A 144,179-nucleotide genomic window follows, 5' to 3' on the forward strand; every position below is an offset into this window, starting at 1 on the left:
TATTTTGTTAAATTATAAAGTGTACAATATTCCCACCTTCTTCCCACTTTTGCTTTCCACAGTTTCAGTTGCCTGTGGTCAACAAGTGTCCAGAAGCAATGATCCTACTTCTGACTTATCAAAATGTTAACAATAGCCTACAGCTTCATCACAATGCCTGTTATTCACTTCACTTCATTTCATCAGTTAAGCATTTTTCATCTCGTATCATCACAAGAAGAAAGGTGAGTACAATATAATAAAATATTTTGAGAGGGAGAAACCATATTCATGTAAATTTTATTACAGTATACTTACAGTTGTTTTATTTAATTTATTATTGTTAATATCTTACTTATATTAATTTATAAATTAAACTATATCATGATATGTATATATAGAAAAAAACATAGTATACATAAGGTTTGAGGCATTCTCTGAAGATTTGGAGGGTAACGCCCATGGGTAAGTGGGGACTACTGTAAAGACACAAGAGATATCTGGAATATGTATTGATTCCAGATGTGGCTATAAAGTTATTCAATTAATAATACATTGAGCACAGGTTATATGATCTGCTTTTGTGAATTTATCATTAATGAAGACATGAATTTGTTTTAAAATGTTAAATTCTGGGGCAGAGATAATCTGATTGAGTATGTTATGTGCAAGTAACAATGGGCAAGAATAATTCTCATCTGAATAAGTGTAATTAAGCTATTAGAACGTAAAGAAAAGAGAAATCATAGTCCTTGGTTGGGGGAATTAAGAGATGGGTTAATAAACTTCGCTTTATTCTAATTTTGATTGCAGCTTTGCTTTTTTTTTTTTTTAATTTGTGCAAGAAGGGTTTCCTACAATTGCCTTTGTTATATTATTCCATTTGAATACTCCACAATTTACTTGTTTTAATAACTACTACATGTATAAGTCCACAAATATGTATTAAGATATTACTTTGGATCAGCCCTAAGTTATTCACTAGATGTGCTTTGAAAGTCAAAGCTTAAAATGTGGAAAAACTAGCTTGCAAATATCTATATATTTATATAGTAAGTAAAACTGTATTTTCCTGTATGAACCCTTAACACTTCTTCCTTTTATTTTTCATGTCAAATCAAAGTCACCACAAATGACCCAAGTGCATGAACCTGTCTTTCAAAATATACATACATACATGTACACTCTCACACAAAGCATTATCTGTTAGTGCTATCTTCACAGTTTCCTCTGTATTGCACTTATAGGAGTAAAATTTATCACAGCTTAACATACTATAAAACGTGCTTCCCTCCAAATAACTGTTTTATCTATGTTTATTTTCAGGCCTCATAATGAGTCATGAGTGTCCTATAGTTCCTATAGTATAGATCCCTTGCCTCTTTTGTTAGGTTTATTCCAAGGTATCTTGTAGTTTTTGGTGTTATTGTAAATGGAACTGATTCTCTAATTTCCCTTTCTACAGTTTTATTATTAGTATATAAGAAAACAACTGATTTCTGTGCATTGATTTTGTATCCTGCCACATTACTGAATTGCTATATGAATTCTAATAATTTAGGAGTGGAGTCTTCTGAGTTTTCCACATAAAGTATCATGTCATCTGCGAAGACAGAGAGTTTGAGTTCTTCTTTTCCAATTTGAATACCTTTTATATCTTTTTGTTGTCTGATTGCTGTTTCTAGAACTTTTAGTACTATGTTGAACAATAGTGGTGAGAGTGGGCTGGAATATAAGGAATAGCATGGAGGACATTAGGAGAAAGAAGGGAAAAATAAAGGGGGGGAATTGAAGGGGGAGATGAACCATGAGAGACTGTGGACTCCAAGAAACAAACTGAGGGTTTTAGAGGAGAGGGGGTGGGGGATGTGTTGGCCCAGTGATGGGTATTAAGGAGAGCATGTATTGCATGGAAGACTGGGTGTTATATGTAAACAATGAATCTTGGAACACTACATCAAAAACTAATGATGTAATGTATGGTCACCAACATAACAAATTAAAAAATAATAATAAAATTTTTAAAATAAAGTATTTTAAAAGAATAACATAAAATTTAACTTCTAAGCAACTTACTTAAAAAGTTGATTATATATTCCATATGAATGTTCTAATAAATAACATTGAAGTGTCCAATATACACAACAAAAATACAATATCCAAACAGGTACTCCCAGAGAGACTACAAAAAAAATTAAAAATAAAAATAAAACAGGGGTGCCTGGGTGGCTCAGTAGGTTAAGCCTCTGCCTTCGGCTCAGGTCATGATCTCAGGGCCCTAGGATTGAACCCCACATCAGGCTCTCTGCTCAGCAGGGAGCCTCCTTCCCCCCTCTCTCTCCCTGTCTCTCCGCCTACTTGTGATCTGTCAAATAAATAGATAAAAATCTTTTAAAATAAATAAGTAAGTAAATAAATAAATAAAACAGAAAAGAGGCAATAGAATGAACACAACTTTATATTTGTCATGAAATTTGATAAATAGGAATATAACTTTCAATAAAAGATATCAATTAGAGCAATATAAATATGTATCTGTTGTAAGAATCTTAAATGTAAAATTTTCAGGGATATTTTGCCTCTTTTACATGACTTTAAATAATTTAATGATAACTTTTAATTATGTGTGTTCACATCACTTTTGACAACTTTAGTGAGTTGAATTGTGATATTCTTACAAACCAAAGAACACCAAGGATTGCCAGCAACCATCAGAGGCAGAAATTGAACAGAGACAGAAATTGAAGAAGACACAAAAAGAGGGGAAAATATTCCATGCTCATGGATCAGAAGAATGCTGAAAAAGAAAACCAAAGCTGGGAGCATCACGTTGCCTGATTTCAAGCTGTATTACAAAGCTGTGATCATCAAAACAGCATGGTACTGGTCAAAAACAGACACATAGACCAGGGGAACAAGTAGAGAGCCCAGATATGAATCCTCGACTCTATGGTCAACTAATCTTTGAGAAACCAGGAAAAAATAACCAATGGAAAAAACATGGTCTCTTCAATAAATGGTCTGGGAAATTTCAACAGCTATATACAGAAGAATGAAACTCAACCATTCTTTGACACCATACACAAAGATAAACTCAAAATAGATGAAAGACCTCAATGTGAGACAGGAATCCAGCAAAATCCTAGAGGAGAACAAAATCCTAGAGGAGAACTTCTTTGACATCGGCAACAGCAATTTCTTTCAAGACATGTCTCCAAAGGCAAGGGAAACAAAAGCGAAAATGAACTTTTGGGACTTCATCGAGATAAAAATCTTGTGCACAGCAAAGGAAACAGTCAAGAAATCAAAGAGGCAAACCCATGGAATGGGAGAAGATATTTGCAAATGACACTACAGACAAAGGACTAAAATAATTTATATATGAGATGAATACTTGACTGTGTTAAAAATCTACAATGTACTGGAATGCAGTGACTATAAAAAGAATATAATTCTCTGATTGTTTAAAAAAAAAAAAGAAGTAGAGCAACACCATGGCTTATTTTTGTGCCATGGTTTATCCCACATGAAAGCTGTTACCAGAAGCCTAAAGGGAAAGTTAAGGAAAAATGAGTGCGTAAAGTCATAGTTTTTTTAAGGATAGGGATTTAGTGAAGGGAAGTAGGTCATCTCTTGACTGAGAATTTGGCTACAAACTGAGGAGTTTAAACAATGAAATGAGTCAGAATCATAATTCAACTGAGTCACTCAATCTATGGTTGCATTACTAAGAATGATTCTGTCTTTGCCCCATTGAAATCCTAGAAGTTATTATAATGTAAAATCAGATATGTGGGGTAGTTTTGCCATCAAGTCTCAATTCTATGAAGAAAAAGACATAACCTTTTTCTAACATCGGTAGGACCTACAAATAGCAGAGGAAGGTTTCAAAACAAAACATTTACTTTTGAGTATATTAAAATAACACTGGTAAAACAAAGGGCAAACATGCTTCTGTAAAGCAGGTCTTTTTTTAAATTTTCAGTCTTTTTTTTGATATGACAGTCATTCTTCCTAGTGGATTTACAAATTGCACACACCATATTTCACAGATCATTGTATTCATCTTTAATCTCTACCACTCTACTCACAACATAAAACCGTTTATGCTCTGAAGACACTTAACATTATAATTGAAACAGTGTCCTAAATGACTATGTGTACAAAATACCAGAGTGTTCAGAATTATATTCTGTAAAGAGAGTAATTCTATATTGAAAACTTTTTTATTTTGGTAAAAATGTATGCTGAACACATTTTCTACCTTTTGTCCTTTGTTGAATGTCCATGGACTCATTCTAGGAATTCTTCTTTTATCTGAGGGAAGAATGTTCATTTCTTTTAAGAACAATGATTCCCCCTTTCCAATCCACCTCCCTATGCCAACTGTAAGTTTCTAATAGTGGCTCTGTGTTATTACTAGGGATCTCTCGCTATAGTTGATCATCCCAGAAATAAATAAAGACATTCCCTTTAATGACTCCTCATGGCTGATGGTGTTCAAATCACATGGAGATAGCTTGTCTGAAAAAAATAAAGCAAGCACAGAAAGAAAAGTGGAATTGGAAGGTAGATTATTGTCAACATTCAAATACTGGTCCCAATTGTTTCAGAAGTCCAGACACGTATCCCCTAGTCATAATTAAATGAATCGTATATTTTACTCTTTCCCATTATATCAGAATGGATTTTTTGTGTTTTTGTCATTTTCTTACTATGTTATCTTTTTTTTCTTACAAGAGAAGCAGAGGAATTTATTAGGAAAGTAACAAAAAGCAAAGTAAACCATTATTTATAGTTTTCCTTCTTGGATCAAAGGTTTAAGGCATTCTTAAAATATTATTTAGATTAAAACGCATCCAATGATAAGCATAACGAGAAGGATTTGTGAGTACTTAATTTTATTGGGAGTAGTTTCCTGGCTCTAACCATCTTTTTTTCAAAAGGAAATCAATGATAAACCAATGCTTCTCATTTTATAGTGCAAACATTATCTTGACAGATTGATGAATTTTGACATTTATTATTATGAAAATAAACTATGACTCAAATTATTGGTTATTCATAAACAAAGTTTTTCTTAAATACATATCCTTTATTTTTTAACCAAAATATTTGTAGAAGACAACCCTTGATATAAGAACATTTTATAATTTGCCTACATTTTGTTTCATTAATCAATATGTAAGGTAATTATTTAACACTTATTTTTTAAGGAAGGAAGGGAAATCAATGCACTGATCTCCCTTTCTCTCCTTTTTTTCTAATGTTCTCCTGCAGTTCTCCATTGGTTAACAACCAAGTGAACTCAAAAAGCATGGGGACACATTGATACGTTTCATACAAGTCAGTTTTCTACAGAGGAGAGCAGGAAGGAGGACAGAGAAGAGTGGGTATAGCAAAGTCAAATGAAAAATCTGGCAAAATCACTCTTCTTTTCCTTTATCATCCTCTCTGTTTTTAGTTCAGTTAAATATGTGTTCCCAATGATCAGAATTCACAAAGATCCATCATCGTCAGTCTTCTCATTGACAGGTGGATAGGAATCAAGTCTTACTCCAATCTAAAACCTAACACATTAGCCATCACTGTGTTCTTCAAGTAGGGTTGCAAAAATAAACAAACAAGTAAATAGGAGGGTAAGGATAACTAATAGTGTAACACAAATATTGCATACACATCTTAAAGCTTGTCACAACTTTATGTTGATAATCATAATGAACTTCTTCCACCATCCATTAGGTATTCTCCTGCCCTCAGTTAGCAAATTAGTTACAAAGGAAGAAATCCAGTCATTTATTGTTGCATTATCTGAAGGCTTAAGTATGTTATCTTCATCATATTAACTTAATTTTCATTGTCCTGAATTACCGCAGTACTTAAGAGACAAACTAAAGGAAATTTTAGGTTTCAAAAGTAGTCTTCCTTGTCTCAGCCATATTTCAGCATAACAGCATGATAAAGAGAATTAATTATTCCACCTACACAAGTCACCCCTTTGCTGCTCAATATCTCAGCTGCATGAGAAACCCAGAAACCTAAGAGCTTTATGAAGTAATCTTGGCTTCTAGATTATCAGTAATTGTGTTTTTTAGTGGGTACATTTGTCCTAAAATACCCAAATTTATAGAGCCCAAAATATTGGGTATAGAAAGTAAAAGTGTTTTGTATGGGGTATTACTTTGGCAGTCAATGAATTTTGTCAACCAAGAAACAAAAGCGTTGATAGAAACATTAGGCAGAGAAGACAAATCCAAGAAACTGCCAAATCCAAATCCAAATCCAAATCTAAAAAGGTTACTTATCACCTGGGGAGTGGTGTCATGTCAACAGCACAGGTCTGCTTATGTTGTTGATAGATTAAGCACCCAGCTATGACAAAAGCCCAATTTTATTTGCTAAAGGAAAGAGAAGATTTATGAATTCATGACTTACACTATGACCATATTTGGTCTGGACCCGATAATCAAGAATGGAATTACAAGGGAAGAAATCTCGAAATTACCCACAAGGTGGTAACTAATGGTTTACAGTTTTTCTAGCTGTGGCAATTGCATATTTCCTTCATTATTTCTTTAAAAATATGGGTATTTAACATTAATCTACACATATCATTCCATATTGTTATTCAACGTGAATTTAAATAATTTTATGAAATAATTTTTGATGTGCATTTTCTTTCAGTATGCTTACTAAATAGTATGTTGATTGAAGAATTAATAGATACTGCGACCTCGAACTTTGAATTCAGACAGTTACCCTTCTGCTTCACAGAATACCATGCTTTTAAAGCATTGTTAGATTTGTTAGATAGCTATGTTAGTATAAAATATTTTGTACTACTTTTCTAGATTATCATTTCAATAATAGGCAATTCATTTCTTACAATAAGTAGTATGGAGTTTTTGCCTTCTATTTTGTCATTATAAATAACTTGGATTTTTTTGGAATTACAGAATCATCTGATGTTGGCACCTTTATTTCTGGCAATTTTATAAACTTCCATTTTTTTCTGTATTCTTTCTTACACTCATTTATGTACATATTACTGTGACTATATTAGTAATTTTTCCTCAGTAAATTATCACTTCTTAATTTTACTTAATACCATGCCATGTAATTTCCCTTATTTTTTTCTTGTAAATGTTGGTAATCCCTTTACTATCCATGCTTATATTCTCATTAGAACACTTGAGAATGAATCTAATGCTCCAAAAAATTTTAAGTCCAATTCAGAAAATATGATTTTTTTATTTGAGAGAGAGCGAGACAGCAAGTGAGAGAACAGGAGCAGGGCCAGGGAGATGCAGACACCCTGCTGAGCAGAGAGCCTGATAGGGGGTTAGATCTTGAGACTCTGGGATCTAAAGGCAGACCCTTAACTGACTGAGCCACCCAGGTGCCCCAAGAAATATGTTTTAATAAAAATTTTTAGACCATATATTCAAGAAAATATGTTTCAGAGTATATTTATTTCCTACTTGGGAAACAGAAAAAATGAGGTCAATAGATAAATATTAGAGCTGAATAAGGAAGTGTTCATTGTGAACTACACTTAACCTATATCCTTAAGATTTATAATTAATCAATTCATTTTGTGGGTTATTGTTTATGTTTAGTAATAATATTAAACAAAAGCATAACAAGTATAACCTTTGTTTTTTGTTTTTGTTTTTGTTTTTTATTTGTTTATTTACAGCATAACAGTGTTCATTGTTTTGGCATCACACCCAGTGCTCCATGCAGTACGTACCCTCCCTATTACCCACCACCTGGTTCCTCAACCTCCCACCCCCCCCCCCCCGCCCCTTCAAAACCCTCTGGTTGTTTTTCAGAGTCCATAGTCTCTCATGGTTCATCTCCCCTTCCAGTTTCCCTCAACTCCCTCTCCTCTCCATCTCCCCATGTCCTCCATGTTCTTTGTTATGCTCCACAAATAAGTGAGACCATATGATACTTGACTCTCTCTGCTTGACTTATTTCGCTCAGCATAATCTCTTCCAGTCCCATCCATGTTGCTACAAAACTTGGATATTCATCCTTTCTGATGGAGGCATAATACTCCATAGTGTATATGGACCACATCTTCCTATCCATTCATCCGTTGAAGGGCATCTTGGTTCTTTCCACAAATTGGCGACCATAGCCATTGCTGCAATAAACATTGAGGTACAGATGGCCCTTCTTTTCACTACATCTGTATCTTTGGGGTAAATACCCAGCAGGGCAATTGCAAGGTCATAGGGAAGCTCTATTCTTAATTTCTTCAGGAATCTCCACACTGTTCTCCAAAGTGGCTGCACTAATTTGCATTCCCACCAACAGTGTAAGAGGGTTCCCCTTTCTCCACATCCTCTCCAACACACGTTGTTTCCTGTCTTGCTAATTTTGGCCATTCTAACTGGTGTCAGGTGGTATCTCAATGTGGTTTTAATTTGAATCTCTCTGATGGCTAGTGATGATGAACATTTTTTCATGTGTCTGATAGACATTTGTATGTCTTCATTGGAGAAGTGTCTGTTCATATCTTCTGCCCATTTTTTGATATGATTATCTGTTTTGTGTGTGTTGAGTTTGAGAAGTTCTTTATAGATCCTGGATATCAACCTTTTGTCTGTACTGTCATTTGCAAATATCTTCTCCCATTCCATGGGTTGCCTTTTTGTTTTGTTGACTGTTTCCTTTGCTGTGCAGAAGCTTTTGATCTTGATGAATAACCTTTGTTTTTAATCCATCTTCCACCTTAAAATTTATAACACCAGATATTTGTTCTCTGAGTATGAGGATATCTATAAGAGACAAAGTATCTTAAGATATATTTATACACTTTATTTCTCTATTAACCCTACCAGTTGTATCTTTAAAGATATTTTCCTTTTCAGTATGTCCATTGACATGTAAAGTTCTTTTTTTTTTAAAAGATTTATTTATTTGACAGATAGAGATTACAAGTAGGCAGAGAGGCAGGCAGAGAGAGAGAGAGGAGGAAGCAGGCTCCCAACCAAGCAGAGAGCCCGATGCGGGGCTCGATCCCAGGACCCTGGGATCATGACCTGAGCTGAAGGCAGAGGCTTTAACCCGCTGAGCCACCCAGGCGCCCCGACATGTAAAGTTCTTAATGAAAATATTTCCAATTTCAATACAAGTATATTTTCAACTTTTCTTATAAAACATGTCTAGCAAGTAAATTCATTGTCAACACATGAGAGAGCACAGCTTGTGTATACTGAATGTAACGTGCCCTCTTTTTGAATGAATATATGTATGAATTTGTCACGGCTCAAGATTGAAATTTTTCTTTCAAATTGTTGGGGGAAACTAGCAGACTGTGCAAGAATTAAGAAATAAATGCTTTTTTTTTAAATTCATTTCCTCATAAGGTACATATTAATGCTCTCTTCTCAAGTGTGCTCATTTCCTACTCTATCTCTCATTTTCCTTCTAAGTATGTTTGTTTGTTTTTAATTCAAAGGACAATTATACAGGTAATGAGAAAAAAAATGAGAAATCACATAGCAGTTGTAAAAAAATTGCTATTGAGAAGGACTAACAATTTTTTCACAATTGATATGTTCTAATGTACTAGAAATGAAAATTAGTTCGGAGATTTTTTTTTACTTTAGTATTATTAAGCTTTATATTTTAAAACTATTTCTAGAAAAGGCATAATAACTGTCCCCTTTGCATACATGCGATCTGTAACATTTTATCAATAATCATATAAATCATTTCACCATTTTCTGAATTGTTCACAATGGGATATTGGCACTCTTAAAAAAAACCTGTAACTAATATTTAAATTAAAAAAAGAGAGAGAGAGAGAGTGCTTGGGTGGTGCAGTCAGTTTAAGCATCTGACCCTTGGTTTTGGCTGTGATCCTCAGGGTTAACCTCAGCGTCATGTGATTGAGCCATGCATCAGCCTCCATACTCAGCACAGATTCTGCTTACGTTTCTCCTTCGCCCTCTGCTATCCCCCCTCTCCTCATGTTGTCTCTCTAAAATAAATAAATAAATCTTTAAAAAAATAGAAATTCAGTCTGTAATAATTGATAGTTTGAAATTAACTCTATATATTTATATAATCACCAAGACAACCTTAACGTTCCCTCAGGTTAACTATACTTAAGATAGGCTTTCTAGACTCTAGACCCCTGACATCCCTCTTCTTATAGCATTGACTTTAGAAATGTTTGGGTTGTAAATGTTCTCTTAGCCTCTTGCAGTTTTACACCACAGGTCATTATCAAGAATCTTGGTGGTATCTATTTGAAATTTATGAATCAAGAAAGAGAAAGACCCTATCTCCCAGTCTCTGTGAGAGCACAGGAGCCCAAATTGATAGATGCCAAAAAGCAAAGAGAGGTCTAATCACACTGGCCAACCCACCCCACCCCCAATTTTATGTCCTCCACTTCCTCAACTGCTTGATCCTATTCACTTTTTATTTCATGAAGCAGAGAGAAGGAGAAAGTAATTAATAAGAAAAGCCATACTAGCTTGCTTATTCTGGTGATACATAATTAGAATTTCTTTCATAATTATCTGTGGGAAACTATAAAATTATACTGGTATTTACCCAATTAGTTAAAGATTCCTAATGAGGAATTCTGGAATTGGAGAAACTACACAAAATTCTTCAGATGTTTTTGTATCTGCCCTCAGTTCAAAGCAACTAATAAATATGATACAAATCACAATACTTAATGTTTATTTATTTTAACTTATTTCTTTATTAATTTTAAAGAATTAATTTTTAAATTATCTTTTCACCCAGTGTGGGATGAAAATAAGGACAATAAATAGTGAAATAAATATGTCATGGACATAAATGAGAATATCAAACAGTGCTTCTGCAGAAAATTAAATACATATGCAAAATGGTGTCACACAATTGAGACCATGAAAAACCGAATTTTCATAATCTCTTTTTTTTATTTAACAAAGGCTGAGGGAACAAGTTTCAGCTCACAAAGAGTCTTATAGCGTATGGTGACAATTTCCATTCTTTTTACAGAAAGCAGTAGCCCATTGACTTTTTAAAGGAAAGAGATTTAATTTAATATAGAAAAACCATTCAGGCCACTTGTATCTATTTTTAAAAAACTGTATATTTTCTGACTATAACATGCTTTATTATTTTCTAAATCTTGAAGTTATCACATTTGACATATACATTTATTGTTATATTTTATTTTTCTGTTAATATAATGAGAATTTTTATTTTAAATTTAACACTTTATTCAGAAGTGCATAAGCTACATTGTTCAATAATGCCAAGCTACCAAGACAATCAGATAACATAAATAAGTACATTAAAGATATGATTACATATTTCTGTTTGTTAAATATTTTACTCAAGGGATCTAAACTTTACCATTATTTGTAATATCAGTCATCTGGAGTTGTCATGAATTCATAAAACAAATATCCCCAGGGTTAATTTTGTAAGTCTCAATCATACAGTAAGTCTTATCTTGTCATATTTTGTATGGTTTTAACACTTATTTTAGAATGTAGTTATAAATGTTTATCCATTTAGGCAAAGTAGAACCCAGAGAAATATAAGAGTTAGAACCTGTGTAAGTAAGAAAGGAACAGTGTTTTGAATAAATAGATATAAGCACTGAATTTGTCTTAATATTCACAGAGAATTCCATAAGCAACAAGTAAGAATATGCTAACTTTTAAATAATTACCCAGAAAGAACATCAAAGATTAATAACACATAAAAACAGAAATCTAAAGCAGATGAGTATAATTAAATCTGAATAGATTATAGTATGCATAATATTAATAATATATTTCATGTAAATTTTGTAAGAGTTTTAAAAATCCCTATTGAAAGTGGGTTTTCTTTTTGTATCTTCACTAAGTAGTGGAAGATAATAAATTCAAGTTAGATGCATTTGATTTGCAAAGATAAAGGGGCAAAACATTGAACCTCTTTCCATCCCTTCCTTCCACCTTCCTTCTCTCTCAATCTGATAATTGTAATAGGATATCTAGTTGAGATGGAGATTTTGGTATTTACAGAAACTAGTGCATTTATTTGGAGGGATAATCTTGGAAAAGGGAGTGAAGATTTTGAAGACATGCTCAAGTCAGCAAGAATGATTATTAAGTCATTCTTCTAATGATTTCACAACAGTAACAAACTAATAAAACAACAGAAACAAACAAATAGACAAATTGGATTTCTTCTAAGAGGATGGAGGACCATGAGAGAGGATTGATAAAAAAGAAAAAAAAATGAGAAACTGGAGGCCAGAAACATGGCAGAGATCCCACTTTTGGTGGGCTGTTAGCTCTTCTTGTGGCTCTAAAAACTTACCTGAATTTTAGTTACACATGAATAGTTGTGTAAATCAACGTGTAATTGTATGTGTCGATTTGTGGGTGTTTATTTTTGGCATGATTTTTGTTTTAAATATTTGCTGTAATTCAACAGTAAAGCCATATCGGCCAGGAGGTTTATTGGAAAAATTTAACTATGGATTAAATTTCTTAATAAATATATATTTTTTCCTATCCAAAAAATAATTGAAGTTACTGATTGTTTTAGTATAGCTCTTTCATCTCCTTTAATGAGAAACGACACACTGAAATTTTTGTTTTTAAGACAATGACCTTTTTTTTTTTTTGTAGAATGTCCCACTTTTAAAAAAAATCTGAATGTTCAAATGCTTTCATGTTCTTAGTCTTTTTTTTTATATAATTTATTTTTTTTTCAGCATAACAGTTTTCATTGTTTTTGCACAACACCCATTGCTCCATGCAACATGTGACCTCCCTATTACCCACCACCTGGTTCCCCCAACCTCCCACCCCTGCCCCTTCAAAACCCCCAGGTTGTTTCTCAAAGTCCATAGTCTCTCATGGTCCACCTCCCGTTCCAATTTCCCCCAACTTCCTTCTCCTCTCCATCTCCCAATGTCCTCCATGTCATTTGTTATGCTCCACAAATAAGTGAAACTATATGATACTTGACTCTCTCTGCTTGACTTATTTCACTCAGCACAATCACCTCCAGTCCCGTCCATGTTGCTACAAAAGTTGGGTATTCATCCTTTTTTTTTTTTATAAACCTATAATGTATTTTTATTCCCAGGGGTACAGGTCTGTGAATCTCCAGGTTTACACACTTCATAGCACTCACGATAGTACATACCCTCCCCAATGTCCAGAACCCCACCTCCCCCCAGCAACCCCCAGTTTGTTTTGTGATATTAAGAGTCATTTATGGTTTGTCTCCCTCCCAATCCCATCTTGTTTCATTTATTCTTCTCCTATCCCCCTAACCCTCCATGTTGCATCTCCATGTCCTCATATCAGGGAGATCATATGATAGTTGTCTTTCTCCAATGGACTTATTTCACTAAGCATGATACCCTCTAGTTCCATCCACGTCGTCGCAAAGGGCAAGATTTCATTTCTTTTGATGGCTGCATAGTATTCCGTTGTGTATATATACCACCTCTTCTTTATCCATTCATCTGTTGATGGACATCTAGGTTCTTTCCATTGTTTGGCTATTGTAGACATTGCTGCTATAAACATGCGGGTACATGTGCCCCTTTGGGTCACTACGTTTGTATCTTTAGGGTAAATACCCAGTAGTGCAATTGCTGGATCATAGGGTAGTTCTATTTTCAACATTTTGAGGAACCTCCATGCTGTTTTCCAGAGTGGTTGCACCAGCTTGCATTCCCACCAACAGTGGAGGAGGGTTCCCCTTTCTCCGCATCCTCGCCAGCATCTGTCATTTCCTGACTTGTTAATTTTAGCCATTCTGACTGGTGTGAGGTGATATCTCATTGTGGTTTTGATTTGTATTTCCCTGATGCCGAGTGATGTAGAGCACTTTTTCATGTGTCTGTTGGCCATCTGGATGTCTTCTTTGCAGAAATGTCTGTTCATGTCCTCTGCCCATTTCTTGGTTGGATTGTTTGTTCTTTGGGTGTTGAGTTTGCTAAGTTCCTTATAGATTTTGGATACTAGCCCTTTATCTGATATGTCGTTTGCAAATATCTTCTCCCATTCTGTCAGTTGTCTTTTGGTTTTGTTAACTGTTTCCTTTGCTGTGCAGAAGCTTTTGATCTTGATGAAATCCCAATAGTTCATTTTTGCCCTTGCTTCCCTTGCCTTTGCTGTTGTTCCTAGGAAGATGTTGCTGCGGCTAAGGTCGAAGAGGTTGCTGCCTGCATTCTCCTCAAGGATTTTGATGGATTCCTTTCTCACATTGAGGTCCTTCATCCATTTGGAGTCTATTTTCGTGTGTGGTGTAAGGAAGTGGTCCAATTTCATTTTTCTGCATGTGGCTGTCCAATTTTCCCAGCACCATTTATTGAAGAGGCTGTCTTTTTTCCATTGGACATTCTTTGCTGCTTTGTCGAAGATTAGTTGCCCATAGAGTTGAGGATCTATTTCTGGGCTCTCTATTCTGTTCCATTGATCTATGTGTCTGTTTTTGTGCCAGTACCATGCTGTCTTGATGATGACAGCTTTGTAATAGAGCTTGAAGTCCGGAATTGTGATGCCACCCACTTTGGCTTTGTTCTTCAATATTCCTTTGGCTATTCGAGGTCTTTTCTGGTTCCTTATAAATTTTAGGATTATTTGTTCCATTTCTTTGAAAAAAATGGATGGTATTTTGATAGGGATTGCATTAAATGTGTAGATTGCTTTAGGTAGCATAGATATTTTCACAATATTTATTCTTCCAATCCAGGAGCATGGAACATTTTTCCATTTCTTTGTGTCTTCCTCAATTTCTTTCATAAGTACTTTATAGCTTTCTGCATATAGATTCTTAACCTCTTTTGTTAGGTTTATTCCTAGGTATCTTATAGTTTTGGGTGCAATTGTAAATGGGATTGACTCCTTAATTTCTCTTTCTTCTGTCTTGTTGTTGGTGTACAGAAATGCAACTGATTTCTGTGCATTGATTTTATATCCTGACACTTTACTGAATTCCTGGACAAGTTCTAGCAGTTTTGGAGTGGAGTCTTTTGGGTTTTCCACATATAGTATCATATCATCTGTGAAGAGTGATAGTTTGACTTCTTCTTTGCCGATTTGGATGCCTTTAATTTCTTTTTGTTGTCTGATTGCTGAGGCTAGGACTTCTAGTACTTTGTTGAATAGCAGTGGTGATAATGGACATCCCTGCGGTGTTCCTGACCTTAACGGAAAAGCTTTCAGTTTTTCTCCATTGAGAATGATATTTGCGGTGGGTTTTTCATAGATGGCTTTGATAATATTGAGGTATGCGCCCTCTATCCCTACCCTTTGACCTTTCATTTCTATTTTTTGGAACAGTTTCAGGAGAATAGGAATGAGTTCTTCTTTAAATGTTTGGTAGAATTGCCCTGGGAAGCCGTCTGGCCCTGGGCTTTTGTTTGTTTGGAGATTTTTTTTTTTTTAAATATTTTATTTATTTGACAGAGAGAGATCACAGAGAGAGAGGCAGACAGAAGGAGAGGAGGAAGCAGGCCCCCCGAAGAGCAGAGAGCCCGATGTGGGGCTCGATCCCAGGACCCTGGGATCATGACCCGAGCCGAAGGCAGAGGCTTAACCCGCTGAGATTTTTGATGACTGTTTCAATCTCCTTACTGGTTATGGGCCTGTTCAGGTTTTTTATTTCTTCCTGGTTCAGTTGTGGTAGTTTATATGTCTCTAGGAATGCATCCATTTCTTCCAGATTGTCATATTTGTTGGCGTAGAGTTGCTCATAGTATGTTCTTATAATTGTCTGTATTTCTTTGGTGTTAGTTGTGATCTCTCCTCTTTCATTCATGATTTTATTTATTTGGGCCCTTTCTCTTTTCTTTTTGATAAGTCTGGCCAAGGGTTTATCAATCTTATTGATTCTTTCAATGAACCAGCTCCTAGTTTCAATGATTTTTTTCTTTTCTTTTTTTTTTTTTTTGGTTTCTATTTCATTGATTTCTGCTCTGATTTTTATGATTTCTCTTCTGCTGGGTTTAGGGTTTCTTTGTTGTTATTTCTCCAGCTCCTTTAGGTGTAGGGTTAGGTTGTGTACTTGAGACCTTTCTTGTTTCTTGAGAAAGATTTGTACCACATATATTTTCCTCTCAGGACTGCCTTTGCTGTGTTCCACAGATTTTGAACCATTGTGTTTTCATTATCATTTGTTTCCATGAATTTTTTCAATTCTTCTTTAATTTCCTGGTAGACCCATTCATTCTTTAGAAGGAGGCGAACCAGAAGAGACTATGGATTCTGAAAAACAACGTGAGGGTTTTGAAGGGTCAGGGGTTGGAGGTTGGGGGAACAGGTGGTGGGTAATAGGGAGGGCACGTTTTGCATGGAGCACTGGGTGTTGTGCAAAAACAATGAATACTGTTACGCTGAAAAAATAAATAAAATGGAAAAAAAAAGATACTAAAAAGAGACAACAATAAAAAAAAAAAAAGGATGTTGTTTAGTCTTCATGTATTTGAGTTTTTTCCAGCTTTCCTCTTGTGGTTGAGTTCTATCTTCAGAGCCTTGTGGTCTGAAAATATGTAAGGAATGATCCTAATCTTTTGATACCGGTTGAGACCTGATTTGTGACCCAGGATGTGATCTATTCTGGAGAATGTTCCATGTATGTGCTTAATCATTCTATACATTTGGTGACAGTAACTAACAAAGTTGCATAATTGTTATTGCATCATATCAGCTGGCACATGAAGACAGTTTCTATTCAAAAAGTGAGACTAATTTTTCCACTGGATAATAATGGTGTCTGATATTCTTCAGTGTGTGTATGTATGTAAATTTCCTTTTTGTTGTTATAAAGTAATGTGAAATTTGATACTTTTAATCTGGTAATCTTTGTCCCAGTATCTTTCTATTTATGCTATTAGCTTCCATTTATAATACTGCACTAATTAGTTATTGCATTAAAATGTACAAAATAGTGATTTTAGTCTTTCAACTATATGAATGAAATGGCTTCTCCTGTAAAAAGTGTTTCCCCTAATTTCTCTTTCCTTCTTTCCTTTTGAATATTTCCATGAGTTAATGAATTGGTGTGTGAAAAATTAGAGTATTTGCTGCTAATATCAGGAAAATAATAAAATTCTATCTCTGATATTGCAATGAAAACATTAGGCAAAACAAATACAAAATGCAACTCTATAAATAATTCCATTTGATCTAATATTTTTAATATTTTAATAAAATTTTGTATATTTTCTTTCAGTTTTAGTCTCACTTTGTTTTGACCACATTTCTTAAAAATCACTTCTGTATTTTTTTACATTTTAAATTAATACAATTTTCTAAAATATTTATATAATAATTTACTTATTAATTTTACAATTTTCTACTCTTAACATTTGTACTATTGTATTTTGGGGCATTTCCATAATTGCATTATGAACTAACAAATTGTTTATTGCAAGCTCACTGTTGAAAATACAATGGTAACAAAATTAAATATAGAATCTGCCTTCTTTAAATTTCCAACCTATTGTAATAATAATCTAATCAAATAAGTAAATGACTCTAATATATGTTATTTGGAAATAGCATGTAAAGATCTACATGGAAGTAAAATAGATGGAATTGACCTAGTGAGCGATTATAAAGCAGTTGTATTTGATATAATTCTGTAAACAAGAAAATCAGAGTTTTTGAAATAGATGGATGAGGTTGTACAATGATCCTATTGTACGGAGCATTGGACTTACAAAAGATGCAGTAAAATCTGTGAAATTAGAGTAGACAACAATAACATTATGGAAGATGCTTCTAGAATCATAGACTGGATAAATCTATGGAAATGTAGTCATGGTATATATTTTTTTCATCGTTCTAAGAAAGCTCAGAGATATTAGAGAGCAGGTGTATAACATAGTCATATCTTAGATTTTGAAAAAAGAATAACATCAATGCTGAAAACACAGGACATCAGATAGAGATTATTTTTAATTTCATAGCTGTGAGGATGGTAGCAATATACAGTACAGTTGGGAAGTTGAAGCTAAGCTTAGAAGAAGTAAAGATTCTTAAATATAAAAGGCTGATTGTTAAATTCAGATAGGAAAGTGTTTAACTAATCTTCATATAACAAAGTTCATTAAGAAAGAGTTTGATGTATTCAACTTTGCAAAGTGTTAAATGGTCAACATAGCCAAAAATAGTATATACATAATTACAGTGACAAGATAGTGGATGAAAATAGAGAACATATACTCAATTAGGGGGGAAAAAAAGCATGACGAAAAAAGCTATTTTCTAGTAAATATATGAAAATATTTTTATTTCACTAGTATTTTGCCTCTTTTAAGTTCTTTTAAGTTAGTTGTATAACTTCAAGAACTAAGCTTCCATTAAAGTGGAAATCTAGTAGTGACCCTAGTGAGGCTTGAGGGGTAATAACAAATCTTCCTGTGCTGTTCTTTCTTTTCAATTAGAAGAAGGCACTGATTTAAAGAATCACTATATCAGTACACTCCAAGTGGCAGACTGCTGTGTTTAGTAAAGCCAGAAATAGTAGAAATCACCCATGCTTTTATGAGAACTTTCTAATGATTGCTTATGAAAATAAACAAGATGACCATTCTTATAGTCACTGGTCAGCAATGTGTTCTGCAAATAGGAACATCAATATATTCAGAGTTGTACACGTTCTATATTTCAGTCACCAAGAATATTTTAACTGTCTTGCACCTTCCTCTAAGTGTTATATGCTCCACCCCCACACCTTTTTTTTTTTTCCTGTCTAGGATAATTTAAAAGTGGCATTTGTTAATCTCAAATCTGTGAAGATTTTACCTCACTACCTTACTTAACCTACCTACCTACCTACCGACCTACTTTTGATGGTAATGGAATAATGGCCCCACCAAATATGTCCACATCCTAATTCCCATAACTTGTGGTGTGTTACCTTATGTCACAAAAGGGCTTTGTATATGTAATTAAGTTAAAGACCTTGAGATGGGCATATATTTCTGGATTATTAGTGTGGTCCCAATCTAAAGAATGTCAGAGACCTTGTAATGTTGTCTGCTTTGAAGACAGAGGAAGGAGACCATAAATTCAAGAATGTGAGTGTCTTCCAGAAGCTGGAAAGTGCAATAAAAGGGATTCCCACACAGTCTCCAGAAAAGAGCGCAGATGTGTTGAAAACTTTCATGCTAGTTTAGTTAGACTTCTGCCACACAGAATTGTAATAGGTGTATTTTAAGCTACTAAGTGATTATTTGTTACATCAGCAAAATAGACAGATTGAGAGATAAATGTGTATATATACAGAGCTATGTATACACAAACACTGAATCCCTGGGTTGGCAATCAGATTTTTTCTTATTGTTACTTAGAGCAATAACAGCAACCATAACAATTTCATACTGCTAGCTTTCCATGTCTCAAGACTCTACTGTGCAGTATGTGAGCCAGATGTCACCTGTGTTGGCACAGTATAGGTGAGGATTCCTGAAATTATGAAAATAAGAGTTTATATGGGGCAGATAGCACATTTATACTCTTACCCTGTGAAGAGAGAGACATCTCTACAGTAGAATGTAAACAGATTTGTTCAGATTGAGGACAGGGTCTACAGCTTTCCTATACTACCGTGAAATCCCTGCAAAGATAAATTCTCAAATCTTATCAGAGTGTTAGGCAGTTAGGCAGAAGCTAGGAGAGAGAAAACAGATGCTGGCCATACACTCGGAGCCATCCCGGAAGATTAGCAGCCACACATTCAGAGACACCTCTAAGGGCGTATAAAATGGGCAGGCTCAAAAACCACAAGGGACTTACAAGAGCTAAGCATGCACACAAAAGGTGCAACTTGCCCTTAGGTAACTTTAAGGTCAGGATGAAAGCTCATTAGACTCATAAATACACAATACATAAATAAATAAAATTATAACAAAAAGCATCATGGGTAGATGCATGCGCAGAAGACAAAATGTTGTTTAACCAACAGCTGTCAATCAAAATGTCAATCAAAGCCAAATTTACACATGCAGAAAGCAGACTTAAAAGGATGTAGCTAGAGCTTCTATGTGCCATTGCCACTCTTGCTCCAGCAGTGGCCCACTTTCCCTCTTGAAAGTGTACTATAGGGTGCCTGGGTAGCTCAATGAGCTACGCCTCTGCCTTTGGCTGAGGTCATGATGTCAGGGTACTGAGATTGAGTCCTACATCGGGCTTTCTGCTCAGCAGGGAGTTTGCTTCCCCCCTCCTCTCTCTCTACCTGCCTCTCTGCTTACTTGTGATCACTCTCCGTCAAATAAATAAATAAAATCTTAAAAAGGAAGGAAGGAAGGAGGGAAGGAAGGAAAAATACTATAGGGGTGCCTGGTTGGCTCAGTCTTAAGCATCTGCCTTCTGCTCCTGTCATGATCCTGGGATAGAGCCCCACATCTAGCTCCCTGCTCAGCGGGGAGCCTGCTTCTCCCTCTCCTGCCCCCCCCCCCCCGCCCTTGTGCTCTCTCTCATTGTCTCTCTGTCAAACAAACAAACAAGCAAGCAAAATCTTTTTAAAAATGTACTATACTCATCTACTCAATTACCTATCTCCCCATTCTAATCTTGGGCCTCTAATTCTGGGAGAAGAACCCAGTGACCCAGTAATAAGAGCAATACAAAATCTATAATTTCCAAAGTATGTTTGTCGTTCAAATATTCTTTAACTCACATGCTAGTGCTCTTTGAAAAAAGCTGTTGATAGAAAAAGACAAAGATTGAAAGAAAAAGAATGGAATGTAGCATCAAGCTAGTAATTAGCCTTTGGTTGTTAATTTGTTATCATGTCTATTATTTTCCAAAAATCTCTTATTCACAGAAGGCATTGTAGATAATAGAATTTATAAATATATTTGGAGATTAAAGGAAGATAATATAACCTACTTTTCAGAGCCTTCTCCATTGAGTATTTGACTTTTATATTGCCTTTATGTTTTAGATCTTTAACCCCAGGGTTTCTGACTCTCCAGAAGGAAAATTAGAATTTCAATTTTTCTCAATTTACTGTTGAAAAAATTAGCTTCCAACTGCTAGTTTTTTTTATTATGCTTGTAACACATAATATTTGACACAAATGAAAAAACATTTATAAAGAATTATAATTATCACACATGACCCAATCACTCAAATCAATTCTTCTCACATTCAATTCTCTATGAATGTTTTGCTTACCATCTTCTTTTATCCTACATATTTTAATCTCCTATGTGCATATGAATAAATAACCATAATTTTTAAAAATAATGCTAGTCTTATACTACACGTAGTGTTCAAGTACCTTGTCATTCAAGTATCTAATATGAATTTGTATTGTGTTGTGAAAGAGCAATTTATTTTCTGTGTATAACACATTCGTTTCCTCTGTATAATATTTCGTGAACAAATACACTGTTCTTTATTTAATCATTATCTTGTGGTTGCATAGTAGGTAGTTTCTTAGTTTTCCCTATTATAGATGTTGTTTTAATGACTATTCTGGCACATTTTGTTAGTATTCATATGCAAAGTTTCTTTTTAAAATATACCTTGAAGTATTGTTTTGTGGTTTTTGGTAAGTTATGATTATATCACAAAATTATGGATTTTGTTTGTTTTATTTTAGTAAAGGCTAATATATTAATTCTTCCAGAAGTAAATACCAGTCTCCTTGAACTATATACTTTCAAATGCTTGCTAAAGCTAATTTTTTTAATGTTTACTGAACTAGTGGATATAAAATGGTAGTCTTATTTTTTTAATACTCAGAGCCTACTCACTTCTGTTGAGTTTTTCACATCATAGCTAACGTTAAATAATCATCTATTCATTTTTTACACTTTTTCAGTACAAAACAATTATAAGAATGTTGGGGAAATATTTTTTTTATTTTTTATTTTTATTTATTTATTTATTTTTATTTGACAGAGAGAGAGATCACAAGTAGGCAGAGAGGCAGGCAGAGAGAGAGGAGGAAGCAGGCTCCCTGGGGAGCAGAGAGCCTGATGCGGGGCTTGATCCTAGGACCCTGAGATCATGACCTGAGCTGAAGGCAGCGGCTTAATCCACTGAGCCACTCAGGTGCCCCAATTTTTTTTTAATTTTTAATGTTTTTTTCTCTAAGTGGAAGAGAAATATCAATATTCCCAGTTCTATGGATAATTAATGTATAGCTTCCTACAGAATGCAATATCTAGTGTAGTTACCTTAATTTACTGTATTATTTTTTACTAAAAAATGTGTCACATTATATGTGTCACAACTCTATCAAGGGCAATCCTAAGATTGTTATAATAGCATGTGATGTTAGCAAGCACAAGGATTATAAACTTGTTTCACGTAACATGTTTGCACATCTAATTTTTTTTTTCAAATGATTTTTCTGAAGTTAAAAAGTAAAGCCAATTGGCAAACAACAAAACAACAAAGAAATAACACCTGTCCCATTATTTTGGAGAGACTAAATCATGAAAGATATTTAAATTTTTACAACATTAACCCTGAAATTCAACTGTCTATGAGCCACAAAGACAAGACTTTAATTAGTTTATTGACCATCTGTATTATCCCAATATAGTCATTTCAACTATAATTAACATAACACTAAGGTTCTACCAAATCTGAGGTCCTCTTTTGAGACCACGGTCTCATTCTCAAGAAGAGAATGAACTCAGGCTTTGCCACTATCTCCCTTTCAGAAAAACAGTTAATCTTTTTTTTTTTAAAGATTACTAATATATATGTTATTGTATAATACATATATCTTAGATATACATTTATACATATATACATATATATAAGTTCAGCTATAAATATTTTATAATAACTTCCATAAATAAAAGCATTAATTGGATTTAAGGGAAAATAGTATGGCAGAAAAGAGAATATAAAAGTGCTATGGTCTGAGAATTGTTTCCTTCCCACAATCTCAAATACATACTTCTTTCTATAGCGTTTCCTTCCTAAAACATGATCTTCAACCTTTTCCATTGTCAATTATTCATTTTAACTCTTGACAATTATTATTATTCCTTCATGGAAAGAAGTCAAATATCATAATGTATTTTTAGTAAAAACTAGGCAAATTGAGGTTTTGGAGAAAAAATAAAGAAAATAAAGAGAAGAAACAGATACTTTCCTTCCTTTTAGTCTTAGTCCTCTAAATATCCATTCACTTCTTCCTGCACCAATTAAAAATGTTTTTTAAAGGAATATGAGAATGTCACTAAAGAAAGTTCCAATCATAAAGGAAGAGAGCAAAAGATGAAAGGAACAGAGAAAAATTACAGAACCATCCAGAAGACAATTAAAAAATGGCAGTAACTATATACTTACCAATACTTACTTTAGATGTAAATTGATAAAATTCACCAATCAAAAGACAGAGTGGCTGAGTGTATTAAAAAAAAAAAAAAAGCAAGACCTTTCTATATGTTGTCTATAAGAGACTAACTTCACATTAAAGACACGTTATTCCACACAAATGAAAATAAAAGAAAGCTAGCATAGTTATACTTACATCAAATAAAATAAACTTTAACTGGAAGACTGTAATAAGAGAGAAAGATGGGTGTTACATAATGATAAAGAGATCAGTTCCACAATAGGATATAATATTTTTAAATATTTATTCATCCACTGTAGAAACACTTAAATATACAAACCAAATATTGAGACACCTGAAGGAAAAGACAAAAATACAGTGATAGTAGAGGAGACAAATACCCTACTTACATCAGTGGACAGATCATCGAAACAGAAAATCAATAAGGAAAAGTCAGCCTTAAATGATGTGTTAAGCAAGGTGAACCTAATAGATATATTCAGAATATTCCATCCAAATGCAACAGAATACACTTCCTCTCAATAGCACATGAAACATTTTCCAGGATAGATCATATATTGGGCCATAAAACAAGTCTTAAGGTATTAAGAGAATTGAAATTATATCAAGCAACTTTTCCAACCACAATGATATGAAATTAGAAATTAGTCCATGAAGGAATTCACAAGTATGTGGAGATTAAACAGCATGCTACTGAACATCCAGTGGGTCAAAGAAGAAATCAAAAGGCATATTAAAAAAATACCTTGAAACAAACAAAAATGGAAATAAAACCTACCAAAATTTATGAGATGCAACAAAAGCTGTTCTAGGGAAGTTCATAGTGATAAATCCCTACCTCAAGAAAATTCTTAAATAAGCTACTTACCTTTGTACTTTTTCTAGTTCCTTGAGGTATAAACAAAGCCCAAGCTTAATAGAAGGTAGGATATAAAGATAAGCGTGTAACTAAATGAGATCAAACTATTTGTCCTTTAATTTTCTGGTGGTTTTAAAAATAACTACAATAATGTTTATGTACTTGATAAATATTCAAATATGGATCAGTTAAGGAGAGCCATTGTGTTGGAAACTAAAAAGTTGTGGTCCAAAATATGATATACAAAAATTACAGATATGTTTACATTCCTAAAGCAAAATGCATACTTAACAGTCATTTTGTTTGGACTGAAGAATTTGGATTTATTAAAGAAATCTTTAAGTATGTCTTCCCTGACAAGAGGAGAAGACTAAGTTATATCTTAAAGACTTAATAAAGCTATGATCACATTGTTTTGGACATAATACAGATAAATTAAATGAAGACAGGGTCTTTTCTAGTGGGATTTTTTTTTTTAAGCTCTTGGTTCTTCCCTAATTTGCCCAACAGTCATTAAGGCCTGATGTCTTTGACATCTGATTGGGTGTTCTAGAAGAGAAGTTCCAGTATTTTAGTTGCATCAGAATTGCCTGAAGGACAATAAAACACAGATTGTTGGACTCAATTATAAATTATAGGACTTCTGATTCAATAGGTCTGGGCAGATATTTAAGAATTTCTATTTCTGGGGCGCCTGGGTGGCTCAGTGGGTTAAGCCGCTGCTTTCGGCTCAGGTCATGATCTCAGGGTCCTGGGATCGAGTCCCACGTCGGGCTCTCTGCTCGGCAGCAAGCCTGCTTCCCTCTCTCTCTCTGCCTGCCTCTCTATCTGCTTGTGATCTCTCTGTCAAATAAATAAATAAAATCTTTAAAAAAAAAAAAAGAATTTCTATTTCTAACAAATTATCAGGAAATGCTACTTCTGCTGGCCTTGGAACAAAATCTGGAGATCCACAGTCCTTGAAAGACCCATCATTTCCATTTGTACTGAATCTCAAGTATGTATAATAATTAATAGATGTCAAGCCAGTTGGATAATTGATCTTGAGGTTGTAATCCTTTTGACTGAAAATAAGCACCTTTGTTTATTCTTCTGCAAGAACTCTAGCCAAAATGTATGGGCAAAATCAAACACCTCTAGGTTCTGCTATTTCATATGTTCCTCTTAGGAAAATCATGATTTTCATTTCTTTTAATCCTAACATAACTTACATGAACAATAAGAATTTGGGGTCCATGCCCTACTGAGTTGCTAAAGGCAATATTTTGCTGTAAATTGATCCTGCAACTCTTGCATTACACTCCCAGCATTTCCAACATACATATAGGGACATCTATTATGGATTCTCAAAAAAAAATTCCTTGAATTTTAAAATATATATATATGGAATTTTCCCTTCTCAGTTATTTTCCTTCTAGTTACAGAAGGAAATGTTCTTAGAAATGTTGACAGATGGGGCGCCTGGGTGGCTCAGTGGATTAAAGCATCTGCCTTTGGCTCCGATCATGATCCCAGGGTCCTGGGATCGAGCCCCACATTGGGCTCTCTGCTCAGCGGGGAGCCTGCTTCCTCCTCTATCTCTCTCTGCCTGCCTCTCTGCCTACTTGTGATCTCTGTCTGTCAAATAAATAAATAAAATCTTTAAAAAAAAATAGAAATGTTGACAGATATATTCTAACAACTACGAATAGCACCAAATATCTGTTCATATTTTGCCAGAGAAATGTGTACAATAGTATCTCTGAGAGACTGATAAAAGCTAATTGATGCCCTATAATCTTTTGTTATGTGCCAGTGAGTCTCAAACTTGAAGGTATTCATTTTTATAGCAATTTGATAGCATGTGATATATAAAGTTTGAATAGTTCTGCCCCAATCTGGAGTATGTTCTATTTTATAGTTGGTGGTTTGTAACTCTGACTAGAAACTTCAATATCTGCTTGATTGCCAACTCCTTTATGACAATCTGGTATGAAGAAAACTTTGCCTCAATAAGTAAATAAGTTCCAACATTAGTTGCCTCATTTCTCTTTATCTGTTTTAGGATGTGTCAGAGACTGGTAGTTGTCTTTCATATGAATAGAATTTTCCCTGTGTTCATGGCTGTGAGTGTGAAGACCAAATTGATAGAGTCATGTGACTAAACTTTTGCCAGTGAGGTTTTGTCATAAATGATACATGCAACATCTAGGTCATGCCCTTGGAGAGTGGCTTCCACTTCTTATTTCCCTGTGCTGGTGGGACATATATGCTGGTGAGCCATCTTAAACTACATCATGAATGGTGACTCGCCAAAGATGTCTGCTCTTTGAAGAGCAGAGCCACTTATGTGTTAAATATTTTATATGGCAGAGAAACTGCTATTCTCTTTAAGCTTCTATGATTTTTGGTTATCTGTCATAAAAGTAAAATACATGTTCTGCTCATTATGCAGGAAACCCTCGTATAAATCTATACATGTCAGAAATAGTTTAAAGAAAAATATAGAAACAAAATTCCATGTTGAATTACAAATTCAAACAGAATGGGGAAAAAACCTAATGTCTAAGATATTTTGTTGGTAAAGAATGTTTTTTATTTTTATGGTAGGTTTAGTAGGATGAATATATTGCCTATCAAATATCTATGAGTTAATCATGTCAGATTGTGTAGCTAGTGGCAAATACCAGTTTCTGGAGCTGTACTTAGATTGAAATCCTGGCCCCAACTACTTAAGATCTGTATGACCTAGGAATCACTATTTAGTCTATCTTGCCCTGGTTTCATTGTCTATAAAATTAAGATTATAGGATATTCTTTCTATAGTGATTTGATAATTATCAACACATCAATACATTAGTATGTGGCAGGTACTGACATATGAGTATTATCATTTCCATTATGAATAAAGTTATCTGGTGGTGCAATGACATTACAAATGTTTGTTTTGGGGGCACCTGGTTGACACAGCTGGTTAAGAGCCCAGCTCTTAATTTCAGCTCAGGTGATGATTCAGGGTGGTGAGATCCAGCCCGTATCAGGCTCTGGACTCAGTGTGGAGTCTGACTAGGACTGTCTCTCCCTCTGTGCCCCACCCCCACTCTGACATACATAAATAAATAAAATATAAGTTTGTTTCAGAATATTAGAAAAATATTCTTTCAAACATCCAATTACATATTTTATGATTCCCAGTCTTCCCTACAATTTCAGATAATTCTTTATCTTAACTTCCATGTGTTTGGTTATGAAATGTGTGCTTTAGTGTTGATGCTAGCCAGTAAACCCATTTGACAGTATTAATTTCCCTAAAATAATAGAAGTTCAGGGGCATCTGGGTGGCTCAGTGGGTTAAAGACTCTGCTTTCGGCTCAGGTCATGATCTCAGGGTCCTGGGATTGAGTCCCACATCGGGCTCTCTGCTCGGCAGAGAGCCTGCTTCCTCCTCTCTCTCTGCCTGCCTCTCTGCCTACTTGTGATCTCTGTCAAATAAATAAATAAAATCTAAAAAAAAAAAAAAAAAAGAAAGTAGAAGTTTAGCTCAAGGCACCGTACTAATATTTCAAGAGTTTTGGGGAAAGATTCTCCCTCTTTTCCAAGTCTTTTATGACCCAGATAGCTCTGAACCTTTCATTCTGTTTTCTTACAGAAGTGCATGCATCTGACCCATGACACTTCCAATAATGAATTCCTCACCAGATTGGTTGTCCAGAGAACCCACATGATTGGTTTTGGCTTTGCCCTGACGTCATTTAACCAGGCTTGACTTCTTCAACCATATCCTGCACATCTATACATGAAAATTTGAAACATCATCATATTTATTGAGAGAAGCATTCCTGCTTTTTATAATTGACTCTGTGATTGTTGATCAGATATTTCACTACATTTATTCATATGTATATTGGAAATAATCGTTGTAGAGAGAATCCTCTAGGTAAAAAAATCTAAAATATACAGTAAGTTAATATAATTGCTATTATCGTCATTATTATGACAACCATTTTACAAAAAGGTACATTGAAGCAGAAATACGTTTAGTGATATGCTCCTGAATCTATATTTCAAAAAAGTCTGGTCTCAGGACATACTTTTAAACATTGTGTTGTCCAATAAAACTATCTTCTCATTAAATTAATATTTAGTTTTCTTAAAAAACTGATTGCCACATTTACATTGTAAAGGCAGATGAAGTAGTTGTTTGTTGACCATTCATTTGAAACTGGTACTCTCTACTTAGCATTATTGGTTTGTCTCACATATTAGTTTGCTTACTTTTTCTTCAGAAACCATGCCAGTCACAAATATCTTAATTATTATGTTATTATGCACTTGCTTAAAATGTTATAAGAATCTAAAACAATATGCTGCCTATATAAATAGACGTGTTTTTTTAATCTGTCACAAAATAGTATTCTATTCTACTTAATTTAGGCAAAGATTCTAGATGCGTTGCTGTAGCACTTTTTCTTATTTTGATGAACTCTGTGTCAAAGGCACATTTGCTGTGTATAACTTGTGTTCTCTGTCTGTGTAGAAATAAGGCTCTGTTTTAAAATACCAATGATAAAGTGTAAAGGTCATAATTTATTCTGTAAATTACAGTGTACCAACTTCTCAGCATTAGTAAATTAATACCTTAATAATAACCTGCCTATATTTAATGTTTATATTTGGATATAATTAAGTAAATCTTCAGTAATAAAAGACTAAACAACCTTTTTTTCTTCGAAGTAGAAAGAAATATTTCATTATCATTTGAGAGGAATTTTTTTTAAAGATTTTATTTATTTGACAGACATCACAAGTAGGCAGGGAGGTAGGCACAGAGAGAGAGAGGGAAGCAGGCTCCCTGCTGAACAGAGAGCATGATGTGGGACTTGATCCCAGGACCCTGAGATCATGACCTGAGCAGAAGGCAGAGGCTTAACCCATTGAGCCACCCAGGCGCCCCTTCAGAAGGAATTTTAATTATAAAATATTAAATAATAGTTTTCCTATGTTAATAGTCATGTATACTTTAACTAAGATGAAAATTGACAAAATAAATTCATTTATTTGAGGAAAGACTGCTAATTTTATTGAACCCTTTATAATAATATTATATACTTGAGAAGAAAGTCTAGTACTTACTTTCATAGTTTTAATACTGAGATCTATTTCTTCAATTTAACTTCAAATATTGTGTTTATATCCATTACTCTTTTCTATTTTTACATATATAGTATTGCATTTTTATGTTTGGGGATTTTCTTTCTTTCAATACCTTTCAAACAAAATTTAACTATAAACAAATTATAGCTCACAAGTAATCAGTAAATATGAGAGTCTTGTTTATTTTTAATATGTTCAGTTACCTCATTCCCTTTTTCTCTTAATTGTGAATAAATTTTGAGGGTCAGATTTTTATTATTACCATTTATTTCTGATTGATCCTTTCATATTTGTGTTTTCAGATACATTAAAATAATCTGTGATAAATTAATATGTTTTCACTTTTCCTTTTCATTTGGCACTCTAAAGAATCATTGCAAAATAAAGTCCCTTAGATTCTTGAGGCCTTACTTTAACCTTACTTAATCTTCAGTTCACCATATGAACACCTGAATGATGGTCTAGAAGAGAAAATTGTTAGTGTGATACCCATTGACTAGACCCTTAAAAAGGGCAGTTTCTTCCCTTCTTAAGTTTATTCAAAATGTTGGAAAATATTGGTGAGTTAATTATACACTATTACATCACCCTGTTCTAAATTCTCTTGTGTCTACATAATAGAAAGAACAAACTACATGCATGTTCATGCACCTCTTTTCTTGGAACGGAGCATATAATATTTACTAAACAGATTCAAAAGTCACATGATAGTTTCAACAATAGAAACTTCCTCAACATTGTTAAATGAATAACACAGTAGTCCATGATATGGTTACTCAATTTAGAAGTGTAATAGAGTTTTAAATTGTCCAGTGTAGAAATTGCATGCAATCTCAATGAATTTTATTCTTTCTGATTTAAATGCTTATAAGTGAAAATGACTCTTGAGATGCTCAGGAATCAAGGAGTTCAAAGGCAGTGCAATGTCATGATTGAGAGATTGAGCACTGGAGTCTGGTTTTATCTAGCTTTACTTTTTAGAAGCTATTTTTTGGTGGGAAAGTAAAACTGGGCCTTATTTTTCTCACCTTTATAATAAAGGAAATTATCAGTACCTTAGAGTTTGGTAGTGAGAGTTAAATTAAAAACAAACAAACAAAAAACCTTTCAGAATGAGACCTTGCCCTTGTGACAACATGAATAGACCTAGAAGGTATTATGATAAATGAAATAAACCAGACTGAGAAAGCCAACACCATACAATTTTACTTATATGTGGAATTTTTTTTAAAAGATTTTATTTATTTATTTGACAGAGAGAGAGATCACAAGTACGCAGAGAAGCAGGCAGAGAGAGAGGAGGAAGCAGGCTCCCTGCGGAGCAGAGAGCCCCATGTGGGGCTCGATCCCAGGACGCTGGGATCATGACCTGAGCCGAAGGCAGCGGCTTAATCCACTGAGCCACCCAGGCACCCCTTATATGTGGAATTTAACAGACAAAATAAATGAATAAACAAACAGTGACCAGAGCAGACCTGAAAATACGAGAACAAATTGATGGTTGCCAGAGGGAAGGGTAATGTTGGGGAGGAGGGGGATATACAGAATGGATGAAGAGTAGTGGGGACTACAGGCTTCCAGTTATGGAATGAATATGTTATTGGGCATAAAAATACAGCATTAGGAATATGGTCAATGGTATTGTAATAGTGTTGTTTTGTGGCAGATGGTAGCTACACTTGGGGTGAGCATAGCATAGTATATAGAGCTGTTGAATCATCATGTTGCACACCTGAAGCTAATGCAACATTGTGTGTCAACTATACTCAAACTGTTTAAAAAAAATAAGTAAATTCTTTAAAGAAATTATTGGATTCTATGAATTCCAGTTTCATGTCCTATACCTAAAGAGTTCAGAAATCTTTACATCCATTCTTACAAGAAAAAGCTGAATAAACTGAAAGTCAATGAATTTCTCAGAGTCATGATAGAATTGAGGTAACAAGGAAAACTACAATCCCCAAATCTGTAGAAAAAGGCATCTTGAAAGTCACAGCTTAGTACTGGTTACCTGGAGAAGAATCCTTTGGAACCTAAACTGGGAAGAACATTTACATGTAATTTTGACAAAATGCCAGAAAATAATGGAGTAAGTGGAGAGTGAAAAATTTTGGAGGCAGTCTTGTAAAGCACCCTCAGACTTCTGTGGGTTTTACCTTCTGGTACCTTACCAGGTTATCTCAGTGAAAAGCCAATAAAAATATCATCATGGCCCTAGGAGGGGAAGAGTAAGAGTAATAATTACTGTGAAACACTACCAGAGCATTTTTCATGAAATGACAGACTCTTCCAGGGAAAAGGACTTTACCAGTATATTATATGACTCGAAGGTCAGATATTCCCCCACGCTAGTGCTCTCAAGTTTTTTTGGTTTTTTGTTTGTTTGTTTGTTTTTATGTATCACCCAACAAGGAAAAAAAATGTTAAACAACACTGAAGGTCTCAGCTTATAGACTAAAGATCAGTAGATATGGAAATTGTATCAAAAGAGTGTAGAATATTTTCCCTTCTCTCCCTCCTGACCACTTTATCAATAGAAGTCTAGAATCAGTGAGTTAACAGAGGTGAAAAAGTAGCCAAATGTAGATGCAGGAGTACTTAAGGAAGTCCCAAGTCAACAGAGGAGAGAAAAACATAAAGGAGAGAAGTTTGAGGCCTCTGGTGTCTATATCTACAGCAAACATTAAGCATAGGCCAACTCCTTGCCAAGTAAATATAAAACCCTTGACTAAAAGTCTATTTATGTGAATTTCTTGTTATCTAATATGTCATGTCTAGCTTACAAGAAAAAAAAAATTAAGGCAACATAAAAGAGAGGACAAAAATAATTTGAAGGAACAATGACTATGAGAAACAGATTCTGATATGATATAGATGTTGAAGTTGTGACAAAATTTTGAATAATTTAAAATTTAAAATGGTTTCTATGTTAAGAACCTTGTTGGAAAATATATATGACAAGTGTGTAATGTGAGCAAAAGAAGAAACCTGTTAGAAAGAATCAAAGGGAAATGCTAGAAAACAAAATCCACCATGACAGAAATATGTAAAAATTACAGGAATCCTCTCATGAGAAGCCATGCAAACAAAAAGAGGGGAATAAAATACATGATAAGTTGTATTTTATATCCAGTGAAATGATCCTCAAAGTGAAAGAGAAATTAAGACAATTTTAGTCAAAGAAACGGCCAGTGACTACATTACCATCTGATCTGCCAGAGTGAGAATAAAATGGTGGTACAGCCACTTTGGAAGACAGTTGGCAGTTTCTAATATCGCTATATATAGTTTCATCATATGATGTATCTTCTGTACTCCTGAACATTTAACCAAGTGATTCAAGAAATTATGTCTACATCAAAAGCCTATCCATGGATATTTTTAGCTGTTTTAATTATAAATGCCAACAACTGGAAATAACAAAGATGCCCTTCAGCAGGTCAAAGGATAAATTGTACATCCATACTGTGGACTATAATTCAATAATAGAATTGATAAGATATCAAACCACAAAAAGGCATCAAGAAATCTTAAAAGCCCGTAGTTAATAAAAGAAGCAAGTCTGGAAAGAATTCAAGACTACATATTGTATGATTTCAATTATAAGACATCTAGAAAAGGCAAAACTATAATGATGTTAAGCTCAATGGTTGCCAGGGTTACAGGGGGAGTAAGGAGGTTTGAATAAGTGAAACACAGCAGAGGTGTTAATCCTGCCAGTGGTGCAGTTCTATTCTATAATAATAATAGTAATTCTTTAATGGTGGATAAATGACACTCTGCATTTGTCAAAACTCATGGGACTTTACAGCACAGAAAAACCTTAGTTTAAAGAACATTAAAAAAAAAAGTTGGGGGATCTCAGGAATGAATGAAAACTAAGAGAAAATAATTTATAGTACAAAATCAAGAAATAGCTTCCTGGTAAGGGGGTTGTGGAAAGGTGTGGACATAAGTAACTTGGGAAATGAGTGGAATCTAAAGCTAAAAACAAAAGAATTGTAATCTAGTCAATACAGAGATCTACTATAAGTGTATAAGCTAACAATTCTTTATATTTTATTTTATTCTATTTTATTTATTTGACAGAGAGAGAGATCACAAGTAGTCAGAGAGGCAGGTAGAGAGAGAGGGGGGAGCAGGCTCCCCACTAAACAGAAAGCCTGATGTGGGGTTCAATCCTAAGACCCTGAGATCATGACTTGAGCCAAAGGCAGAGACTTAACCCACTGAGCCACCCAGGCGCTCCTAAGCTAACTGTTCTAATACCACCATACAGACATACTGGAACTGAATAGTTTTGTGAATGGATGGCAGGAGGTAGAAGCCAGGTTTCTCACTATTGGTGTCAAGATTAAAAAAAAAAAAAAAAAGTGGAGGCTAGAATAATCCATGTAGTCATGGATTCAGGTTTAATACATTTGTATGAACTTATCTTTAGATTAATATACATAGAGATGGTTAAATATAGTAATATTGGTATATGTGTATATGTACATTTTAGATCACACACATATCCCATTGCTCTCTCCTCTGAGAATCTAGAGGGAGTGACAATCCAATAGCAGTCTTACACCAAGCGTATGGAACACACACAGCCCCCATATCTTAAGTTTTAATACCATTCTTCATTCAGCCAGTTGAAAGGGCTCACAGAACAGAGGCCATGCTACAGCAATAAAGTAAGGAGTATTGGATTATATCCAAAAGTATAAAACAAATGCCATGATTTTATGCATACCCATATACCAGGTACATGTCTTACATTCCATTATAGGTGTTTTCTTCTTTTATTTTAAATAAATGTATGTTTGTGGGTAGAAATAATTTAATACAATTAAGATTAACACTGATTACACATGTAAATAGCACTATGCATGGGAAAGTATGAGAATTAGTCAAAATAACATTGTGTATTCTAAGTAATTAGGACCATTTAAAAAATTAAATTGCTACCAATAAGCTTTTGAAATGAAACAAATTCTCACAATTTCCTTCATGTTAATATCTAACACACCTTCTCAAACAGAAATTCTGAAAGCTGACACAAACAAGTTATGTTAATTTTAAAGAAGATATTTTTCAGGTGTCATAAGACATTAAATATTTATACTAAAGTGACAATTATTATGAATAAATAGTCCTGATATTCAGTATGATTGAAGTAATTAATGGAGTAATCCAAACAACTTTTTTTTTTAAAGCCGGACAGAGAAAAATAGTAATTTTTAATTAGTTAAGTGTAATAATTTAGGCATTTAGCTTTAGATATTTAAAAAATTCATCTAATTAACATGCATGTATAAATGTCAACTTTTTTTTAAAAGCTGTGGCATGCTTATTTGATGAGATTAAAATGTAAAAATGAAGTTACTAAAAAGTAAGATCCTTGAAAAGAATAAGAAAATACTGTGTTTTGGAAGACTTTCCATGGTTGAATATCTACTTCACTACAACAGTAAATCACACTGAAAACTGTAAGAGATATTGAAAGCTTGCAAACACTTAAGTTACAGGCAACAGTGTCACAAAGAGACTAGAATTTGCCCTTGTCTAGGATTTAATACATCAAGTAGCATCAAAGAGTTATCCCTAAGAAAATAATACAGTAAGACCAAAGATGATCTCTGTAAATATTTTAAAGTGTAGAAATTGTAGCATCCAGCAAACCTCCACTCCTTTTTACACCTTGGTAAGTTTTGTTTTTCATGAGGATATGTTGAAATGTAAACAGTATTCGATCTTTCAATTTTTCTTGATCATTTTCAAGTTTAAATGAAGTAAAGGAAGAGATTAAGCATGATGAAATGAGACCAGGAAAAACTTCATATTAGATTTAAACCATTGCCTCTCACAATAATGTAGGTTCTAGCATATGAAGAAAGTTGGTGCAGATTTAGACCATGAAACAAAATAAATATTTGTTTACTCTATGAGCTGGAGTTTATTTTTCACTTGAGGGATTTGAAATATCTTATCAGTGCAGTTTCATTTCATTAACTAAAAATATATGCATTGTACTATTAAAAATAACTACGCAATAAAATATCCAGAGTGGGGGCGCCTGGGTGGCTCAGTGGGTTAAGCCGCTGCCTTCGGCTCAGGTCATGATCTCAGGGTCCTGAGATCGAGTCCCGCATCGGGCTCTCTGCTCGGCAGGGAGCCTGCTTCCCTCTCTCTCTCTGCCTGCCTCTCTATCTACTTGTGATCTCTCTCTATCAAATAAATAAATAAATAATCTTTAAAAAAAATATATATATATATATCCAGAGTGGTAGAGCAGGCGCAAATTCACTAAGAAAGACAGTGTAAAATGTATAAAAATTATTATGATATCCTCTTACAAGGTTATTCTATTTCCCCCTCTTGCTGAATTTAATATCTCAATAACTTAAATGTCCACATTAATTTATGCTGTTAAATAAATAAGCAAGCTCCATTTCTACAATATATGTCAGTGCAACCAAATATGATATGTCTTTTTGTTTTTAAGATTTTATTTTTTTGACTGAGAGATAGAGCCAGAGAGCACAAGCAGAGGGGATGGCAGAGGGAAAGGGAGAGAAGCAGGCTCTGTACTGAGAAGGGAGCCTGATACGGGGCTTGATACCAGCACCCTGGATCATGACATGAGCCAAACACAGATGCTTAACCAATTGAGCAACCCAGGCACTCCAGATATGTCTTTGATAATAGGTTAATATAACAAATAATTTTCAGTGAAAATTATTTCTCAGAACTAATAGTGATTTTTGTTTTACCTTCCTTCTTCCCACTATATACATTATAGCAATACTAAAAGTATGAAAAAGACAGAGAATAAAGTAGTATTTAGAATTACAAGTTATAATTATTGCCAGATCTTAATGTATAAATAAGCAAAGATTGAGAAGTGCTCAAAATGCTAAATGAAGATGTTAAATACCTGTACCAGCTCTCTAAACTAAAATAATTTTAATGTGAAGCAGCACATAAGTTAACCAGTCATCAGTCTAGGACTATAACCATTTAAACGAGAGTACCAGAGAAGCTAAAATGTTAGGAATTCTTAAATGTTATCTTAAAATCAGACCAAATTTACATAAAACAGAACAGGTATTTCAGCGAATAATGTTTCAGGAAAGTTATAAGGAGGAATGCAGATCAAGTCACATATGTGTGTGTGTGTGTGTGTGTGTGTGTGTGTGATTTGTGTCAGAGCATCTATTTGGACATACAACTCATGCTGTGCTTTATGGTATGTATGGATAGTAGTTCAGGTGTTTCCAAGCCAGTGGATAATTTTTGAAGATGTGGTCTAGTTATCAAAGGAAAGCTATAGAGCAATGAATGTGAACAAATAACTTTGAAAAGGCAAGAAGATGTATCTCCATACATTCTACTAAAAAAAGAAAATGTGCAGAAAAGATTACTTACCATATAATTTCATCTTTAAGAAAAAGAAATATTTGCATTTTTGCAAGAAAAAATACATGCAGAATGTTCATAGGAGCAATAGTCCTAGTAACTTGGGATGCTGCACTCCAAATGGATTTTTGAATTAAATGTCAACCAAACCAATTTCTCAGGAGAAATTTTTGTGGAAAACAGGAAAGCTAACCTAATATTTATATGAAAATGTAAAGGAAGGCAGATAACCAGAAATATTGTCAAGGTGGAGAAAGATTTGCAGTGTTTTACTGCAATGTAATTTCAGGGGGAAAAGCCTTTAATTATGACAATACAGAAATTAAGACATACTTTTATGCAGTAATTGGCAAACTAACCAATGGAAATGTTACACTCATAAAAGAACTGTTTTTGACAAGTTGGCACTGGAAAACAGTAGGAAAATGAAAACTATCAAATAAATTGTGTTGGATTGATTATCAATATTAGGCAAGAGGGTAACATAATCATATTGTCCATAAACAAAATCAATTCCAGGTAAACTGTAGATCAGAATGTGAAAGGTTAAATATTAGAGACTCTGGAAGTTAAAGTAGGAAAATATTTTCTTTAATTTTACCATTTTTTGATGTTGCCTAAATAGGTCATATAAAATAATAGGCATAAAAAATAAAGAATACCTGCTCGTTAGAATAAAAAGAACAACACACAACAATTTTTATAATATAGAATTATACCCCCCAAATATCAAGCCTTGAGGAATAAAAATAAGTACATATTCATACATCTTAAAAAACCACATTGACTTCAAATATATTCTTTTTGGGAAAGAACTCATTTTAAGACACCCTCTAGCAAAATGAAAATAGAACCTAAATAAGAGGTAGTCATGGTTTCAAGGAGAGTGTAATTACATAAAGAGGGCAGTGACAGTCATCCCAGAATAAGCATCCTCTCTGCTGAAAAATAAATCAGAATATATATAATTCCACATATAGTAGTACCAAAGGGTTGGGACTTATAAATGATATGTTCATGCAGATTGAAAGACGATGATCTACACTTGGTTAATGGAACTATATAAGAAACTAATGGCTGAAAGCTAAAGCAAACTAACAGACTATTTCTGAGAATTTTTTTGACATGTAAGAGAAGAGAAAGCTTTTGTTATGTATGCTTTGGTTTTCTCCTCTGAAAGTCATTTTTCATGATATCACTTTATTTATGGATCCAGTAAAACCATGTAGAGTTGATATTTTCATAAACTGATGCATGTAATTGTTATTAATTTTTGTAATTGACATAAAAATACAACATTGAAGAATTAATCAATTTGAGAAGAATGTAAACATAATAAAAAATAATAAGGAAAATTAATATTACAGCTAATAATTTGGAAATAGGGTTGATATAAAAAGAAAATTAAGGGGGAAATGAAGAGCAATACTTTTCTGGTATATATCAGTATACTTAAATGTTACAGTTCACAAATGCAATTTTAAAAGGTAATATAGAAGTTGAGATATAAATTTCTATTCCCAAAATAAATATATAAATATGTGATTTATGACAGCATGTAACTATCTCTTCACAAATAACCTATATTTTATGCTATATTATTTGAGTTCTTATTTCTAAGTGCAAGGCTTTAAAGGCATCAGTGTATTTTCTATATGAAAAAATCTGGGTATTTTCTTTTGTACTGTTTTGCCTTAACAGTTTAGCTCCATTGCAATTTATCCAAATTAAAAGGTAGCCAGAATGCTTCACAGAGTGAGGGCGACTTTGGGGTTATATTTCTTTCACTGTGGTGTTCTATTTCTGAGAGCTTGTAATAATATTTACCTGAGGTTATTTCATTTAATATGATGCTTTTCTCTAACTTAATTCTTATTTTCAAACTTCACCTGAGTTTAAATACATTGCTCTTTTTAATCCTGACTTTAGTTTCCACTCTTATCCCCATGTTTCAGGTGAGAAGTATGAATTTTAGTTAGTCCCTGAAGTATATCAATGTTATAATCCTTCATTTCATTGTTCATCATTGTTATTAAATTTATCATCCATAATTACCCATACATACAAATATATTCTAAGTTTGCATAAAATGAACAAAAGCACAAAATATTATGTTCCAATTGTTACAAAAATAACATTTCTTTTTTTTGTTTCTTTGTTTATTTACAGCATAACAGTGTTCATTGTTTTGGCATCACATCCAGTGCTCCATGCAGTACGTGCCCTCCCTATTACCCACCACCTGGTTCCTCAACCTCCCACCCCCCCCGCCCCTTCAAAACCCTCTGGTTGTTTTTCAGAGTCCATAGTCTCTCATGGTTCATCTCCCCTTCCAGTTTCCCTCAACTCCCTCTCCTCTCCATCTCCCCATGTCCTCCATGTTATTTGTTATGCTCCACAAATAAGTGAGACCATATGATACTTGACTCTCTCTGCTTGACTTATTTCGCTCAGCATAATTTCTTCCAGTCCCGTCCATGTTCCAAAGGCCAAGGAAACAAAAGCAAAAATAACATGTCTTTTTAATGAAATGGGATTATATATTCCAGGCTAAGCAATTTTCAAGCCAAAAAAAAAAAAAAAAATTCAAATTTCTTAATTTGAAGCCCTGGGTGTATTTACTCTTGACATTGGTGGTAATTCAGTATGATGTAAGATTGTCAAATTGTTTTTGAGATAGAAGTAGATATTAAACTTTCAATTTACATGCAAGATTCTGAGAATCCAAACTCGGAAATCAAGTTCTTTCATGAGAAGGTGCCATTTCAGCAGGTGGCATGGGATTCTCTTAGTCATTTGCTTGAGAAGCACATGCTGTTATATTAACAGCCATCATCAAGACATGAAAAATAATTTTTAAACAGTCTCTTTCTATTAACATAAAAAAAATGGCTCCAGTTGTATTTAAAACAGACAACAATGTGATAGAAATACAACATGTTGCCACCACACTGTATGCTTTTGTTTCAGGTTTATTTCTTACACTGATGCTCAGATTGAAAGTTTCCCAATACAACTAGTTGGTTCATATTTATCCATAAAGGGGAGAAAAGAACTCCCTCTGGGTCCGGCCACGCAGGACAATTCCCCTAGACCACTCTGAATCTTGAAGGTCGGAATTGAATAAAACCCAGAATGAGCCATGTTCAGAGGTAGAGGGAATTGAAACACACACTGGATGTTTTTTCATTTACAGTTTGTGCATACCGCTTCTGAATATGCTGTGTTTCTACTCCAAACAATGTGTGTAGTCATACTGCTGTAACTGTCTACTGATTCTTTCTGCCTAAGGGATTAAGCTCAGTTACAATCCAAAAGCTGTGTAATTTAGGAAGAATTTATCTTATTAAACTAGAAGTTTCTCTTTTGTAAATAACTATCTCATTAGTTTGTTACAGGAATTATATTATGCATAAAGTGTCTATATATAATAGGTAATTAATACAATTTAATCACAGAATACTGAAAGTTATAAAATGCAAAATTTTTCTAATTTCTAGTTTCTAATCAGAAAGTGATACATTTCTGTATGTTCATAGGAAGAATGTGTTAATAAATAAAATATTAAATATCTAATGGGCAATTATAGGGGGTAATTTAAAATTACTAGTGTTACTTTAGTCTTGTAGTATAAAGAAACAATTTCCACTCACTAAAAGCAACACTTTTCCCATCCACATTCATCTTCATCCTCCCCAAATGACAGCAAAAAACTCATTACATTTCCTCCTATGGATGCTTCCCTGGACTACAAGTTTTATCTTTTATTTTATTCTTCTTGTGAATTCTGTCTTCTAGGGTCATTTCTTTATCCTATAATTAATTATGAGTACATATCAGAAAACCATTTACAAACACTTATAATGTGGAAAGTCTAGCTGTTACTCTACCTACATAGTGGAATCCTAGGATCAAACTCAGTCTACATACCTTATTATGTTGATTTGAATTCAAAAGAAAAAATAGAGGAGAAGAGGTGTGTATTTGTGTGCCATGTATGGGTTGTAGGTGGACCTACAATTTTCTAGTGTACTTAAAAAGCACTGCGCTAGAGATTCTTCATTTTAGTAGTTATAATTTATAGATTTATATTTCTAATAGAAAGGATTACTATTTAATTCAATTTGTAATTAAATTAAAGTCAATTGTGAAAAATTCTCTCTGCCTTATTTTATATTTTTTCTTTTAATAACATTGAATCTAATATACCCCCAAATTAATTAGCAGTAATGGCAAATCAGAATATATTCAACGAATTTATTCTCATATTATAAGAAATACAGAATATGATTTGGTACCATTTAGGACTATGTTTGATTTGGTTGATTGGACTATAGCTGGCATTCCTAAACATTTTAGATGGAAAATCCATCCAGATGCAAAGTATATTTATTACTAGTTTTTTAAAAGCAAAAAAGAAAAGTAAGCTCATTCAAATTTATCATCATTTATGTATATTTTAGTATGCATTATGTTGAGTTTCCAAAAAGTTTCAGTGGTATTAACATATAGACATAAATCATTATTTTTTTAAAGAATTTATTTATTTATTTGACAGAGATCACAGGTAGGCAGAGAGGCAGGCAGAGAGAGAGGGGGAAGCAGGCTCCCCACTGAGCAGAGACCCCCCCCCCAATGCGGGGCTCGATCCCAGGACCCTGGGATCATGGCCTGAGTCGAAGGCAGAGGCTTAACCCACTGAGCCACCCAGGCGCCCCTAGACATAAATCAAATAAGACATTAAAACTACCAAAATAAAGTTCTCTAAGGTTTAAAATTGTATCATTCAGAAGACTACTTCAACATTTATTCTCATCAAGTTTAGTAACAAATTACATGAAGAAAATAGACTTTATCTTATTCTTCTGTAATTATGGATGTCTGTGCATAAATTTACTCTGTATTCATATAAGCATTCAATCACAAACTCGACTAAGTCTGTTGAAAAATTCTTTGGGAATCATTGCATGGAAAGTGGTACATGAAGTTTCTAAGTTCAAGGAGCATACCAGCCACCCCCACCAAAGGGGAATATTCCCTCAAAGGGGAATCTTAATAAAAATTTCATTAAAAGATTTTAGTACCTTATCAGGCTGATTTTGTTTTTAAGTCATTGAAAATGACCTTGATTGAAAGTTGCTATTTTTTTAATTTCTGAATTTATGCTTAGTCTTTTAGTCAGTTATTTCTTAAGTATCTACATTTTAACATTCTCTACACAGACAAAGTATAGGGGACTATGAATAAAAGGGGATAACTTATGAATTCATCGCCTACTGAGGAGATAAAATCAATAGAATTTGGTTGAGAATTAGTTTTGGCTAGGGATAGAGTTGTGATGAGCAAAGAAAGCACGAAGGATGATTTCAGTGATTTTTTTGTTTGTTTGTTTATTTTTGTTTGTCAAAATGAATAGGGATATTAGTTGGTCAGTGGGAGACTGTGGTGATGAATGCGCTTATGGAGGAAGAACCGAACTTTTAGGAATGTCAGCGGACTAAAGTAAAGAACTGGAATCAGAAACTGCAGAAACCAAGAGTCTTTTTTTTTTTTTTTTAAGATTTTATTTATTTATTTGACAGACAGATCACAAGTAGGCAGAGAGGCAAGCAGAGAGAGAGAAGGGAGGAAGCAGGCTCCCTGCTGAGCAGAAAGCCCAATGCAGGGCTCAATCCCAGGACCCTGGGATCATCACCTGAGCTGAAGGCAGAGGCTTTAACCCACTGAGCCACCCAGGTGCCCTGTAACCAAGAGTCTTTGAGTGCGTATTTCAGGCATCAAAATCAACCTGTGTTTTCCAATTCCTGTTTCAGCACCCACAGACAGAAACTAGCTAACTTTTCTCACCAAGGGTTCAAATACAAGGGGAGAGGATGTGCTAGTAAAACCAGAGCAGATTTTGTCAACCAAAGTGAGAACTAGTTAATCTTTGCCCTTGCTGGACATCAATGGAAGAGGAACTTATCAATGGATAAGTTGAGGGCCTCAGAAAATGGGAATGGTCATGGCTGGAGGGCTATACTTACCCACAAAACAGAGTATTCTGAGGGTTTTGTGAGTATCGAAAAATACACAAAGTGAGACCAGTGAGTAAATATTGTTTATTTCCCAGTTCTTATCTTGCGATGTTTCGCATTTCACTCACATTTAGTATACCTGAATTTTCCTCTGTTGTTATTTACAGCAATTGTCTATACCATCCTAGGTTAATGAATTTTTATTTCCCTATTTCCCAAATTTTATTGTTTTTGTTGAAGGTCCATTACCCACCCCTACATTGCTTAACTCCTAGTTGAACAGACACCGTTCAGCTGATATTTCTATATGGAAAATCTAATACAGCAAGTACGCCTCCCAATCAAAACATTTCAAAGTATCAGGACAATATTATGATCTATCCTTTTCTCATAATTAAGGTGAAATATATAGAATATGTTTTCTTCCTGGCCAACCCAACTCCCATCTATTTGCTTATCCTAAGGATAGGTAGAAGTAATTGAAAATGCTGCTATGATTTCCCTTATGAGAACTGTTTGTACTTGAGGAATTTTTCTAGCACTTACAGCACACACTCATTACTTTAACTTTTGTTCACTTTTAGATTTAGGCCATAATATTAGAAATATTAATCCTCCTTTTATGTATTTTTTCTTCAGTTAACTTCTTTTTCTAATTTGATCTCTATTTGATTATAGTATATCAAGTAATTATGTAGCTGAGCTGTCTGATACTTCATATAACAGAAGCTTCTTACCTCTGCTCTGGCAGATGAACAATACTTTGGCTGAATATATTTCATAATATTTATTTTATTTCAAAAAACTGTAATGTTTTTACATTTCATCCTAGCCTCTCTCCCTTCCTCCGTCCTTCCCTTCTTTCCATGCTTCCTTTCTTCTCTTTTTCTGTAGATTAGTGGGACACTTACCAAAACTTGCATGGGTTTTTTTTAGATAGGAATGTATCTTGGATCAAATCTAATTTCCTCATTGTGATGTATTCTGATTATTTAAATCCTCCTTTTTTGTTGAAAATTCACACTAAAGAGTTGGGAAATGGCAGGCCTTAATGTCAGTGACTTATATTTATATTGCTCAAGCATGTAAAAGGTCCTTTGTACGAATATTGCAACAATTTTTTATGTTGGTAATTATTTTAAAATAAAAATAAAATGTGACACTAAGTTCTAGTTTTTATTTTTTAAAGATGTAACTCTACATGAGTTTGAATTAATTGTCTTTCTTTTGTAAATACCACTATCTAGGGACACATAGTCTATGAATTCCTTTTTATACATGAATTCAGAAATTCATCCAAATAATTCTAGAACTTTGTCTTTTTTCATTAATTTTGCCTGGGTCTTTGTGCAGTATTATAGAAAAGAAAAACTCAAGTCTTTATTTATGTAAGATTTCTGGTATTTTCTTTTTCTTTTCTCTGATGGAAATCATAATTTGTGTCTCTTACAGTCCTGTATCTGTTTTCCACATCTCTGCTAATACTAGTGGTTATGATTTGTCTTCAATCTGTCTCTGTACATATACTACTCTATACTTCAGGCACTAATACAAGTTCATTATATATAGCATCAAATGTTTAGTAAAGCAATATTTTTAAAAGAATGATACATTCTGTTTGAGAGGATACTATTTTGTAGACATTTAGCTCTGTCTTTGTCATGTATATGTAACTCTTATAAAGGCCTCTGGTTATGACATGAAACAAGAACAAAATGAAAACTATAATTTTTTCAATACAAAAGATTGAAAAAATATAGCTGAAATTTCCTTTTAATTATTACTCTCTTTTCACATTTATAGAGCTTTGAAATATTATCTCTCTTATTAGCCTTCAGTGATGACAGGAGCCATATAATGATTTACTTTTCAGAAGGTTTGCAGGTTACCAACAGCACAATAATTCAAAATGCTATTATAATGCACTATGTATCATGAAAAGATTATGTAAACTATCAAAATATAATAACTGTCTACTCTTCCATATCATCAGTTTAGGGATTTGACCTTTGTTGAATGTATATGACTTCTATTCAGGGTAAAAATTTATTACACACAGTGTTTAAAAAAACAATTATTTAATCAAAGGTATTTTAATGTAATTGTTCTTCTTCTTTAGATTTTTTTTTTCTTTCTTTATTATGACTTTCTTTCTAAAACCTTACTCCCAATAATCTTTGGCTTACTGTTATATATTAAAGACAGTTATAGAAATAAAACTGTTATTAAATGAGGAACAGATAGCAGTGTTAGTGCTAATAGTAGAAATCCAGGAAACAAGATGATGATTTTATATACTTTCATTGACTTAATTGTCCAATGGGTATTTGTTACAGACACTGTTGTAAATAGTGATGACATTGCAAAACCTAAAACAAAAAGTAGCCCTACTTAACTTACATAGTAATAATAAACAAATTATGACATTAAGAATAAAGGCAGCTTTAAATTGATGCTATTCATCCAGTAATAAAGAGAAAAGTATTGAAATAAAGTATGGAAGCTTAAAATATAATTTAAATGCTGAGCAAGACCATAATAAATTTCTTACCTTTATAAATTAACTCAATTAAATTGTTATTTATAAAAATTCATACATTTAAAATGCATTATGCATTTACTTTCATATAAATATTATTTCATATAAAATAGTTATAATATTCCTTCTTTTTTTAATGTCGCATTAAGGACTTACAGTTCTTACATGACCCCAAATACACAGTCTTTCCTCATCCCAGTTCTTTTCCTTGTCCATTTCCTCCAATCCCTTGCTTCCAAGCTGGCCATTAGACTTTAATGAGGTCAGGGAAGACCTTTGAAAAGGTTTGTGTTGAATTGTAAAAGGGATAGACTCGAGTAGAAAATATATTCTTACTCTAATCACCTTCTTCTTCCTGTCTTTAATATGAATGAGACACAACACAGGAAGATATTTTAAGACCACAAATTTGCGTGAAAACTTACAGTCAATATTTGAAAGAAGAGAAAAAGGGAAAGATCCCAAAATATTTTTAAAGAAACAATAAATGTTCTTTAAAAAAAAATCACTATTAAAAAATAACTATCAGACTTTTTTGAGATAGATTAGAAAATTATATATAATTAATATATAATATAATCAATCATATAATTTATCAAGTATAATATGTGATTAATATATAATTATAGTTAGCATGTAATGTAATTATAACAATACATGTAATTATGAAAATAATATTGTTATAATTATGTTACATTTTAAATATATATATATAATCATTTGCACAAAGTTTATACTTGATCAAGTTTATTCCCTGGAAAGAACAAATAAGAAATTAGGTCAAATTTGATTCTGAAGGTGGATTATGTTTATTTTAGCAAAATTTATAGTTACTTACATATTCATGTGTTTGCAATAGTAAAAAAATATCCCCCAAATATTTTATTTTATTTTTTAAAGATTTTATTTATTTATTTGACAGAGATCACAAGTAGATGGAGAGGCAGGCAGAGAGAGAGGAGGAAGCAGGCTCCCTACTGAGCAGAAAGCCTGATGTGGGGCTTGATCTCAGGACCCTGAGATCATGACCTTAGCTGAAGGCACTGGCTTTAACCCACTGAGCCACCCAGACGCCCCTCCCCAAAATATTCTAAATAAACATTGGACTATATCTAATTTACTTTTTTCTTCAGTTGTTTGTCAACATATCTTCATTTCTCCACACAGTTATTTGATCTCTAAGTTTATTTTATTTCATAAAAATAGCATTATTTTAATTTTCAGTTAATCAAAATGAAAAAACATGCAACAATAACATAAAGTGGAAGTTGCCAAACAGTTAAGTAAAGTAATACAATCTGGCTATAGATCCTTTCATGAGAATCTAGAAATATCAAAAAAGAGGTTTTTTTCCCCACCAGAATTTATATTATATTAACATTTTTTATAGTCTTCACTATATAAATATAACTGTGGTCATTTTCCACTATGCAAATATAAATACCCTATTTAGAGCCTGGATATCATTCCATAATATCATTTTTAATTAATTGTTATATTTTTAAATACCAAATTTGTGTCCAATTTTGATGTTACAAAAATTGAAACATTATTGCATGACATCTTACCAAAACAAGTAGCAGCTACACAGTTAAGAATGCAATTGTATTTCCTATCTCAGGAGCAACATTCAGAGTTGCATTAGTTGTAGACAAGATATCCAAGATATAAGTAAAAATAGCAAGTCAGATATAATAATAATATTGTTATTAGCACAATAGGCATTTCTGTTGTAGATGTGCACTTTCTCTAAGGGTATTGAGTTTTTTTCAAGAATGGCAAAAATAATCACAAACTAAAGGGGTATCATATAGGGTCACAATGAGTCTCATAAATGAGTAGCAGTTTTTCTCAGAAATATTTTTTTGCAAGTTCTGAGAGTGATTAAAGGACATTTGAGAACCAATTAACTTCTAACACGGGCTCAAGATTCTTGTGGATAGTCAGGAAAAAAAGTGACCCAAAATCATTGTTCATAATATTGATCTATTTTAAAATAATTCAGTATAGCAAAACCCAGAGTTAGTTTTCAATTCTTTATTTTATATATATATTTTTAATTTATTTATTTGACAGACAGAGATCACAAGTAGGCAGAGAGGCAGGCAGAGAGAAAGAGAGGGGGAAGCAGGCTCCCTTCCAAGCAGAGAGCTGGGTGTGGGGGTCAATCCCAGGACACTGGGATCATGACCTGCTCCGAAGGCAGAGGCTTTAACCCACTGAGCCACGAAGGCACCCCTAGTTTTCAATTCTTAATGTTTTCAAAAGAAAGCAATATGAACAAAATTCTTTTAACAAGTTATTTCATTCATTTCACCTAGGTAAGAATTTAGTGACCAGAGAATATCAAATATTGCATGGCACATGAGAAAAGCTCACTTTTCATGTATTTCATGCTAAGTTCCATTAGGGGAAATAGAAAGATTTTGAAAGTCTTTTTTTAAAGCAAATGTTTTAAGTTGCAGGAAACAGAATGTCTTCAAATAACCCCTTCATTCCCAAAGGGAATTCCATCCTGAGAGAGATAAAAGAACTCCATTAAACATGCCGGTAACCCTCTGCTTGGAAGAGAAAGACCGTGGCACTCTATGTGACTTCCTGGCCCACGCATACAGATAAGTTTATTGAACAAACTGAACTACATAGGGGGCCCACATAAAGCAACTTTACTCTTTTTTAAAAGCATCTTGCCATTTCCTCTCCCAAGTCGTTTTTCTCACCCAGGACAAAATATTTGTCTTGTCAGTCAAAAGATTAAATAAATAAATAAATATATAAAGTATGGTTTGAATAATAAAATATAGTCTAAAAATATGAAAACTACACATTTGTTTAATTTAAGTTCAAGGCTATCCTCAGCCAGAAAAATCACAGTGTGGGGAAGAACATGTTTGGACTTTTTTCTTAAGTTCATTTTCTGGTCTAGCTGTTGTGGGGTTCAGCACTTTTGGAACAAGAGGCAGACAGAGGTAAGGGATATAACTGACAGAGATACTTGACTCTTCACCGGTGGTTTCTACTTATGGCATATTTGAAATAATGATGTGTGTGTACGTGTGTGTGTGTGTGTGTGTGTGTGTTTAGTATTTTCTATAGGTTCTTCAGAAAACCCCCACCATTGAGAACTCTCATTTATAGTCTCGTACAGTTGTACTCCTTTATTTATACATAAGGATGCCCTTCTATATGTGCCAAAAGAGGGGAAACTCAAGTATGTGAATGTTTATTACAACATTGTTTTCAATAGCCAAAAAATACTGAGACAATAGAAATATCCATCAGTATAAGATGGTATAGCAATGTTATTAACCATGGATCAGCATAAATAGAAGCGTGTCTACTAATGCATATGCTCTCAAATGGTATAGCGACAGATAAGAGAAAAAGTTTTGCTACATATTTAATTAAATGTTAAAAAACACATTAGGGGGAGCTCCTGGGTGGCTCAGTGGGTTAAAGACTCTGCCTTCAGCTCAGGCTCAGGTCATGATCCCAAGGTCCTTAGATCGAGCCCCACATTGGGCTTTCTATTCAGTGGGGAGCCTGCTTCCCTCTCTCTCTCTGCCTGCCCCTCTGCCTACTTGTGATCTTCATCTGTCAAATAAATAAATAAAAATCTTGAAAAAAAAACACATTAGGATAGTAAATACCATATTCAAAATGCAATGAGGAAACTATAGGAGGGAAATTAGTTTGAAGATTTCAGATATATCTGGAAAATCTTCATACTTAAGTTACAATAAAGGAAATTTTGTAAAAGTTAAATATAGCAAAGCAAAATGGTGGATACATAACCATTCTTATTATTTGGTAATGTACAGTATGCTTAAAAATATATCAAGATAAAGTAAAAAATGTGTATAAAATGCCAAATGAAAATTCTCATTTATATATTTTAAGTATTTTTCTTATCTCCTTTGTCTTTCTCCCTAAGAGCCTATATTTATTTTGTAAATGAAATAGTTTCCTAAATATATCAAAGAATATTTGCATGTTTTCTTATTAAGCATCCTGTACAGATTACCGCATTTTATTTTGTTACAAGTATATGCATTCATTGTTTATTGTTACTATAAAAAATTACCTGACAGAGTACCAGGAAAGTTTTGGATTAAACATCTTATCCAACTTACCACATTTGATTTTCTCTGTTGATACATGCATTACTTTTCTATGGCCATTTATTATCTCACCATTCTCTGGATTTTTCCACTTGCTCTGAACAGGATCCAACTGGCCTAAAACCAAGTTGGTGGCAAGTGTCCTTTCTGGAGTTTCTAACTAATCCACTCCCTTGCTTGTTAAGGTTGTTGTATGACTTTAGTTTCTTGTGATTGCAAGATGAAGATCCTCATATCCTTCTGGCTGTTTTTGTGGACTGAAAGTTTGTGCCCCTTATTGATATGTTAAACCCCTAATTTCCAGTGTGATGATGTTTGGAGGTGGGGCCCTTGGGAAGAAAATAGATTTACCTAGGATCATGGAAATATTGTCCTCATGATGAGATTAGTATCTTTATAAGAAGAGGAAGGAAGACCAGAGCTCTCTTTTTCCGTCTTTCTCTCTGTCTCTCTTGTTACAGAAGGCACAATGAGAAGGGAGCTATTCAAAAGCCAGAAAGAGGGTTCTTACCAAGAACCAAATCTGCATGTACCTTGATCTTGAAGTTCTCAGCTATCAAAACTGTGAGAAGTTAATGTCTGTTGTTTAAGCCGTTTGATTTATGGTATTCTCTTACAGCAACCTGAGCTAAGACAATTTTCATTTCTGTTCTATTCCCCAAATCAAATGGTACCGTTTTTTCTATACATTTTCTACATTTATATGATGATTTCCCTTATTTCGAAGAGTCAGTTGGATTTGCTGAAGATATCTAATCTTTCAGTTGCACCTTTTTAATGAAACTGTACTAGCTATTGCAATTGTCCACTTTTCTGTTGGTGTTGACATTCATATTGTTACTGAATTTACTAAAGCTGAATTCTATCTCATATTTCAGAGACTTTCTAAAGGTTCTTATGTATAATTCAAAAGAAGACCTCTTATGCCTTAAACCTCATCCTTTCTGTAAAAGATAGTGGATAAACTGAGGCTTTCTGCTAAATATAGTGGATAAACTGAGTTACATTGTAGAATATTATCAATATAATATGAAAAATTTATTTTCTCATTTGTAAAGTAATCAATATTTTGGATTTAAAATTATTTCAATATACTTAATCTAAATATATAGTTTTGTTCTTCTCTCATACTACATGAAATTTTACAAATAAGTAAGCATTTAATTAATGATAAACTCAGAATTAAAATCACACAGAATATTTGATATTTAACTTGAAATTGATAACCTCAAGAAAGAATTTGTGCCGCTAACATAGATCCTTTACTTTTCAAATAAATTATATTCTGGAAAAAGCCCATTAGGTCATTTTGTAATCAACACATTATGAATGAATGAAGCTATTGCAAAGATATAAAGTATATAATTGTTGAATACTTATATTCTTTTGAATTATTTCCTAAAAAATGCTGATTATATTGGGTTTCCTTAGTCTTGCATTTTATTTTTTTCCATTTTGTAATCCCTTTTTCTCTCTTTTCTAAAATGGAGACCATTTGAGTGGCAGTTCAATTGAATCCTATGCCAGATGATCAAATAATACATTTCATATGATGACTGAAAGGATATTGCATGCATGACATAGGAAATCAAACTTGGGGTGATGGGAGCACAAGGAAATAATGAATTGTATGAGACGGGGTGGATGGTACTGTAATAGCTATATTGTGAACAGAAACTTCAATAGATCAAGGTACCTTATTCATTCATTATAAAACATATTGCTCCTTCACTTATTTAAGAACTATTTAATATGAACTATATTGCTAATTTTAAGTAAGCTATTTCTATAGTATAATTTTGAAAACTTATTTGTACAAATAGAATCCATTAATATATAAACTTTATAAATATTTTTAAGTAAAACATTTCTTTCCAAAGTTCTGATATTTTCTTGATTTAAAAAAATAGCTTTATTCTAAGAACCAAATGAATGCACAATCATATGGGTACCCACCTGAGAAAAGTTACTGAATATATAAACATATAAATTCCAGCATCTCCTATTATTGTTCACATAGAAATATGTCATTTTTTATCTTCAAAACTTATAGCAACTTTTTATTTCAGTCTTACACTATTAATATTGTGTGTCTTACTAAGTTTAGTCATTCAAGTTTTGAACTAAACTGGCATATAAGAAATAGGAACATTTAGTGTTTTATTTGGTTTTGTTATACATTGAAGAGCTCATCTATATTAACAAATACAAGGATTTAAACTACCCTTTTAGTTCCATATTCATTTGGAATCCATCTTATATTAAATTTTCCACAAATTTGAGTATTTTAAAAATTGTACTGTGTCATTAATGATTTTTTGTTTTATTTTATTTTATTTTACCATTTGACCATGGAGAATCATTATACTTTTGGTAGGCCATATATTCTCATTTAAAAAAATAAATTAAAGAGAAATAAATTAAAAATTATGTGTTTGCTCTACTGGATATAACTCAAACTCTCTTATGACACAAGTACAGATTTAAATATCATATCTTTACTAAGACTTAAATTCTCATTTAAGAATTGAAGATTGCAGCAGAATAGTAGGAATTTACTCTAGATTATGGGCTTTTCCAATTGGTGACTGACCTGTAATTCTGTGAGTTTGATGCCTTTGCAAATAGATAAGATTTATTAAAAATTTTCTGTAAGTATCAAAAAGTAAATAATTACAGTACACCTATCAGTGTCCCATAAAAAAAGATAAATATTAAAATTTTTTAGAAATAAACAATAAACAATAACCAACTTAGGTGATATACTTTTAAAAAGAAAATTAATAATCTATAATGTTGCATGGAGCTTGGAAGTTGCATTTACTCCTAATACCACAGAACATATCCTTATTTTGAATTAATCAGTATAAAATATTCATGGCATATTATTTCTCTCTACAAAGTATAAAAATGTATTTTGATATGAGGGACCATTATTAAATGAATTATTTTCATAATATTATGAATATAATTATATACGTTAAATTTCATATTATATTTTTTCATAAATTATAAATGCATCACAGCTTAGTTTTTGGAGACCATGATGTAATGTTTGGTTTTAAACACAAAAAGAAAACACAGAAGCAAAAACTAAAGAAGTACACTTAGATTTGAAGGTGAAAATCTCTTACAATTAGAGTATATAATAATGTCTTGGGATACACAATTAAAAGATGAAGTAATTCAATAATTTTTCCAAATATAATGACAAAGATTTGTAAAACTTTGTTTTGAACAATCTTTATTGGCTCTGTTTTGAGACCTATACTTTTTATAGTTTATAAATTAATTTGAGCAGTTTTTTTGTTTTGTTTTGTTTTGTTAAAGATTTTATTTGTCAGAGAGAGTGAGCACAGGCAGACAGAGTGGCAGACAGAGGCAGAGGGAGAAGCAGGCTCCCCGCCGAGCAAAGAGCCCAATGCAAGACTCGATCCCAGCACGCTGGGATCATGACCCTAGCCGAAGGCAGCAGCTTAACCAACTGAGCCACCTAGGCGTCCCAATTTGAGCAGTTTTTAAAATACCTTACAACCAAGTAAGAATTTATCTTTGAGGCAATGTAAAGAGTGATTTTTCTTTTTATGGTAGTGCAGGAAACTGCTAACTAACTTTTTGACCTGATCTCCCCATAAGAGATAGGTTAAACCACCCGCTTGCCCAAATCCAATGTGTCACCTGTTTTGAGAGCAAAGAATTTTTTTTTAACATTTTAAAATGTCTCATTTTAAATGACTATGTAAGTGCTTATATAATAATCTCAATTTTGCCTCTTGGTCTATAAGCCTGATTTTTTTTCTTTTTTACAAGTTTGATATATTTAATGTCTGGTTCTTTACAAAAAAAAGTTTGTTAACCCCTACAACACTAAGCATAAACCAATGCCCTGTATAGAGATTGAAATCCATATGTTGACATATTGACAATGCAACTTTCCTAGATATTTCTTTAATTCCTATAAAAAAAACTTCAAACAAGTATTTGCATCTCTTTTGTTGCGATTGCTATTTACTATTATCATTATCTGAAACTGATATCTATTATAATATCTATTAAAGCAAGGCATATTATAATATTACCTGTTGTAAAACTTCTAGTTGAGTAACATAATAAAAATATCATTTATAAAAGTAATTAAATGATAATTTAATTTGTTGGCTCTGCACCATTTTGTACATTGACATGCTTGTATGCAATTTTAGTTATTGGCTTTACAAAGGAGTAAAGAGATGGCCTATTGAACCTGTATTCAAATCAAGAATCCAAAATTTCTTACCCATACAAGTTTGGAGAAGTTATTTATCCTCTCAGTGCCTCAGTTTCTCACCTATAAAATAGGGTTTTTTTACTAATATGTACCTGAAACTGTTGGCACACAGACTGAAGAATTGATACATTGATACACATTAATCACTTACAACATCACCCTGCCCAGACCATTAACCAAAAATCACAAATTGAATTTCAACAGATTGTAAGATGATGGTATGTCATGTGGAATCCCTCTTATATAGTGACATCCACGCTACTAATAATATAGCCATTTCACTTAGAATTAGCTTAATAAAAAGAAAACTCTCTTGAATACAGTAATAATGATTAATTAAATCAATTATGATAAACAAATGAGATTCTTTTGAGAAATGTTTAGCAATGGGAGAGCTTTTAAAAATTAATTCAAAGTTGCATTTCACTTTTAATTTCTCAGTTTTATATGAAACTTGAGCCTCTAGCAAAATAGCTGCTTCCAGGAATAGACCATACCTGGGACTGTTAATCTTTTTCCCCACTCATGCTATATCTTTTGGTCAAAAACATCAGTAGGAAAATATCAAGGTATCAGACACGTTTTTTTCTAAAATTATCTGATACATTTTATGCGGAAAAATAATTTTTTTTAAGATTTTATTTATTTATTTGACACAGAGAGAGATCACAAGTAGGCAGAAAGGCAGGCAGAGAGAGGGGGAAACAGGCTCCCCGCTGAGCAGAGAGCCTGATGCAGGGCTCAACCCAGGACCCTGAGACCATGACCTGAGCGGAAGGCAGAGGCTTAACACACTGAGCCACCCAGGTGCCCCGAAAAATAATTTTATATACATAAAATTAGCATTTTTTCCTCACAGGACATGTCAATTATCCCAAAGAAGTCAAAATGATTACTTCCTTTGTAAATATGAATTCAATGGTAAAAGTCTAAAACAAATTATTAGATGTATCCAGACATCTGCTTTGGCAAAGGCAATATACTTTTAATACTTGGAGCAAATGATTAATTAGGATATTGAATTAGTAAGTTAGAATCATGGTTGTACTTTCTTTCTTTTTTTTTTTTTTTTTTTTTTTTTTATCTTTCATATTGATGCTCCTGTGCCTACCCAAGTTGGGATGCAATATTTGTTAAAGAGAAGACTGAATGAGTGAAATAATGAATTAATCATACTGTTTGGAATCCAGTTTTCTGTGTTTTTTAAAGTAAAATACAAAATGAAAACCAAATTTGAAAATTCCCTGAGCAGATAAAACCATTTAAGACACATAAGCAAAACATAATCTGGCTTAGTCTGCAAAACAGGCGAAACTCAGGCTGCCTTTTATAAAGGCCTCAGAGAATCATTAACAAAACTTAATCTGTTCCTTAAAATTAACATGAGGGAACAACTTTTAACCAATCCCCAATCATTTCGAAAATGGTAATGCTATAACCAATTATTGCAAAGAGAGAATAGACTCTGCATCCTCACCGAATAAACTGTCTTGTAACAATATACCTCTGAATCTCATTCTGTTGTTTGTTTGAGAGCTCTCTGCCAGACAGCTCTGTTTGTTCTTACATGCACAACAAACTCTTCCTAAATACTGTTTTATATATCTGGTGGGTTTAATGTTGCTATTTCCGGACAGTGTTAAATTATTTTACGTCATAATTTGTTTTAAATTTTCTTACATTTTACTTTTCAGATCAAAGACAAGAAATTAAAGCTATCATACTTGTTATAACCACATTAACTTTTTCCAAAGATTTTATTTATTTATTGAGGAGAGAGAGAAAAATAGAGCACAAGCGGAGAAGTGGGGGAGAGGGAGAAGCAGGCTCCCTGCTGAGCAACAACCACCCCCCCCACCCGCAATACAGGGCTCAATCCCAGGACTCTAGGATCATGATCCCAGCCAAAGGCAGACCCTTTACTGTCTGAGCCACCTAAGCACCCCATATAACCACACTAACTTTTTATTTTTTTTAAGATTTTATTTATTTAACAGACAGAGATCACAAGTAGGCAGAGAGGCAGGCAGAGAGAGAGGGGAGGCAGGCTCCCCGCAAAGCAGAGAGTCTGATGCGGGGCTCGACCTGAGCCGAAGGCAGAGGCTTTAACACACTGAGCCACCCAGGCTCCCCCCACATTAACTTTTTAATTAGAATAGCTTTTTAATCACCCAGTGGTTATTTAGGCCAGCACAATTTCAGGGCACCACCACAAAATAATACACTTGATGTACACATAAGAAGCACAAAATAAATATTATTAATTTCGATTATACTTTGATACAATAATATGTTATTTATATATTTAAGTTTCCCCATGAGTGTGGTTAATGTGACTTCAGATATATCTTTCTATTTCTGTGATAAACTTATTTTTGAATACAGGGTATTAATATTTATGTTAATATTATATTAATATTAATGTGCAAGAAAATATACTTTTCTTCTTTGCATTTATAATCAAACCTCTAAGGATTGCATTTCTGTTCCAATCCACATCTCTCTACACTTTAAACCATGCATTTTCAATTCTGTTGCCCCTGTTTCCACCTGCTTTTATTTTTAATGCAAGTATAATTAATATACAGTGTTAATTAGTTTCAGATATACAAGGTAATGATTCAACAATTCTATACATTTCTCAGTGCTCGTTGAGATAAGTGTACTCTTTATCTATTTCACTCATCTCCCCATCTTCTTCCCTTCTGGCAACACAAGTTTGGTCTGTGTTATTTAAGTCTTTTTTTGGTCTCTTTTTTTCTTTGTTTGTTCCTTTGGTTTGTTTCTTAAATTCTACCTGCTTTTCTTTCTTTCTTTCTTTCTTTCTTTCTTTCTTTCTTTCTTTCTTTCTTTCTTTCTTTCTTTCATCTTTCTTTCTTTTAACGATTTTATTTACTTATTTGAAACAGAGAGAGAGAGTGTATGTGCACATGAGCAGGCAGAGGGAAAGGAGAGGGGAGTGACAGGCAGAGGGAGAAACAGACCCCCTGCTAAGCAGGGAGCCCATTGTGGGACCCCGAATCATGACCTGAGCTGAAGGCACCTGCCTAACCAACTGAGCCACCCAGGCACTCCTACCTGCTTTTAATCTCGCTCCTCTCAATTCCTAGTAGCCAGAGCCCTCATATCTGTTCTCAATATGTTTTCATTTAGAAGTTTTTCCTTTGTATCCAAACTTTTGCTATTTTTCTGTTTCTATGTGCAGTCTTCACATGATCCCAGATCAGGCACCGACTCAGTAGTTTGCTCTTCTGGTTTCAGATATTTACTTTCCTAGTTATATGCAAAATAATATTTGTTCTCTTATCTTCCTCCTACTACGATACAGGTATTGATACAGCTATTGTGTTATGAGTGGTTTTCTTCCTCTCCTTGTAAATGTGTATGTTTTGAAATATTTGTGAAAGGATTCAGATTAGGCAGCCACTGCTTGCCTATAGAGTTGGCAGGTTAGCTAATGATAGTCTCACCCCAAATTATCCACAAGGTAAACTAGATAACTCAACAAACAACAATCAACTTGTGTTGTCAAAAAATGGGAAAGAATCGATGTTTTTGTCTGAAGATATATAATTAACCACTACATATATTACTTTACCGCCAGCAGTTTTGGACTAAAATATAGATATGTCGATTACTTAAACTGGGGACTCTGCCATTTGACTGCCATTATTACTTACTGTCTGACACACTTCACTGACTTCTTTGGGATGCAAGTTTCTATCTCATGAACAGTGTCAGTTGTTAGTAAGATATTGGCCAAGAACAATGAACCATTGGCTCAATCAATGACCATCTTTATAACGTTGAGGCTATCTTACTAGTCATTTGCTTTGTGTCAGGTGATTTTGATTCTTCCCTCAGGCCTCTGTGAAAGTGGTTTCCATATGTCACATGGAGAAGCCATTAAATATCATTCTTTTAGTGTAAAAATTTAGAAAATTGTAATCATGATTCACTTATTACTTATACTATATAATAAAATAAATCTGAAAGTTGGAATGAACTAATTCCCTAACTGCCACTCAGGTTTTTAAAGGTGAGTGCTAATTCTCATGTATCTGTTTTACTGCCAATCCACAAAATTCTCCTTAAGGATATTTGTTACATTTAGCATAAAGTTAAGTGTGATGTGGCTTTTCTGCTCTCAGGCAGTATGAAATAGAATGGAGCACGATTAAGCTCTGTGTGTCTTGGTTGAAGCATTTTCTAGAGAAGATGATAACATGCACCAGCTCTTCCACTTTGACATTTGTCGTTGTTGTTGCTGTTTAAACTTTCTTATTTTACCTCTACTGTGTGTTATAATTATTATTTTTGGAATCTGATCCAAGTGGGCAATATGTCTCAACATCATTAGGGTAATTTTCTATAATTTGCTGTTTTTCTTTTCTAATGATTTCATGCTACTCTCCACCTTACTCATGAAAATGAAAGGTATAAATTCAAAGAAGAGGTACAGAATTAACCCTGAAGATCATGCAGGTAAGGAGAGAAAGGAGAAAAAACACAGGGTAAAATTTGTGAATAACAAAAGGATAGGCTATAAAAAAGAAGGTATGTAGAAGACATCTCTGTGTCTGCTTGACAAGTAAGGTTAAGGAGGGAACAACAGATCAGAGTTGACCAAGCATTTGGGGGATTTTATATGTGTCAGAGGATAATCAAGTAAAAGAAGAGTAAGCAGGATCTATTAATTTTGAATACGGATATGGTCCCTCAGGTACATAAACCAGATTTTAGAAACCGGGTAAGGAATCTAGATGGCTTTAAGACATTCATTTCATATTTGTAGAAAACAGTGAATTAATAAATGGCAATGAGAAAGTAAGATTTACAAGATTTATAACTGTATTTACAAAAAACTGAAGCTTCTCTGTGTTTGGCTCTGTCTGTATTTTTTTTTCCTTGTCTTAGTTTCATTTTAATTTTGTTTCCATCTGTGAATCTGTTGTTTTCTCTTCTTTATAGACAGGATGTTTCTCCTTACTTGCATTGCCAATACATGTTTTAAAAGCATTCAAATCCTTGGAACATCACTGAGCCTCAAAGACGAAAAGATTAGAGTTAGGGAGAAAAGTAAAAGAATTTTTTTTTTAAAGATTTTATTTATTTGACAGACAGAGATCACAAGCAGGCAGAGAGGCAGACAGAGAGAGAGAGGAGGAAACAGGCTCCCTGCCGAGCAGAGAGCTGGGTGTAGAGCTCAATCCCAGGACCCTGGGATCATGACCTGAGCCGAAGGCCGAGGCTTTAACCCACTGAGCCACCCAGGCGCCCCAAAATTATTGTTTTTGAACATTTTAAAAGCTAAATCTGAAGTGGCAAATTATAGAGTTATAAAAAAGTGTCATAATCATCATAATACCTAGTAGCAATGAATTGTGTTACAGCACTAATGAACTTGGGTAATTTCTATTAATTTACTTAGATGATTAACAAATGGGAAGATACTCATTCCCTCACTTTCAACACACAAATACATATTTTTTCCACATAAACCTTGCCCTCCCTAAATTCATAGTACAAAAAATAGTAATATTTAATCAAACCGAATGTTTAATACAGAAATATTCTAATTTGTTATTGAGATAATATATAGAAAAAGTGCCTTAAAACCCACAAAGGATATAGTACAATGTTACAGATTCTTATATTTTAAGAATTATCTTTTCTTGAGAATCTATTCCTAGATTGTATAATTCCATGTGTGTCTGCATGGGGTTTGTTAGTCACCCTTGCTAATACTTCATGGACCCAGGATCCTAAAGAGGTTTGCAGCCTTCCTGCTGAGCAACACTCAGTACCCAAATCAGAGGTGGCTGAGAGACTTACCTCACCTAACTGTTTGCTGAAAGCCTTTGGCATTGCTAGTGGGGGTTAGGAGGGCCCCTAGAATGAACCACTCAAGGTATTTCTGGCCCTTCCCAACCCTTCCTGGGCCCAACACAGGCCTAAGGGAATGCCAGAACACAAACTAACTCACTTCCCTCTCCTTCAGCCTCTTCCTCCTGTGCCTCCTCATTTGTCAATACAGGGTTCTCCCAGGTGCAGAGCAGCAGAAGTGATGGGCAGGAGGGAGAGATAAGATGGGGTGGGGGGCGTGGATGGGTCCAGTCACTCCAGGGTACTGAGAACAGCTCCAACTCTTTCAGGGAGACAGGAAGGAGTAGGAAATTGGACTTTCAGGAGCAAAGCCACCTGTGTATATAACATCTTTCCTTCAGACTTCACTTAATTCACTTCTTTTTCACTTTATTATGATATATTGTTATTTCTTGTATATGTTTTCAAAAATGGATAACTGGTGTATGGCATAAAATAACTACAAAAACTAGAATATATCAGGTAAGTACATTTGATATGTGCCTAATTCGAAGTGAGTTTTGGGATACATCTAACAAATGAATTTAATAAATTATAAAAATCTAGTATGTGTCACAGTGACTAGAGTGTAAAAGGCATTCCAGGAATATTTGATGAAAAAACTAGCAGGAAAATGCTAATCTGCAGAGAAATAAGTCCAGAAATATAGCAAAATATATGCATGGAGATCACTCTGCACTAAAAAAGAAAGTGGATTTTCTTTGCAAAATGTTTAGGGGAAAAAAATCAGTAGTAACATTAATTAAAAGAATATTTTCTATTCTGAAATTTAGATTCTAGGGTGCCTGGGTAGCTCAGATGGTTAAGCATCTGCCTTCAGCTCGGGTCATGATCCCAGGGTCCTGGATTGACTTCTTGCTCGAAAGGAAGTTTTCTTTTCTCTCCCTCTGCCTGCTGCTCCCCCTGTTTGTGCTCTGTCTCTCTCTGTTTCTGTCTCTCTCTCTACCAAGTAAATAAATAAATAAATAAAATCTTAAAAAAAAAAAGAAGAAATTTAAAATCTATCCAAATCTCAAAAAAGAGCTTAGAATAGGATATTACTATTGTTGTTATTATTACCATTAATATTTCAATTATGAAATATAAGTGAGTAGTGGAAATAATGTTAGATTCAAAAACAGAATTTGTTCTGAATCCTTTTTCTCTCATAGATTTTTCTTCTATGATACTGAACAAGTTGCACAATTTCTCTGAGATTTAAATACTTCATCAGTCAAAAATGATTAAGTGATATAACTTTTAAGATTGTTATGAAAATAGAATAGGATATGTTTTTATAAACATATAATGTATTTTTATCCCCAGGGGTACAGGTCTGTGAATCGCCAGGTTTACACACTTCACAGCACTCACGATAGCACATACCCTCCCCAATGTTCATAACCCCCTCCCCCTTTCCCAACCCCACCTCCCCCCAGCAACCCCCAGTTTGTTTTGTGAGATTAAGAGTCATTTATGGTTTGTCTCCCTCCCAATCTCATCTTGTTTCATTTATTCTTCTCCTATCCCCCTAACCCCCCATGTTGCTTCTCCATGTCCTCAAATCAGGGAGATCATATGATAGTTGTCTTTCTCCGACTGACTTATTTCACTAAGCATGATACGCTCTAGAAGACTAGCTAGTGTCTTAGATGAGGCAGGAGGCAAAAGAAATGGGAAGAGATCAGCTGAATCAAACAATGTATTTGGAGTCAGAATTTATGTTTTTATGGGACAAAACAGGAGTGACTTCTGATATCATGGCAAAATCAACTGAGTGGATGGGGATTTTCTGTTTTTTTGTTTTGTATCAGGTTGGAACAACAGAATTCAAAGTTGGAGGAAAATAAATGCTTTGTTTTGGACATGTTAGAAGATTGATCTAGGAATAAAATAGGTAAGGAAAATTAGTAGTAACGGAAAAATACATCCTTGTAGCAAATATTGAATTGCAGAGGAATGCTTAAACATATATAAAACTATTTAATAGTTTAGACACATCTTAATTGACAGGACAAGCAACGACTTAGTTTATTTCTGTTTATAAGTTAAGGAGTATTAGAGCATGCTTATAGCAATGAACTGAAAATAGTAAGGATCATGTTGGATCTTCATTTATCAACTATTAATTTCCTTGTTTACTAGGGCTGACTACTGAAATTCTGAAAACTCCCAGAATGTCCGTTTTGAGAATTAATGTCAAAGAGTAAATGCTTTTTTTTTTTTTTTTTTTTGCTATGAAGCATGTACAAGGGCAAAGTCAAGGTGTGATTTAGTAGTATCTATCCAACTTTTCCTTGTATCATAGGCCATGATTCTATGTGAAAAAAATATACTAAATCATTTGCTGACTACCCTTTTTATGTCCCATGAAAATATGTATTTATAATAAGATGTTCATCTTTGAGATATCTGTCAAAATGGATTTGTGGGAGAAAGTTTAGGTGGAAAAGGAAGGTTTTAAAGATTATTTTCTCCTAAGCTTATGTAACTGCTGAATTTTATTCTCATAGGTAAGTACCATGTATATGGGCACTCATTCTAATTGGAGAAAATTGCATAAAATTCAATGCTGTATATCTGAAAATCTAAAAACATATCCTTTAATTTCTTTTTGTTGTCTGATTGCTGAGGCTAGGACTTCTAGCACTGTGTTGAATAGCAGTGGTGATAATGGACATCCCTGCCATGTTCCTGACCTTAGCGGAAAAGCTTTCAGTTTTTCTCCAGTGCAACCACTCTGGAAAACAGCATGGAGGTTCCTCAAAATGTTGAAAATAAAACTACCCTATGACCCAGCAATTGCACTACTGGGTATTTACCCTAAAGATACAAACATAGTGATCCGAAGGGGCACATGTACCCAAATGTTTAAAGCAGCAATGTCTACAATAGCCAAACTATGGAAAGAACCTAGATGTCCATCAACAGATGAATGGATAAAGAAGAGGTGGTATATATACACAATGGAATACTATGCAGCCATCAAAAGAAATGAAATCTTGCCATTTGTGACGACGTGGATGGAACTAGAGCGTATATGCAGCGTTTGCAGGTCTAACTACCATCTCTCACCACACAACACTACTGCCGTGTCATTGCCTGTATTCCTTGTGTTGTGCCTTTTATTCCCGTGACTTATTTATTCTGTAACTGGAAGCCTGTATCTCCTACCCCCCTTCTTCCATTTTGCCCATCCCCCAAACCCCTTCTTATAACATTCATTGTAGCAACGGAAATAAAAGTGTTTGACAATTACACAAAGATACATTTTCTTAAAGACATTACAGTCCTACTTTGGATTTGTTTGTCTCCTTATATTTTGACATAGTCTGTATTGTATAAACTCCCAAGGAAGAATTACATAGTGTTTTTTTTTTTATATGTCAAGATTGAACGCATGAGTTTAAAGTATCATCATAAAGCTCTGCTTTACATGACCATAATTAACCAAAAGCAATAGGAGAAAAGTTAGCTTTCTTTCTAGATTCCAAAGCATCCTCAAGGATGTTAGGACTTTCAGAATTATCATTTCTTGAATATTTGCAGCCTAGGTATGGAAGACATTTTGTAGTTAGTTCTCTTCAGAGACAGCAGTGCACAGGCTGTGTGCAGAAGAAGAGAAAGAAGAAAGGGGAGGAAGAGGACGGAGAGAAGGAGAAGGGGAAGCAGCAGCAGCAGCAGCGAAAGTGGTTTACTGAATGAAATAAAAGAAGGTTCACAATACTATTGATCAAGTAAGAACCAGATAAGAGGAAGACTGGAACGGCAGCAATCAGGGTCCACATGCTATTCACTTCAAGGTTCAAGATGTTTGGGAAGTATCTAAGTTTCTAAGGACAGTGGAGATCTACAGATGGCTTTTAATCAGTAAAGTTACATACTTATATTTGCCATTTTACATAGTTACTCCAATTGTGGAAAGTATATTAAAGTGGCTGTAAGGCAAAATTGGAAGTAGGATGGCCAACCAAGTTTATTTTGCAGTACTCTAGAAGGCTTTTTCCCTTTTTTTTCCCCTTCTCGTCTTTTTCTTTCTTATTTCTTTTGCTTATAGAAGCAATTGCATATAGAAACAAAAAGCAAATACTTTCCAATTTTTGGGGTCACAAAATATGTGCTTGTATTTTTCTTGATGGAAGTCCAATAAATGATATTTGATCATTTTTTTGTTGACCATACCTCTTTTTTTAAATTATAGGACATTTAAGGCCTTTATTTCCTTGTTGATCTTTTGCTTGGATGATCTGTCCGTTTCAGTGAGGGGAGTGTTAAAGTCCCCTACTATTATTGTATTATTATTGATGTGTTTCTTTGATTTTGTTATTAATTGGTTGATATAGTTGGCTGCTCCCACGTTAGGGGCATAGATTTTAAAATTGTTAGATCTTCTTGTTGGACAGACCCTTTGAGTAGGATATAGTGTCCTTCCTCATCTCTTATTATAGTCTTTGGCTTAAAATCTAATTGATCTGATATAAGGATTGCCACCCCAGCTTTCTTCTGATGCCCATTAGCATGGTAAATTGTTTTCCACCCCCTCACTTTCAATCTGGAGGTGTCTTCGCGTCTAAAATGAGTTTCTTGTAGGCAACATACTGATGGGTTTTGTTTTTTTATCCATTCTGATACCCTGAGGGTAACTATTGAGAGATATGAATTTAGTGCCATTATTAGTCTGTAAGGTGACTGTTACTGTATATTGTCTCTGTACCTTTCTGATCTACTACTTTTAGGCTCTCTCTTTGCTTAGAGGACCCCTTTCAATATTTCCTGTAGAGCTGGTTTGGTGTTTGCAAATTCTTTCCGTTTTTGTTTGTCCTGGAAGCTTTTGATCTCTCCTTCTATTTTCAAGGATAGCCTAGCTGGATAGAGTATTCTTGGCTGCATGTTTTTCTCGTTTAGTGCTCTGAATATATCATGCCAGCTCTTCCTGGCCTGCCAGGTCTCTGTGGATAAGTCTGCTGCCAATCTAATATTTTTACCATTGTATGTTACAGACTTCTTTTCTCGGGCTGCTTTCAGGATTTTCTCTTTGTCACTAAGACTTGTAAATTTTACTATTAGGTGACGGGGTGTGGACCTATTCTTGTTGACTTTGAGGGGGGTTCTCTGCATCTCCTGGATTTTGATGCTTGTTCCCTTTGCCATATATGGGAAATTCTCTCCAATAATTCTCTCCAATAGACCTTCTGCTCCCTTCTCTGTTTCTTCTTCTTCTGGAATCCCAATTATTCTAATGTTGTTTCGTCTTATGGTGTCACTTATCTCTCGAATTCTCCCCTCATGGTCCAGTAGCTGTTTGTCCCTCTTTTGCTCAGCTTCTTTATTCTCTGTCATTTGGTCTTCTATATCACTAATTCTTTCTTCTGCCTCATTTATCCTAGCAGTGAGAGCCTCCATTTTTGATTGCACCTCATTAATAGCTTTTTTGATTTGATCAACTTGGTTAGATTTTAGTTCTTTAATTTCTCCAGAAAGGGCTTTAATATCTCCAGAGAGGGTTTCTCTAATATCTTCCATGCCTTTTTCGAGCCCGGCTAGAATGTTCAGAATCGTCATTCTGAACTCTTGATCTGACATATTACCAATGTCTGTGTTGATTAGGTCCCTAGCCTTTGGTACTGTCTCTTGTTCTTTTGTTTGTGGTGATTTTTTCCGCCTTGTCATTTTGTCCAGATAAGAGGATATGAAGGAGCAAATAAAATATTAAAAGGGTGGAAAAGACCCCAGAAAAATGCGCTGTAACCAAATGAGAAGAGACCCCAAATTGTGGGGGGGAGAAGGGATAAAAAGAGGTTCAGAAAAAAAAAAAAGAAAAAAATTTAAAAAATAAAACAAAGAAAAAATATAAAAAAGAAAGAAAAAATATATATATTTAGATAAACTAGTCAAAAAACGTTAAAAAAGAAAAGGGTAAAAGTTTTAAAAAATTTAGCAGAAGAAGAAAAAAGAAAAAAATTGAAAAAAGAAAAAAGAAAAAAAAATTGAAGTAGCCGCAAGACTAAAGAATCATGGGGAGAAAGCCATGAGTTCCGTGCTTTGCTTTCTCCTCCTCTGGAATTGCGCTGCTTTCTTAGGAGTTGAACCTACTTTCCTTGATAGATGAACTTCGTCCTGGCTGGATATTTTGTTGATCTTCTGGGGGAGGGGCCTGTTGTAGTGACTCTCAAGTGTTTTGCCCGAGGCGGGATTGCACTGCCCTTACCGGCGGCCGGACTAAGTAATCGGCTCGGGTTCGCTTTTGGGAGCTTCTGTCCCCTGAACGCTTTCCGTAGAGTTCCGGAGGACGGGAATGAAAATGGCGGCCTCCTAGTCTCCGGCCTGGAGGAGCCGTGAGCCTGGGGCCCCACTCCTCAGTGCGCCCCCAGAGGATAGCACCCAATCACTCCCGTATCCCCAGCCTCTAGCTGCTCTCCGAGCTCACCCAGCCCCAGCCCGCGACCAGTTCAAGGTAACCCCGAGCTGAGAGTTCAGTCCTCGGCTCTGTCTCTGCAGCCGGCTTCTCCGTTCTAATACCTGCGAGCTCTGCGACACTCCGACACCCCCGATCCTTCTGTGACCCTGCGGGACCTGCGGCCACGCTGACCCCGCGTGGGCTTCACCCTGGGTTAGCCTCTGGAGCAATGTCCCTCAGTGGAACAGACTTTTAAAAGTCCTGATTTTGTGCTCCATTGTTCTGCCACTTGCCAGGAGCCGGCCCCTCCCCCCGCGGTCTATCTTCCCGTCGTTTTAGATTCACTTCTCCGCCAGTCCTACCTTTCAGAAAGTGGTTGATTTTCTGTTTCTAGAGTTGCTGTTCTTCTTCTCTTCAATCTCCCATTGGATTTGTAGGTGTTTGCAATGTTTAGATAAGCTATCGAGCTGATCTCCTGCTACCTGATGTAGTTTCAGCCTGCTACTTCTCCGCCATCTTGACTCCTCCCCCCCACTTTGTTACTTTTTAAAAATAATTTTGTATGTCAATTTTTTGTATGTTAATAATTTTGTATGTCAATCATTTTGCTATGCTTACTAAATTATACTATTGAATATCCAATAATAGCACATAATAATTATTGTAGTTTTTTCAAAATCATTGACTATTTCAAAATGAAATAATCTAGGCAAATTTATAGGTTACAACCAAATATTAGATTTATCTATAAACTATTATCTTAATTTGACAGAAGAAAAGAGAAAAATTAAAATATGTAGATAGACAAATTCATTTCCAAAATATGCATATAAATCTCATAGGGAGCACAGTTTACCAATAACTAGTTTTAGAAATAATATTTGGAATTTCTTTTTTTGTTTCTGTGTCTTCTTAGCGCCAAAGACTAAAGATTTGTGGTAATTTATAGATAATGATATAATAGCATGGGGGATGCTATACCACAAGCATAGGAGTGTAGTGAATAAATAAATAAACTTAAACTAGTAATACAATATTAATAAATTCATGACTAATAATAATAGTGTAATATAAAATTTGCAACTACTTACTTCATTGATGTTTATGACCAATCATCCTCTACAAGATCCTATTTAACCAGGAATAATCTTTTTTTTTTTTAAGATTTTATTTATTTATTTGACACACAGAGATTATAAGTAGGCAGAGAGGCAGGCAGAGAGAGAGGAAGGGAAGCAGGCTCCCTGCTGAGCAGAGAGCCTGATGCGGGGCTTGATCCCAGGACCCTGGGATCATGACCTGAGCTGAAGGCAGAGGCTTTAACCCACTGAGCCACCCAGGCGCCCCCAGGAATAATCTTTTTGAGATATTTAGTTTTTATTTGAAAGAGAAGTGCCCACACTTTTAATATTAACCATAGTAATAATGGAAACAGTGATAAATTTTATTTAGCCTTACTCTGTGGCAGTCATAATTCTAAGCATTTACCATGAATTAGCACACTGTTTTCACAACAACTCTTTGCATTTGGATAGGATCCTCATTTTAGGAATGAAAAACTGAGGTACGGAATTTACTTAACTTCTCAGATCTGTGAGGAAGGATTAGACCCTGATTCACACGTCTCTCTAATGGAGGTCTTCTGTGTATCTTCAAAGAACTCTTGTAGTATTCACACAGGATATGACTGGGAAATACAATTCCACATGCACAGTATTTTGACCTCTGCTTAACTACATAAAAATAGGTATTGGGCTTGGAACACTTTTCTTACGAAGACATAAAGAACACACAGAGCCTGTACCCAGTTTATTGCCTTATGTGGGCATATCTTTCCCTATTTCTAGCTCACTGTATGCTCCTGTGTTCTGTGAGAAGATATATATTCGTGGTGCTCAGGCAAGCTCCCTGCTTTCAGTATTTCAGATTCCATCGGCAAGAGGTCAGCATTGCAAAGCACTGGGGCTTCAGACAGTGTGTCCAGGCAAATAGACAAATTGCCTTGTGTCAGTTGCTAAGAAAACCTGATAGTCATCAGAGACCAATACCCATATTGAAGCTGACCTTGCTATGTCTCTTGTCTATGTAAGTAAAGCTTCCATTCAGTGCTTCCCTGTGTTTTTTGTGTTTCTTTGTTTCATTGTTTGTTTTACCTTGGTGACTCTTATATTATGCAATGATCAGAAGTATTTGGGGTCTACCTCTGGGATTAGTAAATAGTGCAATGTTCTGCTCCCGGGATTAATAACTGGTCCATGGTGCTCTGTTAATGCATAGCTGGACTTTGGAAAGGAGATTATTATATAGCAATGCTGAGGACTCCTGGAAGAAAAGATGTCTAAAATTTGAATACTTCCATTTGAATGTTCAACATTAATAATAACACCTCTGCACTTGACTTAAGAGTCAAGTACACTGGAATTGAACAACATTCCAAAAAAAGAATTTTACATGACAGATAAGGAAATCTTGTCTAGTAATTCAGCATGAATTCCAGAGTCCAAGTACTTTGGGCTAACTCTAATTCTTGAAAACTGTGAGACGGAGACTGGACACTCATAGCAGGTCAGTAAAAGTTCAAAGTTTTTACTTTTAAACAAATGGTTGAAATTGTGAATGCAAATTATAAAGTTTTACTTTTAGATTTTTAAACATAGAAAATATTTTGCTGAGCTTGACATTACAAGAGCAGAGTATCCCTCTCTTAAGAACTATTATGACTCATGCAGAAAAAGCGTAATGACAATGGGACTGGAATAGAAGCTTATAAGAATGCAATTGATGGGGTGCTGGGGTGGCTCATTCATTAAGCCTCTGCCTTCGGCTCAGGTCATGATCCCAGGGTCTTGGAATCGAGTCCTGCAATGGGCTCCCTGCTCAGCGGGAAGCCCGCTTCTCCTTCTCCCACTCACCTTGCTTGTATTTCCTCTCTCGCTGTCTCTCACTCTCCATCAAATAAATAAATAAAATCTTTAAAAAAATAAAAAAATATATATAATTGATGATGCCAAGCCAGGTTTGTTCTGAAACACCATGCACTGACACAATAATCATGGTACCCCTAAAACTATGCCTGATGCAAGAATCATCTGAGCCTCTGATTCTCTTTCCATGAAACATTTCAATAGGGAATAGTTCTCACTGAAATAAATAATCATCTGGAATTCAGAGAACACTTCTTATCCACAATGAACAGGTACAAGTGAACAATAAACCTCTGTGTTTTTAATCCTTTGAGATTTTAGTCCACACTTAGAGCACCAGGCCTCTGAGTCAATTCACTTTGTGGGTACCACGGGCATCACTTACAAGTCCCAAACTTGGGCTCTAAGTGCCCTAAACTAATTGACTCAAAGGCTTGGTGCTATAATGTCCCAAACTAACCTGCTTCTCTCCTGGTTGCCCTATGTCAGCGAATTATACTAACCTCCAGTTAGTTGACCAATTCAGAAACCTAGATGACATTTTGACTCTCCTTTCACCTCATCCCTGTGTTTAACCACTCACTAAATTCTATGATACCAGTGTTTTCATTTATCTCTATCTCCACTGACATTATACAGGTTTTATCATTGTTTTGTTGTTGTTGACACACAACTCCACCATCTTCTCCATTTTCTGTAGTACAGATTAATTCAAGTCAATTTCTTGATTTAAAATTTCAACGACTCCATGTTATTATCATATTTTCTTTCACACAGCATAGGGAATTTCTCAAGGTGGCCTCTTTTTTTCAACATCTCCTTCCCCCACTCCTTACACACCCCCTAGGTTTTAGCAGTTTTTGTCTCCCCTTCTGTCCTTCTCAATCCTAAACCATTTAGGCAAACATAGACTAGACCTCCAACCCAGGCTTCTGTAGCTTATGGAAGTATTTTCTACATATTGCTGTTATTTTTCTTTATTACAACTCTGTCTAATGTGGTTGAAGTCTCTCAGCAGCCTCTTTTCCTGGTTGTCTACTTTGTCATTGTGGCCTTACTACCAAAATAGAGGCAGGCTTTGGATGACAGGATGTGACATGGTAAGAGATACCGCTAACCCTATGTGCCAAGTGAAATCTAATGAGTTAAATTCCATATTTTCACAATCTGTCTTACATTGTTCAAAATGGTGGCTTTTGTTTGTTTTACCCCTAAGAGCCATCACTATCATTCTAGTTCTGTACCATTATAATTCTAGCCCCTGCTTTTACTTTGGAGCCCGGGTTTGCTAAGTAGCATGAGCATTCTTTCTGTTATGGGAATGAGAAGGGAATGTTAAGCACTCTCTGAAAGAAGTTATTTTCTGATCTGAATACATGTCAGAATTATGTTCCCTGGTTTTGTATTGCCAGGGTACTCCAAATCACCCTTTCTAGGAAGAACAGCTCGTGGCCATTACTGTTTAAAAATGCAATGTTGTGTACTACATCAGCTCCACCTGAATTTAACTAAGATATATGCAAGTCTTTATTCTTATGAAAAGACATAACATGACCAAAATTGTTAAATCATAAATTGTTCCCAAGGAGCAATTTATTGCAATGTTCAGAAAGTTTATATAAGCCAATACTGTGAATTGTATTACTTTGCTTTTGATAGTTACTGTATGTAACACTAAATTATTAATTTCAACTCCTTTTTAGTGAAAAAAAAACTTCTGTACTCTGCAAAATATATTGTGCAGGAAAGAAAAAGACACATTGATTAATGTAGTAAAGACACATGACTTCTGTATTTAAATATAGGACAGACATTTGGCTACTTTTCTGACATTTTAACCAAGCCCACAGAGATGTATGAGAAATGGAAATCCAAAATAAACATGTTATCTCACTGAAATTAAGCCCATTTTCAAGGGTCTATAAAATTCAAATTTTAACTCCACTGCGTTCAGGAATTATTTTTTTTAATTTATTTTTGTAAGTCTTCCTGGAGTTAAAGTAGCCAGAGGATTTGATCTCTCTGACTTGCTGAGCTCATCTCTTTCTCATTTTAAATCCACAGTTGGCACTCTGAATACCGCAGTTTCCACTAAGCTGGCTCTTTCACCTAGCCCTGCTTCTGCAGTGGGCAGAGAGTGCTTGATCCATGCTGCCCTCCTATTAGTAGGATCATCTTGCAGGGAAAATTCACTAAGCCTCATTTCAAATCATGTTTTAAGATGCTTGTCATGTAACCCCAGCCCTCCATCTAATAAACATCTCAGTGCTTCAGGCTTAGTTTATGTACACAGGCATTTCTTCTGGGCTTTGTTTTGTTCTGTTGTAAAGAGATTGCAAAAATCACAGCTCTCTTTTCTATTTGGTTGGAAAAAGAAACTATCAGTAAGGTCACTTCTAATAAATTAAAAGAAAAAGGAAAATAAATACTTCGATTGTCTGTCTTGCCTTCACTTCCTTTTTGAGTTCTCTTGTTGCATTACATTATATACATCAAAAAGCAATAGATCTAAAAAACACAGATGCTATGACTGGAGAAAATCATCTGGAATTAAATGAAAGTTTAAAATAATCTAAGTAATGTTAATTTGATGCTGCATTGGCAATGAATATAAGATATGATGCGTAGGAATACAGGAAGGGGGATAAGAATAATGATTTCTAAATAATAGAAAAATCAAACAGAGAGTGGTAACTTTTATACAGATTTTTTTTATCATTTCTATGTAAACATGGGGATCTTTCACCTCTGCTCTTTGTAGCTGTTTACATTTCTGAAAAGCAAAAATGACTGTTAAAACCAGAGGAATCACTGTCTTATTTTCAGTGACGAAAAGAGTAACGACAATAATAAACTTCACTGTTTTAAAAAATAATGCAACTAAATGCCTACTTTTTATAGCACTAAGTGATACATATAATATGATATAGTTAGGCTGTCAGATAAAATATTCAATCAAATTTGAATTTCAAATAAACCACACATAATTTTTCCTTCTTTTTTCTTATTGGGGTGAAATCCACAGAACATAAAATTCATCATTTTAAAATGTACATTTTTTTAAAGATTTTATGTATCTATTAGAGATTGAGAGAGCACACAAGTGGGTGTAGGGCCAGAGGGAGAGGGAGAAGCAGATGCCCTGCTGAGCAGGGAGCCTGAGTATCCCAGGACCCTGAGACCTGAGCCAAAATCAGATGTTTAACTGACAGAGCCATCAGCCATCCCTGAACTGTACATTTCTATAGCATTTATACATCCACAGTGTTCTGCAACTATCACTTAAATAAGTTCTAATACCTTTTCATCATCTTACAAGATAATCTTATGCCTATTAAACAATTACTCCTTAATCTTCCCTCCCCCCAGCCCCTCACGACTACCAAATCACTTTCTGTCTGTATGGATTTGTCTATACTTGATATGTCATGTACACGGAATTACATAACCTGAGACCCTTTGTATTTGGATCTTTTCATGTAACATAATGTTTCAAAATTCATCCATGATGTGGCATCCTTTTCTTGGCTGAGAAATATTTCACCATATACATACACTACCATCTACTTATTTATTTGCTCTTTAATGGACATTTATTTGGATTGTTTCAGCCTTTTTGGCTATTGTGAATAGTGTTCCTATGAATATGTATGCTCAGGTACTTGCCTGAGTATTTGTTTTCAATTCTTTTCAGTATATGCCTTAGAATTATAAGGTTACATGGTCATTCTATGATTAATGTTTTGGTAGGTGCAAGACTTTTCCCACAAGTGTTATGCCATTTTACATTTCCACCAAAAATATTAATGTTCCAGTATCTCCACATCTTTTCCAATATTATTTTGCCTTGTTGTTGTTTATTATAGCTGTCTTAATAGGTTTGAAGTTATATTTCATTGCAGTTGTGATTTGCATTGATGGTGTTGAACATCTTTTCCTTAAAAGAGTTTATTTATTTACAAGAAAGATTTTAGGGGCGCCTGGGTGGCTCAGTGGTTAAAGCCTCTGCCTTCAGCTCAGGTCATGGTCTCAGGGTCCTGGGATCGAGCCCCACATCGGGCTCTCTGCTTGGCGGGGAGCCTGCTTCCCCTCTCTCTCTCTCTGCCTGCTTCTCTGCCTACTTGTGATCTTAGTCTGTCAAATAAATAAAATAAAAAAAAAGAAAGAAAGATTTTATTTCTTTATTTGAGAGAGAAACAGAGAAGCATGAACTAGGGGATGGGCAGAGGGAGAGAGAGAAAGAGAGAGAGACAAATAGACTCTCCTCTGAGTGAGGAGCCTGACATGGGGCTCAATCTCAGGACCCCAGGATCATGAGCTGAGCTGAAATCAGATGCTTAACCAACTGAGCTGCCCAGGTACAACATGAACATCTTTTTAGGCTCCTGTTCTCTGTTTTTATTTCTGTGTCCTCTTTGTAGAAATGTCTATTCAAGTTTTTGCCCTTTTTAAAGCTGGATTTTTGTTGTTCTTGTTGCTCTTAAATTGTAACTGTTCTTTATAGGCTCTGGATGCTAGACCCTTATACCACCTGCAAATAAGTTCTATAGATTGTGTCATATTTTCTTTTTTTTTTTTTTTTTTTTTTTTTTTTTTTTAAAGATTTTATTTATTTATTTGACAGATAGAGATCACAAGCAGGCAGAGAGAGAGAGAGAGGAGGAAAGAGGCTTCCCGCTGAGCAGAGAGCCCGATGCGGGGCCCGATCCCAGGACTCCGGGATCATGACCTGAGCCGAAGGCAGAGGCCTTAACCCACTGAGCCACCCAGGTGCCCCTGTGTCATATTTTCTTGATAACATCCTTTGGTGCTCACAAGTTTTTAATTTTTTTTGAAAGAGCTTGAGTAGGGAGGGGAAAGGGAAGAGAATCCCAATGAGGCTCCGCAGGCAGCGTGGAGCTCAATGCATTACAATTTTAGATTAATATACACAAAGTATAAACTGTGATTTATGATAAAAGCATAAATATAGAGAGATGGTAATGTGTAGGAGCATAGTCTCTTAATACTTAAAGCAAATGTGATATTAATTAAAATAGAGAATAACCCCCAAGTAAATTACCTGGCTTCATTTTTCTAAAAAATCTAATGTGAGACAGCTAAAATACTCTACCAGAGAAGTTTAAAATACAAAAAGAAAAACACAGAAAATTTAGAACATACAAAAAAAAAAAAAATCATAGGCCAGTTAAAATTAAACTAATACTGACTATACTTACAGCTTTTAAAAAATAATTCATGTTTTTATTTATAAGATCATTCTTCTCTTTGAAATAGTACTCTGTGAAGGAAATACTACTTTCTAAACAAATTTAAAATCTTAAACAATTTCATAGTTTTAGGGGAGCTTTTATTTTTTCAAAACACACTCATAAAAATGATAGAAGTTCATTGATTGCTGAAAGCAAAAAGCTAAATTATATGATAATTTCACTAAATTGTCATGTTCAGAGACTACTATATTATAATTAAGACATTAGATTTTCATTAAAGGTTAAGAAATTGAATGTTTCAGAAAGTGGCTTGCATTAAGTAAATTATGTAAATTAATAACTAAATTAGCCTATGTTGAAGAAATATGCTAATTTTTAACCTGCTGACTCACTCTTAGAAAATTACTAAATGCTGAAAATGTCTAAACATTTCAATTTGAGTACATTATTAAAAATGTAATGATAGATTTCTTCACTCAATTCGTACTTAACAACTGAAAGGGTTATTTTATATAAGTGTAATTAAGCTCCCTAAAGCTTTCTTTGATAAGCAGTCCATCTGTAGTTACTACTTTATTAAAGCCAAATAAGAAATTACATGATACTTGAAGCACTTTCATGTGTAAATGTTTCTATTTATTATCCATGGATTTTGTAACTCTCCATTCACTCTTCTACTTTTTTCTTGTTTTGATTGCTTATTACATCCAGGAATCATATTTCTTCACAAAATTAGTTATATTTTAACTTATCGAATAGCTTATTATCTCCATTAAATTGTTACATTTTCACTTCATCGCAGGCTAGAAACTCAGAGAAATAGAATTGCCAAGAGTAATATGTAATCTCAGCACGTTCTCAGGCATGTTAACATGGAACTGCCTCCTAATTGTTAATTATACCAAATTGATATTACTTTTCTTTATTTTTTAAGATATAATTTATTTATTTATGTTAGGGAAAGAGAGATTGCAGGTATGCACATGGGCATGGGAGTTAGGTGGGGAAAGGCTGAGGGGGAGTGGATGATGAGCAGACTCCCTGCTGAGTGCAGAGCTAGATGCCAGGATCCATCCTATCACCCTGAGATCGTGACCTGAGCCAGTTGAAAACAAGATATGATAGCTTAACCAACTGAGCCACCCAGGTGTCCCCCAAGTTGATAACTACTTTTCACAGCAAGTGACGTATCATTTCAATTCTGGAAGATGGTATTTATTTATAAATAAGCTAGGTTCCTTAAAAATATTCTGTCAAAACATTTAAACCATAATAACCTCACATTTTATGTATCATAATTTGTCAAAACATTTACACTCATGACATAAGCATTAAGAACTTCTGTGATTTTTAAAAGAAAAGATCAAAGTGTATATTTGCATAAATTAACTTCGGAGTAGAGTTGTTACGTATTTCCAAAACAAGAAAAATAATGATATATAATGAATTAAGTAATTCAAACTTGCATGGCACTCTAGATTAAATGTGCATAAAATTAACTAAATATTTCCATCTTGTAATTATTCTATAAAATTCACTTGTAGATATACTTTGATCATCATGGAGCCATTACAGAATACAATGGGAAAGTTTTTTTATAATTTTCTTTGCTATTTATATTCAATTAATGGTATGGATATTAATTCCTTTAAGGCAGCACTGTAATTCCCTGAGTTAATGGTTTATTAAAATAATTCAACCTTCCCATTTCAACATGGCAGACTTCTCTCAACTTGAGACTATATTAAAATGAAAATATGGGCATATGAAATAGTTTAAGTTAATAATAAAAAGGGTAGGGGGAGAGAAAAAATTATCTTATAATTCATTTTTAAATAAAAAATTAAAAATACATGGTATGGAAAGGAGAAAAAAGGAAAATGTTACAGTGGACAAAAACAAAACTTGAGCCAGCTGATCACATTCAACAAAGTCAGTGCTAAGTCATGCTGATAGGATGTACCCTTGATATAACGTGATAAAAGCAGCACTTTATCTTTGTAGTCTTTCTCCAAAATTCCATAACCCAGCCCAGTCACAACAACAGCATCAGACAAATCCCAATTGCGGAACATTCTGCAAATACATGATCAGTACTCCTCCAAATTCTTAATGTTATCAAAAATAAAGAAAGCTCTAGAAACCATCAGAGCCAAACAAGGCCTAAGGAGAAAAGACAGTTAAATGTAATAAGGTATCCTGAAATAGATAATTGGAAGAGAAAAAAGGACATTAGGGGGTTACTGGGTGGCTCAGTCAATTGAGAGTTTGATTCTTGGTTTTGGCTTCAGGTCATGATCTCAGAGTTATGAGTGTGAGACCCAAGTCAGGCTCCCTCCTCAGTGGAGTCTGCCTGAGATTCCCTACCTCTCTCTGTCCCCCCTACCCCTTCTTTAATGCTCTCTCTCTAAAATAAATAAATAAATCTTAAAAAAAAAGAAGAAGAAGAAAAAGAAAAGGACATTAGATACAACTAAGGTAATTAATAGTGATATATCAATATTGGTTCATTAGTTATACAAATAGATCATAATAAGATAAAAGTTTAATGAATGGGTAACTGCATGTGTGCTATCTAGGAACTCTAAACTATGTTTAGTTTTTATTGTAAATCTAAAACTATTATAATGGGGCACCTGGGTGGCTCAGTGGATTAAGCCTCTGCCTTCGGCTCAGGTCATGATCTCAGGGTCCTGGGATCGAGCCCCGCATTGGGCTCTCTGCTTGGCGGGGAGCCTGCTTCCCCCTCTCACTCTCTGCCTGCCTCTCTGCCTACTTGTGATCTCTGTCTGTCAAATAAAAAAAAAAAATGAAAAAAAAAATGAAAAAACTATTATAAGAAATAAATTTCATTTAAAAAAATTTATTGTAAAACACATGAATCACACAGACATAACCATTAATTTGACAATAAAGTTTCCATCGATCATGCTTTTAGAGACAAATTAAGAAGAAAATTATGTTTAATGTATAAATGAATACATCAATAAATCATCCCTATCTTATGTTTTGTACCCCACATTCACTGTTAAGATAAATTTTTATAAAGATATATTCAAGCCACATGCTGGAGAAAAACAGTGACAAAATTGTTGGCGGTAAAAAACAACAACAACAACAACAACAACAACAAAATAGAATATCTAGAAATGTATTCTAACCAAGAATTCCAGTGAAAGGGGGTACCAGAATGATACTTTTGCAGAAGTCCATAAATGAGCCTTGACTGGTTGAAGAAGAGGATCAGAGTACTCTGGAAAGAGTAATCAACAAATAAGAGATTCACACACGATAACAGTATCACTCAGTGATAGATACATCCAAAGACCTGGTGACTATGTATTTGTCAATAATATAAAAGCAAAGTTTATAGAAATAAATGCTAGGAAATAAAAATATTAGTACCCAAATTATGGTCTTATTGTAAACAAAACTAAATTATGTCATTATTTTCAATATTAAAGAATTATTGCTATAAACATTTTTTTTCCTATAAGTAAAGTGTTATGACATTGGACTTTGGGAGAAGGAATTACATTACTAACATTCTACTTTCTATAGTAAGACATATTTACAAAATAGCATAAACCATATTGATTTTTTTATATTGGCATCAATCTTCATGCAAAACAGGGATGACTACTTTGATAATACTATAAAAATCATAACAAAAAGTTACAAAACCTAGACCATACAGTCTTTCACATATTTAGGTTATTGTCTTTTTATAGTTAGAAGTTTGACTAACCATGTAACACACACTGTTGTAGATTCCAAGAATAATCACTTTTTAAAATTTGGAGATGAATACATACATGCACAGGGGAAAACTTAAAATCCATTATGTATCACCATTTCATTAGAAGGAAATCCATATCTCAATTCCTATGAAATTTTATTTTCTATACTACAGTCTCAAAATACATTTTTAATAGGCCAAACTTTATTGCACATAAGGTAAAGGTGTCTTATTACTTTATTTTATATCTCAGGTTTTAAAAATGATGCCATCAATACATAGGGAATAAAACCTGAAACAAATGTTCTTGTGTATCAGCAATCTTTTCTAGATAAATGGGATTCGGCAGCATCAAAAATATGTAGGGAATTTATTAGAAGAATCAGTCATGGATGAAAACTAGTAATGAGACTGAGGGCACACCATTCTTTCTGATTTTGTCAATGTATAGGATTGAATTAAAAACACATAATTGGGGGCACCTGGGTGGCTCAGTGGGTTAAAGCCTCTGCCTTCAGCTCAGGTCATGATCTCAGGGTCCTGGGATCGAGCCCTGCATCCAGCTCTCTGCTCAGCTTCCTCCTCTCTCTCTGCCTGCCTCTCTGCCTACTTGTGATCTCTCTCTGTCAAATAAATAAATAAAATCTAAAACAAACAAACAAACAAACAAAAACCCCACATAATTGTGAGAGACCACTTGTTCCACATGTTGTAATCAAAAAGATGCTCAGACCCTTTCCTCAAAATTAGATAAACAGTGGGGATGGACATGTGAAACATTTGTAGAGTCCATTAGGGTGGATATAAATGTTTCCCAGACTTTAGCTGGGACCTGAGAGTTGAGATCTCTATATGATCTACATCAACCCTGTTCAGTTTCTCTGCAAGGTTTCTCCAAATGCCTAAGCCCGTAGGTTCTCATGGTTACCTCTGCCTTCTGCTTGCTTGCTCCTTTATCTGAGAGTATATCCTCCAAATCCACAATTTGTCTTTTTACTTACTCTATGATTTGGCATAGAGTAAGATTTGGATCTCAGCCATTTTATATAATTAATATAGTCAGATCTCCCCCAAACAACCACACAAGAAAGACAAAAATCAACTACCAGTCCTTGTATGTGCCACACTTCCTTAAATTTATTTTGTGGGTGAAATGGGACCATTTAGACAGATGCAAACCAAATCATTTAAATCTGAGTTTTAGACATCTCATTTCCTAAAAGAACTGCAACCAGCATGCCATGATACTCAGTAATCCACTACTCTGCTTTTTTTCTCTTCTCAAAGCCACTTCTAAATCTTCTTTCCTTTTTAATGCAAAAGAGATTATGTATCTTTTTATTGTTATTTCCTCATAAGTATTACTTCATATTCATGATACTTTTTATTTTCGTTGTTTTATAAAAGTATTTTTCTAAGTACAAATGTTCCCTCCTTGTAAGAATTTCTCTTAAAAACATTAACAGGAACTGGGGGTGCCGCAGTGGCTCAGTTGGTTAAGCATTTGACTCTTGGTTTTTAGCTCAGATCCTGACCTCAGGGTCCTGAGATCAAGCCCCACACTGAGCTCTGTGCTGGGTGTAGGGCAAGCTTAAGAATCTCTCCCTCTGGGGTACCTGAGTGGCTCAATGGGTTGAGCCTCTGCCTTCAGCTCAGGTCAATATCTCAGGATCCTGGGATGGAGCCCCACATCAGACTCTGCTTCCCCCTCTCTCTGCCTGCTTCTCTGCCTGCTTCTCTGCCTACTTGTTAACTCTCTCTCTGTCAAATAAATAAATAAAATATTAAAAAAAAGAGAAGAATCTCTCCCTCTACCCCTGCCCCACTGCTCACATGAAAGAAGAAAGAAAGAGAGAGGGAGGGAGGGGAAGGAAGGAAGGAAGGGAAGAAGGAAGAGAAAGAGAGAGAAAGAGGGAAAGAAAAAGTCTTCAAAAGCATTACAGGAACTTTCTCAGACAGATGCAAGTTAATATAAATAAATACATGAACATAAACGCTAACAAGGAAATAAAAATATTAACATACATTGCACTATTAAAAATTTGCCAAGCAATTCTACAAACACATCACACGAATTGTATACACTACATAATGCAGATATTCCTATAGTATTTCTATTTTATACAAGATTTTTTAAAGCATTGAAATTATAGAGAATTTTATAAAATCTATCCCAGTTCTGCAAAATTATAGTGGAGTTTGGGGGCATGACGTCCTTCTAAATGTGGCACATCTGTCTTTAATCTTGAAATATACTGGGATTAGTCAAAGGATACAGAATGGAGATTGGAATTTGTGAAGACAGAAAAAGTAATTCTAAGTACAAAGACACTGAAACACGAAATAGTATGGATAGTGTGGAGAGGCATAAAGATCTTAAACTGGTACAGTATTATTTGCAGTGAAAAATGAGTACCAGGTGGCAAGAGGTATAGATTTGAGAAGCAGTCAGAGACCAGAGCATACTAGACTTAGAAGGTAACGTTGAGTATATTGAAATCTATCTTGTAAACTCTTCAAAGATGGAGCAAGCAATTTATACCACATACAAAAACTAACAGAATATTGTCATGAAAAAAATCTACTGAAGTGTGGAAAAAACCAGCAGAAAAGCAAGATGGCATTCGAATAATGTCATCAAAAAAGATGGTATCAAACAAGAATATGTAAGATGATTATGGTATAGTTTGAGTGAGTGATGGCAGAGGCCAAAATATAGATAATGGTGATGTGGGATACTGATAGATTTAAGATAGCTTTAATTTGCTCTTTGCCTGCTAACAGTTGATTATTTGATGCTAAAAGCAATATCCTCAGTGCCACAAAGAAAACAAAACACAAAAAAAGCAAGACAAAATAAAATCCAAAATCTATTGTTCAGTGGCTGCTGATAAGGAATAATATAGGAAAATAAATAGTAGAGTATACAGTAAACAACTTAGCAGCTATTACTTTTGTCCATGAAAGAAATAATGGCGGTTGGGAACACAGTGCTAGCTGAGGAAGGAATGGAAAAATGTACAGAGTCTGAATATATTTAAAAGGCAGGGCCAAAAGGAAGATAGATTGCATGTGGATTACAGAAAACAAAGATTTAAAACTGCCAAGCTTTTGAGACCAAGGAATTGGGTGATATACATTGATGGCAGAAACAGGCTTGGGTTGGAAACAAGATCAGTTTTGGACATTGTGAGTTTGAGACACATTTGATAATTAAAAGATGCCAAGAATCCATTTTGAGGTAGAAGGCTGAAGTTCAATGAAGGAGTTGCTAGGTTGATGAAAACTTCGTATTATAATTTATTTAAAGCCATATGACTATAATTTAATACAGAATGAAAACCTCATGACTCTAAGATTACTTAAGGGAAAAAATAGAAGAGAAGAGATCAGAGGAGTTGAGTTATATATTTGAGATTGGGAAATTAAAGAAAGTAGCAAAGGTGACCAAGAACTAGTGGCTTGTGTGATGTCTCACAAGCCAAGTTAAAAAAAAAAAAAAAAAATGCTTCAACATGAATAGACAGGCCTCCCATGTTCAATGCTGATAAGAAGTAGCAAATGATTTTTATATAGAATCAATACAGATTTTGAAATGTAAACATTTCTGATGATTTGGGAAAATTTTATGACTTTATTGTAGTGTTATGTTGAGAATACCTAATTGGAATGCGTTCAAAAGATCAGGAAGATGAAGAAATGGAGACTGGCAAGTGTATAAAACATTCTAAGAGTTTGGTTGTAAAGGTGAGCAAATAAACAAAATAAAAGCTGGAGAGGAAGGTAGGGTCAGGAAGAGTCCCCGTCTGCATGTGTGCATACCACACTGTTGGAAGTTATTCAAAAGAGAAAAGAAAATGATAATATAAAATATATCCAAGTATGTATTGTCCACAGAACTAACATCCTTCTGATCATTCACTAACAGTACACAAAAGCCAATAGATACATTTAATATCAGTTATGCTATGTTATCAGTGCTATTGTGATACATAAAGATTTTCATTATTTTCTAAGTTAAAGGAATTCCCCATTCTGAAACAGGATGTACAAGGCATCTTCTTCCATTTTACTATTGGATATTGCAGGTAGTATTAATTTGGACTTTGCAATGTTGAGTATACATTACGTAAAAATGTCTTGTATTATTTCTATGAAACTCAGTATGAAATATTACTCCCATTTTGCAAGTGATACAACAGAAATATTAGTGCTTTATTGAAATTATGATAATGTCAAAATTCCTGTTTGTAGTTTTTAGAGAATATTAAGTTATGGCAAATTGAGAGTGTGAATTTCATGTCTACAAAATTTTTGTGTCAAGTTCTAAGAATTTTGTTCTTAGTTTTTCTCATCTGTAGTTGTTGCTTCTTAGATGCGAATGTAAATCAAACAGACTTATACATAATTAGCATGTCATTATTCATTGATTCAAATTTTCAGCAAAACTGAGCCCATATACTGTGTCATAGTTTTAAAACTATCTGAATAGTATTATTTTTTCATAGACTTTTTTTTAAAGATTTTATTTATTTATTTATTTATTTAATTTTTTAAGATTTTATTTATTTGACAGATAGAGACCATAAGTAGGGAGAGAGGCAGGCAGAGAGAGAGAGAGAGGAGGAAGCAGGCTCCCTGCCAAGCAGAGAGCCCGACGCGGGGCTCGATCCCAGGACCCTGGGATCATGACCTGAGCGAAAGGCAGAGGCTTTAACCCACTGAGCCACCCAGGAGCCCCTCATAGACTTTTTTTTGTAACATGTGGTAAACTTCTAGGTTCCAAATAACGAGTTTATTTAATAAAATTGAAATGGTAATTAAAACCTATTATCCATACTCATACAGAAATTCTTTTAGAATTTGTGTGGTTGATAATTTGAACACTATGATATTGAATTGTTATGTAATTGTTATTTTTCTAAAGCAGTGATTAATAACTGGGAAATCATTGCTCCCCATGGAGGCACAGCTGCCATTCCATGTGTCATAAACTTGTATAGGATCAAACTAAAATTTAAAACCATGTAAATAGTTACTATGAACTAGACATCTTAATAAAGGAAAATTTCACATTTAATTTGAGCATAAAACAAATTGCACACAATATTGTCTACTATACTAACTCAACAAGCAAACTCTAGCTCTATTAGTGGTGCTATGCACATTTTAAGAGATTAGCATATCTATATTGTTTTAAGGAACAGTGAATTTGAAAGACTAAAAAATTATTGAAAAGTGTGTAGACTGACTTTTTGTACAAAAATTTCCTCAGTCCAGTGACTGTTTTTAGCCACAACATGACTTTTTTCTTAATAGCTTTTCAAGTTCAAAGAAACAGTAAATATTGATGAAAGATGGGAATATGGAAGGGCAGAGATTTAAGAATAATGTTTCAGAAGCTGTTGTGATGTGAACAGATTGTTCAGCCTGGGCTCAAATAGAGACAACATCTGAATGTCATAGTTTCTCATGGTGAATTTTGATTAATTAATTTTAATTTAGGACTTCAAGTCTTTGAATACTTAATGCTGGGCCTGATTCAGGAGTGTTGAAACCTAATAAGGCATCATTTTCTAGAATGTGATTTGATAGGCGTTTGATGGCCTGTCATTCATTTTTGTGGCCTATATGCAACAGAGATATGTCAAGTGCTAACATTTACTCCAAAATAGAGGACTGAAAAAAAAAGCATCAAAATTCAGAGTCAAATTAGCACTTGGCTGAGGAAAGAGTTAATGAAAAACAATTTTAAGTGATACAAATTAAACACACTAGTGGATCATTTATTTTTATTCTATTATTAGTAAGCCCTTAGATTTTTTCTTTCTAGCCTAATTTATAAAATTACTTATGTATTACTTACCAAGTACTTACTTACCAAGGGTCATGCATTATCAAGTGTGTTATATCTTCTCACTTAAGCTGTACAATAGATACCATTATTATCCTAGGTTTAAGCCTGAATAAAGGAGGAAGGATGTTATACAAATTGTTGTACAGCACACAGATAGGAAGTGGTAAGGTTGAAGTTCAAATCCAAGAAGTCTGTTTCTAGAACATTATGATGTGAATGTGGTTGTGCACACACACACACTCCATACACAAATGTACACATTTTATGTATATAACAAAGCAACATAGCATATAGCAACAGTTTGGGTTAATTTTCTCCCCCTTCTTAACCTGTTGATTTAGTTTAGTATTAATTAATTTCTTCCACAGAGATAGCTTTCAGGACTGGCCACCATTTGAAATATTCTAAATCATCAAGTATATGCATACTCTCTTGTACTTTGTACTTTTATGATTTATTTGGATAAAGTATTTATAAGTATATGCAATAGGGTTTCAACCAGTACTTTTTACCTACAGAAGACTGGCACTATACAATTTTTTCCTTCTATAAAATTTTAAATAAACTCCATAAAACCAGTGCCTGAATTGTATTATGTTTGCATATAGAAGAATTTCAATATTTTACTTAGAGTTATACAAATTTCATTTTGGAGTTTTAACAGTTTCACTCAATGAATTGCTTGTATTTTTGAATACATCATCAAAATCAAAGTTATTTTAAGACCCAAGTTTCCAAGACTTACCATTTTATGACCTTGTAAAAATTATAATACTTTGAATGATATGAATTGCAACCTATAAATTAAATATTTAGATTAAAATAAATAACAAGTATTTCACAAATAAATTTAATTATTATTATAAGAATTCATAAAAGTGTTAAAATATGTATGTTTTAATTTAATGCTAGAAAAAAATATTACCACAAAATTATTTTATCACGGTAACCAAATCATCCCAGTAATGCTCAACACTTTAATATTTTTACTATAAAATGACATACACAGACCACTATTGTTCACCGAAACAGTTTTTGTTTTATCACTGATCTCTGTAATATTATGAAGGAGGAGAAGGTGCCGGATCATCAGATCAGCTGCAGCATCAGTTATTTTCCAAAGCTCAGCTTTCATCCCAGCATGAAATGAAAACCAATTTTGAACATGCACCTTGAAGCCAGTTTTTCTTCTCTATGAATTGTGGGCTTTTAATTTTTGAAGAAACTTAATCATGAGCAGTTATCTCCAACATTGTTTTTAGAAATAAATGATGCATATTTTAACGTACAAGTTAACATGCTTTTATGCATGAATAAGGAATAGTTTTCTTGAATTCAGATATTTTTCTTAGAAGCATCAATCCATGGAAGACAATTATAAAATAAATAAGTATTTTTTTAAAAGATTTTATTTATTTATCTGACAGAGAGAGAGAGATCACAAGCTGGTAGAGAGGCAGGCAGAGAGAGAGGAGGAAGCAGGGTCCCCGCTGAGCCGAGAGCCCGATGCGGGGCTCGATCCCAGAACCCTGGGATCATGACCTGAGCCGAAGGCAGAGGCTTTAACCCACTGAGCCACCCAGGTGCCCGCATAAATAAATATTTTGATAGGAAAGGCAAATTAGAGTTTTTTATTAGAATGGCCAAAAAAAGAAGAAGAAGAAGACGAGGAGGAGGAGGAGGGGGAGGGGGAGGAGGAGGGGGAGGGGGAGGGGGAGAGGGAGGAGGAGGAGGAGGAGGAGGAGGAGGAGGAGGAGGAGGAGGAGGAATATGTATCCCTAACTTAAAAATAAAGATGGAATTATGAAACCCTAATTTGGGGGAATTTTATAGGTAACCAGAAAAATAATTTAAAACCTAGGTAGAGTTGTAGTATATATTACATTTATTTGTCCATTATATTGAGGTAATCCAAAGCAATCTCCTAATTAGTAAAGACTGAAAGTCACAGCCACAGCATTCCTGGTTGCCATAGCAATGGCCATCTGTCCTACATTAATGACATTATAATGAGCATGAAAATGAAGTCAATCATAATTAAAATGAAGATTAATTAGTTATCTTGAGCTTGGGGGACAGTTTGGGAATGCACATGAAAGGGTTTTTGATGAAGAGCAAGAATGAGGTCATGCTGTAAGAAATGCAGGTGATGTTACAGGTTTAATCTGTGATTGTATGCTCAACAGAGATTGAGATTCTATTGTAGCACCTGAATTTGTTTCTACTTCTGACTCTGTTTGAAAACACTGTAGAGGGGCGCCTGGGTGGCTCAGTGGGTTAAAGCCTCTGCCTTCGGCTCAGGTCATGATCCCCAGATCGAGCCCCACATCTGGCTCTCTGCTCCGTGGGGAGCCTGCTTTCTCCTCTCTCTCTCTGCCTGCCTCTCTACCTGCTTGTGATCTCTGTCAAAAAAATAAATAAAATCTTTAAAAAAAAGAAGAAAGAAAACACTGTAGATAATAAAATATGTTGTTGTTTAACCTATTTTCCTATCACTCATTTCTCCCAGAAGAACCAGTGGTCTGGAAAATAGTTGATTTTGATCCTATGAGTATTTTCCCGAGATTGGACTGGTTATAACAGCTATCCTTGTGAATTGTACATTTTGTGCTAAAAGTATGGTTTGGATCTACTGGCATGAGATATTTATCATTTATTAATTTGATTCATGTTTAATGATGATAAAAATTAAAATTTATGTCACACATATGGCTTGTAAAGTCTTTTATCGCTCATGAGAATCAGCAGTGCAAAACAAGAATTTAAAAACAATTACAAAAACATAATGGCCCAAATAATCATCTAATGTATCAATCAGTGAATTTATGTGATCAGAATGTGTATTTGAGGGGCACCTGGGAGGCTCAGTGAGTTAAAGCCTCTGCCTTCAGCTCAGGTCATGAACCCAAGGTCCTGGGATCGAGCCCCGCATTGGGCTCTCTGCTCAGCGGTGAGCCTGCTTCCCCCTCTCTCTGCCTGCCTCTCTGCCTACTTGTGATCTCTGTCTGTCAAATAAATAAATAAAAATCTTTAAAAAAAAAAAGTGTATTTGAATTGAAAGGGACAATACATATAAGTAGTATTAGCATTGGAATTACAGAGTTTAATTGTTTTAAAGCAAAGTATGTTCTAATGATATAATAATGTTTAAGTTACTACAAATTTTAATAGCCTGAAGAAATCATTGTATTTTTTGCTCTTGATTTTATAGATCAATATTTTTGAAAAGATATAGCAAGGCCATTCATCTGCACATACATTCAGCAGGTGATTAGTCTTGAATGGGGGATTCAGAATTGCTCACACCTATGTTTTAATAACTAGGACAACTGGAAATGGGACAAAATCAGTATCTCTCCTGATACAGTATCTCTGTGTATCTACCTTGCGCTTCCTCACAGACTGGATCTCCTCAGAATATTTGTACTTCTTACAGGGCGGTTTAAATGTTTCCAAGAGATCAACATGGAAATGACAAAGTTTTGTGTAACTTAGTTTCAGACTCCATTCTTGCACTTCTACTAGGAAACTTTGGTTCTATTCACAAAGGCTAGGCCAAGTGAATATTGGGAGTTGTAATTAACTGGGGACCATGGGAGATTAGTGATCTCAGTCTTCCTTTTGGTTTCTAATAATTTGTCTCCCTCCCAGATGCAGAATATACCTACCCCTATAGAAACCTACAGAAATTTCATGCCTTTATGAAATCAGCTCAATTGATGCAGAGCTCAGGATCTTGTTAATATGCCAATTACTTTCCTTGGGTATATTAATAGAGACCGGAGTCTCTTAATCTGAAGTCCTGTGAACCAAAGACAGATTATTTTTAACCCAAAGTTCTAATATACGACCTTGAGATAGTGATGAGATAGCACAATACACAGACTCAATCAAAAAGTGGGGATGGGTGACTTATTTCGCTTAGCATAATACCCTCTAGTTCCATCCACATCATTGCAAATGGCAAGATTTCATTCTTTTTGATAGCTGAGTAATATTCCATTCACACACACACACACACACACACACACACACGCCCCACATCTTCTTTATCCACTGGGGAGGAGTTGGGTGGAGGGAAGAGATAACTGGTTGATGGGCATTTAGGAGGGCATTTGATGTAATGAGCACTGGGTCTTATACGCAACTGATAAATCACTAAATTGCATTTCTGAAACTAATAAAAAGAAAGTCGGGATGGGTGGTGAAGGGAGGTACATAGAAGTCATTAGATACAGCAGAGAATATGTTCCTAGTTCAGTGAATAGAATCATCATGCTTCCTAATAGTGATTTATTTGGCTACTGAATCTGTTTTCTATTTTCTTCTACCTTTTCACTAAAGTGTCTTTACTTTTTCATTAAAAATGACCATATTTTCAAATGGGGAACTTCTCAGCTTAGTTTTTGGTTTTAGAAGTTTGGATGTCTAAAGGCCTCTTTGCATTTTGTATTTTCAATTGAACAAGTATAGTTTAAGTAAAAAACAGTTTGTGCTTCCTGTGTGCCTGATTATAATCTGTTATTATTTTTTTCACCTTTTGTTTAAAGACCACCCCATCTTTACCTTGGGCTGAGGGTCAGGTGCTGTTTTACAAAACCCTTCAGAGTTGTAGGAGCCTTATTAGACATGCCCATCTATTTTACAGGCACTCACCTGACATCTTAGCCCTGAGGCCATGTTTTGTCAGTATCTTGGACTTAATCTTTACATCTGATACTATCCCTTAGTTTGAAAATCTTTTGCTACAAGGAAATGGAGATGAGAATCTGTTATATTTTCAAAACCAGCAAGTCAGGCTTTCATAAATCCTTTAATATTTTTCTCAGGAACTGAACCAGTACCTATTCAGTTTATTCTTTCTCATATTTTATTATTGTCAGTAGTCGATGGTCATTTTCTTTATCCTGCTTGAAATCTACTTTGTCAGGTATGGGAGTTCAGGAGATTTGTTTTCCATTTCTTGTGTTACTACAGTAAATAGTGTTGCCAAATTTCCACTACTACATAAAACATTCTTGTTTATTCCAGATTGAAAAGGCATCCACCTCTTTAAGCTCTCAGAAGGCCTCCACTTTTCATGAACACCCTCTTCCAGGCACTGTTAGTTTCTGCCTACCACCATTACAAAACAAGGCTACATGTTTTAGGTAGCATTCTCCTATTGAAATGTCAAATTCTGCTCCACTTACCTATTGTGGCATAGCAAACTAATGCCACATGTAATGGTTTTCAAAAAGAATTACGATAGACACTTTATATGTCAGGATCGTGGGAAAAGCTCAGGTGAGCAATTATTTTGATCCATGTGTTATCAACAGCAGTCACTTGGTAATATTCATTCAATGGCTGTGCTGGTAGAGAGGGTCAGAGGGGGCTCAAACTCCCTGAACTGGAATGACTGATAAAGCCAGAATTTGGCTAAATTTGGTATATTTCAAAGTAGCATTTTTATATAATAAGCTTGGGCTTCCAAGGAGAGGACATCAGGGAGAGATGTAGTCAGAAGGATCACAAATATTGTATAAGCTATAGCAAAAAAAGCACAGAGGGAGAAGAATTGAGAAAAACTCTCCTGCTTTTTTAAATTTTTTTTCTGTTGTTTTTGCTTGGTTCAACCCAAATAGAAGCCACACAACTAGTGTGCCCATTAAAACAACCTGCATAGGTCTAAAGAGTAGAGTTCATCTAACCGCTTAAACAAAGAAAACCCGGAAAAGTCCACCAATTTTGCTATTCAGCACCTAGTCTTTTTTTCAGTTGAAGAAAACCTTAATCCCATTACCACAGAGATAAAAAATTATTGGTAGGCACCCTATCATCGGGCTGATGTTGATTCAATTGGTACCTCTAGTTCACAGCTTGTGGTGCTGACAAAAAGTGTTATTAGGAGGCACATGTTTATCTGGATTATGTAAATACCCCTTCGAGGACAGATTGCAGCCTCTTGCATGAAAAAATAAAATTAAATAAATAAAATAAAATAAAATAAGATAAAATGAAATGAAATGAAATAAAAAAGACAGGTTATAAGCAATCCCCTGCTAGGTGGGGCTTCGCATTGGTTTCTGTGATGGGCAGGACTCAAAAGTAGAGACAGCAAACTTTTCCTTGCACAGCACAAATCCATATTGTTTCAAAATCGTTTGCGTCCGTCACCACAATTTTGAGACCATGTGCATAGAAAGACTAGTTCCCCCAAAATAACACCCCAGTGAGCACAGCTGTGGCTCCCTTAGGTGGACCCAGTCCCTAAAAGAAAAAAAAAAAAGGTTATTTAAGTTGTTAAAATTGATCTGAAAGCTTAAAAATTAGGTTATTACTACTTGGGGTAGATGATTCTGATAAAAAGATAAAAACGTGGTTGCTGCTATGTTGCGGTGACAGATTAGACTAGACCTATTACATTTGGTTGAGTTCATCCATGCTTTCCCATTGTGCCACTGTGGCCACATTGTACTTGTGCCTATTGAATACCGTGGGTAACTAAATAAAGATGACATTCACAGGAAGGTACTGAGGGACAATTATGCCAAGAATGTCATTTAATGGGAATCTCTGTGGGGGAAAAAAACAAAAACAAACAAACAGAACTTTGTGTGTATTCTAAGATGTATATGCAAATGACTCTTCTCCAGATCTTCTAATTATTAATATTTTAATCTTGACTTCTTAGGATCCTAACTAGCCAGTCAATGCATTAACACTACCCAGGAATCATTGCCCAAGACCTCTTGCTCTGACCACCTTAAACCATGTATTTTGCTTTTAAGTTCTGATATTTTGTTTTTCAACATTATTTCTCATAATCATCCCTGCATAGGACTGTTTTTCACCAGGCCCTTATTTCTACATCTTTAAGATGCAGACTCAGCTGCAAACCAAGCCCCCGTTTTACCCCTCTTCTGTTAATAGTCATAGTGGACACCCCATGGGGTCGTACCAGTGTTGTGAGGGCGATGTGGTAGAACAGCAGGAGTAGGTATTAGGGTACTCTGAGCCACCTGCTCATGTAATGTATTTGCATCTCTTCAGACATTTTTGGATCCGGTTTGTATATACCATTTCTGTTTAAAGATGGAACGCTGCTGTGCACGCATCAGGTAACATTCAATTTATCATTGGTAGCTAAGTTAAAAGAGACTTGTTGTTCCATGGTCAGGGATTCATGATCCCTAAAATAGTTACTTATACATCTTGAGAGAATTCCAGTCAACAGTATGAGGGCTGAATAATCATTAAAGGCACAAGAAAATTACATGTATATATTATTTTCACATTCAAACTGTCTCCTGTAGTCGTGTGGTTACTAGTTGGATTTCTTAAACCCTCATTTATGTTTTTGTTTAGAATTCACTACCAGGTTCCTGTAAGTTTTTTTTTTTTTTTTTAAAGATTTTATTTATTTATTTGACAGAGAGAGAGAGATCACAAGCAGGCAGAGAGAGAGGAGGAAGCAGGCTCCCTGCTGAGCGGAGAGCCTGATGCGGGGCTCGATCCCAGAACCCTGAGATCATGACCTGAGCCGAAGGCAGAGGCTTTAACCCACTGAGCCACCCAGGCGCCCCTCCTGTAAGTTTTAAAAACAAACAAACAACAACAGCAGCAGCAGCAGCAGCAACAACAACAACAAAACAAGAAAACCAGGAGACAAAGGTATTATCATCCGTGTTTCACAAAGTTTTTGTGTAATGTGACAACTTCAGCTCACAGTCAACCTCTCAAGGGCTCTTCTCTCCTTTTTGTAAACTTACTTAGTGATAGAACATCAAGGTCAGAGCTGGAAAAAAAATCTCATTATTAACAGAATTTGACTAATTATGAAGAGAGATAGTAGTTAATAGATAGATGATAGATAAGTAGATAGATACTCTATGTATTTACATACAGAGCATGCATTACGTAGTTATTTTACATGAAGCAAAGTTATCTAAGACATAATTTTCTGGCTAGATGATCAGAGATTTTAAAGGCATCCTTCACCAGAAGATCACAAAGATGTCAAAACAATGGGTATTTGGATATAAATTAAATAATTATTTGGAATATTTCCTGCATAGTCATGCTTTTTACTTCATGTTAGTGGAAAATGACCACCAAGATATCAGCAAAGAATTTGTCCTAAAGGCACATTCCCCTTTTGACTGAAAGTATGAATTGTTTTATTTGCCGAAGAAGCTTATGCTACTGAGATGCTGAGCAAAGGAAAGGGACATCTATGATATGTAGGGGAGGGTGGAAGGCAGGTACATCAGCTACTGCTCTATCATCTTATAATGAATGTTACTGGGTTTGCTTTTACCAAGGATTACACTTACTTTTGCTTATTATTAGTTTTTACTCTTCTATTCCCCTTATATAGCTTTTTCATGAATTTTCTCTGAATCAAATTTACTGTGGCACTCTAGATATGTTTTTTCGAAGTTATTTCTGCAGTTTAAATTCTGGGCACTTTCTTGATTTGGGCCTTCCTAAATTTGTGGGTGATTTTCTGCTTCCTCATGTTCCTACTTCCGTTGTGCTTTTGCGTTAATTATGTGCTTGTGCTTTGGTGAGACTCCATTCTCTGCTGTAGGAAAAGAACTCTGAAGGATAAATTCTATGAATAATCATAAACTCCTACGACTCTTCTCGTTTGGCACACATTTATAATTTGATTTAAATAGTGAGCCAGGGGGCACCTGGGTGCTCAGTTGGTTAAGCAGTTGCCTTTGGCACAGGCCATGATCCCAGGGTCCTGGGATCAAGTCCCACATCGGGCTCCTTGCGTGGTGGGGAGCCTCCTTCTCTCTCTCCCTCTGCCTGCCACTCCGCCTGCTTGTGCTCTCTCGCTGTCAAATAAAGAAATTAAATCTTTTTTAAAAAAAGAAAGAAATAGTGAGCCAGGAAATAAGAATTGATGTGGGTTTTAGCTGCACTGACCAGGAAAAAAAAGTCTTAGACTTTTCTTTTTAGCAACAAAGAGTACGACGTGATCTCTCGAAGTTCAATAATATCTATGTCAGAATCTAGAGCTTTGCGTATTTTGAAAAGGTTCTTTTCAATATAGTTTACATACATACCCTATAACATACATGATATAGTTTACACATCATTTTTAAATAATATATAGAACAAGCATAGTTACTAATAACATAGCCATTTATCATGTTCTTATATGCTTTTCTACACAAATTTTGAATTCTTCATTTCTATTATTCAACACCATAATGGGAAAAGTGTTCACCCACTATGGGGTTATATTTTTCATTTATACAATATTTACTGAATATCTACAATGTGCCAAGCACAATTCTGAGTGGAGTATGTAGTGGAAGTATAAACATTCTAAACATCCTAAAAATTTATAGGAACAACTTTATCTTTCCTATATATAAGTAGTTTATACTTTCTTATTTAAAATGTTATACATGATCATCACAAACAGTTCAAAGAAATCACAAGACATAAATTATAACTCCACTACTTAGAAACAATGATTTATTTTTGCAAATATTTTAAGAAAATTATATATGTAAGTAAATATTCATTCTCACTAGAGAATGATGAATTCATCCCATATGCCTTGGTTGTGTGCTGAATTTATTACTTAAAACCTAGCACATATTTTCCTGTGAATCCACTCATGATTATGACAAGAATGGTTATAAAACTATACTTAGCATAAAATGCTTTCAAGTGGCAGGTAATCAGTAAAAAAATCATTACCATTATTATTAGAATTTCAATGCTTGTTTTGTATTCTATTTTATGAATTTACCATAATTTATTTTACCTAGCCACTCTAATCATGTATTTAGACTATTTTGTACAATAAAGACCTTGGACTTTCAAATTAGCTGTATGTTATCATATATTTAATCTCTTTGAACCACAGTGTCCTCATCATCAAATGGGGGTAATTATACATCTAATATTGTGGTGTCCTTGGGAAAAATAAATGAAGCAATGCAAGGAAGTATTTATTTATGGAAGATGGTACATAGTTACTACTAAGCAATTTAAGTTTTTTATTTTTTTTTTATTAACATACAATGTATTATTAGCCCCAGGGGTACAGGTCTGTGAATCACCAGGTTTACACACTTCACAGCACTCACCATAGCACATCCCTTCCCCAATGTCCATAACCCAACCACCCTCTCCCTACCGCCCTCTCCCCAGCAACCCTCAGTTTGTTTCGTGAGATTAAGAGTCTCTTATCATTTGTCTCCCTCCCGATCCCATCTTGTTTCATTTATTCCTTTCCTACCCCCCAAACCCTCTCACGTTGCCTCTCAACTTCCTCATATCAGGGAATCATATGATAATTGTCTTTCTCTGATTGAACAATTTAAGTTTTTATCACGTTTTCATTGTTAATTTATACCCATGTTTCATTGTATATCTAGTACACAAAATTGCGTGTTATTTTTTTCTAATATTTATTTTAACTTGTCTTTTATTTTGCTTTATTCAATTTCTTGGGAAAATTCCAAAAGAAATCTGACAGCTGTGCTGATATTTGGATAATAGAGTGTGTGGGCAGAGTGGGATAATAGTGTAATAATAAAGTTTATTTAAAGCAAACAAAACAAAACAAAACACTGAATGTTGTTCTCCTTGTCAAGTGTTTTAAGTATATAATATTGTGTATTTTCAAAACATCCCCATGGAGACAATATAACTATTTATACTTTGCAGAAAAGTAAAATAGGGCCCACATTTAAATCTATTTAAAAATTGAAGATTTGAACTCAGGTTCAAGTTTGGTTCCTGCACATTCTCTACAGCACTTGGTATGATCACTCATTTTAATTTAAGCCATTTAAATAAATACGAAATATCATCTCAAGGGTATTTAATTTGTGTTTTCCTAATGACTAATAATGGTGGATTCCTTTTCATGTGTTTATTTGCATTTTTGGCAAAGAGCCTATTCAGATACATTTCCATTTTTCCCTGATTATTGAATTTTGTGATTTATTTTTATAGTCTGCATACAAATAATTTATGAAACCCTTTATTTATAAATAAAAACAGTTTTACCTCTCCCTTTCCAATCTAGATGTCTTGATTTGTCTTCCCTTAAGTTGAAAACATGATGGATTGCATTGATTGATTTTTGGAAGATAACTAAACTCTCATTTCCTACATAACTTTAATTGGTCATGACATAAAATAATTTTTATATATTATTGATTGCTTGATAAAATTTTCTTTAGATTTTTTTGTGTTATAAGATGTATTGGTCTGTTGTATTCTTTCCTTGTAATTTGTCCAGTTTTGTTGGTTTCATAGTGTGACTTGTAAAATACTGTCATCTTTTCAATTTTCTGGAAGATATGCTGACAAACTGGTATAACTTATTCCCAAAAATTTGGTAGTTGCCATAAATTTAGCTTTCTGAGTACGTGGTTTACCATAATGGGAAAGTTTGACAAGATAAATATTTTAAATAGGTTATAAGATTATCAGTTTCTTCCTTTGGAATTCTTTGGAATTTGATGCTATTTATCCTTTAAGGAATTTGTCTATTTCATTTAAATTGTTGAATTTATTGGCATGAAGATATTTTTAAGTGATTGTAATACTCTATTACACCTGCAGAAACTCCAGTGATGACCTTTCTTTCTTTTGTAATATTGGCATTGAAATAAACTCCTTTGTCCAGCTTAGTCTGATTAAAAAATAAAAATTATTACTATTTTCAAAATACATTTTTTACATCATTTATTTTCTCTATTTTTTTCTATTTCAGTGATTTATGCCTCATCTTTATTAGTTTACTAGTTTATTTTGCATATTATCCCAGTTTTTGCTTTGTTTTATTTTTAATTTAGGAGCTGAGGTCATAAATTATAGACTGAACTTATAGGTGTTTGGTACTGTGAAATTCACAAGTACTGTCTTAGTTATGTACTCCAAATTTGGATTTGATGTGTTTTTATTTTCATTCAGTTTTAAATACTTTATTTTTACTTTTACTTTCTTCTTTGGCATTAGGTTGCTTACAGACAAGCTCTTTGATTGCCAAATATTTTTGGATTTTGCTAATATGTTGTTGGTTCCTAATAAAATTCTCCTGAAGGGTGTTTCAGTATCCACAAATCAATCAGTGTGATATATCACATTAATAAAAGAAAGGACAAGAACCATATGATCTTCTCAATAGATGCAGAAAAAGCATTTGACAAAATATAGCAGTCTTTCTTGGTAAAAGCCCTCAACAAGGTAGGGATAGAGGCAGCATACTTCAATATCATAAAGACCATATATAAAAGACCCACAGGTAATATCATTCTCAATGGGGAAAAACTGAGAGCTTTTCCCCTAAGGTCATGAACACGACAGGGATGTCAACTCACCACTCTTCAACATAGTACTGGAAGTCCTACCCACAGCAATCAGACAACAAAAGGAAATAAAAGGCATCCAATTCAGTAAGAAAGAACTCAAACTTCCACTATTTGCAGATGATGTGATACTCTATGTAGAAAACCCAAAAGACTCCACCAAAAAATTGATAGAACTTTTACATGAATTGAACAAAGTTGCAGCATATGACCTCAAGATACATAAATCTGTTACATTTCCATACACCAATAATGAAATAACAGAAAGAAGAATCAGGAAATCCATTCCATTTACAATTGTGCCAAAAATCATAAGATACCCAAGAATAAACCTAATTGAAGAAGTAAAAGATCTCTGTGCTCAAAACTATAGAACGCTTATGAAAGAAATTGAGGAAGACACAAATAAATGGAAAAACATTCCACACTCTTGGATTGGAAGAACAAATATTGTTAAAATGTCTATAATACCCAAAGCAATCTACACATTCAATGTAATCCCTACCAAAATAACACCACCATTTTTCACAAAATTAAAACAAACAAGTCCAAAAATGTATATGGATCCAGAAAAGACCTCAAATACCCAAAGGAATGTTGAAAAAGAAAAGCAAAGTAGGAAGCATCACAATGCTGGAATTTAATATGTATTACAAAGTGGTAACCATCAAGACACTATGGTAGTGACAGAAAAACAGACACATAGGTTAATGGAACAAATGGATCCTCAACTCTATGGTCAACTAATCTTCAACAAAACTGGAAAGAATATCCAATGGAAAAAGGACAGTGTCTTCAACCAATGGACAGCAACATTTGGAAGAATGAAACTGAACCATTTTCTTACACCACATAAAGATAAACTCAAAAAATAAGAACTCAAAATGGATGAAAGTCCTAAACATGAGATAGGAAACAATAAAAATCCTAGAGAAGAAAGCAGGCAGCAACCTCTTTGACCTCATCCATAGCAAATTCTTACTAGAGAGGTCTCCAGAAGCAAGGGAAACAAAAGCAAAAACGAATTATTGGGATTTCTTCAAGATAAAAAAAATCTTCTGCCCAGTAAAGGAAACAATCACCAAACTAAAATGTAATCAATAGAATGGGAGAAGATATTTGCAAATGACATATCAGATAAAGTGTTAGTATCCACAATCTGTATCAACAATAGCCAAATTATGGAAAGAGCTCAAATGTTCATCGACTGATGAATGAATAAAGAAGTTGTGGTATATATGGATATTACTTGGGTATCAAAAACAATGAAATCTTGCCATTTGCAACAATATTGATGGAACTAGAGTGTATGAGGCTAAGTGAAATAACTCAGTCAGAGAAAGACAAATATATGATTTCACTCATATGTGGAATTTAAGAAATAAAACAGATAAACATAGACGAAGGGAAGGAAAAATAAGATAAAAACAGAGAGGGAGGCACACCATAAGAGACTCTTAAATATAGAGTACAAACTGAGGGTTGCTGGAGGGGAGAGGGGAGATTAAATAGGTGATGGGCATTAAGGTGATGGGCATTAAGGAGGGCACTTGTTGGGCTGAGCACTGGATATTATATGTAAGTGATGAATCATTAAACTTTACTCCTGAAACCAATACTACACTGTATGTTAACTAACTTGAATTTAAATTAAAAATGAATAAAATAAAATAAAATAAAATAGGGGTGCATGGGTCGCTCAATTGGTTAAGCATCCAACTCTTGATTTCAGCTCGGAACTGATCTCAGGCTCTGTGCTGGGTGTGGAGCCTACTTAAGATTCTCTCTCTCCTTCTCCCTCTGCCTTTCCCCCCTAAAATTAATTACTTAGCTAGTTAATTAATTAAAATAAAATAAATTTCTCTTGCTTAAGATTCACTCTCTCCCACTTCCTCTACCCCCACTTTAATTAATCATTAAAATTCTGTAGTCAGAGAGCATATTTGTATGATTTCACCAATTTTGAATTTGTTGAGACTGTTTTAGTCCAGATTATGTTCTATCCTGGTAAATGTTCCATGTGTATTTGAAAAAAAGTATATTCTACTCTTTTTGGGTAGATCATTCCATAAATGTTAAATGATGAAAGTGTTGTCAAATTCTTTTGTGACATTACTGATTTTCTATCTGTTCTATCAATTATTGGAAATACATTGAAATCTTCAAAAACACTTGTGAATTGAAACTTCAGTTACATTAACTTATTAAATTTATCCTATAGCTCAGCAGCATTCCTTCCTTTTCTATGGGGAGGATAAATCCTCTCTTTAATATTTCATTTTGGTCCAAACCTAAGTGCTATGTTTCCAGTCATTTACCTACCCTGGATCTCTACAGAGGAAAAGCAAACTACCATCATCCAGTTCAACATACTCACAAGATATCTCCCTTATTTCATTTTAATAACTTTGTATCACTTATTGTTTTGTGCTCTATGCATTTAAAAAATCATATGTTATAGTTTCTTTTATTTTTTGTTTTTAGAAGATGCACATAGCAATTTCAATACTACCTTTTTAGGATTTTCATAGAGGTATGCACATAATGACATAAAGATTGTTATTGGCATTCAAGGCAGGTTTAATTGGGAACTTGGCAGATATTCAGCAAATGCTACCTAGAAGAGTTGATTACAGAATTACATTTGAATTGATGATTTGGAGTTCTCAATGGAAGAAGACACAGCATGAAAACATTTCAGACATGGGTAATATGAAAAAATGTGCAAAGGTGTGAACAGAATATAATGTGTTTGCAAAATCTCAAATAGACTGCTATTTCTGGATTATGGAGTGGAGTTCTGGAATGTTAATTCAACTTTGAAGGATGAGGTTGAGCTTGCAGGCTGTTACCAGATCAAAAAAGACCTTGTATCATAGCCAAACCCTTGCTGAGTACAATACTTTGATGGGGGTAGTCTAAAACACTAAATAAGGAAAATAAAGTCTTTGAGAAGCCATATTGAGTGTCCAAAAAACACTAAAACATATAATTTGTAGAGTTAATTATTCATATAGTTATAAGATTTTGGCCTAGTATCATTAAGTCATCATGAAATCTCTATAGCAAAGGACAGATAATAGGTTGATCGTAGGTGTGGTTTTGTGAAGGCTGTATGACTGATGAAACAGAGCCAGGGGTTTTATGGACGATGCTAGGAAACTATGAAATGATCAGTCATGAATTTCAGGGTTTAAAAAATGAAAATAATGATTGTAGTAGAAGCAGGTTGTAGCTAGAAAAAAATAGGAACTTGTTTTCTGAAAGTTGAATAGAAGAATGTAAGATTTAGGAATCAGCAGTTTTATTACAATGACATTACACAAAATAAAAAAAAAAAAAAGAAACCTGTTAACCAGTTTCTCTCCTTATGAGTTTGTATCTTGGAAAATAGTATTACCCACTGCCAGTGCAATAGCAATTTATGGCAGGTATCAATGAAGTAAAACATGATTTATATAAAACTTCCATGCCTAAAGTCAATCTCTATATATGGCCCCCTCCAATATTCTAATCCTAAATAGGGCCCCCTACAGTTCAAAATGCATAGAAATTTTCCATCCCTCCCTTGTGTCATTAGCACGCTAATGTGAATCTTGTGGCACATAACAGTGCATATTGGGACATCCTCACAATTACCTTCTCTTTTTTTTTTTACAAACTCCTGCTCAGAGGTTTCAGCTTTAATGTTACATTTTCCAGAAAGCCACATTTTCACCTTTCCGTGCTACCCTCTCAGTGAGGTTAATGTGGCTTGTCTGTAACTAGGAAACACCTATAACTCTGCAGTTATTCTGATGTGGTATTGCCAGATTTCTTAGTCCTATGCTGAAAACCAATATTTAGAGCAAACCTTAGGAGTCTTTCTGAAAATCACCAACGGAAGTATTAATAGGTTATTCACATTTCTTCCATGAACAGTGATTGCTCATGATCTCATTGGAGGAATCATTTTTCAAGAAGGAGCTTTTCCATTGAGTATCTGTATTTTTGTTTTCAAATAGTCCTTAAAAGGTACTGAGAGAATCATCATGGATTTTGTGTTGTGCACCCTGGAATCCTTGAACTGTCTTCTGATAGATCTATGTCACCTCTGTTTGCTCTGCTATTAGTAGCCTAGGGAAAAAATTATACTTTCACTGGCACAGTGGCCAATGTTATTTCTCTGTTTTTGTCAATGTCTAGCATTGGAGACCTACAGGGCTCCTTAAGCATTTCTATCCAACATTGCTGCCTGAGGGTGTCTTTGATAAGCTCACAATCACCATTGTCAGCACCAACTTTTCTGGACCCGCTATTTTCCTATTCTTATTTCTCTTTTGGTTCTGGCTGCTATTCCCCGTGGCTATATTTACTGCAGAGCATACATCTTTACTGCTGGCAGCGGCTGCATCACATTGCTACATTAATGCCTACAGAATTGCCAACAGTGTCAAGGCAGAGATGCGTGGACGCTGCTCCCCTGTGCCTCCGTGTCTTTATGCTGTGCTGTCATTTACAATGGTTTCGTTCATTCCCCCAGCAGTGACCCTGGGATTCTAATGATTCACAGAAACTCTTTAGTGAAACACATCTTTCTGGTTTTTGCTTGCTGTTATCTCTCCCAGGAATTCTGATCTCAGTCTATAGGCATTAAAATTGGGAATTAAATGTACCCATTTGTGTAATTATTTGCTCATTCCATCAACATATTTTTATTGAGTTCCTATTAAGTTCCACGTGCATGGGTAAGGAGTAAAAAGGCAACAAAGGTACTATTCATTGCCAAATCCAGTGGACAGTCTAATCTGGTGGAAGAGAAAAAGATTCAAGTTTTTTTTTTTTCATCTTTTAAAAAACATATATCTCCCATTCAGAATAGAGTAATAAATGAAATTGACCAAGACCTTGCTGTTTTGGAAATGAAGTCTTTCTCATCTTGAAGAGAATTAATGAACAATAAAAACATAAATAAGTAGTGAAAGCTCTTCTGAAGAAAAACAACAGAAAAATAAAACCATATTACATATGATGAATTTATAGGGGAGTAGGCTTTAGATAGAACATCCTCTCTAAGAATTTGTCGTGTAACCAGAGCTCTAAATGAGGATAAGGAAAATAGACTAATCAAAAGGACAATAGGCAATTACAGAAAAAAATTCAAATCCACTGGTATTATTGGGTTTTACATAATATCTCTTCTAAATAAATTTTATTTTGATTTTGCCACATTTACTGAAGCGTTGTATTCTTCTTTCCATGTTGAGTTTATGTATTAAAATTATTCTCAAAAGTCTTTTGCCTCCTCTTTGCCCCTCCACAGTTAAAACTATAGCACGAATGAACTTAAGCAGCAAAAAACAAGTGAATTCAATCAAGCAGTTTTTCAATTTAAAACACCAACTTAGTTACTGGTTACTAAACGTGGATTTAAATGTAGTCAATCTATTCTTCCAAAAATCATTCATTCTTTGAAGTCAATAGGCAGAGGCAATCTAAACTTGCATATTGATTAATCAACTAACAGGAGTGATTGCATCAATGAAGTTACATATGATCATTCCAGCCATTTATAATAGGTAATTACATTCGTTTAATGCCAAAGGGAGTGGGGAGAGTTCAGATCTAGCTCTTTTTTTAAAAAAAGATTTTATTTCTTTATTTGACAGGGAGAGTGAGAGAGAACACAAGCAGGGGGAGTGGCTGGCATCCAGAGGCAAAGGCAGATTCTTAACTGACTGAGCTATCCAGGTGCCCCCAGATCTAGTTCTTTAGGAATAGTTTACTCTGAGAGACTGATCCTGTTTTCATGTCATTGTTATTCTAAAGGGATACTACACAGTCTGATACATATTTGTTGTTATATAGAGAGAAAGATCAGAAAACTCTCATTCTTATTTTGTCAATGTAATGTAATATAAAAGATCCTAGAGTGTACAAAATTGATGCCAGGTTTTTTGAATCCATGATAACTTTGGGGATTTTACACACACACACACACACACACACACACACACATATGTATATAGTCAGAATACATTTTATTACGTGAGGAAACTTTGCATTGTGTGTGATTTTTGTCCCAGTAGTGATTTTTTTTCCTATTGTTAAGTAATTGACTCATCAGTTAAAATTAAGAAACACATCAATAAATTTGGAGCTACCTCTATGTGTGCGTGTGTACATATATGTGTGTGTGTGTGTATTTTTGTTGTTGTTGTTGTTGTTTATTTTGAAAGAGAGCACAAGTGGGATGGGAGGGGCAGAATGAGGCAGAGAGAGAATTTTAAACAAGCTCGAAGACTTGATTATAGAGCTTGATGCGGGGCTCTATTTCATGACCCTGAGATCATGATCTGAGACGAAATCAGAGTCAGACGCTTAACCAACTGATCCACCCAGGTACCGCTGGAACTACTTGCATTTCTAATGAGTAAGATAAACACTATTTTTACCTATGATTTGTCATATTTCTTCATATTTAATAATGTGCATTTAAAAAGACTGCCCAAACATCGTGTGGTATATCTAAAAGTTTGGAGTGTCATTCCTAGGGCACTGAGTTCCAGACATATCTATGATCTTTTGAGTAGACACAAAAATGTATGCAGACCCCTATAATCTACCTCATGGGTGTTTAATGACTAAATATAAAGTCAGTGTATAAGTTCTCAGAGGATTTCATATAGCATAATCCTCTAGGTAATTTCCAGTTTGGGTTCTATTCAGTTGGTTTTATGTCTGTCTTTATATTCGGATAGGGTAAGGAGATTCTGGTTTCCTAGGTCCAGTTCAAGGATAAAGTAGCAGTCACATACTTTCAATTACCTTTTCCAACAGTAAAACAATAAAAATATAAAATTTTTAGAATGTTTTAAAAGCTTAAATTTGATTTACAAAATCAAATTTTAATCATGAATCTTAAAAATATATTTTCTTAAGCCTTATCACTTTATCACTGAGAAAACCTAAAAAAAAAAAAAATGGCTCAGAAGCAATGTACCATATTTTCACCCAGATCATGTGAGTAAATGATCAGAGACTGAAGATTTGGAAAAGAACTATGTGATGGTAGGACAGCTTGTGCCAGAGGTCAAGGAAGTACATACAAAAAAAGTAGTTTTTTTTTGATATGACACCAAACCCAATATAAGTATATGCTGCTACCTGAATTTTGAAGGATATGTGCATAGAACTAAATATTACTTTTCCACTGGAATATTCAAGAGAGAAAAGTATTTCCACCATTGTAGGTACTATGATCTTCACTTATGAGAAACAAGTCATAGATGACAAGTCATTCACATTTAATGACATTTCTAATGTAAGGCTGTCAAGTAATAAGAAAAACTATAGTATTATAAAAGTCACCATTTTGCTCTCTTTAATGAAATAATAAATTCAGACAAAATCATCAATAATTGTTAGCATTGGTTGAAAGGTGATGCCTTCTTAATCCATATATTACCTTCTAATTAAAAAAGGGACATGTTTTTACAATGGAGAAAGCTGGCAGCTATCACTTTAAAAGATTAAAATTAGCATCACCAAATGTTAAATTACCTATTATAGGTGCTGCTTAATGAAATGTAACATTAAGTAACCAGAATTACTATGAAAAATGCCAAAAGTATTTAACCTGATTCCAATTAAAGTTTAAAGTTATCCTCTCTTTGGACACAAAATTAAATGATACCACAGGGAAATAGGTAAATCCAAAATGTTTAATTTCTATGAAAACTTGTTTGATTGCTTTAAAAATCCAAGTCACAGAAACAAAAAAGAATGATAGATGCCATTTTAGTTTAAAAGGAGTGAAGAATCATAACAGCAATGTACAATTGAGGAATCTGGATCCTGGATCTTAACTTGAAATAAAGGCCCATTGAAAAAGCCAAATGCAGAAACTCAGTGTTGGTAAATGGTATTAGGAAAGTTCATTTCTTTTGGTATGAAAATGATACAGGGTTTTTGATATAGACTAGGGTTCAACAAACTACTATGGCCTTGAGCCAATGGTGGGTATGCTTGCTACACATTATAAAAACTTGGTTTCCCGGGCGCCTGGGTGGCTCAGTGGATTAAAGCCTCTGCCTTCGGCTCAGGTCGTGATCCCAGGTTCCTGGGATCGAGCCCGGCATCGGGCTCTCTGCTTGGCAGGGAGCCTGCTTCCTCCTCTCTCTCTACCTGCCTCTCTGCCTAGTTGTGATTTCTCTCTGTCAAATAAATAAAATATTAAAAAAAAAATTGGTTTCCTAAATTTGAAATTCTCAACCCACTGCGTGTTTATCTGGACACATCTGCATTGCACTTCCATATAGCACTGAGAGGAGAACCTAACTAAAATAGTTTTATCATTTAATGGAAAATGAGAAATGAAGATAAACTGTATTGAATTATTTGAGTAGTATGAGGAGTGCAGAAAACAGAAGATTTTGTTTTGTTTTGTTTCTTGTTTTACTTATAAAGGACAATTTCTTAGTAAAATACTATCAAGTCACTCTTGGCAATGGTGTGATTCCTTTAATATATTTCGAGGATATATTTTGGCTAATTATATCTTATTTCACAAATTCCACATCAGTGTCCTTTACAGAGACTTTATTATAAATATTTATATCTATAGATAAGTGACCAAAAGAAGGCAGTTTTGACGGATTAAAATCATTAAACAAAAAAAATAAAAAATAAAATTTTCCATTTTGTTATGTAGATATAACCAAAAGTCTGTCTCAAGTTATCTTCTCATCAAAGAAATTCAAGAGATATCCCTTTGTTCAAGAACAAGAAAAATATGTCTGCTTTTACCATTATTTCATATTCTTTTGGAAATTTACTTAATGTAGTAAAAGGTAAAAATAAATACTAGAAGGTGACTGTATTGCCATCTTTCCTACATGTAACTATTATTGGCTGAAAAACAATACAAGAAAATAAGAACATCAAACATTGGAACAAATATTGAGATTATATTGATACAAAACTTATGTAGAGCAATACAGAAATAGCTATCAAAAATTTAAATATTAATTTTACCTCAACAGTTCCAATTTTAGGATACATACATCTAAATTCAGATATCTGGATATCTATATCTGTAGGTATATCTATATCTTTTTTTTTTAAGATTTTATTTATTTGACAGGCAGAGATCACAAGCAGGCAGAGAGGCAGACAGAGAGAGAGAGAGAGAGAGAGAGAGAGAGGTGGAAGCAGGCTCCCCGCTGAGCACAGAGCCCGATGTGGGGCTCGATCCCAGGACCCTAGGATCATGACCTGAGGCAAAGGCAGAGGCTTTAACCCACTGAGCCACCCAGGCGCCCCTATCTATATCTTTAGATATAAATAAGTATATGAGCATTATTTGTGTAGGAAGTTATTTAAATACTTTGAGTATGAAATAATGAAGACCATAACTCTAGCAATATACAATGCATATGAAAAATTTAATGCACTTATGAAATATTTTGCAGTTGGAATAAAAAATACTTCTTGTCTGTTTTAATATGAATAATCAGTAGAAAATATAACCTTAGATTTCTTCTGGGCTTTTTCTTATGATCACTGGTAATGGGGAATGTTAATGGTAGAATTCAGAATATGTATAGCAGAACTTATTTGTCAAGGATTGATGTGAATTTAGATTTGGACTAGTTGAATGTGTGATGCTCAGGACACATCCAGGTTACAAATATCCGTGGCACAATCAAGGAAAAAATATATAACAAATAAATAAATTATTAAACGATGTTCTAAGTTAGAGGCTGGGGTGAAGATTGATTCTGAGGATATAGATTTTGGCATCAGCATCATATAAATGATTGTTTAAACCATGACTATGAATGAGGACACCAATCTGCATAGCTTTGCCTTTTTCTGCAGTAATGTTGAGAAGCAAATGTGTAGGAGTAGAGAAATCAAATATTTATATGTATGATTTATGGCTACAACTTGACTTAATATAGCATCTGAATCCTAAGAGCACAGTCTTTTCTTATACATTAATCATATATTTCGCCGAAGTTGGTTGATGACTTTTCAATGTATTGGTATATATCCTGCCTAAATTAAAATACTTGTATTGCACACAAGCACCTACACACACACACACCATGTAGAATATAGAACATGCTATTCTTATTTAGTCTATAAAATATAATGCTCTGGAAATGATCTTAGCATTTTATTATTTGTAAAGCAATGTCACTTTTAACAGTATAAATCTCCCTACACTTAAGTATAAAAATAATTTCTGGTTAAAAGATACTAAAATTTATTTTTATATTGATAAAGCAAAATAGTGTGCTCTTATAGTCCACCAAATGCTTACAGAGTCTGACATGTCATTAAATGTTCTCTTCAGACCATTTGGCTCATACTGCGCTCGGATATTGGAAATATTCCACTTTCTAAACCTCATATTAACATTTAGACACATGTGGTGAAATTGTATATTGCTCAGTAGATAATATTTTATGGCCCTTGATGGCTTCCAATTTTACCCAATATATCAAAAGTGGAGAAAACTATGTAAAACGTTATGAAGAATCTCATATGCCAGGGATAATTCAAAAGTCTGTGACCAGACTGGTAATTTAAATATGTGAAGTGGCAAGTATAATACTGTTGTGAGCTTAGGTCACTTACTGTTCTATCAGAAAAAAATAGAATCCCACTTTGAAGCATCAAAATTTATTTCACTTGCAGGGAGCCATGGACAAACAGGAAGCCACGGCTTACTAAAGGTTCTCATGAGTGGAAAAAAATATGGGAATCAGTTCTGGGTCAAGAAACCTGAACTGAAAAAAAAAAGAAAGAAAGAAAAGAGAAAGAAAGAAAGAAAGAAAGAAAGAAAGAAAGAAAGAAAGAAAGAGAAAGAAAGAAAGAAACCTGAACTGTAATTGATAAATTTCTGAAGTCACATGGTGGACAAGTCCAATAGTTAAAACTTTGGAACCCAGTCATGGGGTAGAGTGGGACACATTTTTGTGTATTTTGCCTCCAGGAGCTTGACCATCTTCAATAGTAAGTATTGGAGAAAATTCCCTCATGCTTCCATCAGGGGGAGAAGAAAAGGAATTATCTTGAAATACTCCAGAGCACTCTGTTCTTAATAAGGCCTGACCTCAGGAGAAACTGGTTAACCAGATTCTATCCTGCTGGGGTATTTTCAGAGAGAAACTGACCTGGAAGAAGGGAAATACCCAACTCCAGCCCACTCTAGCCATTGTCTTCCACCAGAGTGGGGAAGAAAAAAAAAACATTGCTCTACCTATTCATTCCTTCTTCTACTGTAACCTCTGACAACCACTGATCTTCTTACTGTATTTTCAGTTTTGCCTTTTCTAGAATGCCATATAGTTGGAATCTTACAATATGTAAGCCTTTTCAGATTTGATTGCTTCACCATATGCATTTATGATTTCTCCATGTCTTTTCATGGCTTGATAGCTCGTTTCTTTATAGTGTTGAATAATATTCCAATGTCTGGAGGTACCAGAGATTATTTATCCATTCAATTCAATTGCTTTCAAGTTTTGGAAATTATGAATAAAGCTGCCGGTATAAATGTCTATGTGCAGGTTTTTTGGTTGAAATAAGTTTTCAACCTCTGTGTGTAAATGCCAAAAAGTGAAATCATTGGATCCTATGGTAACAGTATGTTTAGGTTGGTGACGTAGGGAGAAACCTACCAAGTTGCCATCCAAAGTGTCTGTACATTTTACCATCTCACCAGCAATGAGTGAGAACAACTGGTATTCCATGTCCTCTCTTGCATTCAGTGTTATCAATGTTCAGGATTGGGACAATTCTAATAAGTTCATAGTGGTGTCTCATTGTTGTAATTTGCATTCCCCTAGTGATGAAGGAACACCTTCTCATATGCTTATTTGCCATCTGTTTATCTTCTTTGATCAGGGGTCTGTTAAGGTCTTTGGCCCATTGTTTTAGTCAGATTGTTTATTTTCTTTCAGTTTTGTTTGTTTGTTTGTTTGTTTGTTTAGAACTGGCTGAGATTCCAAGCAGAATCTGCTGTGGCCTCAGAGATGGTGTCTGCCTGAGATTGGGACAGGCTTTGATTGGTCTGGGCTGAAAAAGGCATACCCACATGTTCTGCATTCTGGTAAATACCTTGGTTAGGAAGAAGAAGAATGGGTTTTCAGAAAGCTTGCTTCAAAACAAAAACCTAAAAAGAAAGATAATAAACCAGGATAAACTGAGATAATTTTGGAGGCTGGCTCCTGAAATTATGTTATTATATGTATGCTTGTGCAGTTTTGGCTTTAGTGTACAGTAGTATACATATACAATATATGTGTTGTATATATACAATACATATTATATACATATTATATATAATATACATATTATATACAATATAATAAAAGTATACAATACTTTTATTATATAGACTGTGGTCATTATAGTTGTTACTTTAAAACTTCAACTTCTTTTAGACTTTGATTCACAATATATAGCATCAACAATCATGAGATACTTTTTTTTATTTTTTTTTTTCTGATTCAACTCATATTCATTTCGAACAAACTTAGGGCATTCATTATTCCTTCATTTCTCTTAAAGATAAGCCTCTCAGCATTACCTAAATCACCATTTTTGTGTCCATTATTATTTTTCCTTTTTTTTTTTCATTTGTTTGCCTTTCATGAACACTCTCCTTAGTTTTATTGGTATCATTTCCAATGTTTTCAGGTTCATTCTCTGCCATCCTATCTGATTTATCATTCCGCTTGCTCCTGTATTATCAGGGAACACATTATTAACTTTATTGGTCTGTTTCTCCTGGCTGGCATATTTAACAGGATTAAATAAAATTTTCTTTTCTTTCATTTAAGATGAAGACTCACTATATTTTTCACTAGTAATGACTTCCTTGCTATATCTTTTCATTATTATGATTATGTTCAGTTTTCTGGGTAGTGACAATTTGATTATCAACCAGAGTTTTGTTTGTGATCCCCTGTGTATCTATGATTAAAATCCATGAATTCTTCATCAGGTAATTCAATATTAATTTAATATATAGCTTAACACATTATCATTTTATTTCCTTACTTGCCTAATTTACAGAGTATTTGGTGCAAGCTGTGGCTTTGTTTAGATTGTTTATAAGTTGTTGTCACAAGGTTAATCTTATGTTTATAATTGACTCAATAATTTATCTTATAGTATTGGGGAAAAAACCATATTGTAATTCACTTATTTCTTATTTACAATATTTATTATAGATACACACAAATGTAAAAGTCATAGTTGAAGATGTTAAAATCATACAGATTTATTAATTTATTAATGAAATGAAGATGAAACAGAAACAGGATCAAAGTCAGAGCAAGTTTATTATTGCCCAATAAAAGGAAAGAAAGTTGTCCCACATAGACTTCAGAGGGCTCAGAGTCAGTAGGCAGGAGAGTTGTAATGAAATTCAAGTTAAAACTAAAGGAAGCAACTCAGAGTCTGTATTAGAAAGCCTGCTCTAACCTGTAGTGCTATACTTACCAGAAACAGAGAATAGGGAGCCTGGGTTAACCCCAGACAATCTAATGCTGATGTGAATGCCTGTAAATAGGGCCTTCTTGTATTAGCATTTGTAGTGTCATTAGGAGTGTCCATAACCCAACAGCATTCACATCTCCTCATCTTAAAGTGAGTTCCCCCAGTTGCTTTTCAAAGGTGATCCCTGTAAACCTCATTTGGAATAGTCTAGCTTTTAACAGATTCACTTACCCAACAACAAAGAAGATAAATTCCATCTATACTGTCAGTGGGCTTAATTTATGAATTAAGGACAATTAATCATCCTCATACTTAAAGAAGAATTCTTAGCATGATCAATGACAACTAAACAAACAAAAAAGAAAAACAGTAAATAAACACGTATCTGAACCAAAAGAAACAGATTGTTGAGAAATTGTTGAGAAGGAAAATTTTACAATAAGCTTAATTTAAATTTAATCAATTAAAATGCATTCCTTAAAAATTCCATGGGAGGGGGAAAAAACACCTAAAAAACTACAGGCACCTGGATGACTCAGTTGATTAAGCATCTGCCTTTGGCTCGAGTCATGATCCCAGGGCCCTGGGATCTAGTCCCGCATCAGGCTCCTTGCTCAGCAGGGAGCATGCTTCTTTCTCTGTCTGCCTCTCTGCCTACTTGTGCTCTCTTTCTCTCTCAAAAAAACAAAAACAAAAACAAAAAACTGAAAATATAATTTAAACTTTAAAAATAAAAAATAAAGGAGCTATACATTATGTGTTCAAAAATATTCCCCCCAGGGCGCCTGGGTGGCTCAGTGGGTTAAAGCCTCTGCCTTCAGCTCAGGTCATAATCCCAGGGTCCTGGGATCAAGCCTCACATAGGGCTCTCTGCTGAGCAAGGAGCCTGCTTCCTCCTCTCTCTTTGCCTGCCTCTCTTCCTGCTTGTGATCTCTGTCTGTCAAATAAATAAATAAAATCTTTAAAAAAAAATAGTCCCCCAAAATCAGGGCACCTGGGTGATTCTGTTGGTTAAGCGTCCAACTCTTGATTTTGGCTCAGATCGTGATCTCAGTGTAGTTGGATCAAACCAGATCTCTCTCAAGTGGAGAATCTGCTTGGGGTTCTCTCTCTCCCTCTAACTCTGCCCCTACCCCTGCTCTCTCTCTCACTTTCTATGTCCCTCCGAAGTAAATAAATCTTAAAAACAAAAACAAACAAAACAAAAGAAAAACTTTGCTCCAAAATGCAGAGAAAAATACTGAAATCAAACCGGAAAAAGAAAAGATGGACATAAATAATAAAGGGTTTTGAAGGGTCAGGGGTGGGAGGTTGGGGGAACAGGTGGTGGGTAATGGGGAGGGCACGTTTTGCATGGAGCACTGGGTGTTGTGCAAAAAGAATGAATACTGTTACGCTGAAAAAATAAATAAAATGGAAAAAAAAAATTTTAGGAAATGTACAAACTTAGGTGTCAGCGTGGATGATTCCAATCACATGTATGAGGAACTCTCACTTAAATTATGTTAAGAATGCATTTGCTCCTGTATCTGAAATGTCCAGAATGGAAGTTCTGTGGAAACAGCTCAAGCTTTTTTTCTTTGTTTTAGCTTTGCTCTTCTCCGTGACCTTTGTTCTCTGGCTTCAACAGCAGTTTCTCATGTAACATTGATACTTATCCAGATAAGTAAATATTTTTCCAAGCAGATTCAGCACAATGGAAAGAAAGCTTCTTTTCCAGAAGCCCTAGCCAGAGCGAACTTCAGAAGCTTGCAATAATATTTCAGAGAAGGTTCATGGCGACAGTTTTTCTGGCCTTAGCCTGGGAGCCCATCATGAGTTGAGGCTTCTGATTCAACAAAGCCTTGCCCGCTTCTCCTGTAGGTAGCAAGAATACCCTGGAGTGAAGTTTGTAAAACCGTGGGGATCACCTGTCTGCTATTGGTTGAGGCTGTGGAGAGTGGAAAGGGGAGGTTGACTTCTTTATCCCGGTGAGTGGGGGGAGCATGGTGACCCATGGTCTGCTGTCTGGCAGGAGGAACGATAGGCACCTGGTGTGTTGAGTGAGCAGTCTTACTGTAGGTCAATGGGGCATCTGTCAGAGTTTCTACTCACCCTACAAATACCCTGAGGGTTCAATGCCAAAGGGAGCGTAACATTAAACAGCAAATAAAAACACGTCAAGAAAGAGACAAAGAAAGAAAGAAAGGAAAATATGTTATATTTTGTGATACCTTTCATGGCATTTTTCCCCCTTGCTTTTTGAAGAGACCCTCTGTTTTCATTGCCATGAGCCCTGCAAATTAATTATCTGGCTCTGGCCTCAGCATATATTTTTTTCTTGGTATGCATTGGCCTAAATTGTGTCATATATCCAACCCTGAATTAAATAGGATGGCAAGGAGAATTACATGTAAATGTGAAAGAAAAAATAAAGATAGAGGTAGGATAACTACCCTGAATTTCATTGTTATACTGTATTGTTGTAATAACCTCAATAAAACTCAGAGTTCTATTTACAAGAGGCACTCACTGCTGAGCAAATGTCTACAACAATCTATGCAATAAAATGACTATAAAAAGAAGAGAAAAAAATGGATGTGATTCAGCTATCAAATAAAAGAAATTTATTTAAGACATTAGGTAACACAAAGGAGTTAAGATGAAAAGAATAAATGAAAAAATACTCATATCTATACACATGTCTGTAGAATTTCAAAAACACAAAAGATATATAGAAAATCCTTAAGGCAGAAGAGAGAGAGAGGGGGGAAAATAGTATATTTGCCAATACTGAGAACCAAGATAGCACCAGGAAGCACTTGATATTACCGATACTGCCGTCTTACTGTCAAATTTCTGAGGAAAATGATGTTAGGGATAGTTACCTAAAATTCTGCTCTCTGATAAATTAATAGTCAACAGTGAAGCCAAAAAGATGTTTTAAGGACAATTAAAATTTGTTTCTGATGACTTTTTTTAATGCTCTGCCCAAACTGTAAGGGCAAAGGTGTCAGAGGGGTGACCATATAGAAATTATGGCCCAGGAAATGATGATTCCATGTATAAAGCATTAGATAAACAACTTGCAGTAGTCTTGTGTCTTCTCAAAAGTATGCAGAGGCATTTAAAGGGGATATTTCTAAGAAATAAGGGATAAGGATAAAGAAGTATGATGGAAAACTGAGAAAAAGATGATGGTGATATAGGCAGAAAAATGAAAAATTAAGAAGAACAAGCAGAGGTTTCATAAAAAATATTTATGTATAAAATTTACAGTGCAAAGACACAAGAAGGTAAAAGATGTGACGGAATGATTTAAAAAATTCAAGGATATAATAAAATCAATACATTTATTTCTGAAGCTAAGGATAGTCATAGTTGAGTATAGAGTGATAGCCATGCATAAATGAGAAGAGAATATGTAAATTATTGGCACATAATTAAGCATAATTTTCTAGTGAAAATAATGCAAAAAGTATATTGCTTCTTAGTCAATCTAGGGACACATTATTAAAAATCAGTTTTGAAGGCAGAACAAAAAATAACTAAAAATCTTGAAAATGCTAATTTAAACATATTATCAATAGATACCGGGGAGATTGTAAGGAAAAATTACTCCAGTACAGGTCTGAAATTCTGTTAGCAGTTGACTGGAATAGATATAAAATTTTATGTTGATTTTAAAGTTGAAACCATAATCAGTGATCAAATGATTCAAAGGAATCAAAAGGCTCAATGCTATAAATATTATTTAGGAGGGGAGACAAGAGGTTAGGATAAATATATTACGTTTTATATGGAGAAATCTGTGTTAATTTTCTTACAATGATAAATGGAAAAATGAGTTAAGCATGTTTAAAAAAAAAAAACAGAAAAAAATTAAGAATTTGCCTTTGAGGAGTTTGACTTGGATGGACAAGGAAGGTTTTGTAGAGATCATGGTATTTGTCCATGAACCTTAGTCATTTTTTACCCTGTGTATATAAAAAAGACAATTATCAAATCGTCATGCCTCCATTTGGTATCATGCAACTAGTTCAGGCCAATGGGAAGTGAGTCAGCTCATGAACAGCTCCCCACTTAACATTTTTTTCTTTTTTCTCCTATCGATCGCCAGAACTACTTAAAGTAGGGCTGCCTAGCACAGAAACCCTTCCAGGATACCCACATCAGTTTGAAAGAGCAGCAAACATTTTACGTGTCAAGCTGCAGAAATTTGGGGTTTGTATTTTACACCAGCTAGATATAATCCCACTAAATAATTTAGACAAGAGAACTGTTTTGTGATAAACTCTTCTAAGTGCAAATGATATGTTGTCATGTGTATGTATCATTGTGATGAAAATTTTTAAAATGTCAAATGAAACAGAAGAAAAAAAACTTTTGCTCTTGTTTTACTGAAGTTAAAATTGCATGCAGTGCCATTTTCTCAATATGATATCTACCATGCCAGATTTCAGATTTACTCTATATGGAAAGCCTATGATTTCAATGTCTTTGAAATTTATAAAATCCATATTTTTCTGAAGGAAATGAAACACTCAAAAAGATATATGCATCCCTGTGTTGGTTGCAGCATTATTTATAATAGCCAAAACATGGAATCATCCTAAGTGTCCATCAGTGGATGCATGGATAAAGAGAATGTGGTATATATACACAAAGGAATAATATTCAACCATAAAAAGGAAGTAAATCTTTCCATGTATGACAACATGGATGAACCTTGTGGACATTAGGCTTAGTGAAATAGGTTAGGTGGACAAAGTATCATATTATCTCACTTATCTGGAATCTTAAAAACAAAACAAAGCAGAATTTATAAATACAGAGAGCAGATTGGTGGCTATCAAAGAGATAAGAGGATAAGTGAAATGAGTGATGATAGTCAAAGATACAGACTTCTAGTTATAAAATAAATAAAAGCTGGAGATGTAATGTACAGTATGATGACTGTAATTAATAATACTATATTGTATATTTGAAAGTGCTAAGAGTATAGATGTTAAAATTTTCATAGATGAAAAATTTTCACAAGAAAAATATTTGTAATTATATATAGTGATGGATGTTAACTAGATTTATTGTGATGATCATTTCACAATATATGCAAAGAATGGAGCATTATCTTGTATATCTGAAACTGATATTATATGTCGATTATATGTCAAAAAATAAAAATAAATGATGGTGTGTGTATATTTAAACTGAACTAAAATGTTATTACAATAATTAATTAAGTAATATTCATACTCATAAGTGAGTGTCTTCACAAGAAACAAGATAAGGCCACTTGTTTGGTCAAAAATACATTGAATAAAAGGGAGCAAAGAATCAGCATAGAGCTCAAACAGACCTCAAAAATGAATACCGTATGGGTGCTTTTTGAGGAACTCGCAAAAATGCATGCAATAATTTAAACCTAATAGACTATAGTAATGTTACAAAACTGTTTTATTAATGCAGGAGAGTGTGAAAGAAATGTTTTTGAGGACATATTTACAAAACCATAAAACGATTACTGATTATTCTGCAGTGCACTCTGGCATATTAGTAAGCCTACTTCGATATTCATGCGATACATTAACTTCACACTGCCCCATCATAATTTAACCTTTTTAAAAGAAGTGCTACCCTAGACTACTTTGTTTACAAAATATAAAAGCATCAAGAGTGCATCACTCAGATTTTCCTGCATGGTAAACTAATACAAATTTAGTAGCTTAAAGTAAAATCATTTTATTTTGCCCATAATTCTGTGGCTCAGCGGTGTGATTCTTCTGAGGCAGCTCAGCTGATATATGCTGGGTTCTCCCATGCATCTGTTGCCAGCTGATGAGTCTCCCAGCTGCTAGATGTTCGAGAATGATCTGACTCAAGTGTTAGGCAGTTGGCAGCCTGATGGAATGGGGAGATACGCTGGGACAACATATTTCTGCATCTCATGGTTCCTTGTCACCCATTAGCCAGCCCAGACTTCTTCCTGTGATATTTCATGGTAGTCTCAGAATTTCAAAGGGCAGCAAGAAAACATGTAATGTGTGAACAACTTTTACAATGTAATAGAAAAGGCAACTTTCAAAAAATTAAATGTCGGAGTTTAAATATACTTTATATAAGTATATACATTTCTATTTGTGCATTTGTAAAAATGATATGTACATGCACTATTATATGTACACAAAACATATATACATAAACATATCGTTTAGGCCTTTTTTAAAGCATAAATTGATGACATTATGGAGTCTTGCTTTTTAGTTGCCTTCATGGACCATCACCCAATACCCAGAAATCATATCATTCTAGGATTCACCTGTTCAGGACTTGGAGAACACATATTATTCTCTAGCTCAGGGACAATTCTTTACTTAGTCCATGAATATCTACTGAGCCCCTATAAAGTGTAAGCAGTATTCTATACACTCAATATTCATCAATGATAAAAATTTTAAGTCTGTAAACTAATTTTTTAACACAAGTAGGAGAAAGAAAAGTTAAAAACATACACATTGAGAAAGCATTTTCAGACTTTGCTTGTAGATTCTGGCTTAGTGTATACACAAAAGATCAAGAATGTGAGTTTATTCTAGGATAATAAATATATAGGCATTCCTTTGCAGGTATTTGATTATAAGTACTTTCCTATGGCAACATATTTTCCTTTTTACCACTACTCCTTTCATAAAGAGATGATTTGAATTTCGTGTAGAACAAGACCTCAGTACTTGTGTGCTTCTGGGAAGTGATTAAAGTGAAATGTATTAAGTAATTTTGAATTCTACAGTAGCCCCAAGATTCTCTTTCTTCCTATAATAATACTATGACACCCTTGTCTTGTAATAGTGATATACCCATATACAGTAAAAAGTACTCTTGTCCTCCTAAATAATTTAGCACAATTACATTTAAATGTCTTCAGCTTTCTGTGTAGATCAAATAGTTCAAACATACAGTTACTATACCAGTTGTTGGTTTACATAACACTTCCCCTGGTACATTCCTGCAGACCTTAATTTTTTTATTTATTTAAATTCAAAGGATACCTGGTTTAAAATACTTAATGAAAGGCAAAAGCAATCATTAAACTAAATATATCTAATTTGGGGGTAAGCATAAAATAAACATATCTCCTTTATTCAAAATATCTGAAACCTGCAAGCAACCGAGATATTTTTCAGTAGGTGAATTGCTAAACAAACTATAGTACATCCCCACAATGGAAATATTATTCAGTGATTAAAAAAAAAAAAGAGCTATCAAGCCACTAAAAGGCATAGAGGAAACTTAATATGTATTAAATACTCTAGAAAGTAGCTTTCTAAAAAAGCTAAATACTATGTGATTCTAACCATATGACATTGTGGAAAAGGCAAAAGACAATGAAGAAGCATCAGTGGTTTCCCGTGGGTTGAGGGCAAGGTAGGAAGGGCCGGTAGGTGGTAGGTGGAGCATAGAGCATTTTTAGGGCAGTTGATATTGTTCTGGCTGATACTGTAATGGTGGATATATGTCATTATGCATGTGTTGATACCCATAGAATGTATGACACAAAGAGTGACCTTAATAGAACTTGAACTTTAGTTAGTAATATTGTATCAATATTGGCTCATGAAGTATAACAAACATACCTCACTAGTACAAGATGTTAATAAAAGAAACTGAGTGTATGTGTGGGTGTGTGCTTGTGTCTGAGTATGTGTGTGTGTGTGTGTGTTGGGAAAAAGGAGTACATGAAAATTTTCTGTACTCTGCTCATTTTTTTCGAAACTTTTTAAGTATTCTATGAAATAGAGTCTATTAATTCAAAAATGACATTTCTATAATGTAGACCCCCAGCTAAGCCAAATAACACACACAGAAACACACAAAAGAAAATTGTAGTTAAAGGGCAAAGGCTTGTGCTATAAAGGAAATACAATAGATCTTCTTTTTCTTCAGAGTATGCAGAGTCTTATTTATTTGGACCTCAATTGAAAAGCCTAATTCCTGCTAAAAGGATTAGGTCATAATACTTCCTTCACCTCAGTGCACAAAATATTGCATCACAGAGATGACGTCAGGGAGTTTGACCAAAGCCACTGGTAACAGTTCTACTGGTGCGACTAGTGGTGATGGTGAGGATAAGAAAAGAACAACGATGATGATATCAGTGTTAACTTGGCTTTTGGCATATGACAAGTACTTTATGAGTCCATTTCATGTCTGGTCTCATTTTATCCTAACAACTCTGTGATGCAAATTCCTAGATTACAAGGGAATAAAAGAAAAAACAGAACTGAAAACAAATACTCTGACATTAAAGCCAGAATTTGTAATAGATGTGGTAGTGATACAATGTCTTCATTAAACATAGAGGGAACAAGAAACAGCACTTGGCAAGGAAAATAATAGAAGTATATTTAAAAAAAAATATTTCTTGGTCATATCAGAGTAAGAATTTGAATATATACTTTGTAAGAAAGGACTTTTTTTTTTTTTAAAGATTTTATCCATTTATCTGACAGAGAGAGAGATCACAAGTAGGCAGAGAGGCAGGCAGAGAGAGAGGAGGAAGCAGGCTCCCCGCAGAGCAGAGAGCCCGATGCGGGACTCGATCCCAGAACCCTGAGATCATGACCTGAGCCGAAGGCAGCGGCTTAATCCACTGAGCCACCCAGGCGCCCCTGTAAGAAAGGACTTTTTAATTGATATTGTATTGCTATAAACTACAGTATGCTAATTATAATACTGACTTACAATTTCCTTACTTCAAATGGAGTATTTAATATGTATCTATATTATCTATGTCCTTTATTGAAATATATATGCATACTGATAAAGATGTCACATGGCAATGCTACATATTACATATATACATATGCATTAATATATAATGTAAGTACATGCCCATATACACATGAATGCATATATGTATATTTACATATACACAATATTATAAAATGCTTCTAGTTCTTATCGCATAATGTTTTAAAGTATTATCAATAAATAACTGCATGATTTAAATTATTCCCAATACAGTTAAGATTCAGGACCCCAACTTATAAATATAAGTTAAATAATAACCATTATAAAATACCTGCTTAACTTAATATTTTTAATTCTCTTTGGAATGTTAATCAGTACAAAAGCAGGTCAAACAGTTCTAACAAACTAAAAAACATGGGATATATTAAAAACTCATGAGCTAGGGGCGCCTGCATGGCTCAGTGGGTTAAGCTGCTGCCTTCGGCTCAGGTCATGAACTCAGGGTCCTGGGATCGAGCCCCGCATCGGGCTCTCTGCTCAGCAGGGAGCCTGCTTCCTCCTCTCTCTCTCTCTGCCTGCCTCTCTGCCTACTTGTGATCTCTGTCTGTCAAATAAATTTAAAAAGTTGATTTTTTTTTTCTGAAGGATAAAATCTCAGACATTCTAATGAAACATTGGACTCTCAACAGTTATTTCTAATATATTTAATTACGTATTTTCAAGGCGTGGCTAGTGAGAATGGAGGTGAATGTGTTTGTTTTTTTTTTTTTTAAGATTTTATTTATTTATTTGACAGAGGGAAAGAGATCACAAGTAGGCAGAGCAGCAGGTAGAGAGAGGAGGGGAAGCAGGCTCCCTGCTGAGCAGAGATCCTGATGCAGGGCTCTATTCCAGGACCCTGAGATCATGACCCCGGCTGAAGGCAGAGGCTTAACCCACTGAGCCACCAAGGCACCACTGTTTGAGTTTTTATTGTCTCTGCACTTATCCCCTAAATAGGTTCAAAGGCTGCTCATTATTTTAAATAACCAAGAAAATAAACACTTGTTATAACAATGTTTAGTTATTGTTGCATTTACCTAAAATACAATTCTATCATGTGTGTTTTGTGTATATGTGTGACTATAGTTAAGGTTATTTTGTTATATCTATTTGTTTAAGAAATAATAATAGTGATAATTATAAGCTTACCTATGCATCGATATCCAGTCTGCTATCAATTACTAACAGAATGTGATTTGCATGATTCTGTTTTAAGGATGACTATTTAAAATTTCTCTTTCTAAAATAATAAATAATGGTTGCCCAATATTTCAACTAACCATGAAAAATACTATTCTCTTTTTTAGTAGTTTTTGTATAGTATAACATTTGCAGCCATCCTCCTTCAATTGTAAAATATTTTTAATCTCTAGAAAATACCAAAAGGACATATTAGCTCTTAGGGGTACTGAATATGCTGATAAATTAGCATCTTCAAACTTTTCAAACAATTGGATATTCCTTAACTATGTCTGCTTCAAAATTATAGCTGCATGTAATAAATGTAAAGGAAAAAATATTAGAACATTTTCCAGTTCTAAGATACATCATTTAAATGGGATTTCTGTTCTGTAAATTGAATCAAACCATTTACAAAGTACTGCTTTCATACTTTTCTTGATGGATGTGAATGAATTCTTTATCATTGTTGCTATCATACCATAGTAGAGAAATCTAAACAGATAGATACAATTTGCACTAAGAACAAGATCAATTTCACTTTTTGGCAGTTTCTAAATTGTGTTTGTCAATTGTTAGTGAAATTATGGAGATAGATGATCCCTCGTCCTGACCTTCATTACTCCAAGGCCATGGTGTGAAGAAGCAGGTTGCTGCCATGTTTTCTTGCTTTGTTTCAATTCGCAGGATCTCAGGGTTATTTCTCAAAGCACAGAAGAAGATAACTGGAAAACCTTATGGAACTTCCTCTCTGACATTTTAGATATCAGGTCTAACTTCCAGGGTTTTACGAATCTGCTCATCCCATTGTACCCACTTACAGCTCAGTTTGCTTAATTATACACCTATAAACTTAGATTTTTTTTTTTTTTTGGTGTAACTGTACCTGGTCCTTTCATTTATACACTTATTTATTGAATTTACTTCACTATAATTTAAATTCCCTTAGTATGCAATATCTAGGTTTGCCCTTTCTTCTTGAAAAGTGTTTCAAGTTTAAACTTTTAGCAGGAAAAGTGCTTCCAGATGCCACAGATCCCCCAATTAACTTTCTCTTATGCAGATTTATTTTAAAATCAGGAGTTAATGCAGAAAGTGATCGAATGGTGATCCTGAAACAACTCTAGACTTTTCTATAAACACTCTTGATTTTGAGTGACAGTACAGCTATGATATATAACATGTATTGGGATCTCTATTGCTGAAATAAATCCAATATATTTGCACTGGTATCATCCAGTCATCTATAGGATGGAAAAGTAAATAAATAAGTCACTAGTCACCAAAGATTTCATATATGTGCGCTTACATTTTAATTTTGAGAGCAACACTTATCACCATTCCTTCTGCCCATCCACAGCTCCCACACCCCCAAACATACACACTCCAAGGAAATGTGTTTTGAAGAAAATTATAGCTTTCGATAAATAGTTCATACTCACGAATCACTCTCTAGAAAATTGATAATATCTACAATGCCAGAATCCTCCATCTACATTGCAAAGACAGACAAGCTGATTATAATTTGAGGTTTGAGGGTTATTGCAAAAGGACCCTATTTCTTTCAAAATATTTTTGTTTATGTTGAAACCATTCAGTTATTGTTTGAACTAAGGTATTCTCATTCCAAGAACTTTCTATTAAATTTAAATAAACTTCGGTGGTAGTATTCTTATGTATTGTCATCCAATTTCATCACTGAGACAGATTATTATCAGATATTTTAATATTTACCAGGAATCAAAGCTCCGTGTCCTGAGGAATATGGTAAGACCATTCTTGAATATAAGAAAGCACCATGTGGATGTTATTGCACAACAGACTTTAAGAAGGATAAGAACTAACATGGCTTCCTTATAGGTTGTTTGGGCAGATGGTAGCTATGTAAGTTAGAGGCTTAATCTTTCTTACCTAAAGTTTTATTTGCTAATGCTTTATTATTTTTATACATTTATTTTTCTGTTGCAGATTTCTATCATATTGCTGTCCACGCCTTAAACCTTAGATGCTATTTATCTTGGGTTTCCAGTGTCATAATAAACAGAAAAAATGAGGAATTTCCTCCAAAATGATGGAAGGGATACAATGATTTTTTTATCCAGATAGACTCCAAACTCTGAGTGCCTGGGTTTTTCACACCCAGTTAATTAGATTTCCTATTCTTTCATATACTATAGAGAAAGCTAGTAAGATTTTTTTGCTCCTGCATACGGCTACTATAAGGTTGTGTAGTTAGCCATTTCAATAAAATTATGTAGCAGCAACAACCTTGTTATTATTATTACTATTATTACTAATAAATCATTTTAAATGCATCATGGGTTTTGGCCTGTTTTACCCTATAAGTTGTAGAGTATTGGAAGACATATGTATTTTGCTTTGTTATCATTTGTTTGGTTTTTTTTTAAGATTTTATTTATTTATTTGAGTGAGAGAGAGAGCATGCCCATGAGCTGAGGGACTGGGGGGGGGGGCAGAGGTAGAGGGAGAAGCAGGCTTTGTGCTGAGCAGGGACCCCAACTCTGGTTCCATCCCAGAACCCCAGGATCATGACCTGAACCAAAGGCAGATGTTTAACCAACTGAAACACCAGGCATCTCTCTCTCTCTCTTTTTTTTTTAATTATAAATGTTAACTTCACTGTCACTTAACTTAATGAATTCAATGAATATGTCAAATGAATGGGAAGACTTTTGAAAAAATTCTGTCCATGTTTGTCTTCTATAGACATATAAGTATACAAATTCAAAGATTGCTTTCTAGGTAATTATCAAACTTATTCTTCAATGTTTCCATAACCTAAGAAACCAAAACATTTTACTTCTTACTCTAAAGAATCTGAATAAAGAAAACTATATTAGAGCATTATATTTTTATTATATTCTTCTCATTATATTTTTAACATTCTACTATGTGCTTAAAAGAAACGATTGTGTTTTACTCTTTTCAATTTATGCTCCTAGTTTTTACTTACATGTAATTTTTTTTTTCTACTTAGATTTTATGTTCTTACTTTTCCATCTATCTGTAATGGAAAGCAAAGCATATTGTGTGCTTTCCATAATTGTTTTACGAACTCCTTATACTGAGTATCTGTTAAAAAATGGAGAGAAAAATACTTTAAAATGTAGCAAAGGGGAATGGGGAAGATATGACAACAGATAAAGTAGAAGCTGGATGCTTTGCTTGGAAGGAATTCACATGTAATCACAACACTGGGAAGACTATAGTTTGTGGCCATTACCCAAACTGAACCCAGGATGTAATGGCATAATGCTAGGTTTGCTTTTTGTATCTAGCCTCTTTTGCTCAACATTATGTTTAGAAGCTCATTGATGTTATGTAGTAATAGTACATTCTTTTTCTTATTTCATTTTTTTAATGTTTCATTTTGAAATAATTATAGATTCAAAGGAAGTTTCAAAAAGAGTATGGCAGTGTTTCCTGTACTACAGCTAAATTTTTAAAACTATATAATATTGGTGCCCAAATCAATTATAAGACAATATATTTATTCACAGATTTACATGCAAACATACAAAGATAATATATTGGTGTATTAAATCTAGAAACAAAGTTTAAAAAATAAAACTGTGATTAAGTAGAGTGTATATTGTGAATCTAAGAATGTGTTAGTATTAGAAAGCCACTCAATATAACTCAACAGAATTCTGAATTTCAAAATTAATGGAAAATAAACATACAATTGTATCAATATATTCATGAAAAAACATTTATTATATTGGTTATAATAAAGTTTCTATATAAATTTGAAGTAAATGAGAACTTAAATTTCCAATACATTAATTAAAATCTTTGGTTAATTGATTATACTTACTTGTGAAAAATTTCTGGGGTTACCATTAAGTTGGTGGATTTTTACAGTCACTGTCGCTAATTTTTATTATCCTGGAGGATATCTCAATAAATATGGAAATATCATTAAAAAATTTACCTGTTTATGACCAAGGCACTTTATAAAATAGGGATAAAAGGAAATGCTTTACTTAGCAAGACAATAAGCTCAGGAAAGCCAGAATTCTTACATGAAAATATTGCTAAATATGACATCATTAAAAAAGAGAAAAATTTTAGCAAAAATACTTTAAACAACAACAAAAATTGATTAACAGGAATAGTAACTTCTATGATTAACACTTGTCTAATTTTTTGATATATTAAAGGTGTTTATACATCATCTAGCAGTATTGTTTTTAAATTATACAGCAATCATTTTACATAAAAAATAAATTTAGGTTACTTTTACATCCATGGCACAATATTGAATTTGGTAATAATCAAGTAAATGTAAATTAAAACAACAATGAGGTGCCATTTAAAAATGTCAGTATAACAAAACCAAGTAATTTATAATATACATTGCCCAAGAGATTACAAGAAAGCCTGAACTCTCATATGCTCTTTGTTGATATTCTGAATTGCTTCTACAGTTTGTTAGGGCTTAGGTGCGGCAGAAATGGCAATCTTTGGCCATTAAAAAAATTTTTTTTTTTTTGCTGTGATTCACAAATTACATCTCTAGGAATTTACCTTACACACATACTGACATGCAAGGGCAAATCATAAATAGTAATGTGCTATTTTTTAAAAAGCAGTATCTGGATGCTCAACCAGTTAAGCATCCAACTCTTGATTTTGGCTCAGGTCAAGATCTGAGTCTTGTGATTGAGCTCTGCATCATTCTCTGCACTGAACGTGGAAACTGCTTAGGATTCTATCTCTTCCTCTGTCCCTTCCCTTCTTTGTTCTCATGGGCATACACATGCACTTTCTTTCTCTTAAAAAAAAAAACAACAACCAATGGTATCTGTTACTGTAAATATACTTATACTAGCAAATGACTGCAAACAACAATTTGTTCACATTAAAAATGCTGTATAACATCATGACCCAATGCATTATAAATGTAGTAAAGCCAGTGAAGAGAAGTAAAAATAATTATGTGTAATTCAGTTATTTTTTAACAATAATGATTCTATCAAATTCTCTCCCTTGCCAATCCATTAGTTTACTTATATTCCTCTAATAATGGAATTTTAATGTTTATAACTAATCAATGCAATTAGAGAGAAGATAAACTTATCACCTCTGTGAAGGTAAAAAAGATAATACTGAAACTCCATAGGTCTTAAAACCCTCCATTATATTCAATAGAATATATCTACATAATTTTTTCTCATGTTTATCACAATTATATGATTATATCTATGTTAGGGATCCAAAACTACGGAATCAACTGCCTAGACAAACAGGATAAGCTCTGTCAAATGAATGAGCTGAAAATTAGCATCATTTCACTTAATGTATCTAGATAAATCTATTTAGATGATTTACTTTTCAAACACACTGCAGAATGTTTATTCTTGTGAAAGCAGCAAATTATAAACCATATGGCTTGTTAATTTGGCTTGGGAGCATGTAATCTGCACCGTTTTTACTAAAATATGTATCAATAACATATTAAGCTTTTTAAACAAGTTTTAATTGAAGAGTAAAGGCACTATATAAGTTTATCTAGTTAGAATGACTCTAAAATACTAATAAGAGATCTTTTCCTTTACAGTGCTTTTGGTCACCTTCAGCTATGAATTTACGGAAATATATGTTCTCATTATTATTTCATAGTGGAAAATATTGTTTAATTATTTTAGGGGAGTTCCTTATTTAAATCTCTAATCTTTCAATCTATTGGTGTATCATTTTACTCTATTTTTCAACACTGAACGACTAATGCTCATCAAATATTTATCTGAGTATATATCTTTTATTTATAAGAATGTTTAAAGCATTTTTTAATCAAAAGAAGGGCATACATGTGGTTGAGTGAATTTTTTTAATTGCTCTTTTTCTTTAAAAGAGATTTCTTTGGCATTTCTAATAATTATCATCCTTTCCTTTCTTGGTTTTCTATTATTCTCTGAGTCCTGGCACTGTCCAACTGCCTTGATAATTATTGCTTCTAAACTGTGATTATGTTTCTTGATTTAAGAGAGTATTTTTTTATCACAACAGAATATCTAAATTAAACTGAAAGAAAATTACTTTCTCAGTGTTTCCATTTATACTCTAAGTATCTATCTACCTATGTATCTAGGTATAAATAATGTAACATGTGGAAAGTAATTTAAAATACAAAATGTTTAATTATCCAAGAGTATTTGATCTTTGGGCACCTGGGTGGCTCAGTCAGTTGGGCAACTGCCTTCATTTTTTGTTTGTTTGTTTTGGTTTGTTTGAATTTATTTTTTTTTAAGTTTTCCAAAATTCATTGTTTATGCACCTCACCTAGTGCTCCATGCAATACGTACCTCCTTAATACCCACCACCAGGCTCACCCAACTCCCCACCTCCACCACTCCAAAACCCTCAGTTTGTTTCTCAGAGTCCGCAGTCTGTCATGGTTTGTCTCCCTTTCTGACTTCCCCCAGTTCACTTCTCTCTCCATCTCCCAATGTCCTCCGTGTTATTCCTTACGCTCCACAAGTAAGTGAAACCATATGATAATTGACTCTCTCTGCTTGACTTATTTCACTCAGCATAATCTCTTCCAGTCCCGTCCATGTTGATACAAAAGTTGGGTATTCATCCTTTCTGATGGAGGCAAAATACTCCATTGTATATATGGACCATACCTTCTTTATCTAATCGTCTGTTGAAGGGCATCTTGGTTTTTTCCACAGTTTGGAGACTGTGGCCATTGCTGCTATGAACATTGAGATACAGGTGGCCCTTCTTTTCACTATATCTGTATCTTTGGGGTAAATATCCAGTAGTACAATTGCAGGGTCATAGGGAAGCTCTATTTTTAATTTCTTAAAGAATCTCCACACTGTTCTCCAAAGTGGCTGCACCAACTTGCATTCCCACCAACAGTGTAAGAGGATTCCCCTTTCTCCAGATCTCTCCAATACTTGTTGTTTACCGTCTTATTGATTTTGGCCATTCTAAGTGGTGTAAGGTGTTATCTCAATGTGGTTTTGATTTGAATCTCCTGATGGCTAATAATGAACATTTTTCATGTGTTTGTTAGCCATTTACATGTCTTTTTGGAGAAGTGTCTGTTCGTGTCTTCTGCCCATTTTTTGATGTGATTATCTGTTTTTTGTGTATTGAGTTTGAGAAGTTCTTTATAGATCTTGGATATCAGCCCTTTGTCTATAGTATCATTTGCAGATATCTTCTCCCATTTTGTGGGTTCACTCTTTGTTTTATTGAATGTTTCCTTTGCTGTGGAGAAACTTTTATGTTGATGAAGTCCCAAAAGTTCATTTTTGCTTTGGATTCCTTTGCCCTTGGAGACATGTCTTGAAAGAAGTTGCTGTGGCTAATATCGAAGAGGTTACTGCCTATGTTCTCCTCTAGGATTTTGATAGATTCCTGCCTCATGCTGAGGTCTTTTATCCATTTCAATTTACCTTGGTGTATGGTGTAAGAGAATGGTCGAGTTTCATTCTTCTACACATAGCTGTCCAATTTTCCCAGCACCATTTATTGAAGAGACTGTATTTTTTTTCACTGTATATTTTTCCCTGCTTTGTTGAAGATTATTTGACCATAGAGTTGAGGGTCCATATCTGGGCTCTCTACTTTGTCCCGCTGGTCTATGTGTCTGTTTTTGTGCCAGTACCATGCTGTCTTGGTGATCACAGCTTTGTAGTAAAGCTTGAAATCAGGCAACGTGATGTTTTGTTTTTCTTTTTCAACATTTCCTTAGCAATTCAAGGTCTCTTCTGGTTCCATACAAATTTTAGGATTGTTTGCTCCAGCTCTTTGAAAAATGCTGCTGGAATTTTGATCGGGATGACATTGAAAGTATAGATCACTCTAGGCAGTATAGACATTTTAACAATGTTTATTCTTCCGATCCATGAGCATTGAATTGTCTTCCATCTTTTTGTGTCTTCTTCAATTTCTTTCATGAGTGTTCGGTAGTTCAATTACAGATCCTTATCACTTTGGTTAGGTTTATTCCCAGGTTTCTTATGGTTCTTGGTGCTATAGTAAATGGAATTGATTCTATTATTTCCCTTTCTATATCTTCATCATTAGTGTATAAGAAAGCAACTGATTTTTGTACATTGATTTTGTATCCTGCCACATCACTGAATTGCTGTAAGAGTTCTAGTATTTGGGGGGTAGAGTCTTTTGGGTTTTCCATATAAAGTATCATGTCATCAGTGAAGAGAGAGAGTTTGACTTCTTCATTGCCAATTTGGATATCTTTTATTTCTTTTTGTTGTCTGATTGCTGGTGCTAGGACTTCTAGTACTATGTTGAACAACAGTGGCAAGAGTGGACATCCTTGTCATGTTCCTGATCTCAAAGGGAAGGCTGTCAAATTTTCCCCATTGAGGATGATATTTACTGTGGGTTTTTCATAGATAGAATTTATGAATTTGAGGAATGTTTCCTCTATCCCTATGCACTGAATCGCTTTAATCAGGAACAGATGCTGTATCTTGTCAAATGCCTTTTCTGCATCAATTGAGAGGACCATGTGGTTCTTCTCTTTTCTCTTAATGATTTGTTCTATCACATTCATTGATTTGTGAATGTTGAACCACACTTGCATCCCATGGATAAATCCTACCTGGTCATGGTGGATAAAATTTTTAATGTACTGTTAGCTAGGATCTTGTTGAGTATCTTGGAATCCATATTCATCAGGGATATTGGTCTTAAATTCTCCGTTATGGTGGGGTCTTTGCCTGGTTTGGGGATGAGGGTAATGGTGGCTTCATAAAAAGAGTCTGAAAGTTTTCCTTCTGTTTCTGTCTTTTGAAAGAGCTTCAGGAAAATAGGTATTATTTCTTCATTGAATGTTTGGTAGACGTCTCCAGAGAATCCGTCAGGTCCGGGTCTCTTGTTTTTTGGGAGGTTTTTGATTGCTGCTTCAATCTTGTTACTAGATATTGGTCTATTCATGTTGTCAATTTCTTCCTGATTCAGTTTTGGAAGTTTATAGTTTTCTAGGAATGCATCCATTTTGTCTAGGTTGCTTAACTTATTGGCATATAACTGTTGATAATAATTTCCGATGATTGTTTCTATTTTCTTGGTGTTAGTCATGATCTCTCCCTCTTCATTCATAATTTTATTAATTTGGGTCACTCTCTTTTCTTTTGGATTAGTTTGACCAATGGCTTATCGAACTTAATGATTCTTTCAAAAAACCAGCTTCTAGTTTCATTGATGTGTTCTACTATATCTCTAGTTTCTATCTCATTGATCTCTGCTCTAATCTTATTTCCCTTCTGGTGTGTGGAGTTGGGTTAATTTATTGTTGATTTTCCAGTTCTTTAAAGTGTAAAGAGAGCTGGTGTATTCTGAATTTTTCAATTTTTTGAGGGATGCTTGGGTGGCTATGTATTTCCCCCTTAGGACTGCCTTTGCCATATCCCATAGGTTTTGGACCAATGTGTCTTCATTCTCAATAGTTTCCATGAATTGTTTAAGTTCTTCTTTTATTTCCTGCTCTATCCAAACATTCTTTTTTTTTTAAGATTTTATTTATTTATTTGACAGAGAGAGATCACAAGTAGAAAGAGAGGCAGGCAGAGAGAGAGAGAGAGAGAGGGAAGCAGGCTCCCCGCTGAGCAGAGATCCTGATGTGGGGCTTGATCCCAGGACCCTGAGATCATGACCTGAGCCGAAGGCAGCGGCTTAACCCACTGAGCCACCCAGGCACCCTGATCCAAACATTCTTAAGCAGGGTGGTCTTTAAGTTCCAAGTCTTTGAGTTCCTTCCCAAACTTTTTCTTGTGGTTGAATTCCAGTTCCAGTTTCAAAGCATTGTGGTATGAGAATATGCAGGGAATAATCTCAATCTTTTGGTATTAGTTGAGCCCTGATTAGTGACCCAGTATGTGGTCTATTCTGGAGAAAGTTCCATGTGTGCTCGAGAAGAATGAGTATTCTGCTGTTTTAGGGTGGAATGTTCTGTATATGTCTATGAAGTCCATCTGGTCCACTATATCATTCAATGTTCTTTTTTTTTTTATTGATTTTCTGCTTGGATGATCTATTACTGAGCGGCATGTTAAGATCCCTTACTATTAATGTGTACATATCAATATGACATTTTATCTTGATAAACAGTTGGCTTATGTAGTCGGCTGCTCTTGTATTGGGGGTATAAATATTTACAATTGTTAGATCCTCTTGGTGAATAGACCCTTTAAGAATGATGTATTGTCCTTCTCTATCTCTGACTACAGTCTATAGTTTAAAATCTATATTTATGTGATATCAGAATCACTACCCCAGCTTTCTTTTAAGGCCCATTGGCATGTAAGATGTTTCTCCATTCCTTCACTTTCAGTTTGGATGTATCATTAGGTTACAAATGGGTCTCTTGGAGACAGCATATGGACAGGTCCTGTCATTTTATCCAGTCTGCAATCCTATGCTGTTTTATGGGAGCATTTAGGCCGTTCACATTGAGAGTGATTATTGAAAGATACGTTTTTATTGACATCATGTTGCCTATGAAGTCCTAGTTTCTATAGATTGTCTCTGTACATTTCTGGTCTATGTCACTCTTGGATTCTTTCTTCTTTTATAGAACCCCACTTAATATTTCTTGTAGTGACGACTTGGTGGTCTCACACTTTAAAACCTTGCCGGTCTTGGAAGCTCTTTATGTCTCGATCCATTTTGAATGTCAACCTTGCTGGATAAAGTATTCTTGGTTGCATGTTCTTCTCATTTAGTGCCCTGAATATGTCTTGCCAGCTCTTTCTGGCTTGCCAGGTTTCTATGCACAGGTCTTAGATTATTCTGATAGACCTTCCTCTGTACATAAGGGATCTCTTTCCCCTAGCTGTCCTCAGAACCTCTTATCCAAAATTATGATTTGTCAGTTTCACAATCAAGTGCCACGAAGTCTTTCTAGATTCATTGATCTTAGGGTATTCTTTCTGTCTCTAGGAAATTAACACTAGTTCCATTCCCCAGATTGGGAAAATTTTCATAGAGAATATGTTCAGCTATATTTTCTAATCTTCTCTCTTTCTCCACCTCCTCAGGGATCCCAATAATTCTGATGTTGGAACATTTCATGGCATCATTTATTTCCCCAATTCTGTTCTCATGGCTTCTGAGCTGTTTGTTCCAGGCCTCCTTGTGATCCCTTTTCTCTACCAATTTGTTTTCCAGATCACTAATTCTATCTTCTGCCTCAGTTACCCTAGGTTTTAGAGTATTTAGATTAGATTGGATCTCACTGATAGCATTTTTAACTTCTTCCCAGGTTGCTTTCACTTCTGCTCTTAGAGATTCTATGTTGTCAACAATGGTTTTCTCCAACCTAGCCATTGCCTGGGTAATTGTTACCCAGAATTCCCTTTCTGACATACTGTTTATGTCTATATCCAATAGTTCTGATGGAGAGGATACAGTCTCTGAATTTTTCCTCTGTTGGCTGTTCCTCCTCCTAGTCATTTTGGTGAGATGTTGTTGAGGGGATGTATTGCAGAATATATCAACCATGATCCAAGCATGTCTCCTGGAATGTTGTGCTACAGTCACACAGAGGAGTGACCAATGCTCTAGGATGCACTGATGCCAGAACTCTGCAGAGTGGAGCTTGGACATCTGCCTTTGTCTCAGGTCATGATCCCAGAGTCCTGGGTTGGAGTACCTGGTCTGGCTCCCTGCTCAGCAGGGAGTCTTCTTCTCCCTCTGTCCCTCACACTCCTCATCCTCTCTCTCAAATAAATAAGTAGAATATTAAAAAAAGAAAGAAAGAGAAAAAGAGAAATAAGAAAGAAAGAAAGAAAGAGAGAGAGAGATTGTTTGGTATTAGTTCTAAGCAGAGTGGACTCTGCATTAGGTTTAAGGTAATTATATACCCTAGTCAGTTTGGTGTCAGCTGGATTAAATATACTAAGTTGAAGAATGGATAAATATTTAATGGTAGTATGAGTAGCTCTTTACTTATGCAGCTTACAAAAAACAAAAATCCTGAACTAAGTACTGGGCCAATAAAATGGCAATAGCTTACTCTTCCTTCAACTAGGATATAATTAAAAGCATTCATGTTTTCCCATTATATTGGTTAGCAGAAATGCTCATGTTGATCACTTTCCAATTTAATCATCTCAGTAGAAAAGCTAAGCATTTCCAAACTCACAAGAATCTGATGGCTTGAATTTCTGTCTTCTTAATATTATAATTTCATTATTTTTGCTATTACATTCACTACCCAATGTTTATTAACCTCATTAGCATCTCAAAGTTAGATTCATGTTTCTGATTCCTCAGTGGTCTGTTTTCCAAAAGGCTACATTCAAGAATCTTCTCTTTCTCTCTGTTTTAAATTTTTGATTAGATGGTTAAATTATGTCAATAGAGAATACATATGTATGACACAAACACCAAGAAACAAAAAGAGGTAATGCTAAAAATAAGTTTTCTTGAGGCGCCTGGGTGGCTCCATTGGTTAAGCATCTGACTCCTGATTTGGGCTCAGGTCATAATCTCAGGGTCATTGGATTGAGCCCTGTCTTGGACTCCACATTCAACTGGGAGTCAGCTTGAGATTCTCTTTCTGTCTGCCCCCCTGTTTGCTCTCTCTCGCAAATAAATAAATCTAAAAAAAAAAAAAAAAAACCCAACCACCATATATATATATATATGCTCTTCCATACTTCCTTAAATTAAAAACCTATCTTGAAGTTACTGTCATATTAGTACGTATATTATAAGGCTGAATTTAGAAATCAACAGGCTCCACTGACTTTAAGCTAGATGTTCGCTAAATGATTACATGTGATATCTGTATATTTTGGACGTTGTTCAGATGATCAATGGATTTGTTTCCAGGCTAGGGATTCTATATATAATGATAAAAATCACAATTACATCTATTATCAGAATTATAAATTCAGTATTCCTGGAAATTTTTATAAACTTGTAAGTGGAGAACTGGTACAAATTACCTTAGGCTTGCTCTTTGATGAAGCCAATTTGTAATAAATCATTTAAGACACAATAACTATAAATGAATAGATTGTAAGTAACTTATTCCTTGTCCCCTATAGCCCTTTAGAAAGCTGACCTACATGGCAACAAAGATTTTCAGAAGTTATTTTGCTTCAATGTGTGTAATCATAGTCTAAAATCCACTTTAGATTATTGGCACAATGTCATTCTACCAGAAACTGATACCATGTGATGCATGTTTATCTCCCTAGTATCTATACAACCAAAGTCAGACCTTTGATATATCTTTAATTGAATAAATTACTTAAATACATACCTCCTATCAGGTATTAAATGATAATCTGGAAACCCTGACTTGATTAAATACTCATATCCGACATTTTCCATCATATCAAGTTTTTTTTAAAAATCAATTAAACAATATTTTGTTACCTACATCTGTTATATTTCATATATAAAATATCAGTTGCCAAAAAGATATTCTATTTTTCTTATAATTACAGTTGTTTCAGAAATAGAGAAAGTGAACTGAATTGTGTTTTGGCTGATTCTACTTAAACATTGAACAAAGACAAGGCATGTATGTGATAAATCTAACAAACCAGCCTCAATTATATATATAACATTCTGCAGATTTAGCCTCAAAAAGCTGCTGCCTCTAACCTCTTGTCTTAACTGTAAAATAATCATCAGGCAAACAAAAATCCCTTTGTATCTTCTTGAATGAAATGTACTCACCAATTCCTATACATTTTGCAAGATCTGTTGGAGAATAGTGTGAACATTTATTGAAGACATTCTGACAGCCTCAGGTAAACCAGGCAACAGCATTAAATCTCAAGACCTTGATATACCATTCACTGCACATGTCCTACAGTTCTGTTCCTCTGTTATATCAGTCTGGGCATTTGACACCTAAGTCACAGCTGTCTGTTCATTGCAAACCAGTAACAGGATACTCAAATAATCATATGTATTATCCATCCAATCCTCCAGAATTGGTTCCCCAACTCCCTTTGTCAATAACTTCTATTTATATTTTACTTCAGTAATTCAGTAGCAGATCCATTCTGAATTGATAGTCTTTTAACCTTGCCACCACTATTTTGCCATCTTCCCCAATTACTTAAGCACATTGTAAATTAGGTCCCTTACCTGTAATGCTGGGGATGATCAAATAATAGCACTAAGTTCATGCTCATGTAACGAACTTCTTTTTATTTTATTTTATTTTATTTATTTGACAGAGAGAGATCACAAGTAGACAGAGAGAGAGAGAGAGAGAGAGGGAAGCAGGCTCCCTGCTGAGCAGAGAACCCGATGCGGGACTCGATCCCAGGACCCTGAGATCATGACCTGAGCCGAAGGCAGCGGCTTAACCCACTGAGCCACCCAGGCGCCCCCATGTAACGAACTTCTATTCAATCCTCTCATATGAATAATTCCCAAGATTTTTATCTTGGTTCTTTTGCCTACTGATTCTGTATAAATGAAATGACTTCATATTTCACAAAGAATAAGATAGTCACTTGTGGATTTGGGAATGAGAAATAATTCTTAGTCTGCCACCAGCTCTCCTTTTTTAATTCCTACTAGGCCACATTCCTCTGTCCACCTTATGTTATGGCTACACTGAGCGTTTTTCCATGCTTTTTCATATCTCTAGTCAATGTGTCCTAAAATGCTCACTTTCTTTCTGGAAATTCTCAAACCATTCCTCATATGCAAACTGAAGCATATGATAAGGAAAACTTCTACAAATCCACTATAGTAAATTTGAGAACTTCTCCACTATGCATCCACATTTATTACTTCTGTTTTTAATTTTTAAAATATCTTCCATTAAACATGTTACTTATATACAGCATACTACAGAAAACTAGGGAGCTTATAAGTTTACAGACTATTGAAATTCACACCTATGTCACCACCAATCAGTCCAAGAAGTTGACTAATACCTAGAACCATTAAATAGACATTTCCCTGCTCTTACCTCAAGTCTGTGAGTATAACATCTTATCTGAAACAGCCTATCCATTAAAAAATATATATATAGTTTATCTTCTTCCTACTTCTAAAATTTGCAAGGTTATGATCCTCATTCATTTTTCAAATTCTATTACCCTTACCAGAAACTTTCCTGAACTTTTCTCCCAAATTCTTTTGCATGTCTTAGAAGGATATATTACCAGTAATCCAGAAAAAAATATGATATGGCTGTACTGCTTAAACAACTTGATCTATATCTATAATGTGATCTGTAATTAACTTTAAGACCTTTTAGCATAGATGATCAAGAGTACTTTGTTGGCTTTTGAAAGACTCAGAAATTTCTTCATGTGGAAACACAGCCTAGATACTGGCAAACTACATCCCAGCTACAAATATGAAAATGTTTTCATGCAGTTTAACTAGAAAGTGAATTGAATGCCACTACTAGATTTATTGTCGTCATGTTAGAGCCACCAAAAGGCCAGAGAGCTGGTGACTTCTTGAAGTTTGCAAATTGGGTTCTATAACTATTTCCTTGTTTCCTAATAAATGTTTGCAGGTGTGACAGAATTCAGTCTGAAATTCACTTTCTTTATATCTTACTGTCTGATAGCATGCTTGTAGGAAGGAGACTTATAGTAAGAATTTGAAAATATCCATTACAGGTGAACCATCCTTAGGTCAGTTCACAGAAGCACACCAAGCCAATCTGTTTTAAAATATATATTGCATATTTGCATCCCACCCTCCCTTCCTGCCCTGATTTGTCCTTATTAACAGGAAGTTTATTTTTCTCAAAGACCTCTCTTAATTGAACAAAATTCCAGAACTTTCTGTCTATCCAGCTACGGTCAACCCTGCTTCCAAATATTAGAGAGAAACCGTGGCGTTTAATCAGTCTGGCATAGCTACTGATTCCCAGTGACTTGAGTTAGCTGCTGGTAAACTAGACCTGCCCTTTGTAATGGACATTCATTCCCTGATAATGTGATCTTTTGCTTCTTTCAAATCCCTGGACAGTGTGGTCATAATTGAGCACAGCAGCCGCACACATGCAAATAATCATCCTTTTATATTCCCCCAAACACTATGGTCCTCCTTAGCCATATGCTCTTCTGAAGCAAGCTCCCTTTCAGGAAATTCAGTCTATTGTATTGACCACAAGTCAATCACCATGAGGCTCATATCCATCATGAAGTGCTCCTCTAAACTGTGTCTTCTCCTCCAAACACTTCAGACCATCAGAGGGGTCCTGCAAATTTGAACAATAGAGTAGAAAGACTGAGAGGATCAAGCCCTATGCTCCCAGGAGGTTACTTGTTCAGCAGTAGAAGTTCCCACCCCTACCCGGCAGCCAGAAGCTTTGTGAGGAGTTCCCTTTGTGAGGACACAATAGGTCCTTTTACACCCTCACTGAGTCTAAAAGTGCCTTCTGGCATAACATTTACATGAATAAAAAAGGAAAATCATATATCTTCTTAGCAGAACAAAGATGATATGCCTCAAGGTGACTTTCTGTCTCTAGATATAAAAGGGCAAAGAAAAACTTGACATAAAGTTTAATCTCCTGAAAGCAATAAGGCAGAATAGTTTGTGTCTATTTTCCCATTTAAATTCATCTTGCATGCTGAATGATTTATTTTTCTTCAGATTAACTTTTCAAATAAATAGATGTAAATACTAAAATTCATTTTTGAAATTATCTTTTTGTCATTGAGGATATCTAAATGATATTATTCATTAAACTTCTTAAATGAGTTATATATATATCCTAAAAATTAAGATTTTTGAAAAAAAATGACTTTATCAGGTAACACTTGAAAGATTGTTTACACTTGATTATGTATTATAGGTCGAAAACACAGTTATTCAGCTTTTTGTTTGTGTCACCATGCATATGGACACAAAATATACCTGCATAAACAGATTATCTTAAGCAATTAGCACTTATACTGTCATTTGAACACATTAAACAGATCATAGAGAGAGACTTGCCTGTGCATTATTAATTTATCCACCGGCATTGAAATGCCATTATTCAGCAGTTTTTTTTATTGTGTTACTACTTTATGTCAGAAAAACAAATTGAAGAGCCATGGCCTGACATATTTCAAAACTCTAAATATCCTTTTTGGAGCCTTCAAGCTTTTTATTCTGTAGATCAGTATTTTCATTCTTGAGTAATCTCTGCATTTCTCATTATCTAATTCCATAAGCAGAATCTGATCAATTCCAGGATTGTTTCCAGATACGCATCACGATTTTCTAGCTGAAATTTGGTTTTCCACCCATGTCCCATCCCTAGGTGCAATTTTTTCAAAAAATTATTTTTCCTGGAGGTAATTTCCACTTTACATTGTACTCCATAGACATCAAGCTGCATGGGTGTGCACTGTCCGTAGAAAAATAGATATCTTGTTTCTGATAGTCTCATGGTTGCAGAGACTTCGATATTGCCAATAACGAGTTTCTTACAATGTTTCTTTACTAGATCCACTAAGAATCAAAAATCAATGTTTGCCCACAACTTCCTTGTTTATCTTGTTATCCCAAGTATCTACCTGGTTCAGATTTCATGTCAAAATTTTCTCTCTATAATCATGAAATGTAATTCAAAGTTATATTAAGATGCCAGGGAGGGCTTGCATTGTATTTCCAGTTTTGGCTGTGGTGCACAGTGCATATCCGCACAGCAGAGTTCTTGTTTTAACTCATGGCCTAACCTCAAAACATACCACTAGTAACCCTTCCTACTTTTCCTGGATATATTCAGGTTCCACATAACTAAAAACTCCATTTCTGAGTCTACAGTCACTGATAAAATGCAGTGTTCTTGGACAAAGTGGTTAAAAACAGCTAATCTCATCCAGCTTCCTGGGAAAAGCATTAAATATTGTTGTTCTTAGGGTCATTTGTTGAACTGGCTAGAGGCCAGACTTCTGGTCTATGAGGTCAGTAAGAAATGTAGGAACTTAGAGTGAAATTGTAGATACAAAGTAAGAATAAATAAAAATGTCTTTTTCTATTTACGAAGGGCAAAGAGATAGTTTTCCCTGATCAAGACTTCCTTAGTGTTCCCTCAGCTTGACTCAACTTTAAACAGGTTTCTTCCAAAGTCTAGACGCTGACCTCCCTTTAGAGCATTTTCTTTAGGAAATGCACTGTGTACGTCTTTTCTCCACCCATTGAGATGCAAATCCTCTCCCAGTCTTTTGCCACTTTTATAACCCAGGAAAGTCTTTCTTAAAGGAACTGGGAGTCATCCCTTTGAAATGTGATCATAAGAAAGGGCAGAACCCCTATTACCGTTTCTGTGGGAGGATAGGAGCCTAACTTTGATAAAGACCAATTAGGGAGCACACATGGTCTAATCACATTGACCTACCACCCCAAAGTGTCACCTAGGACTTTTCCACTAACTGAAGGAGCACTTATAAGCACTCCCACATTTGCTTTCAGTAGAGCTGAGTTCAGTCCTTCTTACCTCTTGCAATAGTCTTGAATAAAGTCTTTCTTGCCTGTTAACTCAATCAGGTACAATTTTTCTTTGGCATTCCATTTCACTTTTTCTCAGACTGTTTCCTTGGAAACGTGTCAGTCTGAGTCCTATTCTGACCAGTGGAATGTAGATCTCTCTGAAGACTGAGCTTGTTTTGCAGGCTTTACCTTATACAGTTACCTCATTTGCATAACAAATGACCTCTAGATATGTAAAACCACACCACTGGAATTAGCTGTGTGTTCTCTCAAAAGATGTAAAGAAAACTGTTCCGGAGGTATTGTTTTGGTCTCTCAAGAAGTTTAGAGAATTTATTTTTTCTTCTGCTATGCTGTATAGTTTCTGAGATTTTAATTTTGTATTTCCTTCTGTGCAACCTTACATGCTTGTTATTATGTTTAATTAGGTAGAAAGAATAATGACTTCAGAAAGATCCACAGTCCTAATCCTCAGAACTAGTGAATGTGTCACATAGTAAAAGGGATTTTGCAGATGTGAATAAATTAAGGATTTGATATAAAGGATTACCCAGGTGTGCCCCATGTGATCATGAGAATCCATGCAAGGGGAAGAAAAGCAGAAGAGGCAGAGGCAGAATAAGAGCAATGACAACAGAAGCAAGAGGTTGAAGTAATGAAAGTCTATAATCCAATGGTTGGTAAGCTTCTAAAGGCTAAGAAAAGCAAGGAAACAGCTTTTCCCACTACAGTCCACGAAGTATGCAGCCCTACAGACATCCTGATTTTAAGACTTCTCACATGCAGAACCATAAAAGAATATACCTTTATATGGTTTAATCCACTAAGTATATAGTATTTTGGCACAGCAAAATAAACAATGGATATACATACACAGTTATCAGTTGTGTTCTTTTTCTCTTCTACATTGTTACAGAAGAAACTTTGGGTTGACAGGATTGTTTTCTTTTCTCGACAGTGTAAAAGCAAAGGGTGTATCATCATATGATAAAAGTAAATAATGGTCTGCAATTCCTGTGATGGTCATCCTGAATGTTTGTTTCCCCAAAATTATAACCCCCAAAGTGAAGATGTTAGGAGGTCAGGACTGAGAGGAGATTTAGGGTGGAATACTAATGAATGGGATTATTGCCCTTATCAAAGAGATCCCAGAGAACTCTCTCACCCTTTTTCATAACTCATACCACGTAAGGAAACAGTAAGAAGACCTCTGAATTGAGCCCTCACCAGACACCGAATCTGCTGGCACCTTGGTCTTGGAGTTCCCAGCCCACAGGGCTATGAGAAATACATTTTGTTGCTTAAGCCACCCAGTGTCTGATGCTTTGTTGGAGCAACTTGAACTGACTCACTATAGACTATGGTGTTTCATCATTTCTTCTATAGTGCAAGTCTAAAGTCACTTGTCTTTTATTGGTTAATACCGCACTTTTAAAATTCTGTAGTAAGCCCCTTTGGTAAAAATGAGCTAGCAGAAAATAGTGTATTTTAAATGAAATATATGTGCAGGCATTTTCTTTTTTGGAAGCTCATGATGAACAAAGTATTTGTTGACCTTAGGCATCTACTATGACAGAGAAAGGTAGTAGGTATATCCTTGATGTCATGAGACCAGACAACTCAAATCTGCTGAAGAAATATCACCATCCACTCCAACAGTGAGTATTTATTATAAGAACATAGTGAAAATATTGCATGTGCAGCTGCAGAAATAACATTTTCATATCACTCCAAAGATTCATTTTTTTTTTAAATTTAGGTCAAATTATTCTTTTTCTTAAATTAATTTTGATCATTTAAATCAAAGTTTTTTTTAATGTACCTAGAAAATTCAATTGATATTTTTGAATTTATTAGCTTAAGAAATTATTTACAAACAGGTAAAAGCAGACAGTTTTATAGCAATATCATCTAATGCATTAAATAGAAAATCCGGTAGCTGCAAAAATGGTTCAAATATATTCATCCAATTTATGAAATCAAAGTAAAGCTTTTGAATGTACATTTCACTAAAGGTAAATTCTATAAGATTTTAAAATGTTATAAATTTAGTTAAAAATTACACCAATAATAAAATTATTTTTGCAATGATAAAATGCATTCTAAATTTGATGAGGCAAATGTCATTGTATAAACATTTTTATTAAATTCAAAAAACTATGGAGCCAAAGGACTTTGTGATATGTTGCGGTAAATATATAACTCCTGATTCTATCCAAACAAGATGTAAAGTTCTACCAATCAGTGAGAAGCTTAAGTTATTAAAAGTTACACACACTCATGTGTACACACCACAACTTGTTTATTTTAATAGAAGGATTAATACTGAATAGACAAAAATAATCCAGCATGAGAATGTTCACTTTCTCCTTTGACTGTTCATTGTTAATTAGAATTTAAGATGTTATAAAACTTGGACGAATTACTGACATGCACTCGTATTTGTTAGGTCGGTGGCCCTGGGATGCAGGAGGAACAATAAAATGGCCCCCAGGCCGCCATCTTTCCCTACCCAGGACCTTCCCGCTAGAAGGACATCTGTCAAGGACACATCACCTTGAGTAAACTGAAACTTATTCGAGAAACAGAAACCAGCCACTTTGGACTTTCCAACCCCTAACCTCTAACCTTACCAAATATGGTTATGAGCCCCTACCCTGCCCTGGCCCAATAAAAGCTCACTCAACCCCTTCACAGGTGCGACTTCCCCGACTCTCCTCTCCTGAGTCATGGAACCTTGCCCAAGGGCGCTTTTAATAAACCTTGCCTTGCGTGTATCTCACCTGGTGTCGTGTGTATCTCACCTGTAAAACCTTACACTTGGTGCCAAAAACTGGGAGGAGATCGAGCCCCCACCCTGGTGAGGAGGCTCTTTCCTCTCCCTACTTGGACCTGGACCTGCCTCTCCAAACGCCACTTCTGAAGCCGTGACTGGATCGAGGTGTTCCCCACTGCTAGGGAAACAGCAGATGTGTTCGCCACGATTCTCATTGAGCACATCATCCCAAGATTTGGACTTCCTCAAGCCCTACAATCAACAATGGACCAGCCTTCATCTCCAGCATTACACAACAAGTCTCTGAGAGCCTCAACATCACCTGGAAACTCCATATCCCCTATCATCCCCAGTCCTTGGGTAAGATCAAGAGGGCCAGTGGCCTCCTCAAGGAGCAACTCACTAAACTCATTCTCGAAACTTGCCTCTCTTGGCCAACCCTTCTCCCACTAACACTCACCCGACTCAGGGCCACTCCTCACAGACCGTCAGGACTTAGCCCCTTGAACTCTTGTATGGCAGGCCCTTCCTGCTCAATCACAACCTCCCTGTTTCTCCTCCACGGCTCCTATCCTATCTGCCCTATCTGACCGTTCTAGGAGCCCTTGCTCCTAGATGTGACCACGCAGATGTGATCATCCCCGCCCCCAATAGCCCAGGTGGAGACTTCCCCCAGGCCTTACACTCACCAACATTTCTGGTATGGGCAACCTGTCTCACTGCTTCATCTGTGAAGCTCTAGGGGCCACTCAGTTTACCAGTGCCCTTACCACACCCTTTCAATGCGACCACTCCCAATCCTACACGCTTAGCCGCGTCTGCCACCCTACAGAATGTTCCCCTGTTTATCGAGCCTCAAAACCCAGTACTCCCATTCTGCTACTCATCCCCAAACACCTTCTTATGCAATTTAACTAACTCATCCTCATCTACCCACACTCCTCCAGGAAGATTCTTTCAGTGTAATGGCACCCTTTCAAAAACCCTCAACTTTTCAAACACTCTCCTATGTATCCCAATATCCCTGGTCCCTCAAATAACCATCTATACACAAGCAAAATGGTCATCCTCACTACTCCCCTCTCCCAACAGAAAAGGTCTGTATTTCTTCCCCTGGTCATCGGGGTCTCCTTAGCATCTTCCATAGTGGCCACTGGACTAGGCACCAGGGCCCTAGCCCACTCCATAGACACTACCCGAGATTTATCTGAACAGCTCCAGACAGCCATCAAGGCCTCAGCCTAAGTCCTTGGCATCCCTACAGTGGCAGATTACCTCAGTGGCCCAGGCTTGCATATGTGAGTTTTCCAGAGTCATGGTCAACCAGCTACTCCTGCATCCCTACTCCCACCTGCCCACATCTAAGGAACTCTATGACCACGCCCCCCCACCAGCAGGAAGTAGCCAGATCTGAGTCACTGCCCCTATTATACCAAAAAGGTCAGAATGTTAGGTCGGCAGTCCTGGGAATGCAGGAGAACAATAAAATGCCCCCCAGGCCGTCATCTTCCCCTATCCAGGACTTTTCCACCAGAAGGACATTAGTCAAGGACACATCACCTTGAGTAAACTGAAACTTATTCGAGAAACAGAAACCAGCCACTTTGGACTTTCCAACCCCCAACCTCTAACCTTACCAAATATGGTTATGAGTCCCCGCCCATGCCCTGGCCCAATAAAAGCTCACTCAACCCCTTCCCCGGTATGACTTCCCCGACTCTCCTTTCCTGAGTCCTGGAACCTCTCCCAAGGGCAAGGGCGCCTTTAATAAACTTTGCCTTTTGCCTGTCTCACCTGGTGTCCTGTGTATCTGTAAAATCTTACAGTATTCAGGATTTTATTTGTTTTTTCCAAACTGCCATTAAAATTGCGAAATGAAGCTCCAAAATGTTCAACTTTTGGAATTTTGTGGAGCATTGGAATTAATGCAAAAAAAAAAAAAAAAAGATGCAAACAAGAAGCTATCAAAATTCATCCCACAAAAGCAAGATGAAATAATAGGTATTATTTTGAGGGGGATAGAGACTCCAGGCTCCAGCCTCTTTTGGTCCCTGGCTTCCCTTTGCTCCTGCTAAGGCCAAGAAAAGGACCAATAGCCATCCCTTTGACTAAGATAACTAGTCATTGCTCCTGCTGAGACAGAAGAAAATGCACTTTATTCAAATGTTTGAATAATAAAAGAAAGAGAAACAACCCCCAAGGTGATTTAGCACTCTCCTGAGATGCCTCCAAATAGTTTATACTTCCACAGGAAAGGGCCATTTGGCCTTGAGAGACCACAAAAACACTCCGCTATCATCCCCCATTGCCTGTAACCATAAAAACTCACTCTTAACCCTTTCGGGTACTCAGTCTTTGGGAATGATCCCACTGAGCCTGCTGGCATTAATAAAGTTGTGTTCTCCCATCTCCATGTGCGTTTGGGTTTCCTCCGTCACCTCAGATTTTCCACAGCAATTTAATTTTAAAATTATTTGATTGAACTTTGGAATTTTGAAACATGGAAAGAATCCTTTGATGGGTTCATATTTTAATTGGATATATTCATAATATTTGCCTGAATGGAATGAAAATGAAAAATCAACAATTTTGTAGCATATACATTTTGCAATATATTCAAATATTTATAAATAGTGATAACTTAATTGATAAGTATTATCTTCTTAAAATACTTGCCAAAAATAGAACGAATGGAGGCAAAACAAAAACAAATTATATTTGTAAAAATATTTGGCATGTATTTTTTACAGATTTCAGTTAGAAATGGAATTTTAAAAAGTCTGGCATTTAACCAAATTTAGTTTCAGCTCATCAGGAACCTCAGCCTATCTAAGGAGAATATTCTTTAGAAAAAAATTATACTCTATAAAGAAGAGTAAAATGATTTTTCCATGCCTTCCAAAATTTTTAATCATGAAAATGCAATGATACAGAAAGTTCTACACAATTATTTAAAAAATTAAAAATAACAAGATCACATTGAAAAATCAACTAGCTTTTAAGGAAAATAGACTGATATTAGAAATAACTAAGCTCAGAAACTCATTGGAGTGTTTGAATATGTAGAAACAAATTACACTTTTATCTTATCTTTCAATATTTAGATAAACAACATACTTCTTTATTTGACTTTTATTTGGATGAATTATATAGCATTTTCATTGTATATATAAGCTTATTTGTGAGAATGAATCTTGAGCAGAATTATTCCATAGGTCTACCAACATAATACAATAAATTTATCAGACAATAACAAAATTACCAAATTGTATTCATTTTATTGCATCATTTCACTCTAAAATAATTTCTGGTTTTGACATTAGATATATGATCACATCAATCACACCTCTGTCTTATTTGTACAGAAGAAGAGACACAGAGAGAAATCTGATCCCATATGCACCCCAATAGGAGATGATTCTCTAGAGAACCATTTATCACATTAAGACCACACCCTTCTCTGGTCCTTGCAATCTACCTACTTCATTATTCTCTGATCTCCCCATATATCTTCATGAACTCACTCTAGACTTATTTATTTTGCACAGAAATTTT

The sequence above is a fragment of the Meles meles genome, chromosome 14 (genome assembly GCF_922984935.1).
Source record: "Meles meles chromosome 14, mMelMel3.1 paternal haplotype, whole genome shotgun sequence".
In the NCBI taxonomy this organism is placed as follows: domain Eukaryota; kingdom Metazoa; phylum Chordata; class Mammalia; order Carnivora; family Mustelidae; genus Meles; species Meles meles.